Below are 144,179 nucleotides of genomic sequence, written 5' to 3'. Positions count from 1 at the left end.
AAGGCCTTATACAGGACTTAAAGAGACTAAGAAAGTAAAAGAAAGTCTTTTTTTTTGCGTTCAAATGTCTTAAAGTAAGGAGTAATGCTGTCTCTTGTAGGTGTAGGGGACCAAAAGCCCTAATTCCCTGACTCTGAAATGCCACATGGACTAAAACCACCAATAGGGACAAACTGTAATTACTTAAGCCCCGCCCCCTCTGTCTGCCCATTGGCTGGCCTTTAAACAGCCACCATTCCAGTTTGCAGCATGCTACCAAGTACAAATTTGGTAAGTGGACTCAGACCACCAATAGGGACGAACTGAAATGAGTTAAGCCCCGCCCCAAAGGCACCGCTTCCTTCACACAGGGTGTGATTTTATTACAAATTACTGTCAGTCTGTTTCAATCACACAGAATAACAGTCTGAATGTGACCCTTCTCTTGTCTGTCCAGCATACCTGCCCCCGTCCGTGATGCTGCCGCCTCGCAGGCTACAGACTCTACTGAGACAGGCGGTGGAGCTCCAGCGAGAGCGCTGCCTCTACCACAACACCAAGCTGGACAGCGGCCTGGACTCTGTGTCTCTCCTGTTGGACCACGCCTGCAGCAGGTAAAGACTCACTCGTTCCCCATGGATTAATCCATTAACTCATTGACTGCCAGAGTTAAACATCATCTATGGCTGCCCTTGCAATCCATAGATCATAGATAGCAAGGGCAGCCATTTCACTAACCATTGAAAAATCATAGAATATTTTTCTTCACAAAGATCCACCCGCCGATTGCTTGTGTCGCCGCAATAATTCAATCCATAGTTGTGGGCAGTTGACAAGTGGCTTGTTTTCGCCAAAAAGCAACAGAAAGCTGAGAAAATTGTGGTAGCACTTGTTATGCATCCTATGTGAATAACGCATCATGAACATACTTACAAGGCATTATAATCTGCTCATAACCATGTATAATCAGATTTAGATCGTACGAGGCTGGGTTTGTTGTGATCACATCATATCCGGGTCTACTATTCTCCAGAAGTCATAGGATCACTCATAGGTTGGCGAACAGCGCCCTCTAGCATAAACCATTGCAAACACCACACACTCGTCAATTCATCGATGGCACTGTGAGCCTCGGGCCAGTTGACGAGTGCACTCGTCAATGGCAGTCAATGAGTTAAGACCGGAACGCATCTGTCATTTTAAGATTTCTTTGGCTTTTCAAAAATAGCAGAAATACAAGCTCATAAGTGCATGCAAAAAATATTAATCCGATCTGTGCTTCTGGGGGTCCCTGGAACAACATATTTTGAGATTCGGGTCCACGGGCAAATACATATCATTTATACTGTTACGATTTAGAAAACATTTTTAGAAACAAAGATTTGAGTTAAAATGTTTTCTTTCAAAAATATATATTCAAAGATTTGCCCAACTTTTCTTCGAGCTCATAGCGCAGCACTTTGTGCCGCGCTATGAGCTTGTAGATCTGCTATTTTTGAATAGCTAAACAAATCTTAAAATGACACAGATGCGTTCCCGGTCTTAATGGATTAAAATTCTCAGTCGCCAAGACTAATTTCAGTGATTTGGATTCCATAGAAGCCAGTGTGTCTTCTAATGGAAGCATGTCATGCACCAAAAATAGCCGATCTGCAAGCTCTCAATGCCAGTGCGACGCATTGAAAGCTTGTAGATAGGCTATTTTCAGTTATTATTTTAAGATTAGACCACTTGCAGTGGTCAAACAATATGTTCAGAAGCCTAATGGTCTCAGCTATTCCATGAAAGCAAAGGTTAAAGCCTCAATCTGTGATTTCTTCACCTGTTATGCAGTATGTAGAACAGCAGGCACAATATGACTAAAACATCATTTTCAATATTGTGTTAATTGTTTAGGAAACAGAGCGCTAATGTGTGTGTGTGTGTGGGGGGGGGGGGCTACTTTCACACATCGCACATCAGGACTTGGCCATGCAACATTTTTCAGAAAAATTTAGATCTGCTATTTGTGAAAATTTGTGAAAATCTTTGAATATATATTTTTTAAAGCGAACATTTGTAAAATATTTGGTTCCAGGGACCCCCCAGAAGCAAAGTTTGAGTTGCAAATGTTTAAAAAAATATATATTAAAAAATGTGCACACATTTTCACTATTCCCCCCCCCCCCAGAAATAGCAGATCTACACGCTAGTCTATCTGCTATTTTTTAATAGCAGATAGAAATCTAAAATGACAGAAATGTGTTCCCGGATTGAATTGGTAAGTCCCTGATACCCCCCACCCTCCCCTCTCTCTCTGTTCTCTTGGCTTCCTTTACAATCTGTCCATATTTGGTTGTGTGTGCTGTCATCACGTTCCCGACCCGTCTCTTCTTTACCTCCAATGTCCTTGCCCTTTCTTGACAATTATCCCCCCCCCCCACCAGCTGCGAGCCTCCTGCTGCTCTGTACTGTAACATCTATTTTAACTACTTTGATCGCTGCACTTCACAAGGTTGTTTCAGTGTGGGCTGCATGAATGACAAAGCAGAAACGTTGCCTGGATTGCCCCCCACCCCCCTCTCACGTTTTTCAGTCTTATCTGCAGGAAACAGTTCCCCTGCTACACCCAGCAGATCCTCACCGAGCACTGCAACGAGGTGTGGTTCTGCAAGTTCTCCAACGATGGCACCAAGCTGGCAACGGGATCCAAAGACACCACAGTCATCATTTGGCACGTTGACACGGTTAGCAACTCTCTTTCATTACGATGAGTTATGACTCAAAGTAGTAAATATCAGTATAGATGTCGTTGCTGTCGGGGCAGAAACCTCCTATCTCCATATTCTAACTTTTTGAGTTTTTTCGTAAATGAATGAATGAATTGGTTCAAGTGTGGTCCTTGGGGGGGTACCAGGGGGTCCCCAGCAAAATGTGTTAATACAACGTCACTCACAACATTTTTTAACAACTTTAACCATATTTTATACATAACATGGCACAGAGTGCTGCACTACGAGCTTGTAGATCTGCTATTTTTTTTTTATCGTGATAAATGTGTGCATTGTATATTTTTGTTCAACTCAAATCTTTGCTTCTGGGGGTCCTTGGAACAACATATTTTGAGATGGGGGGCCCGCGGCCAAATACATATAATTTGGCAGGAAAAGTTTGAGAACCACTGCCCTATCATACTACAGCGTCACACGAAAGCATCAAAAGTAGGGAGATCCACAAGCTCGAAGCGCAGCGCGAAACAATGCGTTTTGAGCTTGTAGATCTGCTACTTGAGCTGCTTTTGAATTTGAATCCATCCTGAAGAGTAACAGTTTTGGACATAAGAGGTTTTCCACCCCGACAGACGATATCAATGTTAATAAGTGCCAGAGTGTCAAAGTAAAGCATATGACAAGACCTGATTCACTCACTGTTTTTTTCCCATTGACTGACAGGAAACCCACCAGCTGAAGCTGATGAAGACTCTGGAGGGTCACGCCTACGGTGTTTCATACCTGGCATGGAGCCCGGATGACGCGTATCTGATTGCTTGCGGCCCTGACGACTGCTCCGAGCTGTGGCTGTGGAATGTGCAGGTAGGTAACCCTATAGCCAACACAGGACATGCATACTAGCCCAGATTCTGACAGTGGATTGAAACTAATAGCCACTTTGCTGCTTGCAACAAGGATGTAAATTGCGCTCTGGTTTCATCTCCCTCCCCCTGCGTCTCTTGTCTCTGCCGACCCAGACGGGGGAGTTGCGGACAAAGATGAGCCAGTCTCACGAGGACAGCCTGACCAGCGTGGCCTGGAACCCAGATGGCAAGCGCTTTGTCACGGGTGGCCAGAGAGGCCAATTCTACCAGTGTGTGAGTAGTCTGTTTGAACAGCTCTGAGAGGGTTGCTGGCCCGGATAGTGTGGTGGTGTGCGTATACATAAAGCTCATAATAGTGTATTTGTTCTGTGTATATTAATGTAATATTACCTATCTCTATTTTGGTAGTGATATCTGACTGATACTTTATGATGACTTGTATGATGATTCATGAAAAAGGAAAAACGACATGCACAGATGATACCAAACCCAAAGTTAGGTGAGAGGTGCTGAGCGGCGATCAGTACAAGAATAAAAAGAAAATGAACGTAGAAAGCTAAGCAAGACTCCTTTTACACTGTTTCACAAATCGTATGTATATAGACTTACTCATACAAAAATGTTCAGTCGTAAGATTTAATTTAGCTTTAATCCATGCACACTGAGGGCTCCAATATGACAGATGCTTTATTATCTGAGGAAGAGCTTTTAGCTCGAAACGTCCCAGCCTTTGACTGCAATAAAGCATCTGTCATATTGGAGTCCTCAGTGTGCCAGCGTTTCTTTTCTTTTTATTCTTATATCGTTGCTGTCAGCCAGAAACCTCATATGTCCATATTTTAACTTTTTGTGTTTTTTCGTAAATTAACGTCCTACTTGATCATACTACTGCATCACACAAAAGCATCAAAAGTAGCAGATCCACAAGCTCAAAAGCTTTCAAGCTTGTGGATCTGCTACTTTTGAACCCTGAAAACAGTTTCGGACATATGATGATTCAAACTGCTTATTAATGTGTTTTGAGTGATTTTCGTGTTTGTTTTGTTTTTGTCCTGCTGCCCAGGACTTGGACGGCAACCTGCTGGACTCGTGGGAGGGAGTGCGCGTCCAGTGTCTGTGGTGTCTGAATGATGCCAGGACCGTGCTGGCGTCAGACACACACCAGAGGATCCGTGGCTACAACTTTGAGGACCTCACTGACAGAAACATGTGAGGCAAATCGCACGGCCGCCGCAACCAACGATAAATATGATCGTGTGATTATGATTAGAGCGTGACCGATGCTGATACCGGTGCTGATCACCGGTGTCCTAGATCATCGATTACTGACGGTTTGACCAACATTTTGTCAAGTGCTACATTTTTAGTTTCTAATTGACAATATTTCACTTACTAGCAAATAAATGAAAATAAACACAAATAACCTTTTCATGGATAAAAAATATTAACACAAACTGAACTTTTAAATATATAAATGTTTTTTCCCCACAAATAGCCAATCTACAAGCTCACAACACTTCGATACACATTGTGAGGTTGTAGATGTGCTATTTTTGAAAACATTTCACATCTTTTAAAAACCTTTGCCTATAATGACAGGTGAAAGTGGTTAGAAATCGGGACACACTGGCTTCATAATTGCCAATACTGATGTTGTAAAAAAAGTCAAATAATGGCTAATATATCGGTCTGGTTCTAACGATGACCCTATCCAGATCAGCAGTATTAAGCACAAGCATGTGCGTCTTCATGTTTTCATACTGTGTGTTGTGCCGATACAGAGTGCAGGAGGACCATCCCATTATGTCTTTCACCGTCTCAAAGAACGGAAGGTTGGCTCTGCTGAATGTCGCTACTCAGGTGAGCAAGCTTGTATGGGGTTTACGTCTATCACGTATGGCACTGGTTCTCAAACTTGGGGTCCGTGAAATTAAAAAGTTTGAGAATCACTTATGTATGGACATACTGTACCAAACGGTATGTATGTATGCGATCATTTCGTCTGGTTGTGCATTCCAGTCAATTGTTCACATAACACAGTAATGCAGTAATGCTACATGTCCATCAAAGATTTCTTTTCCCAGGTGAGAATGCAAGATGCTCTCAGCCAAACGCCCTAGAGTTGAAAATATTTAAACTCTCGGCGACCACATAAAAATGCCACACATGAACGCGCAGCACAGTATGGACACTGCTGGTGTTTCCATCATAGTGTAAATACACAGCGCTCCCTTTGGAAACAATCCAAAACATAGGCTGCGCTCAGGGGGGGGGGGGGACGCCTTGGTGGACACGCCCCTAACATCAGTGTGGAGCTGGCTAAACCATTGTCTTGTTTGCTGCTTTTAGGGAGTGCACTTGTGGGATCTGCAGGACCGTGTGCTGGTGAGGAAGTATCAGGGAGTGACACAGGGCTTCTACACCATCCACTCCTGCTTTGGAGGACACAATGAAGACTTCATCGCCAGCGGGAGTGAAGGCAAGGCCTCTGCATGGGGAGCTTTCTATTAACCACATAGTTAGACTTTTACTCATTGCTGTCACTCATTGCTACATCAGTCAATAAAACATCAACTGATGCACTTGGACACATCATCAGTGTTGTTACCTGGTGTCTCTGTGTGTTCCGGGTCTTGCAACAGACACCCTCCTCCAGGTGACCCGACCGAGGCTGATCAGACGCCGGCCTGTGTCCAAGTGGCATGCTACTGCCCCCACTGTTTCTTGGGGGTAGTTAGAGACAGTGCTAATTGGGGGTTAGGGTTAGCCTGGCATTAGCCAGACCAACAACACGGATCCACTCACACATGGCATGTGTGAATGGAATACGTGAATCTGCGCTATCAGTCCGGCCGATGCCAGGCCAGGTTAATTTAGATTTTGCAGCTGGTGTTGGCTCTAGGCACTAGGCCTGGCTCCTCCCTCGTCTGACCAGAAGTAGAGGCTTTTCTGTGCGTTGCGTCGTCGTCGTTGCTGCTGGGCACAAACATCTCACTCTGCCTTGATGGATTTAACCCTCCCTGCAGGTTTCACCGCAGCCTGTAGCAAAAACTTCTTCCTCACGGAAGATGTGGTTTGGGCTCTCAACTCAACCCTCTCCATCCCGGGTCGCCGTCAATCCGGCCCTCCTCTGTCTCTCTGCCACCCAGTCTTTTCCTGTTTGTCACTGGTACTCCCACTCCCAGAGTTTTCAGTCAATAAAACATCAACTGATGCACATATATAACTATAAGTTCTATATAGTTATTATTATACACTCCTGAGCTTGGCCATGATTTTGTCGGGTATTATTTATTGTACCCTAACCCTAGTAATCAATTCTTTCACTGCTACTAAAGTGGAAAGATTTCCGTAATGCAGTCAAACGGCTGCAAATAATTAAATTAATAATGAGTCCGGTTGATTTAAGGACACTACAGAGCAAGCACAGAGTGATCAATTGTATTGTCAATGCTTGCTAACTGGTACATCTAAACATACACCCAGTTCATTTGATTAAGTGCATTATGTTAAAAGTGATTAGCCTTGTCTTGCACACTGTCTTCACTTACATAAAATTGTATTGATACGTTTCACTCAACTGACCTTCGTCAGCCATCTGAACAAACAAGGTAGAACAGGAGAACAGTGTCCAGTCATGGAGCCAAGCAAATCAATTAGCACAATCATAGCAGGCAAGCAAATCAACACTGAAGGCCCATTTATACTCCCTTTACGTAAGAAAATAAACGTCTCTTTCAAACGAAGTAACTGTGTCCACTCTGCTCACTTCCGTTTTTCTAAAACTCATAAAAAAGTGGACCGGAGTGTCATTTTTTGGGATGAATGATGTCACATCCCTCCATTCCTTCTTTCAGGGTCCTAGGAGCATTACTAAGTTGTGTTAGAGCGCCCTCTTGTGGAATTTTCAAAGAAATACATGTTTTGAAATGACTGCGATCTACAATGGCGGTCAACGATTTGAAATGACGGAGATCTCCGTCAATGGCAGGAAATGTGTTAAAAAAGAGCTGTGAAGGGGCGTCCGCTGGCCTAGCGGTCCAGGTGCATACCACATAAGCTGGTAATCCAGCATGACAGCGTGTTGCGGGTTCGACTCCCGTTCCCGACGACCTTTGCTGTATGTCTCCCCCCCATCTCTCTCCCCATTTCCTGTCAGCCTACTGTCCTGTCCAAATAAAGGCATAAAAAAAAAAAGAGCTGTGAAATGCGTCGCTTCGCACAGCGTTTCGAGCTTGCGGATCTGCTACTTTTGATACCTTAGTGTGACACTGTACTGTAGTATGATCAAGTAGGGCGATAATTTACGGAAAAAAACAAAAAGCCGAAATGTGGAGATAAGAGGTTATCGATATGTGAAAAGTAACTTTTTTTTCTTTATTAGATAGTATACTGTATTCTTACAGATATTGGGGAGAGAGATGGGGAGTGACACCTAGCAAAGCCCAGCCGTCCGGGCCATGAAAAGTTACTCTTAATAGGGAATCTTCTTACCAGTTAAATGATGGTAACAACAGTAGTTCTAATGGTGTTGTGGCAGTGAGCGCAACGTCCAACAAGTTGCCATTTGGAAGTAGGGCAAGGAGTGTCTGAGTGGGTTGCATCTGACACTTGAACCAATACATCTGTCAAATTCCCACCTTGTTTGTTAATGAAGAGCGAGTGGAGCAGCTTTAAAAGTGTGTGAAAGTTCAGGGTCTATCTGTAAAAGGTACAAATGTTTCTTAACCGGTTAAACCCTATACTCTGTTAACTGGCGTAGCGTCCCCCAGGGCTCTATAAGTGGTCCGCTCCTTTTTTCTCCTCTCTACACCAAATTTCTTTGCAGAAAATAGCCCATCTAAAAGCTTCATTGTGAGCTAGTAGATGGGCAATGATTTTAATGAATGTTAACAGTAGAATTACGGTTGCTAGGATTCATGTGCTTAAAGGTAGGCAAAGTGATATTTTTTTGTAATGTTTTGTTTTTTTGTTAAAATATTCTGATAGTAATCATTGCTACAGAGTGCTTGTTCGGTCACAGGGGTCTCTCCAGCTCTTTAGTAAACAGAATACATTTTCAGGTCGGTGACAAATTTTAAGCCAATCAGGAGAGAGGACTGAAAATGCATTTTCTGTTTAATAAAGAGCTGGAGAGACATGCGAGACTCCTTTCACTGAACACACACTCTATATAGCAATGAGTACTATCACAATATAGAGCCATTTAACACTTATTTTAACCAAAATAAATCACTTACCCTACCTTTAAATACTGACCTTAAGTGAGGGAAATAATATTGTTGATTCTGGAGACAAGAACTTTTTTTTCCTTTTTTCTGCCAGTAGATCAGATTTGTATGAAAAGCGTGCTGTATCCACTCACTAGGGTAGCCCCATTGGAGCAACCTGGATTTAATATTAACAGACTTTTCTATATAATCATCTTTTGAATAACAAAATCGACTAAAGTCTGTCAAATTGGCTTTTAGGTAGACCTTTCTTCAGTGGAGAGGGATGTCCATTCGTAGCCAATATTAAAGTGTTTCTAACTGTTTCCGTGGCGATACGATCACTGTAAGATCACTGTTATCAATAGTGACCCAGGAAGAGTACCTTCTCTTTTTAAAATCACACATCAAGTGTAGATTTCTAAGACTTTCTAAGTATTTAGCAAGTCTTCAAAGTTATTTAGTTTAAAAAATTTAAACTGTAATAAACTGTAATATCTAAATATTCTAAAACAATTTCACCAAAGAAACGGTAATGTTAAAATATTATGGTTAGATAACACATTTGTATTGGGGTTAACTGCATAATGACATGCTATGATACCATCTACAACAGTGGGGTCCAGGGACCCTCAGGGTTCCTTGACCAAATAGACCCTGTTACAGGTCTGTAACTCTGATGGCCCATTTCGTAACCCAGAATCTTAAACTTCTGGGATTGTTTTTTTCTTTACGTTTCCAACATAACCAGAATCACACCTGAAGGGAGAGGTACGTCATCAAAATAAAAAACAAATCAAAAAGTGAAAATAGCTGATCCACAAGCTCATAACTTTGTGAACAACATTGTGAGCTTGTAGATCAGCTGTTTTTCACTTATTATTTTAGAAAATAATTACGCTTTGAGAACCTAAATCTGAAACCGAGCTGTAGCGTAATGGAAACAAATCCAGAACCCTGTGAAATACGTTTCACGGTACACTTAGTCCTTGTTGCCGAAAAGACACATGAGAGCTATGGCGGTCCTTGAAATCAAAAAGAGAACCGGGAACGCATCTAGATCTGCTATTTTAGAAAAATCGGTTAAATTTGTGCAAATCTTTGAATATATATTTTATTAAAGCGAATAATTGTAACTCAAATCTTTGCTTCTTGGGGGTCCCTGGAACAAAATATTTTGAGATGGGGGGGTCCGTGGTCAAATGCATATCATTTTGGGGGTCCTTGACATGAAAAAGTTTGAGAATCATTGACAGCAACATAGTTTTTTTTTTTTTTAAACTGTTAGGATTTAGAAAACATTTTGTAGAATGGTTTAATTGTTGAAACATTGAAACAGCGCTAGTGTGGGGAGCTCCTGTCACACCATTTCACTAATCGCATAATAGGACTTGGCCATACAAAATGTTTCAGCCGTGAGATTTTATTTTGCTTTAACGGTATTATCTCACCCCTCCTCCTACAGATCACAAAGTTTACATCTGGCACAGGCGCAGTGAGCTGCCCATCGCAGAGCTGACGGGACACACCCGCACGGTCAACTGCGTGAGCTGGAACCCTGTGCTGCCCGGTCTGCTGGCCAGTGCTTCAGACGACGGAACCGTCCGCATCTGGGGGCCCGCCCCGTTCCTGGACGTCCAGGACGCCGAGGGACTAAATGGTATTGATTGACAACAAATTACTGTGTGTGTGATTCGGCCCGCAAGAGCTCTTTAAGCTGTTAGCGAACAGCCTTCATTACGTAGTGTGTTCCGTTAATTCAGTGATGGAAGAAGTACTCACATTTTTTTACTTAAGTAAAAGCATCAATACCCTATTGTAGAAATGGTCTGTTAAAAGTACAAGTTCGGTATTCAGAATTGACTTGAGTAAAAGTACAAAGGTATTGACGAATCAGAATGTACTTAAAGTACCAAAAGTAAAAGTTCTCATTATGCAGAATGTCCCATTTCACCAGTTTTCAAATGTATAACATGTATAGAAATCCTTTGAAAATAGCAGATCTACAAGCTCACAACATGTCGCTACAACACATCGCTTTGTGACGCGTTGTGGGCTTGTAGATCGGCTATTTTCAAGTTGCCAAAGTAAGTAGTATATAGGTCTGAAGTGGTTTTGTAATAATAATCAAAATCTACAAAGTAACTAGTAATTGACATTTTCAAATAATTGTAGTGGAGTAAAAGTACAATGTTTGCCTTTGAGATGTAGTGAAAAATGTAAAAGTATTGAAAATTGGAAGTACTCCAATGAAGTCAAAATTGTACTTAAGTACACTACTTGAGTAAATGTAAAGAAAAGTTTGTACTTGCTCTACCAAGCTCACTTAGATCAATCACCTCCCTTAATGTGTTTGAATTATCTATTTTCACTCACTTCCTAACACTTCCTGACTATTGTTATTACAAACCTGTATCTAATGTATTGATATCCATTTTCTAAGGTGCATCTGCATGTATATACTGTTGTATCACAATGTTAATGTTTGTACCCTGCTTTGCTTGAGCATGTTGCTGCATGTTACTGCATGTGCAAGGCTGTACCGGTTCATACTTTATTATGGTTTTCTTGTGTTAATGGGTATGTCTCCATATGAATTTGGCTTCCTATGGGTTGAACCGGTGGGGTGGGAGCGGCTAGCTTTGGGAGAGCTCTTGTCTTGTCTGTCTGCATGGATGTATGTATCTTGTTGTATTGTTTGTGTATTGTACGCCTTGTTCATTTGTGCTAAGGACTCCCTCGAAAATGAGATGATGCATCTCAAGGGGTTTATCCTTCTAATAAAGGAACTAAAATCTTTCTCTGCCCTCCAGAATGTTGCAGCATGGACAGCTGATGGTGACCTCGGGAGCACGAGGGCACTCTGCACTTCTCAAGTAAAAAAAAGAGAATTGAGACTCTTATTAGACTCTGGAATGAATGAAGCAAAGACAACTTTTTCAGTTTTGAGAGCTGCTTCCAGGAGGTTGGGCCAGTTGGTGCTAATTTGGCTGGGGGCCAAGATGTCAAACCAAGATATCAGACAACAAAACAAAAAAAAATCACTTGAATGGAACCACGGCCAACCAGCAGACAGACACCCTTGGGACCTGTGGCACCTCCTAGCTGTGTAGCTTGCAGTATCTTGACGTATGATGTTGCACCTCCACCTGTGTCTGGACCTATTGTCTCTCACAGAGCTACTCCTAGGACCACCAATGCTCACCTGCCTCCACCTTTTATTATTTATTATCAATGATATTATTTATTCTCATTATTAGTGCATTGAATAGTTAACACGCTGTCGAGTGGCAGTGCTTGGTGGAGGGTATTTGCGGCGCAGTTGTTTTAATTCGTTTATTCAGTGCTGCCTCTGAAACCGCTCAACTATACTTGTTTGAGGAAGCTGAAAAAAAGTTTTTTTTCCCCCCACCACCTGAAAGTTTTTGAGCAAGATTTTTGCAAACTGAAGGACGTGAAGGAATTTGAACTGATCTAGTTGGATGTAATACCCACCGAAGAGAATCTTGGAAACACTTGTCAGCTTATCCCCCCCCCCCCCCTTTTTCTTTTTTTACAAGGTAAAAAATAAAGTGTGATTTTTCGGATAATATGAGCTTTTTGGTTATGGTTGGAGATCTTCTATTTGACGGGCGTGTTGCATAGGAATGCATAGGACTTACCTGCTTCATGGCTAAATAGTATTTGATTTATGCTGTGGCGGATACCGTGTTATGTCCTCTTGCTATACCTATTCAAGCATGTTCAGTGGTTAGCTGCCTTCTAAGATTATATAAGAAAACTGTTGTTGTGGAAAAGAAGTTTAAATTTTGAAAGGAGTTATTTCTATCCGTTTTACTTGGCTGTTAAACCCTCACCGCTGCATTTCCCTTTTTGAGTGTGGTTTCCTCAACCCTGATCTGGTTTTGTGTGTCAACCATTGTTGTGTCACCATTAACCTCATGATGAGCCCTATAGCGTCCATATTCTGGGCATGTAATAGGCCAAAGTAGCAGATCTACAGGCTCACAACCCATCGCAACGCCTTGTGAGCTTGTACTGTTACTGTACATCGGCTATTTTTGGGCAAAGAGATTTGGTGTAGAGGGAGAAAAAAAAAGGAGGGGACCAATTACAGACTCCTGGGGGACCCCGGTCAACAAAGTATATAGGGTTTACCTCCACATGCTCTCCTTGCCTTCAGTGTGTTTTCCTTCTCACCACATCTCGTATTTGTATTCTGTTATGTTCCTGTTTTGTCTTTGGTGAATTGTATTTTTTTCTTTTATTCTTTTTTTTTTTACAGGATTGGTGTGTTTTTCCTTTATGTATTCAGATTTATCCTGGCATAAAATGTCTTTTAAAAGTTTGTTTTTATCGATTTTTGTTCCATGTTATCGCTGCGTTTGTTTGTTTCATTTTAGTTCAGTGGATTTATTCTGCCATGTAACAGTTAATGGACACATTTGTACACAAGTGTATCATAGGACTATGATCTTGTACAAATTGTTGTTTCTGTTTGGAGAATCATGCAAACAAACCCTGCCTGATATGATGTTTTATGTATAATATGTGCTGTATAATTGTATGTTTATGGCATGTATTATGAGACTGTGCACACACACACACTCGACACACAGAACATTATTTCTGCTGTCACAGATCTCCCCTGCATATACAGGTGTGGTCCTGCCCAAAGGCCATCCCGCTAAAACCAGCAGGTCATGTTTAATCTGTTACAGAACATACAGTTCAGTTCTCACAGTAGTGGTACACATAAGTAGATGTACACACACAAAAAACAACACGTGACAATATGAATCAAACACTAAAAGCAATCACAGATGTGGTGTTGTTCTAGGTTCTGCTTATACAGGTTTATTTTGTTTTTCATTTGTTTACTTATAAGTATTTTGGGGGCTTCTTGTGTTCCCCTCTCCTTGCTATGAGGTGGCTTGGCAAAAAAAAAGAGAAGCCAATAGATCTATTTGTTTGCAGCGAGGCTCGCAAGAATCCTTTTTTTTCTCTTTTCTTTTGCATTTAAATGTGTTATTACAAAAAAAGTGATTGTACTGTTATGTATTGTTGTGTAGGAGAAGTGTTATGTATGCATATTTTAAGTAAAGCATTCAGGGTTTTAAAGCGGCAATTGTTTGATTCTTGTGTCCCTCGCCCCCAAATTGTTATGTATGGAAGGGCAAATAATATTTTATTATTTACATTGTAGCCATTTAGACAATTCTATCCAGAGCAACTGCAGATCACCTACATTGTAAAGCAGCCAATATTAACACACTTTCTGAAATATTTAGAAATCTGAAATAAGAAACATTCTGTCTATAATGACATGCCCAAAATACGAATACCAGTGTTTAGAAATGTAAATTCAAATCCATAATGCTTAAAAAGGCTATTGTGGCCATAGAGGGCCTGTATAAAAGACATTAAAGGGAAACTGGTACAGTATACTCGTATGTATTGTATTAAAATGCAGGGTGGAAGAAGTATTCAAATTTTCTACTTAACCCTCCTGCAGTGTTCGGGTCAAATCTGACTGATTTACAACTTTCCTGAATCATAAATATTGTATTTTTCATCTGATTGCCTCAAGACCTCATGATTTCCTCCCCATTAGATATGAGAACATTTAGAATTGCTCAACACCATATCAATTGAATTTTGAATGGTTTATTCAACTTTGTTACACCCTTTGTGTTCCCGGTCAAAAATTACCGCCATAAGTAATGAATTGGAAAGACAATATTATGTTCATCCAGGAGATGGAGTGTGCACTGACACACTCACTCTCTCATGCCAGTAATGTCAGTATTATGTCAGTTGCGTTCCGCTTAAAAAAATGTGTTCATGTTACGTTCCACTTCAAGAATTATATATATATATATATATATATATATATGAGATATGTATATATATATATATATATATATATATATCTATATATCTATATATCTATATATCTATATATCTATCTATATATCTATATATCTATCTATATATATATATATATATATATATATATATATATATATATATATATATATATATATATATATATATATATATATATATATATATATATATACATATCTCATCTCTATATATATATATATATATATATATATATATATATATATATATATATATATATATATATATATAGAAAACATTTCTTTTTACTTAGTCTGCCCTTTTTCCCCTCTACACCTAGCCTCTTTGCCAAAAATAGCCGATCTACAAGCTCTCAACGCCTTGCAGTCCGAGGCGGCGTTGAGAGCTTGTAGATCTGCTATTTTCGGCTAATGTTCCCCTCAGAAAAGGAATGTGGTTCAAGTGGTTAATGTAAAAAAACGAAATCCTATCACGGACCCCCTGTTGAAGACCCCTGTTCTATACCGAAACGAAAAAATTGTTCCCCCAAAAACCTGTTAGGAGTACGTTTTTGGCAATTTAAAGTTGATTGGTAGTGACTTTTTTTTTGGTCCCTAACATTCATCAAGCTCTGGACTTAGTAATTTTTTTTCCGTTTCGGTAGTGACACAATGGTGTCACTACCGAAACGAAAAAAAAATTGTTCCCCCAAAAACCTGTTAGGAGTACGTTTCAGGCAATTTAAAGTTGATTGGTAGTGACTTTTCTTTTGGTCCCTAACATTCATCAAGCACTGGACTTAGTAATTTTTTTCCCGTTTCGGTAGTGACACAATGGTGTCACTACCGAAACGAAAAAAAAATTGTTCCCCCAAAAACCTGTTAGGAGTACGTTTCAGGCAATTTAAAGTTGATTGGTAGTGACTTTTTTTTTGGTCCCTAACATTCATCAAGCTCTGGACTTAGTAATTTTTTTTTCGTTTCGTTAGTGACACAATGGTGTCACTACCGAAACGAAAAAAACATTGTTCCCCCAAAAACCTGTTAGGAGTACGTTTCAGGCAATTTAAAGTTGATTGGTAGTGACTTTTTTTTTGTCCCTAACATTCATCAAGCTCTGGACTTAGTCATTTTTTTCCCGTTTCGGTAGTGACACAATGGTGTCACTACCGAAACGAAAGAAAAAAATGTTCCCCCAAAAACCTGTTAGGAGTACGTTTCAGGCGTACGTTTCGGTAGTGTCACTACCGAAACGAAGTTAAATCCGAAAAAATCACTAAGTGTGGAGGCCAAAATTGTTCCCCCAAAAACCTGTTAAGAGTACGTTTCAGGCAATTTAAAGTTGATTGGTAGTGACTTTTTTTTGGTCCCTAACATTCATCAAGCTCTGGACTTCGAAAAAAAAAAATCCGTTTCGGTAGTGACACAATGGTGTCACTACCGAAACGGAAAAAAAATTGTTCCCCCAAAAACCTGTTAGGAGTACGTTTCAGGCAATTTAAAGTTGATTGGTAGTGACTTTTTTTTGGGTCACAAAAACGTTTCGGTAGTGACACAATGGTGAAAAAAAATTACTCCACTACAAAGTACCACCAATCAACTTTAAATTGCCTGAAACGTACTCCTAACAGGTTTTTGGGGGGGCGATTTTGGCCTCCAAACTTAGTGATTTTTTCGGATTTAACTTTCGTTTCGGTAGTAAAAATAGTTTCGGTAGGAAAAGTAGTTAAAGGACAACTTTGTTTTTTTACAACCAAGGTTTATATTTTAGCTTGTAATTAAAGTAAATAAATGATGAGTGTAATTTTTTTTTCATTTACTGCTTTCTATAGTTTTAGCATTTTTTGCGATATTTTTTACAGTGGGCGGGGGCATTCTGTCCGGTGGCTAAATATGCCTTTTTTACACAATAAAAAAGGTCCGGCTGTCTGAGATGGCCAGATGTGAGTTATTGGGGGCTAGAAGAGCTACTGTAAATAATAATAAAGAAAACGCCGGGTTAATGTGTTAAAAAAATACATATTTAGCCACCGGACAGAATGCCCCCGCCCACTGTGAAAACACTGTAAAAAAGATTGTGAAAATTGCTAAAACTATAGAAAGCAGTAAATTTAATTTTTTTAACACTCATATTTTATTTACTTTAATTACAATCTAAAACATAAACATTGGTTGTAAAAAAACAAAGTTGTCCTTTAATATAGTATCACAATCATTTCATCCATTTTAATGTTGGCTATTCAAAAAATAGCAGATCTACAAGCTCGGAGCTGCGAGCTGGTACATCTGCTATTTTTTAAGCTTTTTTGAAGGCAGAGCTGAAGGTCTACCTTCAGCTGTCTGTTTCAATTTTTTCTATAACCCCTCCGCTTTATTGTCTGGAAACCACAGGGAGGAGACGGCCCTCCCAGTGCCCACTGCTCGCGCATCGATGGGTTATTTTTCAGTACCTGACACAAGGTTTGAACCAAGTACAATGTACAAGGTAGTTTGATTACAAAATGTAAGTTGTGTAAAAAATAATCTGACTATACTAAGTTGTTATTTGTTTGTTTAAGTCAGGCTATACTCTACTCAGAGTCATAAGTTTACAAAATGTACTAAAGTACAGTGAACGTCTGTGCGGTTTGTCTTCATCACTGAAAATAACGTACATGTAAACTGATGTCATGTGCAGTTGGGGTGAAGAAACACAACCATTTCACTCCTAATAATACCTATTTGATTTGACATCCTGACTTGCTGCTGTAGCTGAGGCTTGAACCTGTTACCTGCAGCTCACTAGTCAGTGACTCTATCCATTCACCTACAGCTGTTTCCTTGGAATCTGTGGTTCTGAAACGTTTTGTTGTCAACCTCCCAAATTGACATGTTTTTGGGCAGTGGACCCCAATGTGAAAAGATGTAGTGTCAGGGCCCCCCATGAAAAAGATTTATATTTATGCTGTAACACATTTTTTTTAAAGTTATTTGTCTTGTTTGTTGTTCAAGTCAAAGCACCAGGAAGGCTGTACTTGTCAGCCATCTGTTAGCTCAATGGGTTGAGACGCAGTATTCATGATCCAGAGGCCATGAGTTCAAATCCCATTGATGTCTTTCCTATGATTCTTTCCTTTGCAGACTGGCTTCCAGAAGATCAACTGAAAACTACCAGGAAGGCTATATTTGTCATCCAACTGTTAGCTCAATGGGTTGAGACGCAGTATACATGATCCAGAGGCCATGAGTTCAAATCCCATTGATGTCTTTCCTATGATTCTTTCCTTTGCAGACTGGCTTCCAGAAGATCAAGTGAAAACTACCAGGAAGGCTGTACTTGTCAGCCATCTGTTAGCTCAATGGGTTGAGACGCAGTATTCATGATCCAGAGGCCATGAGTTCAAATCCCATTGATGTCTTTCCTATGATTCTTTCCTTTGCAGACTGGCTTCCAGAAGATCAACTGAAAACTACCAGGAAGGCTGTACTTGTCAGCCATCTGTTAACTCAATAGGTTGAGACGCAGTATTCATGATCCAGAGGCCATGAGTTCAAATCCCACTGGTGTCTTTACTGTGATGCTTCCCTTTGCAGACTAACTTCTAGAAAAACAAGTTAAAACCACCAGAAAACCTGTACCTCTCAGCCAACAGCATAGCTCAACTGGTAGAGCGTCTGTCCAATAACATGACTTGACTTGACTTGAGTGGGTTCGATTCCCACTCGAGTCAAGTGTCCCCGGTAACTTGGGGCAAAGGATAAATTGACTGATATCCTTAGTGATGCTTCCCTTTGCAGACTAACTTCTAGAAAAACAAGTTAAAACCACCAGGAAACCTGTAACTCTCAGCCAACAGCATAGCTCAACTGGTAGAGCGTCTGTCCAATAACATGACTTGACTTGACTTGACTTGAGTGGGTTCGATTCCCACTCGAGTCAAGTGTCCCCGGTAACTTGGGGCAAAGGATAAATTGACTGATATCCTTAGTGATGCTTCCCTTTGCAGACTAACTTCTAGAAAAACAAGTTAAAACCACCAGGAAACCTGTAACTCTCAGCCAACAGCATAGCTCAACTGGTAGAGCGTCTGTCCAATAACATGACTTGACTTGACTTGACTTGAGTGGGTTCGATTCCCACTCGAGTCAAGTGTCCCAGGTAACTTGGGGCAACGGATAAATTGACTGATATCCGTAGAATAACTTGTAGGAGTGTGCTGGTTCAAATCCAGAACAACCCAGGACTGAGCGGTCCTGGGTTCGATTCCCACTAACGTCAAGTCCCCGGTAAATTGGGGCAGCGGATAAATTGACTGATATCCGTAGAATAACTTATAGGAGTGTCCTGGTTCAAATCCAGTCACCACCTTAGTAACTGAAACCGAATCTGGCCAATTCGGTCTCAGTTACTGAGATAGATAGAGGGTGTGTAGAGTAGGCGGAGTAGAGTAGTGAGTAGAGTAGGGGTAGAGTAAAGAGGGAATATAGTCAGGGAGTAGGAGTAGGAGTAGGTCCCAGAAGGGCTCAGAGTAGGGGGAGGAGTAGGAATAGGGGGAGGAGTAGGGCCTAGAGTAGGGGGAGGAGTAGGAATACCTTTTTGTTGAACAACACACAACAGTACTTTAAAAAAAGAAAAGAAAAAAGAACTTTACAGCATATTACATTGTCTATGGTTTGCTGTGCTGTTACTTTTCTAGATGTTTCAATGTTAATGAACCCCAATGGAAACAAGCCTTTGGCTTTTCTGTCATTATTTATTTGGCCTTCAAATTTAGGCATGGTACAGTGGCCCACTGGATTAAAAGCCATAGCTGAATGGGTAGAGAGACTACCCGGTAAACAGAAAGTCACAGGTTCAAGTCCCACCCCATTAATATGTCTGAGTGTCATTTCCTCTGAGAAGGTGTGGGCAAAGGGACTTTAGATGCACTGTTGCAGATGGTTTTGAACTATACAGTACATTAAAACACAAACATATTGATGTAGTAGAAAGTAAATGTTTACACCTAGAAGCCACGACAGTTTCCGATCCGCACTGCTTTTGCCACCACCATCAACAAGTCCCAAGGGCAGACCCTCAGAAGAGTGGGAGTCTGGCTACAGTCCCCTGTCTTCAGCCACGGACAGCTTTATGTTACCAGTTCAAGGACGGGTGACCCAGCAGCCCTGACGTTTGCCATACCGCACCAGACAGACCACACTGAAAATGTGGTTTTCAAACAAGTGCTTCTTCCACATTGAGGTAAAAGTCTTGCATTCTTCCATGTGCCATTTGTAATTGCTCTACATAATTGACAATACCTACCGCTTCAAACACAAATCACTGTCTTCACTGTCACATGATCCATGGTGGACGTCTCACATTGTGTGCTTCCTTCCCGCCTTCTCCATTTCTCCCATTCTGCAGCCTCTGTCATGGATGACTATCTGTGTAACCTCAGCCCGTTGCAACTTCCCTTCATGGTCAAGTGCTCCTTCACAAAGAGGTACGTCTGCTGCATTGTCACATGTGCCATTTCTCATTCATCTACATAAGTGCTGCTGACAATGACGCAAATTACCACTTCACAGACATTTCACTGCCTTGCCCGCACACCAGTGCCCGTTCCACAGACCATCTCACAGCAGTCCTCCACCACCTGCAGTGGCCCTCCGTCAAACAAACAATCCACTACTATTACTACAGTTTTCCCCCCTAATCAACGTGACGATGAGCTGACCAATTGGTGGTTGCCAAAGTCGTTGTGATACAGGGATACACTTTTATCCCGTACTGTTCCAACAACTTCTGGCACCACATATGTCACAACCCCCTTCTGCTTATCACACAGCACCACAACCGCTGTCATCAAAGTCACCGCTGCCATTCAGCCATTCTGCAGAGCCTCTCATGACAACCCGCGCCACCTGCCGGCCTTGCTGCTTCTTTCCTGGACTACTGCTTCGTCCCCCTTGAGGCAAGGTTCATGCATTGTTACATTCCTTTCTCATAAATCCACATAACTAATAGTGCTGCTGCTTAACACTTCACACACATATCACTGCCTTTCCTTTCACATAATCCCTCTTCAACATGTCACATTGTGTGGTTGATTCCTGGCTGCTCTTTCACTCCCATTCTGCAGGCCCTGCGTTGCCAATCTCTGGAACCTGATGACGTGCCAACTTCCTTACAACATGGACATCTGCTTCTTCCCCATTGAGGTACATCTGTTGCATTCTTCCATGTGTCATTTATGCTTGCACTACATAATTGTCAAGGCCTACCACTTCACACAAAAGACGCTTCCTTACATCTTTTCAAAATATCCATTCCTATGCAAGGCCCAGTAGCAAACAAAAAAGCACACAACCCCGCAAGCTATTCCGCCCTACGTACACACAACACTCACTCACACGATCAGGTGGCAATAAGGTGAGTCTGCAATGAGACAATATTCACAACGCCTCTTTGCAAACAACAGAATCCCACGATCCACCTCCCTTAAAGGAGCATACATCCCATCTTAATGCCCACTCTGTGCTACAGCGACACAAACACAAAGACAGACACATAGGCACCAGCGAACGCAAAGCCCCGCGCAACGGCTGGGGTCTCGGGGGGCGTAGTCCCCCGAGACTCTAGTAAATGGATAAAGTGGTTAAAATGTTTATGATGCTACCTTAACTACTCTAGCTGGGAACCCCCTGAAATCCCCCCAAGGACCCCTGGGGGTCCCCGGACCCCACTTTGAGACAGGCTAAGAGCTTGTAACTGCGTTAGCATTTGGAACCGTATCCATCACACTAAGAGCTGGTGTGTGGACTTCACGTCTGATAAACCATTACAATACCAGTGGTTTTCAAACTTTTACGTTTCAAGGACCACCATAACGGGTCCATTTGGTTCCATTTGTACACTAAAGAGTTACAGACCTGTAATGGTCCATTTGGTCATCAACAATTATAATGATAATGAAGGATCCCAACCCTACACAATGAACATAAAGAATAAAACAAACCATGTAAGGGTAAATACAACACAATGAACATAAAGAATAAAACCATAAAGGGTAAATACAACACTATGAACATAAATAAAACAGACCATATAAAATGGTAAATACAACACTATGAGTAGGGCACTGCAGGGAATTGAACCCCGTCCCGGTAAACCAGGAGAACCACACCAGAGCCTTTGTTTTTATGTTGTTATTTACAAATCACATGGTAACATTCACTCATTTACATTTCAACAGTAAAGTCACTTCACAATTTTCAATGTAGATATTCATCTATACTCTTTGTCCAGAGTGACTCACAATAAACAAGGTAAACACATACATAGAATACCATCACATTCAAATACAGTAAATGGAAGTTAAAACAAAACATACATTACAACTGAAATATTTTTTGTGCAAATATTACATAATTTCCAATGATATTATCCATCAAGACTAATGCTATTATGTAATTTTGACAAGCCTATGAAGTCATGACGACCAAGAAGAAAACAGGAAAACAATAACCCAAAATACATGTCAATAATTGACATTACAACAATAAAAAAGGAGAAAAACTAAAACAATACAGATAAGATACAATAAACTAACAGATATTCAAATTAATATTTGCACAAAAAAAACTCTTGCTGACCTCCCTCATCTATCCCGTCACAGTTCATCCATTTACCAATTTAGTTTATCCACTTAACAAGGCTGCCATGTTAAAGGACAAGTCCGGACTAGAATAACAGCCTTTTTTCCTACTTTTATTGATCCCAAATGTCTGGCCATGGAAAATTCATGAACAGGCCATAAATAGGTAGCCATGTTTTCACTCCACACAAACTTTAAGGAAACCTCCTTAGACAGAGATTAAGAAAATATATTTGCATTTTATTTGTTCATGCTCATAAAGTGCTCCAAGAGCTAAGTGAAAAGTGCAGCAGCAAACTTTTGGGTCAAAGGACCATCGTCAGTGCCTCGCCTACTGACAGCCGTGAATAATGAAGCTTTACCCGCAAATGACAACACATAAATCCACATCACATACAGCGCCTATGGTCATATGTGATGTGGACTGACGTGATGAAGACTTACCTGCACATGACTGAAGTGACGTGAAATGATAAGACGAGACGCAAATCAAATTACGCAAAATGAAACGAGACATAAATCCACATCACATACTACACTACACTACACTACACTACACCAGACATACACTATGGTCATATGTGATGTGGACTGACGTAATGAAACTTTAACCGCAAATGATTAGATCTGATGATATAGCACTGACGATGGTCCTATGACCTAAATGTTTGCTGCTGCACTTTTCACTTTGATCCCTTAGAGCACTTCATGATCATGAAACGAATAAAATAAAAATAGCTTTTCTTTGTCTCCGTCTAAGGAGTTTGTGGAGGGAGTCTTTTTTTTCTGCCAGTTTTGCTTTGTTTTTGAGACCAGCTACAGTCAGTAAATATTCCTCTTTTTCCTTTTAGTTTCCTACAATAAAAAAAAAGAAAGAAATGTACAGAAATAAAAGGAACCTCATATATTTAAGGAAACATGGAACAAAATGGACCCTTGTCCACTGTTTCCCAAGTTATGGGTCGGGACTCAATAATGGGTCGTGGACACATTTTCTTGGGTCATGAGTAAATAACCCCCCCCCCCCCCAACCTGTTAAGTATTCAATCAAAGCTTCCAGCAGGTTATTGGCCTGTGGATTACGGTTCATTGAACATTGTAATGTATTAAATACATTTGAAATGACATTGGTTTGTTCTGAATGGATTAGATATGACATATTGGAATATTGTTGATGTCCAAAAAACATTATAAAAAGTGAAAATAGCCGATCTACAAGATCAATGTCACAAAAATAAAGTCATTTAAGAAAATGCTAAATAAGAAATCCCATAAAAAAAAGAAAATAAAGAAAATCTACAAGAGTGAAGATCTACAAGCTCAAACTAATTTCATAAAGTAAATTAAAAAAAGAAAAGCAATTCCATAAAGTAGGGGAATCATTTGTTTAACATACAACTTACATTTAGTTGAAATTTAAACCAGTGGTTCTCCTCCTAAATATTTGGCAAAAACATTACGATTTAATATAAAAAAGTTATACTAAATAAATAATTTATACTAAGTTAGTACCAATGGATTGATTGGTCTTTAAAGCATGCTCTGAAAAGGCCCACCCATCTGTCCACTTAACACGGCTGCCATGTTAAGTGGTCAGATCCAGAATAAGGTTGAGAACCACTGATTTACACATTTCAAAGATCTACAACTACAGCAGAAATGAACATTTAATTAAAGATCTACAACTACGGCAGATGAAAACCTAACCCTATGGATTAAGTACATGAGCAACATGTAATTAAGTTTCACAATTAAGATTGACATTTTTAGAGGAACTTTATTTTATTTAACACTTTTTTAAAGCTCTGTGGACATTGTTTTACTTTGTTTTAATAAAAACCTGATAATGCTTTTAATCGGGTAAATGACATATAGATCATATTTGTTATCAAAAAACAAAAATGTCCACAAAACTTACAAGTGTGAAATAAAATCTTGACTCCTCCAACCAATTTTATATTTTTAAAATTTGTAATAATGTAATCATTTACAGACCATAAATGGGTAGCTATGTTTTTAAAAAAATAAAAACCGATTGAAGAAAAGACTCACTCCACAAAAACCTTATGAAAAACTCCTTAGACAGAGACTAAGTAAATATATTAGTGTTTTTTCTTTTTCCTTTTAGTTTCCTACATTTTTTAAAAATAAAACACTTACAGAAATAAAAAGTTCTCATATTTCAAAAGAACCTCATACATTTAAGGCAACAAATGGATCCTGGTCCGCTGTTTCCCAAGTTATGGGTCGGGACTCAATGGTGGGTCGTGGACACATTTTCTTGGGTCATGAGTAAATCCCCCCCCCCCAAACCTGTTAAAGTATTCAATCAAATCAAAGATCTACAACATCAAAACATAACCCTATCGATTAACGCTCTGTACATGAGCAAAATGTAGTTCACAATTAAGATTGTTTTTAAAGGAAAAACTATTTTATTCAACACTTTTTAAAGTTCTGTGGATTTTTTGTTTTACTTTTTTTTTTTAAATGACAACCTGATAATGCATTTAATCATCAGGTAAACAATACATCATATTTTTATCAAAAAAACAAAGCAAAAATATCCACAGAACTTACAAGTGTGAAATACAATCTTGACTCTTCCAAACAAAAACATTTAGAAATTTGTAATAATTTAATCCTTACAGACCATAAATGTGAAGCCATGTTAACATCTTTATACAAAAGGAAAACCGGTTGAAGAAAAGACTCACTCCACAAAAACCTTAAGAAAAACACCTTAGACCGAGACTAAAAAAATATATTAGTGTTTTATTTGTTCATGCTCATAAAGAGCTCCAAGTGCTAAAAGTGAAAAGTGCAGCAGCAAACGTTTGGGTCAAAGGACCATCGTCAGTGCCTCGCCTATTGACCGGCATGAATAATGAAGCTTTACCCACAAATGACAACACAGAAATCCACATCACATACTACACTACACTACACTACGGTCATTATGTGATGTGGACTGACGTGATGAAGCTTTAATTGCACTGACGATGGTCCTACGACCTAAATGTGTGTTGCTGCACTTTTCACTTTGAGCACTTGGAGCACTTGATGAACATAGAAAAAATAAAATAAAAATATATGTTCTTAGTCTCTGTCTAAGGAGTTTTCCTTAAGGTTTTTATCGAGTGAGTCTTTATTTCTGCCAGTTTTCATTTGTTTTTGAGATCAGTCAGTAAATATTCCTCTTTCCTTTTAGTATCCTACATTTGTTTTACATGAATAAAATAACATATTTAGAGTAGTAAAACGTTCTTATGTTTCAAAAGAACCCGATACATTTAAAAACAAAAATCAAAGAAATTCCATTTAAAATATTAAAATAAGAGTAATGAAAATAGCAGATCTACAAGCCGAGCTTGCAGCAGATCTGCTATTCTCACTAGGTCCCAGGGAGACATCACATTTCTCTTTTGGGTCTCGAGCTAAAACGTTATGAAAATCTTTACACTGAAATGTTTACATTCCAGTGTGTTTTTGCCATTGCTTGTTTATTGATAATTTCAGATCCAGATTCAAACAGTGACTATTTTTTCTGGGGTCAAATAGTAAAATTAAAATGAATTAAAAGCACATATAAGAAGCAAGCAAAATAGAACATGTGCTATTTTGTGAAAACAACAAATCTAAGCAATAAATTAGAAACAAAACAAAAAAAAAGAGGTTGTGAAAATAGATTTACATGCTCGTTGTGAGCTTGCAAATCTATTATCTTCACTAGTTTGGGTCCTGAGCTAAAAGGTTTGGGAACCTCTGCAGTGGCACAATGCCTGGTAGCTGTTAAATATAGAGCTTACACATTTTGAATGACATCAGTTATGACTGTAATGTTTAGAATGCAATCACACAGTTATGACTAAGGTTTATTTTATTTTCCAGGAGTAATACAGTCTACAGTGACTGAACTGCCCCTTACACAGTGTCACAGTGGCTGCTAGCTGATGCCTATGAGTTCAATTCAAAGTTTACAATTTAAATGGTGAATTTATCTATAGTACCTTTAACCAAAGCACTTTGTAATGTGCATTACATTCACCAACATACTTAGCAGGGGAGAGATAGAGAGATGAGGGATAAAGAGACAGAGAGAGGGATAGATAGAGAGACTCGTATAATTTACATCATTTGTGAACGATTGACATAAATCATACGAGGCGCATATGACGCAATGGCAGCAGCATTCTTTGTTTCATGTTCTCTGCATCAGTCTCAGTCCAGCATCAGTCCATTTTCTTCATTATTCTCCTGCCAAATGACGAGCATTGTACGCAAACAACGTGAAACGAAGTCCACATCACATACTGGTCATATGGTTGTATGTATCGTTTATATTATATTATTATATTATTATTATTATTATTATGTGATGTGGATTGACGTGATGAAGCTTTACTCGCAAATGACGGCACAAATAACGAGTAACTATACGTGATGCACATGCCGACATCCGTCAAACACCTTCACATCACATACTGGTCATATGCGATGTGGATTGGCGTGATTAAGCTTTACCGCAAATGACGCAACGCAAAATCAATTGTGCCAATATTTGTCAGCAATACAGCAACAGCATGAATGACATTAGTACACAACACTATGAATGACATTAGTACACAATATACAACACTATGAATGACATTATACACAACATACAACACAAGCAACAGGAATAACCAAAGTCATTAAATGCATATGATATGAATGATGGCCCTACATCTCTCCCTGTTCTGACCTACTGTAAACAACGGCGTGTACCTCGCCTAAAAGAAAAAATTGCCGACCGATGTGAATGACGAGCTATCCGCAAATGTCGTGAAATAATCACAAAATCACATAAATCCACATCACATATAACCCTAACCCTACGACCAGTAATGTGATGTTATTATTATTATTATTATTATTATTATGTGATGTGGATTGACATGATGAAGCTTTACTCGCAAATAGCCTGAAACGGTACAACGGCAATAAAATTACGCGAAACGACACACGACGTAAAGGACGACATGCATCACATACCTCCACATATGTTCATATGTGACGTGGACTAACGTGATGATGTTTTACCCGCATATGTTGTGAAATGACACAACACAAGACATACATCACATCAATGCACATCACATACGGCCCCCGTGTACGGTCATATGTGATGTGGGCTGACGTGATGAAGACTTACCTGCATATGACGGAAGCGACGTGAAATCAAATGTAATTTTTACCCGCATGTGTTGTGAAATGACAACACATACATCACATCAATCCACATCACATACTACACTACACTACACTACACCATGGACTTATGTGATGTGGGCTGACGTGATGAAGACTTACCTGCACGGATATGACGTGAAATCCTGAGACGCGACGCAAATCAAATCAAAACGCAAATCACGCGAAATGCTACGAGACATAAATCACACAAACGCTGGCTGTGACCCGATAAAAAAAAACTGGTCCAGTCCCTTACATATTCTTCACGAATGACGGGCATTGAACGCAAACGACGCAAACCGCTGGCCCGCCACCCGTTAAATGACGCAACGCAAGCGGCGCTGATAGTGCAAATTTTACAGTTAAAGCTAAAAAAATGTTTAGCTGATACTATGACAGGGCAAAAAAAAGCTATATTTTTAACTTTATCAAAAATAGATAAAGCACAAATAGGTTTAACTATGTGAGTTTGCTATGTGACCAAGAGCCACATATACTATATTATACAACCTAGTATACATATACTGTACCCTGTCACTATATTATACAGCTTAGCGTAAGCCTACATATACTGTACCCTGTCATTACATAAACAGCCTGGATACGTATACTGTCAGTACTACAAATAGAACCAAATGGACCAGTGACGGGTCCATTTGGTTCCATTTGTAAAAAACTCAAAGACACACTAGAAGGAAAAAAAGTTATAACTTTATTCAAGCAAATAATGAAGAGAAAAGAGGGGAAGTTAAAGTATGGAAGTCAGGCAGAAACCTTGTATGTCCAAAATTGTTACTTTTTAAAATAGACACAAAATAACCTGTGTGCCAATGGATCCAATGTAATTATCATGATCTTTTGCGTTGTGAGCTTGTAGATCGGCTGTTTGTACTGCTTTAGTGTGTGACACCGTCACACGGTATGACCAAGTAAAGAAATGTATTTACGACAAAAAAATAAATTATAGATAGATAGATAGATAGATAGATAGATAGATAGATAGATAGATAGATAGATAGATAGATAGATAGATAGATAGATAGATAGATAGATAGATAGATAGATAGATAGATACAAGGTTTCTGCCCGACAACCAATGATAGACCGTGTCACTACTATCACTTACCTTGAACAGCAGCCACGACTCAGACAACAGCAAATGAAATTGAAAAACACTAAGAAGCAAATGACACCACGCACATCATTTGCTTTCTCTTTTAGTTTGCACAGACCTACAGCATAGATAACTGTTAACACAGTGTTAATGGGGCTACATGCTACCATAATGATACCAGACATAAATCACATAGCTCCACATCACATACATTTGTACACACAAACCACTAGTGAAGAACTAGTGCAATAGACAGGCAAGAAGAAAGAAATGTGTTTGTGAAAAGAAAGATAGACAAAAATAAAAAATCGATCAAACAACTCAGACACAAAAGTAAATAAAAACAAATAATCTTGTTATTGCTTTATTAAAGCAAAGAATAGAGAAAAAGAGGAGAAGTTACGACCACATATGGTCGTATGTGATGTGGACCGATGTGATCAAAGCTTTGGGCGCAAATTACGTGAAACAATAAATAAAATCACATAAATCCACATCACAGAAAGGCACATGGTCCTATGTGATGTGGACCGACGTGATGAAGCTTTACCCACAAATGACGCGATGCAAATGACGTGAAACGATAGACGACGCAAATGACCACATACATGGTATATGGTAGCATGTAGCCCCCTTAACAAGCAGCAGCTGCAATCAAAAGGTTCCTACCTTCCTGCCATCTTCACTTACGGACGTCTTCTTCTTGTCATCTTCGTGTTCTGTAAAGACACAAAAAAGAAAACAAAAACGTTGAGTTGAGCAGGCCTTACAGGGTGACATTTTGGAAGCCAAGATGGTCTGTAGAGCCATAAGCTGGTCACTGACAGGGCTGTGTCACCATTATGGCATTTTACTTGAGTAATTGTCACAAATAATTGCGATTAAGGATTTAAATTGCATTGAACATGTCTGAAAATAAATCAACACTTTTGTAACTAGAAGAGTGGGCACCTGGGAAAAGTGGGCACTTCAATGTGTAATTGGCCATTTCTATTCCTCAAAGTAACTAATTAAGTAATTAGTTAAAGGAGTAGTTCACCCATAAAATGACTTATTTTCTATCAATTGCACACGCCATGAAGCCTTGAATTCATGGATTTGTTTTTGTCGCATTCCTATGCCAATAATTAGGTTCCCGTCTTCTACCGGCTAATGTATCCGGTAGGAGACACAAAGTAAATTATTTGTGTCTCCTACCGGAAATACACCCGGTCATCAAATTATTGGCTTAGTAATGAGACAAAAACTAAATCATGAATCAAGGCTTCATGGGGTGTGCAATTTATAGAAAATAAGTAATTCTTTGGGTGAACTACTCCTTTAAGTACATGATTTGAAGATGCTTGACTGGCCTACAGCCACTGTGGGCATAAAACAATACGTTTTGGGTCTGATAATGATGTACCCACCCGTACATGTTCACATCATATACTTTACATTACTTAAAAGGGATAGTTCACCCAAAAACATGCTTTTTTTCTATCGATTAGTCACCCCATGGAGCCTTGAATTATGGACCGGTAGGCACAAAGGAGACTCTTTGTGTCTCCTACCGGAACCGCTGCCAGTCATCAAATTATTGGTTTAGGAATGAGACAAAAACATATCCATTAATTCAAGTCTCCATGGGGTGACTAATCCATAGGAAAAAGTGTTTTAAACTATCCCTTTAAGACAGGGGTCTTCAACGTTTTCAGGCCAAGGACCCCCTAGCTGAGAGAGATGAAGCAGGGACCCCCTCTATATTGTATAAAATTGTGTCTGAGATAAACTTTTGCTGCTCTTTTTTCCCTCTACACCTATAACTCTTTGCTAAAAATAGCCGATCTACAAGCTCACTATGCCTTGCAGCACGCCTTCAGGCGTTGTGAGCTTGAAGATCTGCTATTTTTGGCATGGTTAATGTAAAAAAGATTTGGCGGACCCCCTGTGGTAACTCTGGGTCCCAGGCCCCCTGTTGAAGACCCCTGCTTTAAGAACATTTTGCAAATTCTTTATTGTTTTATATTTTGGGAGAAACATTGCCAATTTAACAAAGAGGTGCCGTCTATTCCTGTATCAAACACCATGTTCAAGTAAAGTCTACAATACTTATTTCATCAAGTTCCAGAAACAACTAAAGATGGTGGCTCTCAAAAGTTTCATATCAAGGACCCCCAAATGAATATGCATTTGGCCAAGGATTGGGCCTCTTCCTTACTTCCTTCACATGTGTTACCAATGATACTAATGAAGGCTCTGTTCTATTTAGTGTAGCACAGTGGTTCTCAAAGGACACCCATAACTCTGAGTGTACAAATGGAACCAAATGGACCTGTGATTTGTTTCCATCTGTACACTCAAGAGTTACACACCCGTAAGGGTCCGTTTGGAACAGAGCCTTCATTAGCATCATTGGTAACACCTGTGAAGGGAAGTGAGGAAGAGGCCCAATTTATTTCCAATATGGCCGCTGATTCCAAAACTCCAGTTTGTGCCTCCTACCTCCAGCAAGGTGTTGTGTTATGGTGAAATTGGTGATCTTCAGAAAACATGCGACCATCTCGTGGACTTCACAAAAACATCACCATGTCCAAATGTAAATAACAACCGTTTGTTTGTTTATTAACAGAGCAACTCCGTTCATAAACTAACAGCGATTTACTTTGGATGTTTGACATGTGAAGTCCACAGGATGGACACATCTTTTGTCAGGTCACCAATTTCTCCATAACACTGGTGGAGGCAAAATGTTGAGGGTTGGGATTCGGCTTGAAAATAAAACCACAGGCGTCTTGGTTCAGCTCTCAGCCGCTAGACCAGTGGCTCTCAAAGTGTGGTCTGATACCAGTCATCAGTTACCATGAGTATAAACCCTAGGGTTTATACTAGACCTGTCACAATTATTACATAATAGCCTAATTGCAATTATTTGAATTTGCAATTATGTTTTGCATAATCGTCATAATCATTACCATGTTAAAAATGTTCAAATATTTTCAAACATTTTGTGGAAATAGCAGAACTACCAGCTCAAAACGTGTTGCGATGCGACACGTTTTCACAAGTTTTCAAAAGATATTAAAATCTATTGAAAATAGCAGATCTACAAGCTCACAATGCGTCGCATCGCAACGCATTGTGAGCTTGTAGATCGGCTATTTTCAAATGGCCGAAATGTATATAGGGCTGAAGTGGTTAATACATTTTTTTGTAATTATAATCAAAATCTACAAAGTAACTAAAGTTTTCAAATAAATGTAGTGAAGTAAAAAGTACAATATTTGGATCCGAGATGTAGTGGAGTAAAAGTAAAAGTATTGAAATGTGGAAATACTCAAGTAAAGTACAAATCCCTTGAAATTGTACTTTATACAGTACTCAAGTAAATGCACCTAGTTAGTTTCCACCACTGCTGGCCAGGTGTGATCCAGGTACGTACCGTGTGGGGTCTCCCGCCGCTCGGTTGAAGATAGCTGGTATTAATAGAGCCGCGTAGGTTGTATGGCACCACGTCCCGAGCACCGTACGCCTTGTATCTCCAACGGAGAACGTTCGTTGGCACCGTTATACGTTTCAGCTCTCAGGGCTCGTTGCTGAGTCGAAGTTCCATCTTCCTGCCCCTTGTCCTGAGTTACAGACACTCTATTACCAGCTATCTCCTGATGACTCCATCCATCCAGGACCGTCACTGAAGAACTCATACAGCGAGTCAAACGCTGAGTCATAGCTAGAAGCCATGACTCAGCGTTTTTAACTCACTGTATGAAGTAGATTTAGTCCACTCTGCAGAAGGTCACCACATTTTAACCTGCAAGACACAGATATACACCAATATTACATTTAATATATTGTAGAATATAATATTAGGATTACTAAAAAAAAAAAGAACCAAACAAAAGACATTAGGCTATATACTCCTTAAAGGTAGGGTATTATATTTTTGGTATTTTTATTTTTTTTTTGTTAAAAGGTTAAAGTATTATATTCTGATAGTAATCATTGCTACAGAGCGTTTGTTCTGTCACAGGGGTCTCTCCAGCTCTTTAATAAACAGAATATAGTACCAAGTACATACGTTCAGGTAGGTGACAACATTTAAGCCAATCAGGAGAGGGCACTGAAAATGTATGTTCTGCTTAATAAAGAGCTGGAGAGACATGAAGACTCCTTTTACTTTACAAACTCTATAGCAATGAGTAGATAATGTAATAGATAGGATCATAATTAGCCCTGGTCCAAAGCGTCAGTGAGTTCTCTCTAACGCTCTGCCAGGCGCTCTGCTCTGCTTATAGACAAGGAATTCCACTGCCCTGCGAGGGCTCGAACTGTAGTACAAATAAACAAAAACACTTCACTACTCTACAAAACAGGTTGTTTTATGTTGTTTAAAGTCTGTTCTCGGAGGTGGGAAGCCTCTCAGCACCCCACCTTCTCTGTAAAATACACTTTTTGGCCAGAATAGAAAATATTTCACCGGAAGAAAAGAATGTTTTTGGTTGCTCCACTGCGCCCTCTACAGATCTGGTCAATGGATTTTTTCTATTGACCAGATTTTGCCTTCCGGTGAAATATTTTCTTTTCTGGCCAAAAAGTGTATTTTACAGAGAAGGTGGGGTGCTGAGAGGCTTCCCACCTCCGAGAATAGACTTTCAGCAACACAAAACAGTCTTTGTTTTGGTGAGTAGTGAAGTGGTTTTGTTTACTACTGTTGGAGCCTTCGCAAGGCAGTGGAATTCCTCGTCTATAAGGAGAGCCGAGCGCCTGGCAGAGCGTTAGAGAGAACTCACTAACGATGTGGACCAGGGCTAATTATGATCCTATCTATTACATTCTTGAACACTCCAAAAACATTGTGTGTAGTTAGTTCCATGATAAAGTCTCAAACATCTTGATAAATGTATATTACTCTATATATAAAGTGTTTATCCCAAAGCTACAGATGTAATCCCACCATACGGACCCTTTGTGCTCTGTAAACTTCCGTATTATTCAATTAATAAATGTTGCAATCTGGTCTGTCAGAATATCACTGTATATATTAGCCCCATTTAGAACCTCTCCCTCCGCTATGTAGCTCCGAGGTGAGGTCCTACGTGGCCCTGTGCCGTTTGAGCAGGACATTTTCGAATATTTTCCACTTTACATGTTTCTTACCCCTTTCTGCACATCTTATCCAAAAAGTAAAGGTTTTCTGAAATGCTCTCAGATGTTTTAACTTCTAGCGCACAATAAAATCTATCCAACGAGTTGAAAAAAGCGTTTCAATAGCTTCTCTCCTCGGCCGGTTCCATAATAGTATGCATTAGGAAGGTGCAATTCAACATTTCACCAGTAGGGGAATCAGCAATGTAGCCTCTGCGGGCGCAACTTCCGGGTATGTCTTAAAACATTTATGAGAGAAGCTATTTAAACACCTTTTTCAACTCGTTGGATAGATTTTATTGCACGCTAGAAGTTAAAACATCTGAGAACATTTTAGAAAACCTTTACTTTTTAGATACGATGTGCAAAAAGGGGTAAGAAACATGTAAAGTGGACAATATTTGAAAATGTCCTGCTCAAACGCAACCCACAAACGAGGAACCTCATCTCGGAGCTATACAGCGGAGGGAGAGGTTCCGATTGGAGCTATGTATGTACCATAGACTGTGGTATGTACATATCATTCAATGGGTGTAAGTGGCGCTGATGCAGCAGGTAAACGCCGGTATTACACCCCATGTAATCCAGGAAATACAATGACGTTCACTTCATCAACAAACGGGATTAAAACATTTCTTTATTAAACTATACTGAATATCAAGAGAACACTAACACCCCGTATGTACGGATAACATCTGTGGCTTTAAGATAATCACTTTATATTTACAATGTATACAGACATGTAGACGCACGAGCCTTACAACACAGAACACTACACTATTTGTGAAAGCTGTTGCAGCAGGTATTACACTCCAAGTGTATGTGGAAATAGAACGGCGTTCAAACACACGCGTGATTAAAACACGTATTTATTCAACGTTAAGTAATATTACGGAACAAACTTGACCCATATGGACGGGTAACATACGTGGCTTTGGGTTTAAACGCTTTATGTGTTGGATTGGGTTCATTTATGGGGATTTACGAGCCGTTTAAAACTACCAACAAACATCAGCTCAATCGCCATAAATAAAATCCCTGCACCGTATTGATCCAAGGCCTAAATGAAAAGATTATAAACCCACATGAATGTAATGCATGTATGGCGGGGTTAGATCTACAAACCCCCACACAGTGAGTGTGGTTTAAGGTTTAAACTTTGGGTGACAATTTAGTTGTGATCATTTGGAAGAAATGTTTGTTTGATGCAGTAGCCTTGGATCAAGACTTATAATAGATGTATTTTTATCAATGTTGACTTATTTGCATATCTATGAGGTAAAAGTCAAACTCGACATAAAATGACTAGTTTGATGCATTTTCTCCCTCGGTTGTAAAACAATATTTCATATTTATGTCCAGTTTGGTGTCATAATAATTCACAGTCCTAGAACACCTCGAATGCTTAAATAATAATGGTGTTAGATATCGGTGGATAAAAACGTGTCATGTTGATATAAATCAAACATTAATTTACCTTCGACAGAGCGGCCGGCGTGGCACGCTGCAAACAAAACTGTAGGAACCAGCCGTGACGCGCCTGAGTCCAATTTAGATTTAAACCCGTATTCACATCCGGTCTAGAGCCCCGCCTACTGAATCCGGTGTGTTGAACGCGTTTACATGGACGCATTATTTCCGTTTCCGTTTCCCAACCGGATCTTCACCCTTCAGAGTGAATTGATCCCCAGACTACTTTCAAGCCATCAACACTAAAAGTCATCTACTCCTGTGTGGAGGATGCAGTGGTGTAAAGTAACTTAGTACATTTACTCAAGTACTGTACTTAAGTACAATTTTGAGGTGTTTGTGCTTTACTTGAGTATTTCCAATTTCCAATACTTTTACGTCTACTCCTATACATCTCAGAGGCAAATATTGTACTTTTACTACACTACAATTATTCGAAAACATTAGTCACTAGTTACTTTGTACATTTTTATTATTATTACAAAACATACATTAAGCACCTCAGCCCTATGAAAATAGCTGATCTACAAGCTCACAACGAGTAGCAAAGCGATGTGTTGTGAGCTTGTAGATCTGCTATTTTCAAAGCATTTTTAAACATTTTGGAAACTTGTGAAATGGGACATTCTGCAAAATTAGTACTTAATTACTTTCAGTACTTAAGTAGGCCTATATCTTAATACGAATACTTTTGTACTGGTAAATGTTGAATTCCGGACTTACAGATTATTTCTACATTGCAGTATTGATACTTATAATGGAAAGTAGGCGAGTGGTGGAAGAAGTAGCTTATATTCAAACTTGTATATTAACTTCAATTATTATGAACAAATGCTAAACTTGTTATAGTAAAAGTAGTGATAATATAAACATAGCTATACTCTGTTACAAGTAAAGTCCATCTATTCTCAATTTGCATGAGTAAAAATAATAATAAAACATGTTGGACATTCAGCTGATATGTGATTCTTCTTGTAGTTTAAATTGTGCATATTTAATGAGACAATTTACATATTTGAATAAATTGTCTATTTAAAACCACACATCAATATGAACTTGTTTCTCAAAGTGGGGTCCGAGCTTGGGGAGGTCTCAGGGGGTCCCCAGCAAAATTATATAATACAGCATCAGCATCACAATCATTTTAACCACTTTATCCATATTAAATATCAGATATACAAGCTCACAGCACCACTGATATTTTAGAAATGTTTTGAAAAATCTTGAAAATGTGTGGGAAACGTTTAATAATGTTTAACTTCTTAACATAAATCTTCTTGTCTGGGGGTCCCTGGGGGTCCCTGGCACAACATCATTTCAGATGGGGGTCCGTGGCCAAATGCATACATTAATTTGGGGGTCCTTGACATGAAAAAGTGTGAGAACCACTGGTTTATAGCAGCCATAGTCAGACACATGTAGTGTCTGATGATGGACACTAGCGTCTGAACAGCAGTTTTGCCAAGTGCTGCTGGAAAAGGAAACCAGCATCTTATCTCCATTAAGATGGTCAAGGTAGGAAGAAAAAGTACATTTAGATTCACATTTATGAAATATTACCCAAACTATCCTCTGACAGTGGTGGAAGAAGTACTCAGATATTTTACTTAAAAGTAGCAATACCGCAATATAAAAATACTCTGTTACAAGTAAAAGGCCTGTGTTCAAAATGTTACTTGAGTAAAAGTACAAAAGTGTTGGCATCAAAATGTACATAAAGTACCAAAAGTACTAAAATGTTTGAAAATAGCCTAGGTATAAAATAGGGCTGATGTGGTTAATGTGTTTTATAATGGAATATATTTATATCTGCAAAGTAACTAGTAACTAAAGTTTTCAAATAATTGTAGTGGAGTAAAAGTACAATATTTGCCTCTGAGATGTAGTGGACTCTGGAGTAGAAGTAAAAGTACTGAAAATGGGAAATACTCCAGCAAAGTAAAAAATCCTCAAAAATGTACTTAAGTACAGTACTTCAGTAAATGTACTTAGTTACTTTACACCACTGCCCAAACTATTATCTGACTATGCCGATGATGATGATGATATCTTGGACATTTAGACCAGTGGCTCTCAAAATAAATTCATGTCAAGGACCCCCACAATAAAATGTATTTGGCCACAGACCCCCATCTGAAATGTTTTAATGCCAGGGACCCCCATCTGAAATGATTTAACGCCGGAGACCCCCATCTGAAGTGTTTTAATGCCAGGGACCCCCATACAAGGATTTGTGTTGTTAAAATGTTAAAGAATATATATATATATATATTGCAATTTCTTTCCAATTTCTTCCGAGATTCTTTTTGTAAACCCTGGTGCTAGCCTATAGGGCAGTGAAAGGAACAGCTCCTTCCTACCTATAGAACAGGGGTCTTCAACCTTTTCAGGCAAGGCAGGGACCCCCAGACTGATGGGGTGATGGAGCAGGGACCCCCTACCTCGTAGGATAGGGGGTATAGGCCACCACATATATCGTATATTTATGTATAAAATTGTGTTTTATATGTATAAACAATTAAACATGAACAAATGGTTGCCTGGAGCCTGCTCCTACCCACAGGTTGTCCCAGTAGGTGTGCAAAAGACCTTTTGAAGGTGACTTCGCAAAACACTGCACGGCGACTCGCTCGCCGGTGCCTCTCATGGCTCAAGTCACCTTCAGACGGGGTGCCTCTGTCGGTGAAAACGAGTGCACCTTTTTCAATCTGACTGGTTTTCCAATCGTACTGACATATATATATTTTACTGGTATTCAAAATTTACTTCAGTAACAGTAAATGAGGGTAGGTTAGAGTGAATTGAGATGTTTTAGTTTTCAACAGAAGATGAATAATACTCACTATTTTGACTGATTCCCTGGAGCAAGGGAGAATAAAGAGCATCTGGTGAAAAGTCCGCTAATGAGGTAACTACATAAATATAAAGTCTGCTCATGATTTCCATTTTCAAAAAGTATTATCAATTTCACAAGCTAGTGATAAATACATTGATTACACAGCTTAAATATCTAGCAACTGATGGTGCTAAGTCTAAAACATTTATAAAAGAGCAATGCAACATATTTTTTTACTTGTTTATTTAAGAAACTCCACATTTCCCAACACCCCCAAAATGAACTCATGTCAGAAACGTATGTCAATGTGAACATGAATCTCAACATCAAAACCCCCAGTTTACACAAAACTACAGTATAATATGAACCAATGCAATGGCCATAGAACCTCTGCTAGATGAGGCTCTCACGACGTACAGGTTCATACTCTGTGCCATTGTGGCTGAACTGTAAAAATAAGAATGAGCACAAGGACCCAATTAACTGCATGCAATCCCCTGAGAGCCCTTATACCAATCTAAATTATCATCACCTTCCAACAAACACAGGACCAAGACATTTTGAAATAAACCTTCTGATACAAAAGCAATTCAGTAAAAAATAAGTCAACTTAAATCTGCAATCAAGGCTTGGGTCAATTCACGCACAGGATGACAGTACTGTAACTTTATTTTCACCTAACTATTTGTTAAAAAATAAAAACAAGCACATAATCCATGATAAAATGCGACAGGCTCGGTTTGCGCTTGAGATTTTTGGACAGACAGAACGACCGTCTGGCATATATTAGCTGCGTGTTGTGCAAGATACGGAACCCCAAATTGCTCTTGATGAGCAGGTTGGTGCCTTGCATGGTTTCCTCCACCATCAGTGTGTTAACGTGTGTGGGTGAATATAAAGCGCTTTGGATGAAGGCGCTAAATGCATCATTTACTAATTATCTAGAAGGTTAAAAAAAACTGCATTACATAACATCCAAAGGCAGCCATTCTTAATGGAGCAGCGACGTGATTGGTTTCCAAAGCAGTAGGCTTAGCTTTGTTAGCAGCTGTTCTCACCACCATTCAAGCAACAAAATGCTCTTGCAATAAGTCCCCAGATGACCTGTAGGTGGAGAATGGAGATCTCCAATGGAAGCACCAGACTAAAAGTGAATTGACCTTTAACCTTGCTGCAGTGGACACATCCATAGTGAAACTTTCCAAAACAACACATACTGGGAAATATGAAGAGAGAGAAGTGAACACTAGATTACGATTTATTCTAAACATGCTTGACAAAACAGCAATTGAATGTCGGTTATAAATTGTGATGTTAGGCTCATAGCAGGAAAGGTATTTACTATTTACCATACGGTAACGGTAGGCATATAGAATCTATTCAGTGCGATTGTCGTTCCCTCTGCCCAGAAAAGCAGTGCATTGCTAGCAATGCCACAGCTGACCAGTCACGCAAACACATATTCAAAGTATTCTCATGATGCGTTTTGCCCGATGACATGAAATGTCATAGTACAGTATGTCATATCATGATATGAATGCCACAGCTCATTTGCCATGGTAGTCATTTAAAGGCCCCATGAATTCAAAAGTTTAAGTTCATCATATATTTTATTATAAAATATGTCTTGCACTGTATGTAACATATCAGTATCTATCTCAACAATTACAAAAACGTTTTGAAGGTAGTTGTTAATGGAATTTTAGACTTATGTTTGTTGAAAAACATTTTATTGGATAACATGTTTTTTTTATGTCTCTCCCCAATTTCTATCAATTCTTATTCCTTATCACAATAGCCATTTTGACAGGTAAACACAGCCAAAGATAGTTATTTTTCTTTAGGAGTTTCTGTGTGCCAGCATGAACTTAACTGTACAGCAGTTATGCCATGCGGTCATATACAGTAACACCCAAATGAAACCCATGCACAATTAATGTTAATACCTTCAGCTTTGTTGTTTACTGGTCAAAGTGGCTGCTCAGTGCTGTGAAAAGCTTCTGTTGCAAAACAGTGCACAGGATGCAAGAACCATCTAGCAGTTATGGGGTCATTATTACTGTGTTTATGGTTGTTGATGGATTCTGCTGTCTGTCTCATGGGGGGGCTTTAATGATAATCACCTGCCATTTGATTACAATTACCCGTTTGCCACCAAGATGTCTGTGGTCAAATAGTATGAACAGATTATACACGGGGAGACGTGCACGCACGCACACGCAAACACACACACACACACACACACACACACACACACACACACACACACACACACACACACACACACACACACACACACACACACACACACACACACACACACACACACACACACACACACACACACACACACACACACACACACACACACACACACACGTGCGCACCTCTTCTGGGCAGTAGTGGAATCACGGAAGTTGCAATTAGATTATGTGAACTATCTTTCATTTCTCTGGTCGGGGTCGAGGGGCTGAGCAATGATTTGAGATCCAGCAGTGGAGTGTGGTGACGCTGCTCTGGCTTAGACCCAGGTATTATGTGCATACGTTTTCTAAGAATAGGACTACACCTACTATTCAGTATAGGAATGAAACGTAAGCTAACTGGTCTCTTCCCTGTAGTGCTATTCTATGACACTTTATGCACACAAGACCGGGACATAATGTTCAATAGAGCATACCCAAGGGTTTGGAATTTGGCAGCTTGGGTTAAAACTCTTCTTGCGTCAGTCAGTCATTGATCAGTGCCAGGATCATGCTGGACAAGAGAGAGCGAGAGAGAGAGAGAAACAGACAGGTCAGCAGACAGAAAATAAGAAATGTAAGAGCCTGGCAAATACCGGCTGTTGTGTAAGACAGATTGATTGATTGATTTTATTTGGTGATATCACGTAAAAAAGAGCACAATAGCAGCACTTCCCGACATACAGTCAAGTATCATCACAGAGGATTAAAAAAAACACAATAAAGGGCTTAAAATCACAACACCACCATCCTTCTTACCTGTACAAATAAATGAAGAAGCAGAGCAGATGGAAGCCAAGTTTAATCATGGATTCCTTCATATGCGTTTTCAGCTGGCCCCGGTTATGGATCTCAGTGGGGTCAAACACCCCCATGTTTCCCATGGGTACTTTCACAAACCTGAAGGATAAACAATGATCAGCAGAAATCCAACCCAACACACAATGGAGAAAACTAACCTTTACACCCATGTCTGCCTTGATTATTCTAATCCTTTCACTTGTAGGCATAAAAGGAAAAGCTACATTTTCAACACTGCCAGATGAGAAGTACTTTTAAGTGGTAAGGACTTTTTAACCAATCACTCATCTATTGGTTCCCCTCAAGATTGCAGTCTTTCCCCATCTTTACACCTGGTAAACTAATGAGTGGCACAGCTACAATAATAACATTTTAAACTAATGAGTGGCACAGCTACAATAAGAACATTTTAAAGTTGGCTGATGATTCTGTTGTTGTTAAGTCTTTTTGAGAAGGGGTGGAACAGGATAATGGGCCAGTGCTGGATTACTTTGTGCTTTTTAAAGGAGCATTTCACCCCTGGAAGAAACTGCAATCACTCAATGTTAATAGTATTTGTGGTAGATTACAGTAGAACAATTTAAAATGTGCACCCTATGGCCAGAAAAATAATGAAATCTGTGTGTTTGACTAGGGTTTGACTGGACTGCTGCAATACTACAATGACCATGATGCTTTGGTGCACTGCCCCTCCTTGTGGGGAGTGGAGACTGCATGTAGATCGCCAATTTTCAAATATATAATATCCCATGTCTAGGTTTAAAGTGCTCTTGGCCTAGTTATCTTCTTTTGGGCTTGTTTTCATAGACCTGGTTTCTTATTTCTTTCACAATATCCTTCATGTCCAAGGATTCGTTAGTGATGTCACATCACTGACAGTGTTTGTTTACCGTCGCTCCACGCTGTATTTGGATTCTTTCACGCTTGCGCTTATGAAACACTAAACAGGATTATTATTTCATGTCAACAACAACATTCAAGTACAACTATCAGAAGATGTAACTCAGGTAAAGTAATGCGTCAATCTGCAAATTTAACTAAAGTTTTCCACCTGTACAAAGTAATTTCTTATACAGACATCAAGGCTAATACAGACATCATGATTTTTTTAATCATCCGTCAATATCTCGCCATTTAGGGCAATGATATAACATTATGTAGTGATTTGATAACATAGATAGCAGCCACCAGCCAGTCATTTACTGCCAGTCAACTGTCTTCTGAGTTTTGGCATTCGAATGATGAGCGACACGACCCCCCCCCCCCTCCCCCCCCGATCCGAACCAAACCAAAGCATGCCGTCCACGAACAAATGCGCAGTTTGGGCTGTTTTCTGTGCTCTGTTCTGTCTAAAATCCCCGGCGGGGGGAGGGCTGCCCGCTGGCTGCATGAGCAGCAGCCGCCGCTGCCTCAACTCTATGGGGTGGAGTCCAAGACGGTTCAAGGTTGGACCAAATCTTGGGGACACCCCTTGGGGCTGTCGTTGGAGCTGGTCTGACTGAGACGCGTCGAGACAACAATGTAGTGCGGAAAGGAATGAGACCATACCATATAGTCCTTGGGCCAGACGAGATATCGCTACCACAAAGTTGGCAAAACCTTACCTATACTAAATTGTTTTTTGGGCCAATATAAGTAAATAAAAATATGATAGACTTTCCATAGGAGCAGCTTTTTATATTTTTTGACATGTTGTTATTTTTCTCTATAGGCGGATTTTCATTCATAGCCAACAACATATTAAAAGTTATATAACACACTTTTTGGACATCACACTGCTCCTTTTTTTTATAAATTAAACAAACCTGTGTCCAATTAAAGTAGTTGATGAAGTGGGTGTGGCCTATTTGGTGGTGGAGCAGTTTTTTCAGGAATCAAAGCTGAAGTAGTAGAGGCCCTAGGAGGGGTCCACGCGAGACTGCTTATTTTTTTTTCTAGTTTTGATTTTTGGCATCCATAGGACCTCTAATATTGGGATTTTGATGATCCCAAGAAAAAAAGTGGTCCCAAGTGTGTTTTTTTCAATGTTTTATTAACCCTATGAGACCTGCGGGATGGCTGGCTGGAACGCCGGCGAGACTGTCTTTCGGAGACTGTGGAACACTCAAATTTAGACGTAGCCCAAATATAGAGATACCATTTGATTCCAGACAACCTCAGGATTCCAATGGGACCAACCTTGTCATGCTACCTTGTCGGGAAGGGGGCTAAATACCTAATGATTCAAAGTTAAGACAACATTTTGGCGAGGGAAAAACGACCATCACCATTTCCAAATGGTCCCTTGAGCTGTCACCTCAATATATGTGAATGAAAATGGGTTACATGGATACCTACAAGCCTCTCCTGTACAGACATGCCAAATGTATGCCTATCTCATGCAGTTCTGGGCAAGAACCATGCAGTGTTTTGCATGCAGTACAAATATGTAATTTCTGCCTATTGTAAAAAGGAGACCACTTCTAGGAGAGGAGACTGCATCTATAGCTGTATGAGACCACTGTACTGTATCTAGAAACCACTGTACTGTATCTAGACCACCCCACTGTATCTATTGCTATATGAGACCACTTTAATGTATCTAGAGACCACTGTATTGTATATATACCACCGCACCGTATCTATTGCTATATGAGACCACTTTACTGTATCTAGAGACCACTGTATTGTATATATACCACTGTACTGCATCTATTGCTACATGAGACCACTGTACTGCATATATGAGACCACTGTATTACATCTAGACCACTGTGCTGCATCTATATCCCACTGTACTGAATCTATAAACCACTGTGCTGCATCCAATCCCACTGTACTGAATCTATAAACTACTGTACTGCATGTATAGACCATTGTACTGCATTTATAGACCACATACATTGACCACTGTACTGTATCTATAGACCACTATAGTGCATCTCAACTCAACACAGCTTTAAACATGTATATATAAAGCACATTTAACATGACTATGTCGCCACAAAGGCTCGGTAGATGCAGTACAGTGATCTACAGATGCACTAGAGTGATCTACAGATGCAGTAGAGGGGTCTACAGATGCACTAGAGTGGTCTACAGATGCACTAGAGTGGTCTACAGATGCACTAGAGTGGTCTACAGATGCAGTAGAGGGGTCTACAGATGCACTACAGTGGTCTACAGATGCAGTAGAGTGGTCTACAGATGCAGTAGAGGGGTCTACAGATGCAGTAGAGTGGTCTACAGATGCACTACAGTGGTCTACAGATGCAGTAGAGTGGTCTACAGATGCAGTAGAGGGGTCTACAGATGCAGTAGAGTGGTCTACAGATGCAGTAGAGGGGTCTACAGATGCACTACAGTGGTCTACAGATGCAGTAGAGTGGTCTACAGATGCAGTAGAGGGGTCTACAGATGCACTAGAGTGGTCTACAGATGCAGTAGAGGGGTCTACAGATGCACTACAGTGGTCTACAGATGCAGTAGAGTGGTCTACAGATGCAGTAGAGGGGTCTACAGATGCAGTAGAGTTGTCTACAGATGCACTACAGTGGTCTACAGATGCAGTAGAGTGGTCTACAGATGCAGTAGAGGGGTCTACAGATGCACTAGAGTGGTCTACAGATGCAGTAGAGGGGTCTACAGATGCACTACAGTGGTCTACAGATGCAGTAGAGTGGTCTACAGATGCAGTAGAGGGGTCTACAGATGCAGTAGAGTGGTCTACAGATGCAGTAGAGTGGTCTACAGATGCAGTAGAGTGGTCTACAGATGCAGTAGAGGGGTCTACAGATGCAGTAGAGTGGTCTACAGATGCAGTAGAGGGGTCTACAGATGCAGTAGAGTGGTCTACAGATGCACTACAGTGGTCTACAGATGCAGTATAGGGGTCTACAGATGCAGTATAGGGGTCTACAGATGCAGTAGAGGGGTCTACAGATGCAGTATAGGGGTCTACAGATGCAGTAGAGGGGTCTACAGATGCAGTAGAGTGGTCTACAGATGCACTAGAGTGGTCTACAGATGCACTAGAGTGGTCTACAGATGCAGTAGAGGGGTCTACAGATGCAGTATCAGTGTCCAGAGATGTCTACAGATCAAGACAGTAGTCTACAGACATACTAGAGGGGTCTACAGACACACTAGAGGGGTCTACAGATCACTAGAGGGGTCTACAGATGCACTACATGGTCTACACAGATGCACTACAGTGGTCTATCGATACAGTACAGCAGTCTATAGATACAGTAGCTAGTCTATAGATGCAGTACAGTGGTCTTTAGATGCAGTACAATGGTCTATATATGCAGTACAGTGGTTTATAGATTCAGTACAGTGGGATATAGATGCAGCACAGTGGTCTAGATGCAATACAGTGGTCTCATATAGCTATAGATGCAGTACAGTGGTATATATACACAATACAGTGGTCTCTAGATACAGTAAAGTGGTCTCAGATAGCAATAGATAGTGTGGTGGTCTGCACTAGAGTGATCTACAGATGCAGTAGAGGGGTCTACAGATGCACTACAGTGGTCTACAGATGCAGTAGAGTGGTCTACAGATGCAGTAGAGGGGTCTACAGATGCACTACAGTGATCTACAGATGCAGTAGAGTGGTCTACAGATGCACTACAGTGGTCTACAGATGCAGTAGAGTGGTCTACAGATGCAGTAGAGGGGTCTACAGATGCACTACAGTGGTCTACAGATGCAGTAGAGTGGTCTACAGATGCAGTAGAGGGGTCTACAGATGCAGTAGAGTGGTCTACAGATGCACTAGAGTGGTCTACAGATGCAGTAGAGTGGTCTACAGATGCACTACAGTGGTCTACAGATGCACTAGAGTGGTCTACAGATGCAGTAGAGTGGTCTACAGATGCACTACAGTGGTCTACAGATGCAGTAGAGTGGTCTACAGACCACTTCCAATATATTCAGTACAGTACAGTGGTTTCTAGATACAGTACAGTGGTCTCATACAGCTATAGATGCAGTCTCCTCTCCTAGAAGTGGTCTCCTTTTTACAATAGGCAGAAATGACATATTTGTACTGAATGCAAAACACTGCATGGTTCTTGCCCAGAACTGCATGACCATCTTGGATGGCATCTTGAAAATTATGCCTTTCTGCTAAGTATATTTTCCTGGATATTTGGGATGTTCTCAAGCATGCCTAAAGGTACCAGAATCTATTGAAAACCCTTTTCTATCAATGTTTAGGGAGGTTTAGTGGTACTCTTTCTTATATGCCTATTGACCGGTCTATTTCTCATAAAAAGTGCTTGTTTAAGATAAGGCTGAAAATTACCACCCCAGAATGAAATACTATGGGTAAATTATACATTTCCTGAATCCTTAGGGTCATGTCAGTATTCCAGTTGTTGTGTTTTGTGTCTCTGATGTTTCTTGATGCCACAGAACTAAAAGAAAATATATGGTTTAGGCGGAAATTGTGAGAAAAAAAAGGTTATTAAAGGTTTGAAGAGCTCCAGTGACCACTGTACTTATCATACATAGTCACCAAAGGGCTCGAATGAAAGCTCAAAGTGTCCCCTTAAAAATGATACCAAACATAAAATATAAAACATTGTAATATGCCCTGAACGTGAGCCAATACCAAGATATGCACATGTGTCTAAAATGCCATTTTTCAATGGGGGGTGGTAACTTTAGCAGCTGATAACCCCAATTTAGCTGGGCCTCAGGAAGGTCTATCATACAAAAATAATATCTAGGGATGTATAGGAATAAAAAAATCCCAACTAGAATTTGCCATCCCAGGTGGTAGCGATATGTGAGATTTTGGGGTTTGGCCCAAGGACTAATACCGCTGTGACGTAAATAACGTCACAAGATATTCGAAGATTACTATATCTAAAAACACAGATTATACACAAAAAAAACAGGATCTTGTTTCTTGAGTCCTAAACATTAAAATAAGATCTGGTTGCAAAATCGGCGAAATGTCCCTTTAAAGGAATAGTTCACCCCCAAAATGACATTTTTTCTATCGATTACTCACACCACTCAAAACAAACATGGGCAAATTCTCCTTCTACAGCACTGCCACCCACGTTTGGAATAGTCTAACTAACACCATCCCTCAAAAAATGCAGTTCGCTGGACTCAATTAAATCAGCCCTGAAAATTCACCTTTCAGGAGGCCAAAAAATTAGGTAGTACATTTTTTCCCGTTAGATAGACAAACCCCCCCCCCCCTTTTTTTCTGCTTTGACTCCCACCCCCCCATTGTTGTACATATAGTGTTATTATTGCTTTGACCCTCACCCCCCCCCCACACTGCTTGAACATACTGTATTATTTTTTCCCTGCTTTTTTGTTTTGTTATTGCTTGTACATATAGTGATTTTCTATATTTTTCTGTATTTTGTGTGTTGATATTTGAATTGTTGGTGGCACTATATATGACTATGAATTGAATACCAAGGACCTCAATGGAAACAAAACCGCAAGGACTTTTTTGAACGGACCTTTTAGACAAAGTATTTTAAATGTAACTGTGCTGTTTTACATGTTTGCCTAATAATATTCAATCAATCAAAAAAGGAGCCTTGAATTCATGGAGTTTTTTCACATTACTAAGCCAATCATTTTATGACCGGCAAAGACTCCGCTGTTCATCAAATTATTGGCTAAGGAAAGCGACAAAAACAAAACAATCTCCATGAATTCAGGGCTTCATGGGGTGTGTAATAGAGGATATGCGCATGCTTAAAGTGAATGGCACATCGAGTGGCAAATCGAGTGGCAAAGCAACATGCAAAGTGAGTTTAACATTATTTAATGCAATCAGAAATTACTTTTCTGTTTGGATGCATGGGCTGTCAAGGCCAGAAAGTTTTTTTTTGACACTCAGTAGGCATTCCTGCATAACTTCCGGGTTTGATGATGATGTCACACGCATATCCTCTATTGATTGAAAATAAGTTATTTTTTGGGTTAACTATCCCTTTAAGGTGTTAGTGAGTCTTTCCTCCAGTATAATGTTTGAAAAATGAAAAACATGAACATTGATCTCAGAAAGTCACCATCTAGCCCACTGCTTACTGTTATGAGGTGTTGAGATTTACCTTGTGTATATCTACAGCACAAATGTTTGGTTATTTGTTCTCGACACTAAACTGTGGTTTGACACTACTGCTAAAAAGCTTCAGCAAATACTTTAATGGTGTCCTTTACATTTTGTTTTTATAGGAACCCTGACAGCAAAACAATTTCTCCCTAGGGGGAAAATAAAGATGCAGTTGAAACTGGAAGTTTGTCAACACTGGCAGTCATGCTGGCATGTTGGTTCAGTAGTGAGAAGTAACAGTGTGTGCATAAGCCATTCACCTGTAAACATTCCAGCCTGCTACAGGAATGTTGAGCAGGAAGATGAACCAGTGCATGGAGACCATCATCAGCACAGTAGACAGGCTTTGGCCAATCAACTCTGGGATGACCCACTGGAAAGACAATGGAATCACATGTAATTTCCCATGGAATAAAGCAAAATTAAAGGTTCAAGTCCTAATCTGTGATTTGTGAAACAACGTGAACGAAAGACCCCCCCCCCCCTCCCACACACACACACACACACACACACAAGCGCTGTTTCCTAAAGGATGTAAAATGATGACATTTAGGTATATTATTATTCTAAACATATGTTGCTGCTGTTGTACACACAGCCAACCAGTTGAAGAAATAGCAGATAGAGGTTTTTAACCTTTTGCTTTTATGAAAGCTGAGAACCTAAATCCAATGAATGTCTTAATGTTACATTATTATCAAAAATAGGGGTGCAATAGTTAAGCAGAAATATATATAATTTAAAATAATTTATTAAATAATTTAATAAAATAATACATTTTAGGGGGTTAGGAAGGCATGTCAATATAATCAAACAGTTAAAAACAAAATCTTCAAAAATAGTGTTAATAGCACAACAAGCTTACAGAGCTTGTAGATCTGCTATTTTTGCAGAACACCACTGTGCGACGAAGTATAAAATAGGGCTGGTAAATCTAGTGGTTAATTTAGTTGAATATAGAAAAAATCTAGACTTTTTTCACATTGCTATATCAATTGTTTTTTATAATATATATTTTAAAAACCATGCTTCTCGATCATCCTACTAATTGGAAAAACTACTCAAAAGGAAAATCGCTAAGAAAATAATCAATATTTTGCAACCCTTATAAATTATTATGGAACTCCAAAGACAGATACGATGATGATGGCAAGCCGCAAACAACTCAGATGCTATAATACTATCTTGCATCTAGAGTTGCAATACCAACCCTTTACAGCCCATACATCCAAACAGAAAAGTCAGATCTGCTTGTATTAAACAACATTAAACTCACCAAGATTGCAGCTGTACGGAAAGCTTGGATTATCATCTTTGTTTCTACCAAGTTTTTGTTCCATAAAAATCCACCATAGACAAGTTATGAGCTACTTTCTGTCAATACATTCCATGCAGGTGAGTATTTTTTGTGTAGTGTTTGAGTTTGGAAGCGCTTGTTTTCAATATAATAACGCAATATCCTGCTGTCTCCTGCATTATGTGCAATTTTGAAACAGGTGGTAGGCAGAACCGTTCCAAACTCGAACACTTTTGTATACAGTGCAACGTATTGACAGACAAGTAGCTCAAAACTTGTCTACGTTATTTATGAAACAAAATCTCGACAGATACAAAGTACTTTCTGTACAGCTGCAATCTTGGTGAGTTTAACGTTGTTTAATACAATCAATTCTGTTTGGATGAATGTGCTGTCAAGGGTTGGTATTGCAACTCTAGATTTGCTTTGCTTTATTAACTGAAGCATTCATTGTTGTTGAGACATGAACTTACTTTGTTGAGTTTGGAGCAACAGGCTCTGGCGTTTATGTAGTCACATTCTAGATCCGACAGAGTGATGATCTGGCAACACAGTCAAGGCTTTATACAAAAACATGAGAACCTAGCCTTGGATCAAGACTATCGTATATGTATCTTATCGAATTTGACTTTTACTTTCGTATCATAGATGTGCAAAGGTCAAAATCAATCAAATACATTTATGATAGTCTTGATCCAAGGCTAGAGAGAACCATACAACTCAGAGTCAAGGCTTTTAAAACACATTAGAACCATACAACTTGTCTGAACAAAATGCTGTCCTTCTAGGGCTTTTTGTATTATCCTTTGAGCATCATTGTATAATCGTACCACTGTACTATTTGCAAACGGTTAATAAAGTATTAAATCAATCAATCAGTAGGGCAGAAACCTCATATCTCCAAATTGTTTTTTTTTCTTCCATAAATTAGTTTCCTACTTCATCAGTAGGAAAATAGCAGATCTACAAGCTCACAAGGCCTGGAAGCGTTGTAATAATAATAATGGACTTTACATTACTAATAAATCTCAAAGTGCTACAATAGGCAATTGCATTAAAAAAAAATATCATCACACCATTAAAAACATCTAAGAAACTGAAACAAAGCAATTAAAACATGGGGGCCTAGAGGTAAAACCAGTGTAGAAAAAAAGGCTTGTATTGTGAGCTTGTAATCTACTATTTACAATTTTTGTATAAACAATAATAAAAACTTACAAGGTTTCCACCCAACTGTGACATTATTTGAGAAATGTGTTCATTCATAAAATAAATATAGAGCTTTTACGAGCTGTGTCTCCACAGTGAATACGGGACAAAACTGTTCAGATGTGGTAAAAAAGAATACATATTTTACTTGGTTTATATTAATTATATCATATGAACCAGTGGACTGACACTTGTAGCTAGGTGGCTAACCGGGTTAGCTATATACTGGTTGGTTGAATGTAAATAGTCTACTTTATTGTGACAGCCTCGCTTTGCCTCTGCTATTAAACACATGGTTCGAGATGCACGGCGGACCCCCTAAGGACCCCCGGTGAATTAAAGGATACGAAGTAAACAGACAGGAAAATCAGTGCACAGCAGTCCACCAGAGACAGGATGAACACCGCCGCCTCCATCTTTACGTTTGAACCCTCACTTCCGGGATGCCGTTTACACCCCCGAGGCCAAGGAGTGGAATCACAAGCACTGGTGGGTTTTCTTTTGTCGCCACCTAGTGGGTTGGAGAGTGTAGGCTAGCTCTGGTCAGTGGTGTAAAGTAACTTAGTACATTTTATTCAAGTACTGTAGGCTACTTATACACTTTTGAGGATTTTTTACTTTACTGGAGTATTTTCCATTTTCAATACTTTTACTTCTACCCCACAATATCTCAGAGGCAAATACTTTTACTCCACTACAACTATTTGAAGACTTTACTAGTTACTTTGCAGACAACCACTTTAGCCCTATTTTATACATAAGCTATTTGAAAATAGCCGATCTACAAGACCATTTCTTGGCATTACAGTTGAGCAGTTGTTAAATGAATGTGATTGTGAACTTAAATTTGAAAAAGTGAAGAAAAAAAAAGAAGAAGCAAAAAGTGCAGTGAAGGCCATAGATATCTTAAAGGACAAGACCACTTTGGTAGAGGTTTGGGTTGCCATGATGTCTAGAAATTGATTATTCAAAATATGCTCCTCATTGACTTACATTGTACGGCAAAACCGCTCTGGATGAGCTATTTTAAGCCCGTAAATGAATGCAAACAAAGCTGATTCAGACAATATAACATCACCAAACCCAGTACTGTTTTCTTTTTTTTATAAAAAAAATGTCAACTTCCTGTTGATTTTAGCTACTATTTGAATATCCGGATCCAGATCGGTGGATCCAGTCTTGGTTTTCTTTCTAATAAAAATAGCAAAATCTATAGGAATTTGACATTTTTATAATAAAATAAACAGTACTGGGTTTGGTGATGTTCTATATACTGTCAGAATTAGCTTTGTTTGTGTTCGTTTACGGGCTTAAAACAGCTCCTCCTGAGCCTCTTCACCCTACAATGTAAGTCAATTAGGAGCATATTTTAAATGATCAATTTCTAGACAATGGAGAAATTATTTTTGATTTCTTGTTTCTTAGTTGTTAGTTACATCATGGCAAGGTAACTACACAACTCAAACCTCTGCCAAAGTGGTCTTGCCCTTTAAGTAAATCTGAAACAGGCTGCCGTAACTGTAAGCCCATTAGACAAAGACAGATATGACTATCACAGTGTAAGAATCTCAATGGCACAATGCCACACCTAAATTTGTGCTTGATAGTACTGTTTGTGAGAATGTTATCGTGTCGGCACTTTTAATGCAAGCGTCATTGTTCCATGTCACACCAACCTGATAGAGGTACAAAGCAAATATTAAACTAAGAAATGATGTGGTTGCACGCTTCTCAGTCTATTATAAAAGGTGGCAGGAGAAAAAGCCACCTCCATGTGATTTTATCACGCCATCTTTGAGTTGCCGAGCAAGAATCAGAAACTTAAGTTGGAACTGAAATTGATATCCCAAGAAGATGATGTTGCTGGCATACATGGTCATCTTGACACTGTGTCTGGCTTCTGAGGGTGCCACAGGGCAAAATGACAGAGAAGCTGAACAGGCTTTGAGCTTTGCATTGGACTCGTACAACAACAGACATTCCAGAGAGCCATTCATCTACAACTCGGTCTCCTTTGAATACAAAGTTATTCAGGTAAGCAGGAGAGAATTCATTTATTGAAACGAGGGAGCTATGGGAATAATTCCCTATTCTGGAGCGAACATTTGGCGCAAATAGGTGATCTACAAGCCGATCACACCAGGTTGCAATGCTATGATCAATAATGAGATGTGGTGTAGAGGGAAATACTAGCTAGAGCCATGCGGACCACAGTCAACTAAATATATAGGGTTTAAAAAAAAAAAATTCTATCGATTAGTCACTCCATGGAGACTTGAATTCATGGATATATTTTAGTTTTTGTCGCATTCCTAAGCCAATAATTTGATGACCAGAGGACCGGTAGGCAGCAGTTCCGGTAGGAGACACAAAGGAGACTCTTTGTGTCTCCTACCGGAACCGTTGTCGGTCATCAAATTATTGGCTTAGGAATGCGACAAAAACAAAAAAATATCCATGAATTCAAGTCTCCATGGGGTGTGTAAACGATATTTTAAAAAGTCATTTTGGGGGTGAACTATCCCTTTAAGACAGTGATTAGGCCCTTATAGAAAATAGCTAATCTGGTATTTTAGATATTTCTGAAATTTCTGGGAAAAAATGGGAAATTTGCCCAAAATAGGGATGCCAGGGTGAAATTGATTAAACATTTGAAGGATTATTGTCTGTGATCATTTCAGTATTTTTGTTCCCCTTTCAAATAGATCGTGTTTGGGAGGGAATTCATAATAGATGCAGTGCTTGAACTAACCAATTGCAAGAAGGGAAGGCCGCCACAACACTGTGTGCCAGTCAAAGGCAAGGTAAAGCAAACAACCTGGGCCTGACATTGCACATGCCAGTAAGCCAATGAGTTTTATCATTATAAAAAAACTTTAAATGGATTTCAACTCTTATTTCAGAGGGTGAGATGTCGCTTTGTGGTCATGGAAGTGCAACACACACAAAGAAAGGTCCTGGTCCAGAGTATTTGCAAATAATGTTACTTTGGCTCTCTGGCTATTTAAACAAAATATATTTTTAAAGAAATGTAATGAACCCTGAATAAAACGCACTTCATGAATATATAGAAGTTGTTTTGCTTCTTCTTTTTTCACTGCAAGCTTTTAGCCCAATATGGCATTCATTGTGGCAGAGTGGTGTGGTTTGTTGTCATCTGGGAGGGGAGGACCTAGCAGCTGTCCTGGAATTCTGCATCAATCAGTAATTGATGAGGCAATAGGAGTCGAGACAATATTCTAGGTGGTGAAGGTTATGCTTTAAAACCGGGAACGCACTTTAACCATTATTTTATACTCTGGCTATTCAAAAATAGCAGATATACTATACAAACTCATAGCGCGGCACCGAGTGCTGGGCTACGAGCTTGTAGATCTGCTATCTTTTTTGAAAAATCATGTGCAAATCTTTGAATGTATATTTTTAAAGCAAACATTTTTAACTCAAATCTTTGGTTCTGGGATTCTACAAATGTCTTCTAACAACAGTAAAAAAAAAAAAAAAAACGTATGTTGCTATGTATGTATATCAGTGGTTCTCAAACTTTTTCATGTCAAGGACCCCCAAAAAGTATTTTGTTCCAGGGACCCCCAGAAGCAAAGATTTGAGTCAACAGTGTATATATACTGTATATTCAAAGATTTGCACACATTTTCACCTTTTTTTCAATCGCATAGCCAAAGAAATCTAAAATGACACAGTATGCGTTCCCGGATTGAATGGGTTAATGTACATGATATCATGGGGAGAAGTACAATAACACTCAGGTTGGTAGTACGGTAGTTCTACCAACGAGCACAGGGATCAGACAATAGTTATACTAGCTGCTTCAAGGACAAGCTGAACGAACCAAACAAAACAATAGCTATCAGGTCTATTGCCGCAGCGGACACCTTCTTCCTACGAGCTACTGTACCAAATATCATGTCATATCATAATGTTATTATATGGAGTACTAAGTTAGGGTAAAATATAAAGGTTAGATATAAGCAACCATAATAACAATATAGTATAATTCTTCTGCACAGCCCGTGCCTTATTGAACTGATTGGCTGCATGGCGACCTTTAAAAGGACATTATTATGATTTTCAACATTCTAGTATCAGTTGTATGGCTATTGTTCGCAGCCATGGGAAATTCATTACGTCAAAGCTGTAATTTCAAGTTGTACTGCTGCTAATGTGATATATTATATACATGCTGTTAGATTAGATGACCAATGCTGCTAAAAGGATTAAACACAAAAAGTCATAAGGGCTTGTTTCCATTGTGGTACTATGGCATACTGTACATTGGAGGGGAAAAAAGCTATCAGAAACAATGTATGTCTAGTAGTCCGGGAGCTGTACGCTTTTCCAAGGCGAAACACAACACCTCCACTCTCAAATATGTGTGAACTAAGTTAATTAAACATTCATGCAGAGGAAGATAAAACTCTGCCCCCAAAATGTGAACTCTTCTGATACATACACTGTGAGCACTATATTTCCCCTACATCAATATACAGTATTTATAAATAAATAAATAGTTTATAGGATGACTACTACATGCCTGAGTTAACATTTGGAGCGAGTACACTGTGATTTTCTTTATGTACCTTTTGCATACATGTGACCTTATATGAATCTGTTTATCTGTTAATTTTACATGCATTGTTAGCAATAACTTCAATCATGATTGAATAACTTGAATCATCACTACAGGTGTATTGTATCAGGTGGTTTTGTAATAGGAACTGTGGATATTTAGGATAATGACTCTGTATGTAACAGAAGTCTAAAGAAGAGCATTTCTCTGTTTGAATTTTATTGTATGTCATGTCTTTTATGTATTCTCTGCTGGGTGGAAACCTCACATGGTGGCAGTGGCTCAGGGGTAGAGTGGCCGGTCAGGGGTAGAGTGGCCGGTAAAGCGGCCGTATGGCAACCGCGAGTTTCCCAGTTCGATCCCGGGCTCCCCCAGAGTTAGTGTCGAAGTGTCCTTGAGCAAGACGCTGAACCCCTAATTGCTCCCGATGAGCAGGTTGGTGCCTTGCATGGTTTCCTCCGCCATGTGTGTGTGAATGTGTGAATGTAATGCACAATCTATGTAAAGAGGTTTGGATAAAAGCGCTATATAAATGCACCATGTATATGTCCAAAACTGTTACTTTTCAGGATTCAAATTAAAAAATAGCAAATGTCTACAAGCTCAAAACATTTCAAGCTTGTATACAGTATCTGCTACTTTTGATACTTTTGTGTGATGCTGTAGTATGTAGAAGTAGGCCATTTGTTTACGAAAGAAAACACAAAAAGTTACAATATGGAGTTAAGAGGTTTCTGCCCGACAGCGACGATATTCATTTCAAACTTTATTCCAGACACACAGGGGGTCCATATAGAGTACGTACAAATCATAGACATCACATAACAAATTAAACAATAAAAGAAAAATAGAGGCTGACTCTCCAGTGTTTACGCAGCCTGGACGAGTACTCAATATTACTGTTCCGGGACTCATCCAGGCGAGACATGAATCCATACTTAGAGTGCCTTAACCCACAGTAAATATCCTTTGATTGTCTCTGCCAGGCTGAGACAGGAAGGCTGAGACTATGTCTTCACGTGTGTCCGTCCGTGTGTCTATGAGGAGCTAATCTCCGGCACCGTTGGGACACACACTGCCAGTATAAAGTGTATAAAGAAGCAGCATGAGGGCACAAGTCAGCAGTCAGTTAATTTCTACAGAGACCCAAAGATAAATGTGGTGTTTCCCCAGCACCCAAATGACAAAAATACATTAAAGGAATAATCAATGGGGAGCAGGTCATTATTGAGAAATAAACCCTGACAGGGTGATGCGTCAACCTTCAGGGTGATAAAGACCCCCTCGCTATTGCGTCGGGGGTCTAATCATCCTGCCAGGGTTTGTTTCTCAATAAGGGCCTGGTCCCCATTGATTATGCCTTGCTTAAGCTGTTAATTAAACAATTATAATTAGGAAACAGAAAAAAAAAGATATTTACTTGTGACCCAAAAATTGGTTCCGACCCATTGTTTGGCAAACACTGACTTAGGCAACGGTTTGCGTTGTGTGTGACGTCAGATCAATGCTAAGTCCACCCTATAAGGTGTTGTAGGGCGGAATTCCTCCAGATGTCCATCTACAACTAGAGAAAGACGGAAGCCGGTCCTCACACAGAATCAGAAGAGAGGGCAGACAAGAATAGAGACTGACCGGCTGGACGCGAATGCTACAGAATAACTACATCCATCTAACAGCAGCTCTGGCATAAATGAACAGTTGTTATTATGGCCAAGGAAGAGGTGTCCAAAATGAGTTTATTGAATAAACAGGTGGTCAGCTCAGATGGTAGCATCAGCTCAGGCGATGGCATTGAGGTCGATGGGAAGCATGAGCCAAGGAACAGTTTGTCACTATGCAATAAATTGTGCTTTGCCATGGGTTCGATGCCCTTCAAGATCACAGACACTGTCCTGGGATTCTTCCTGCAGATCTATCTACTGGACGTGGCTGAGCTGAACCCCCTCTACGCTTCCATAATCGTGTTTGTAGGCCGAGCGTGGGACGCAATAACAGACCCCACCGTGGGCTTTCTCGTGTCCCGCAGCCCATGGACACGGTTCGGCCGCATGCTGCCCTGGATTGTGCTGTCTACGCCATTCGCTGTGCTGGCATATTCCCTCGTATGGTACGTTCCCCCTTTTGCGGATCACGGCAAGGTCGTCTGGTACCTGGTGTTCTACTGCCTCTTTGAGACACTACAGACTTGCTTCCACGTGCCATACTCTGCCCTGACCATGTTCATCAGCGCAGAGCAGAAGGACAGAGACTCGTGCAGCGCTTACAGGATGACCATGGAGGTTCTGACCATGTTCATCGGTACAGGTGTCCAGGGGCTGATAGTGGGTACGGCCAGCGCACCGTGCATCCCTGTATCCATTTCTACCTCCATAATTGCCGTCAATGCTAAAACCGATTCTCCCGTCTCCCTTGAGGACACAAAGATTGCCTACATGATGGCCTCGTGTGCCATGAGTGCCATCTACATTTTCTGTGCCATAGTTCTCTTCTCTGGAGTGAAAGAGAGAAATGAATCACGCCGTGCCCAGGCAGAGCCCATGCCTTTCTTCCAAGCAATAAGGAGGGTTATGGGCTATAGACCCTTTGTCTTCCTGAACATGGGCGTCCTCTTGACAGCAATGGCTTTCTATCTCCTGGAGGGGAACTTTGCCGTGTTCACGTCCTACGCATTGGGCTTCAGAGATGACTTCCAGAAAATTCTTCTGGTCTGCATGATCGCCGCGACCTTGAGCGTCCCCTTCTGGCATTGGGTCCAGACTAGGTTTGGGAAGAAGACAGCTTTTTATGCTGGAAACTTGTGTGCTGTTCCCTTCATGATTCTGTTAGTGTGCGTGAAGAGCAACAAGCATCTCACCTACATCTTCTCCTTTGGTACTGGAGTGAGTGTAGGCGCAGCCATACTGTTGCCGTGGTCGATGCTTCCCGATGTGATCGATGACTTCGAGGTGCATAACCCTGACTCCATCGGACACGAGGCCATCTTCTACTCACTGTACGTCTTCTTATGGAAGTTTTGCTCTGGAATTTCCGTGGGAATTTCCACACTGAGCTTATATTTTGCAGGCTACATTACTCGAGGCTGCACACAACCAGAGGAGGTTCATTTAACCCTGCAACTGCTGATCTCTGCTGTGCCCATCGCCTTCATAGTGGTTGGCTTGGCTATATTCTACTACTATCCAGTCAACGAGGAAAGGAGGCAAGTAAACCGCAGACTGCTCCAGGAACGGCGGGACAGCAAACCAATTTCGAAATGGACTCTTGAAGGGATTAAAGAGGACTCGACAGAGGCAGAGCTCTCCAACATGGTCTAGAACAATGGTTCTCAAAGTGGGGTCCTTGAGGCAGTTTCAGGGGCCCCCAGCTGAATTAGTTAATATAGCATCAAAATCAGTGTATCCACTTTAAGCCATATACTAGGCTACATCAGCTATTTGAAAATAAAAGTGTGAGATTGCAGATATGCTATTTTCAAAAAGTCATGAAAAAAAATCACACCCTGTGTGAAGAGAGTGGTGCCTTTTATGAGCCCCGTATTGATGTTGTCATCAATGTTTGTTTATTGGACATACACACGGACATATGGACATACACACGGACACACAGACAAAGTCAGATATAGGAGTGGGTGGCACCACTCAAAAATAGAAAAGCTTGGAATCATTATGAAACACAAATCTTGTATGGGGTCCCCGGCACAAAATGTTTTCCGAAGGCAGTCCGCGACCAAGTATACATGTTAATGTGGGGGTCCTTCCTTGACATGAAAAAGTTTTAGAACAAATAGTCTAGATTCTAGAGACCTTTGGTCTAGTCACTAAAGCATAGCACAGAAAAATGTGTGCATTTGATGGTTGAACTATCCACTGTCTCTCCATATTTGGGCAAGACTAACATCCTCATACAATATGATTTCAGAGAGATCCCGTGTGGATCAACAAATATATAAACTGTTTTTTTTTCAGATAGCTAACACAACAAAAACACAACATTCATTCAAAATACAAGTGACAAAAAGAAGAAAAAATACAAGGGGATGGAGTCAATATCTACTCGTACACTACAAATGGGTGCATTTCTCCTTTCCGACATGTCGCCTTTCCGACGTTGACGAACCCTATACCCTATACCCTATACGCAGTCCCCACAAACATCATTTACGATTCTGTCCCTATCGGTACATAACTCGGACGGCGCTGAGTCGACTAGCAGCCCTTCGGCCGGTCGTTGCGGGCACTCGCGCCTGGAGGCGCTCGGGCGCAACTCCTCGGCCTCAAGGTCTGCTGAGTCGGCGCGCCTCCGTCATGGTCCATAACTGTATTTGTTCTCTTAAATCTTTTATTGAGTCCTAATCCTGTACCATTCTTATAATGACATTATGGATGATTTTTTGGTATGCGGTCCAGGTGGGACTCAGGATGACTGGACTTACCTGCCATGCACAGTCCCCAGTGAACATTTCTCACAAAGTTCACTGGCATTTCTATTTCATATTATAATTTGTAAACATGCCCAAAAACCTAAACCTTAAAGAAAGGTGAAATGGTTAACCCTAATTGGAAAAAAATGTTTTTCCCCCCCTCCCTCCAGGAAAGGGGTAACAGCCAAAAAGGGCTTAGGGCAAAGATTTAGAATGTAGTCTAAAGGAATACTTAATTAAACAGAATGTGAAATTATATGGACCTTAAAATTAAAGAGTAGCAGGATCCCAAAAAGACTTTCTTTCAAAAATAAGATGGCGAGAGCAAAAATTCCTTGCTCTGCCTTTTTCTGAAAGGATGACCTTTCTAAAAAGGCTTAGCACTGAAGTCCGACCCTAACCATTCCCTAACCAGCGAGTACCTCAAACATTTGAAAGAGAGTCTACAAAGATCCTGTTCTCTTTTATTTAAAAAAAAAAAAAAAAAAAAAAAATCTCACAGGAGAACAAGCCATGCTCACTCCAGAGACACAGAGTGAAAATGAAGAAAATAAACCACACCCATAGATACACTGATTGGACAAAAGAAAAAACAAAGGCCATCCAGCCACACCCCAAAACAATTTGATAGGCTAAAACAAAACAAAGCCACACCCACCTCCCAATGCATAAATACAAGAGCAGGAGGACCATTCAATTATTCTCACAAGGAGGATCACAACAGCCTGACGAAGAACAACAGAGTTCGAAACGTTGCAAATATGAACCAGCTAGGAGCAAACAGATATCAGGGAACAAGGAACCAGGAGAGGCCTGGCCCATGGAACAGACCACCAGGAATGAGAGATCAGACCTGGAGCCACAGAAGAGATCACCCATACCCTTGGGACCAGGGGAACCGCTGGAACCAGCCGAGCCAGTGGACCCACCAGCGGAATCACTGGCCTCAATGGGATTGGAACCAGAGACCTGACCACAGAGTATCGCACCCTCACCCTGGTCAAAACCACAGACTAGGCACCAGAGGAGACAGGAACCAGACAGGTACAGAGGAACAGAACACACCCACACACATAGACCCCCTTGAAAGGGACCAATTCCTTAAAACAATTAGATTATTAAACAAATTCATAGTCTCCACACATCACCTCCAGAACATAACAGGTTCTGAAAAGGTACCAGCCAGCATAGCCAAAAAGACACAAGAATTAATGACCTTAATTAAACCGGCACAGCCAAGCCCAAACACCGCCCTTATGCTGGAAGGGAATGCAAAAAATTGGCAATACACCACTCTTTTGATTCTTGAAAATCACTACAGGGCCCTTTTGACAAAAATTAAACAAGAGCTCGCCGACTGCTTAACAGAGGAATGGAAAAAGGCTTTTTCCATAGCGACCAAATGGGCAAGAAAAAATCTAGGCAAAAGATTAAAACAAACAGACATAAATCAAGCCCTTACAACAATCGCTGAGCTGAGACCAAACACACCCCCACCCTCCACCCCCCACCCTCCAATCTCTCCCGACACCCGTGTCCCCACCCCTACCCCAACACCCCACACTCCTCCAATCCCAAACAACCCTTCCACAATCCCTCCCCAAACCCATTCCTCCCAAACCACAGGCCCACCGGAAAGGGACACCAGAAGAATAACCACACCAGGACCCAACACCACTCAACCAGGAAGAACCCTCACAGCCCAAGCACAGGTGATCCAGGAGATGGGACCCCCAGAACTACACCGGACACAGGAAAACTTTCCAGACCTAGCGGCACCACCAAAGAAAACCACACCACCAAAACAGCAGAGGAAGAAAAGGAGGACCCAAAGAACACAGGAGGACCCCGACCAAATCTCCCCAGCGCCCAGCCAACCTACGGAGACACAAACCAACCCAGACACCACATCACAAGAAGCCATCCAGGAAAGACCAGAACACGAGGACACCAACAACACAAACGAGGGAGAGGATGCACTGATAGAACCACACACGCACCCAGGGTCCAAATTCAAGAAGAATTGGAGACTTAACCCAGATAAGAAGATCCTGATTTTCGGTGACTCAAACCTGGCAAGGATCCCGCCTTTTGCCAGAAGGAAGGACGACATCCAGATCGAAAGCTTCCCAGGGATGGACTTCAAATCCTGCCTGGAACTACTGAAGGAACACACCAGGATAAACAAAGAGGTAGCACACTGCCTCATATCAGTAGGTATCAACAACAGACAAAACAAAACAGACGAAACAGCACATAAAACAATGTTGCAATCCATCCACTGGGCTACCAAAAAATTTCCTTGTGCCAGCATACACATAGCCTTGATTAACTACTCAGACCAACTCAGGGTACTAGAACAGAAGAGACTAGACAACCTAAACAGGTCTATCTCACGGGTAAAACACACCCCAAATTGGAAGACAGGGATTTCAAAACCGAAAGGGACAAAATACACTGGGTACCACAAACAGCCAAAGCAATGGTTGAGAATTGGATTACTAGTTTAAACTGGAATGCCCTGCAAGGCTAATACAGACGGGGCTAAAATCAAACATAATTAACCTATCACACTATTTCAAACCAGACCAAGCCTAAAGAGACGTTTTGGAGAAAGGATTATCATTTGTTCCCACGTTGGACATCTACAAACAACAGACCAAACAACTGGAAAAAGATGTATCAGATTATCACAGAAGGATAAAATTAGCCACTCATTTTGGAATGGGAGAGAGGGGAGAAATAACACCGTTCCAGACAAGATCCTCCTGGGAACCAACAGACGGCTCCCTCCCAGACAGCCTTAAACTACTACTCAGAGAAGACAGCAAGATTTTGAACAAGATCCCAGGACACCTGAAAGAAACAGACAACCTCACAAGACCACAGGTAAGAGCACTTAGACAACTAGCAAAAAATAAAGACATTATAATCAAACCAGCAGATAAGGGATCCTCCATCGTAATAATGGACCGATACCAGTACATTTTTGAAGCAGAGAGACAACTTAGTAATGAAAACCATTACAAAGAATTGAAGGAACCAATCTACAAAAACACAGCAATTGAAGCTAAGAGGATTATAAAACAAATGAAAGAGAAAAAAATAATAAGTAGCAAACAAGAGACCTACCTCTCGGGTCAAGACACACCGCGACCAAGGGTCTTCTATCTATTGCCAAAAATACATAAAGCACCCGACACATGGACCATACCATTCGAAATCCCACCAGGCAGACCAATAGTTTCTGACTGTGGCAGTGAAACCTATCAGACAGCAGAATTTATTGAATATTTTCTGAACCCCCTCTCAACCCAACATCCGAGCTACGTGAAAGACACTTATGACTTTGTTGAAAAAATCAAGAAAATAACAATGCCACAAGCGGCCTTTTTATTCTCAATCGATATTGACAGCCTATATACCAACATTGAGACAGCTGCAGGATTAAAAGCAGTGAAAGATATTTTCAACAAATATCCAGATAGGGGGCGGCCAGATGCTGAATTATTAGAATTATTAAGTCTTAATCTGACCAAGAACGACTTTGAATTTAACAATAAGTTTTATTTACAAACAAAGGGCACAGCCATGGGAAAACGGTTTGCTCCATCCTACGCGAACATCTACATGGCAATGTGGGAAAACACAGCTTTAAAAAAATGTATTCTAAAACCAACCCACTATTTTAGATTCTTGGATGATATCTTTGGGATTTGGGAGCACTCCAAGGAGGATTTTGAAGACTTTATTAAAGTTCTAAACACACACCACCGATCCATCACTATAAAATTTGTCACAGACACAAACAAAATAGATTTCTTGGATGTAACCGTCTTCAAGGGCCCACTGTTTAACACCAGTGGAAAGTTAGATCTCAAAGTCTACTTTAAAGAAACAGACACTCACGCTCTCCTACATAAAACCTCATTCCACCCACCACACTGTTACACAGGGATTGTTAAATCACAGCTACTACGATTCCATAGAATCTGCACACAAGAACAGGATTTTAAGACAGCCTGCAAGATCTTATTCTGCGCCCTACGAAAAAGAGGTTACACAAGGACCTTCCTACGAAAAGCCCAAGACACCTTTCTGGAAGTAAAGGAAAAATACCAGGGCCCAAAACTGGCCTTGGTCACTACCTACTCCTCACAAAGCAAATTAGCCAACACCAGGATAAAAATAAATTTCCAAAACAGAGGAAACACACTTTTAAATGGGTGTAAAATCATTTCAGCCTATAGGAAAAACAAGAACCTCAAAGATTACCTAGTCCACAGCACTCTTAAAGGAACGAATAGACCAACTAACAAGAGACCAGATTACTTTAAAACAGCCCAAATGGTAACCAACAGGCACAACAAAAGAGTGTTTGGCATTAAACAAAGAATGCAGGCTAACACTAAAAACTGTATTTACTTAATCACCTGCACCAAGTGTGGCCTTCAATATGTGGGTGAAACACAAAACACAATCGCCACCAGATTAAACCAACATAGATATAATATAAACAATGGCAAGAAGACCAATTTGATAATTGTTCAACACTTTATGACACATGGAATAAACTCCCTAAAAGTCACTGGCTTAGAGCATAACCCAAATTGGACAACAGGACAGAGACAATATAACGAAAGACAATGGATAAAAAGATTGGACACAATTTTTCCAGAAGGACTGAATATGACAAACACCAGAAACACACAAACCAACCCTTCTTAATTCACTCAAATTAACTCACAGAAACACACAAAGAGACCACCAGGTACTTAGAGAACTAAAAGAACAAAGACCCACCAGAGAAAGGAGGAATAACACCCGACCATTAAGGACAATCACAGACACGTCAACGACCCTAGGGGAAGGCAAGGGGCTTCTCCCTGACCCATAGCTTAAAGACCCAAATAGGTGTGAGGGTGATCAACCCAAATGCCCACTCAAGCCTTCAAAAGGACTAAGTGGGCCAAGACACACACAATCAAACAATGGACCTAGGAAGACTTAGATGAACAAATGTGAAATAATAAGGACCTTAAAATTAAAAGGGGTTAAGGCCCTCATTACTCTAACCCCAACCCCTGTAGCAGAAATGGAGAATTGTATCAGTCCCAACAAAGACACACTATTGACCAGTAGTCACAGGGAAGGTTAGTTGGGGTACACGCAGTCCCCACAAACATCATTTACGATTCTGTCCCTATCGGTACATAACTCGGACGGCGCTGAGTCGACTAGCAGCCCTTCGGCCGGTCGTTGCGGGCACTCGCGCCTGGAGGCGCTCGGGCGCAACTCCTCGGCCTCAAGGTCTGCTGAGTCGGCGCGCCTCCGTCATGGTCCATAACTGTATTTGTTCTCTTAAATCTTTTATTGAGTCCTAATCCTGTACCATTCTTATAATGACATTATGGATGATTTTTTGGTATGCGGTCCAGGTGGGACTCAGGATGACTGGACTTACCTGCCATGCACAGTCCCCAGTGAACATTTCTCACAAAGTTCACTGGCATTTCTATTTCATATTATAATTTGTAAACATGCCCAAAAACCTAAACCTTAAAGAAAGGTGAAATGGTTAACCCTAATTGGAAAAAAATGTTTTTCCCCCCCTCCCTCCAGGAAAGGGGTAACAGCCAAAAAGGGCTTAGGGCAAAGATTTAGAATGTAGTCTAAAGGAATACTTAATTAAACAGAATGTGAAATTATATGGACCTTAAAATTAAAGAGTAGCAGGATCCCAAAAAGACTTTCTTTCAAAAATAAGATGGCGAGAGCAAAAATTCCTTGCTCTGCCTTTTTCTGAAAGGATGACCTTTCTAAAAAGGCTTAGCACTGAAGTCCGACCCTAACCATTCCCTAACCCTAACCCTAACCGCACGCGGAAGCCACTAGTCGGAGTGGTGAGATGTCGGAATGGAGAGTGAACACCACTACAAATATCGTCTACACCATCTCTATGGATTTGATGTATTACCTTGTGTTAACCTTGCTTACTGTAAATCACTCAAGAGCGTCTGTAAATGCGTACATTTCTAAATTGTTATATGGGAACGCATTTGTAAAACAAAAAATCTGTCTTAGCGAGATTATACAAAACGTTTGACCATTGAAGAAGAAATATCCCACACACTGCTCTTGCTCAGACAGCAGCATAACGTTTATTAAACACTGACATTTTGGTCACTCTGGACCTTCATCAATAGTATCTTACCGTCATTTCACAGACTACTCGACCCCAGTACTTGAGTCAAAGTTCAGATATTCAACTACAAGTGAAAGTTGCTCTGTCAAATTGGCACATGAGTTAAACTACTGCTTTTAAAAATACTTAAGTCTTCAAAAGTACATTATTACAAAGTACATTCTCTTTTCAATATCAATGCATTGCTGTATTAAACTTTATACTGTACATTTTCCCCAAAAAGAAAATTCTAAGATTTTCTGGAACTTTTCAGAACAATAAACATGCTCTGAAAATGCATGCGGCAAAGTGGTCAGATGGGTCGGCCGCAAACGCTTTAGAGATTTTCAAGTGGGTCCTAATCCAGAAAAGGTTGAGAACCACTGATTTACACTATTTACAGGAATTTGTGTAAATAGGGAGAAAAACTAAAAACTAAGACATGAAAACATTGGGTTTGCAGCTTTCATAAATAATTCCAAAATGTGCAAAAATGTATCTTATTCCATTAAGACCGGGAACGCATCTGTGTCATTTTAAGATTTCTTTGGCTATTCAAAAATAGTAGATCTACAAGCTCATGGCGCAGTTATGATTGTTGGCTTGTAATCTGCTATTTTCACTACTTCTTTCATTATGAAATATTTTAAAAATATCTATTGGAATTGTTTTTAATTGATGATTGATGATTTTGTTTGTTTAAACTTATTTTTTACTTTTGAAATGATAATGATTTTTTTTTTCATGTAGGAAAACGAAAAATGGGGGACATTTACTCACGACCCACAAAAATCGGTCCGCAACCCACACATGAGTCCCGACCACTGTTTGGAAACTTATTTCCATTTCCTGAAAAGTAATGGTTTCGAGCCTACAAGGTTTTCACCCGTCAGGGAGGATATTCAGTTTCACAATAAACATGCAAACAGAAAAACCAAAACCAAAAAATATAAGCACTATCATAGAAAAAGTAATTGCCGAAACGACCTCAGACCAGCACTGTACATCACACCAGGGCATAGCGGTAGCAAGGTTATTGTCCCCAGCCCAGTTCTTATTACCAGGACTCAAACCCGGGATGGTATCCACGATAGATGGACCACTGTATCCGTTGGTCTCCAGCGCCTGCAGTTTGTCTATGTAATCCTGTGGTAGACCATTCTGTATCGCACCCAGACACACTACCTGGAAAGAACAAAACAAGATGAAGAGGTTTAGAAACTATTTAGAAATGAATTGAATGCATTTTTCGATGAAGTGAGTACATAGGACCCCAATGAAACAAGCCATAGTGCTCTCTTGGGTTTAAAATCCTCAGACCTTGTATTCCCTGTGCTTGTCTTTGCAAACTGTTTGTTGTAACATACTTGTTATGCAATGCTGTTACAAAACGTTATTTCATGTTTTAATAATAATAATAATAATAAAATACTTGATTTACATGTGCAGTGTTACAAAGTGCTTGTACAGATCCAAGCAACGATAACACAAGACAATAATGCAAATAACAATAATGAATTATATCAGATAACAGAGCAACAAGGTATTATACTTTTACTCAAGTCATTTTTGACTTATTTTACGTCATACCATTACGTGTGTCGTATTACTAATCACTTTCACCCTGGCATCCTTATTTTGGGCATGGCATATAGATGAAAATGTTCAAAAGTGCTGATCTACAAGTGTACGACACGTTGCAGCGCGACCATGTGTCGGTAAAATCGGGATCAACATCGGACCCATAAATCACGAACTGGTCGGACTCAACTGTCAAAACAGCTCTGCATTTTCAAAAGGCTTGGTGGAGAGGTAACATAAGGTTTGAATTTAAACCTTTTTGTAAGGTAAAGTTTGAATGTAAACCTTTTTGTAAGGTGGAGAGGTGAGGTAAGGTTTGTATTCGTTCATCTTGTACGTTCGACAGAGCATCTCTCCATCATCTGTGAGCACTCGCACCTCCAAAGGTCGGTACCTGCCGGCTTTAACTCCCTCCTGGCTGGAAATTGGGAAATACAAATTTCAAAAAATGTCAGTCAGAATTATTTTATGAACCAAATAGGTTTTACACATATTTTACTTGGCCATTGAGAAAAGCGAAATAGGCTACTATAGAAATAATATATAATAATGATAATAATAATAATATGAATGCAACAAATCTTTAAAGCGGTCACAATGAAGCTACCTGTCCAAAGTAATGAGATTTCTCATGTTCAGTCTCCAGACGACGCCCCAAACATCTTCTCCCTCACTGCGTTCAATAGTAGCCACACCTCCATGCCAGCAGTTGCCATCGAAGTCTGGTGTCCAGTGTCCCAAACGGAGGCTATGATCCTGATCAGGAAAGGGTTGAAATATATCAGCAGACTCATTGACATTTTTTCTTTTAATGCCAGTGGTGGAAAAAGCACATTTTTTACTTAAGTATTTTTTTAAATGTACTGTTAGTGTATGTTTTGTAATATTAATCTAAATCTACAAAGTAACTAGTAATTAACATTTTCAAATAATTATAGTGGAGTAAAAGTATAATATTTGCCTCTGAGATAGTTGTGGAGTAGAAGTAAAAGTATAGAAAATTGGAGATACTCCAGTAAAGTAAAAATACATCAACATGGTACTTAAGTACAGTACTTGAGTAAATGTACTTAGTTACTTTACACCACTGTTTAAAGCCCATCTACAAGCTCAATGCATTGTGATGAGACGTGTTGTGAGCTTGTAGATCGGCTATTTACGCTATTCGTTGTACAACCTTGAGCCTTCATCACATTCACACTTGACTGCTGCAATAGCCTCCTTTACGGTGCCAGCTCCAAAGTTCTCAAGAAACTTACAATATGTGCAAAACTCTGCTGCCCGCCTCCTCACAAGAACCTGATCCACAGCACCCCAATCCTCCACGACCTTCACTGGCTCCCAGTAAAACACAGAATAGATTTCAAAATACTCATCACCACCTACAAGGCCCTCAATAACCAGGCTCCCCTGCTACCTCTCTTTTTTTAATTTTTTGTTAAATTTTTATCCACGATTTTGTAACCCCATTTTTTACACCCAGTGCGAATTGTCTATGTAATCCTGGGCACTACCTTCCCTCTGCCAACCCAGGGAGGCCAGGGCAGAGCTCATGCCTCCTTCAATGCATGAGAGCCAACTGACCTTCTTGTCACCTGACAGGGGAGAGTTTCCCTGGTTGGACGTAGTGCGTGGAAGGAACACGTTATTCCAACCAGTTCCCTTCCCCTCCATCAGGCGCCCCGAGTGGAGTAAAAGTACAATATTTGTCTCTGAGATGTAGTGGAGTAGAAGTAAAAGGATTGAAAATTGGAAATACTCAAGTAAAGTAAAACATCGTCAAATGTGTACTTAAGTACAGTACTTGAGTAAATGTACTTAGTTACTTTACACCACTGTTAGTTTGGGGGTCCAATTCATCCGTTGAGATTATCATTATAACATTTTGCACTATTACTGCCTACTTGTCCAAGATAAAATGTCACAAGGGGGCGACATTTCCCATGTCTCCATGCTGCAACGTTATCGCAACACTCCAACAAGTGTAACTGCATGCTGCTGAGATATTCATGAATCACCAACTATTCTATCCTCCATCCACATAACAGCCTATAAATACCTTTAATCGTCCCGTTGTCACGAAAGCAGCAGAGGGGTTCCTCACATGGAGTCTCTCCTTCAGCAAGTTACTCCCATAGGCAAAATACAGAAAATGTTCAGATGAATTGTTATTGTTAGACACAAAGTAATGGTTTCCCAGACCACTGGTGATGCTGGTTGCTGTGTGAGCAATGTGTAAAAGGCAAATGAAAAGACAAATCGTAGCAGGATAACGCAGACAAGACATGTTGTTGTCTAGTCCTGAACCTGACAGCATCATTGAGGAACGTGAGAGCGAACGTGGACGCTGATTGGCTTACGACGCGCTCTGCATTGGTTGCGCTGATCCGGTCTCCGGACTAGAGAGAGCGGATATGGAAACGGTCTCTACGTGTACGTATGTGTGTGCGTGTGAATGACCGGATACAGTAGGCGGGCTCTGCACCCAGATCAGAGCACCGAGGCAAATAGAAACCAGGCTTTCCACACTGCTCTTCTGGTTACCATGGTGCCTGATGACGCGAGGTGAAACAAGGGCACCATCACCATGGCAACCAGAATAGCGGTATCATGGTCAGGATCACGTCTGGATGAAATGAAGAAAATGTGCACTTGAATATATTAACCCGCCCCCCCCCTCTCTCTGCACGCTCCCTTGGTGTTTACACTAATTTAGATAAATATGATGTAAACATAATCAATAATACATGTAACTTCTGACAATTTTTTAACCTATAACATAAATTGTGTGACTTATACTGCACAGTGAAATCCAGTATCAATTTACTCTGAAAGTGTAAACATGGATCTGTAAAAGGCTCATCCACCCATTCCCTCTCAGACTCATTAAATATTGAAGGAAAAATGTCTGCCGACATTTTCTTTTTTCCTTTGTACATGAATGATGATTTGTATTTTTGTGTTATTTTTTTTTGCCATGTTGATGAATTGAATACACAGGACCACAATGGAAACAATCCCCTGGTCTTTTTTTCTGCTATCCTTTTAACCTAAATGTCTGACTGTACCTCTGTCTAATAAAGTATTCAATCAATCAATCAATCAATCAATCAATCAAAATACAGTCATAACGTGGATTGTTAAAGACATTGCATTTTTATTCATGGAGACTTTTTACAGAGAAGTGTCCAGCTGTATTATCTGGATAGGAGCTTGGTGAGATCACATACAGTACATTGGAAGTCGGTACTTAAAAACCAGTTAAACCTGACACTATTGCATGAGGAAAATAGCCCTCAAGGTCACAATGTGTCACATTGCGTGCTTGTAGATCAGGCACGCGACACCGTCGTACGATGATTATGAATTAAGCATATAGGCCTACGGCTATAGGCTACCTGTTTGACTATTTTAGTCTATATGACATGCCCAAAATGGAGACGCCATGGCTAACCCATTAAAACCGGGAAAGCATCTGTGTCATTTTTTTCATTTTAGCTATATATATAGCAACATACGTTTTTCAAAACATTCTTAGTATTTAAAACAGTGGTTCTCAAAAATAGCAGATGTACAAGCTGAGCTTGTACATCTGCTGTGCTGCTGTACATGCGCTATCACTGGTTTGTGATTCAGAATCTGCATTTTTGTTTGTTTCAGCACACCAGTGTGTCGTAGATAGGCTGTTGCATGAAGTCAGAGTTTATGCAATAGGTCGGTACATACATAACTGTGGAGACTGACATGACTCATGCTGTATATTTATTATATGTTTTAAATTATGATTTAGGCCGTGTGTCCGTACTTCAGAGTGATCACATCTGCTCTTCAGTTGTATTCATTGCCAGTTCTCCTCTGTGTAGGCTACTGCCAATTTCCCCTCCATGTTGCTGCCAGTGGCTGTATATACTGTTGCCCTGGCATATGGAGTCACCAGCTGCTTCTTTCACCTGACAGTAAGAAGTTTCACTCCAGAGAGCGTAACTCATGTAGAGGTTCACAGTCACACTATCTTTCACAGTTCCCCTCCCCGCTGAACAAGTGCCCAGACCGACTAGTGGAACTAAGGCTTTACTATGCGCAAATTGTGTTGATTGGAGTGCCAAGGCCAGTCCGTAGAGTTATCATTTATATTTGAGGCGGCTGTGGCTCAGGAGGTAGAGCAGGTCGTCCAATGATCCGTAGGTCGGCGGTTTGAATCCCAGCTCCTCCTGTCCACATGTCGGAGTGTCCTTGGGCAAGACACTGAACCCTACATTGCCTCCAATGAGTCGGTCGGTGCCAGCTTGCCACCAATTGGTGTGGGAAGTGAAGACGCTGAATGACTGACGTCACAGGCTGGTCACACAAAGTCCGAGATACTCACCGGAGCTATACCATTCCCATGTGGATCCAGAGCTCTTTTTTGTTTTGTTTAAAAATGATTAAGGCCAATGTGTAATGAAGATTCTATGCAATTGCGCTTGTGATTAAAACATTTTCAACAATGCTTCAAAGTGTAAAAGAATGGCATTTGTGGACCAGCCCGCACTGGTAACCGGAAGGCTCGCCCAAAACACATGGCCCCCTTTTTCTTTCGCGGGCCGCTCGCCCCAGGGGTTCTTGTATTCTTGTATTTGTTTTACTGAGAATACGGTTAGGTCTAGGCATAGTTTTACTGAGGTTAAGATTAGGAACAAGGCTAGGTTTAGGCATTATTTTACTGAGGCTACGTTTAGGAATACCTGGTGGCGACGGTTCCGAGGTCGCCGGATTTGACCCGGGACGAGCGTGTTTTGGGGCGAGCGTTCTTGTATTCAAGGCACTGCTATGGGGACAACAGTATATGCCAGTGTAAAAGGTTGAGGTCTTCAAACATGGAGTTGTTTGGTTCACTGTCAAGCGTCAGAGCGGCGGTGGGCTCTCTCCTTGGCTTTCTTCATGATCCGCTCCAGCTCGGTCATCACAGGCAAGGCGCCGTCGTAACGGTTGGTCTGGATGTCTCTCAGCTTGTCCTGGTAATCCTCTGGCAAGCCGTTCTGCTCAGCCCCCATTACAATCACCTGATAATGGAGGATGCATGGAATAAAGCAAAAATAAACTGACTGAAAGTGTTTGTTTGTTAGAATTATGATTTATTTATTGTATTTCTTTTTAAATAAAAACAATTTGAAAATAGCAGATCTACAAGCTCACAAGCTGTGAACTTGTAGACAGGCTATTTTCAAATTGCCAAAGTATATATATGCTGAAGTGGTTTTGTAAGTAACTAAGTAATTTAAGATAAGTTAAAATACCTCAAAATTGTACTTATAAGTACAGACTTGAGAAAATGTACTTAGTTACTTTCCACCCCTGCACACACACAAACAAATCAGAGCGCACAATGCAACATGTTCAACAGAGTGACTCTCTCGCAGTTGGCAGCGGTATACACCACAAAGCTTTGGCCACAAAGCCACGCTCTCCTGTTTGCCCTCTGTGTGTTTTTTTCTCTCAAGGCCTCGTGTTATCTGGTGCAGTCAGACGGGCTAAAGAACAGCCTGGCAACCAGCGTTCGTTCACACACACAGAACTGTGAACACTAGGAGGATGACAGTGGTGTAAAGTAACTAAATACATGTATTCAAGTACTGTACTTTAGTACAATTTTGAGGTATTTTTTACTTTACTTGATTAATTCCATATTTCAATGCTTTTGCTTCTACTCCACTACATCTCAGAGACAAATATTGTACCTTTTTACTCTTCAATTAGTTGAAAACTTTAGTTACTAGTTACTTTATAGATTTTGAATATTATTACAAAACATACATTAACCACTTCAACCCTATATATACTTTGGCTATTTGAAAATAGCCAATCTACAAGCTCACAACGCATCGCATCACGACACATTGTGAGCTTGTAGATCTGCTATTTTCCAAGCATTTTTATACATTTGGAAACTTGTGAAATGGGACATTCTGCAAAATGAGTACTTTTACTTTCAGTACTTAACACATCGGGTGCCAAACACGGTCTGAAACGTGTGTTTACATAGTGGCGGTTCCGAAGCTTCGGTGCCGAACACGGTCTGAACCGTGGTTTCAGTCTTTTTGTTTTTTTCATTTTTCTCCGCGCGGGCGGGGCTAGAGCAGCTCTGGGAGCACCCATTGTAATCCTGCGAAGGAAGTGCCAGATCGCTCTCCGAAAACTCCTGTCTATTTCCTACTTTGAAACGCCTATATCTCCGAATCTGTTTCCTGTGGGGAAAAACGGTCATGCGCGATGCGCGATCCCCCCCCCGTTGTAACCCGCGAGGGGAATGTTATGGTTCCAGCCTGTAGCCAGGCTCATGGCAGAACATGAATCGATGCTTTTTTTTGCGTGGATTTGCTTGTAACGCACGCCGAAACTTTAAACAGCAAAGCGCAGTCAATGGGGAGAATGCTGGCACCCACGGTAAGTTGTTATGAAAAAATGCTGGCACCCGATGTGTTAAGTATATTTAAATGTGAATACTTTTGTACTTTTACTCGAGTACATTTTGAATACCGGACTTTTACTTGTAACAGAGTATTTCTACATTGTGGTATTGGTACTTTTACTCAAGTACAAAATGTGAGTACTTCTTCCACCACTGGAGGATGATCACGATCACATAACGCTAGTGGTTCTCAAAGTGGGGTCCGGGGGACGCCCAGGGGTCCTTGAGGGGATTACAGGGGGGGTCTCCAGCAAAATGTAGTTAATATATCATTTTAACACTTAACCCCTGTTTTATGCTATTTTATAACACGTCAGTATGCGACGCATTGTGATCTTGTAGATGTGGTCTATTTTTCTTTCCTTACAAAATCCTTTCAAATGGCGGTCCGCTGCCTTTCTACAGTATGTATCAGTTTGGGGGTCTTTGACATGAAACTGTTTGAGAATCACTGACACAATGCATTGACGTATTTAACCACTTAAAGGGCTAGTTCACCCCCAAAATGACTTTTTTTGTATCTATTACTCACCCCATGGTGACACAAAGGAGACTGTCTCCTACCAGAACCGCTGCTGGTCATCAAATTATTGGCTTAGGAATGCTACATAAACGAAAAAATATCCATAAATTCAGTCTCCATGGGGTGACTAATCGATAGGAAAAAAAGTCATTTTGGGGGTGAACTATCCCTTTAAACCCCAGCATCCGTATTGTGGGGAGAGCTTTTGCAGGAAAATAGCGTCTATTTTCAGCAAAAAGCTTTCCCCACAATAACAGACAACAGAAAATACACTAGCATAGAGCCCTGACGGACTCCGCTCAACCACATGGGGTTTGCAATGTGGTTGAGCGGAAGTGGCTAAGCAATGACCCTGTGGAAGCCAGATTATGGAGCTGGAACCCACCGATCCAGAAGCTTCGGGGAGTAAAGGTGGGCACGAGTAAACAAGGTTCAAAAGGCCCATGACCTAGTGCCCTTGTGCCCCATTATCTCTACGCCATACAAAAACAATCTCGGTGCGGCGTCCGGCAAGCACCAGAAACAAACACCACAGCAATTGTTCTGTGTGCCATGACAAGGAGGGGGGGTGACAGAGATTCATTCCAAAGGATTATGTCATCTACGTTTATGTTGTCATCTGTCACTGGTGGCTTGTGATGTGGCTTTCCATACATTTTCAGCACTCTTAAAGGAGTAGTTCCCCGCAAAAACAATACTTATTTTCTATCAATTACACACCCCATGAAGCCTTGCATTCATGGAGATTTTGTTTTGTTTTAGGCACATTCCTAAGCCAATAATTTGATGACCGGGTCTTCGGTCAATAAGACTTAAAGACTTAGTAGGAGACTCTTATTTGAGTCTCCTACCGGAGACTCCACCGGTCATTAAATTATTGGCTCAGGTATGTGACAATAACAAAAGAATCTCCATTAATTCAAGGCCTCATGGGGTGTGAACTACTCCTTTAAGCCCAATTCATAATTTCTTGCCAAAAATATTAGTTGAAAGCGTTAACTGCAAATCATGACACAGTGAGGAGTGTTGTTTCAAGGACATTAAACACTATAGGTCGACACGTGAAATCAGGCTGGAGAACATGGCACTGCACTCAAAGAGGCGAAACAGGAGACAGCAGTGGCGTTTACCTTCATGTAATGTGGAGAGGGCGGGGCGTACACACAGCTGTTCATGATGTAGGTGCGACAGCTGAGCTCAGGACCTTGTGTTTTCACAGACACCGCCACGGGGCTGTAGGCTCCGAGTCTCACGTTCTCCTGCCTGCAACACATGTGTCGACACACAAACACACACACATGAAAGACATGAAAGGGTTGTTATTCCCTTGCTGGCTGGCCGTTTGTTTGCCTGAGCCATTGCATGGAAGCTGCAGGATTCAGCCAGTGGTGGAAAACGTATTCACATTGTTTTTACTTGAGTAAAAGTATCAATACTGAAATGTAGAAAAACTCCTACAAGTAAAAGTCCGGAATTCAAAATGTACAAAAGTATTGGTATCAAAATGTATTTAAAGTAGCAAAAATAGAAAGTACTCATGCAAAATGTCCCATTTCACAAGTTTTCAAACTTATAAATTGTATCAAAATCTTTTGAAAATAGCAGATCTACAAGCTCACAATGTGTTGCATCAGGACGCATTGTGAGCTTGCAGATCGGCCATTTTCAAATGGCCGAAATGTATATAGGATTGAAGTGGTTTATGTAGTCTTTTGTAATAATAATCCAAATCTACAAAGTAACTAGTGCCTTACGTTTTCTAATAATTGTAGTGGAGTAAAAAATACAATATTTGACTCTGAGACAAAAGTAAAAACTTATGTACTGAAGTACATACAGTACATAAGTAAATGTACTTTCCACTGGATTCAGCTGTACCTGTCTAGGGACTCCAGGTCGGACATGTTCATCCTCCACACTACCCCCCACACCTCATCCCCCAGGCTGTGCTCGATGGTCGCCACACCCCCGTGCCACCGGTCGCTGGCAAGGCCCTTGTGATTCCCAAACACCAGCTTGTAATCCTGGAAAAGAACAGCAGGGAAAGAGAAAGACAGAGATAAGAAGAGACAGATAGAGAAAAAGAAAGTTGCTGATGATGACCAACCCCACCCATATATTTCCCATCCACTGTACGACTTGATTTTTTCAGTTTGTGTGCCCGTGTTGCACACAGAAAACAGCATATCTACATGTTCACAATAGTAGAGAGAATGAAACTGGGAGGCAACTAAATGGAGTTAAAAGACCTCTGAAAGTCAAGAAATGTATCTTGCTGCACGTCGTTGCCATTCACATGGGTGGCTGTTGCATGTGCATTGTGCATGCATGTTCGTGTACAGTATGTTATACTGTACCGTACCATTGCAATTAATAAACAGGTTTCTGCACATTTAGGGATGAACGCAGAACTCTTTACATTATCTGGAATGCACCCTTCTAACAATAAAGGTCGTATCTTATCTAGTTTGAGACACTTGAGGTAAATTGATCACCATCACACACTGCTGCTCATGGCTCTAGCTGACTCTAATAATCAGTTTATTCGTCTCAGCCGTGCATGTTTCTTTTAAAGTGATTTTTCACCCTGAATGCGCACCCACCCAGTAAAGTTTGTAAACAAGAAACCTGTCTATCCTGTACATCCTCTGTAGCCCACAGCGAATGAAAAACGAAGGTAGGTAGAACACAATAAAAATCTGCTGTGTTCATTTAACTCCGCAACTGCTACACTGTTTGAACTGAAAGCGGAGCCGCCGCAGAGCCGAGCGGTCAGAATCAGATATGCTGGCTGGGCAAAACCAAAAAACGTATCGAAGGGAGGGGTACATTGTTGGGGCCCACCTAACTTTAACATTTTCAAATACTTAAAATGTACAAATTCGAGGGTTATTTTTAATATTTGTGTTTTATAAACAATACACAAATATGTATATTTTTCAATTCTTAAAAAAGAAAAAGAAAAAACACATATCTTGGCTTGGTGGGCGCACCCCCAGCCTAATGGCACCCTAGGGCAATTGCCTACTCTGCTTATGGCAGGGCCGGCTCTGTGCGCAACCAAGTGAATAAAAGGACATACAGTAATAGCCCCCGAGAACTTCCTCTAAATCTCTCTGTTTACCTGTGTATCTCTGCTTATATAGGACCACAATGGAAACAAGTCCCCAGGACTTTTTTGTGTTATCCTTTTAGCTCAAATATCTGACTGTACCTCGTGCTGTTTACATTTCTATCTAATAAAGTACTCAATCAATCAATCAACCTCAGTATACTACACGTGTGTGTGTGTGTGTGTGTGTGTGTGTGTGTGTGTGTGTGTGTGTGTGTGTGTGTGTGCGTGCGTGCGTGTGTGCATGTGTGTGTGTGGGGCATCGTACCATGAGCCTGGCCACGCAGTGGACGGCGGCCGAGGGGTTCTTGAGCTGGAGTCTCTCCTTCAGCAGGTTACTGCCGTAGGCAAAGTACAGGAAGGTGTGGGGAGCTTGAGCTTCCATGCTGTCCGCCAGTCGTGCCAGGAGCAAGGCAAGCACCGTGAAGAGGGGAGGCAGGGTGAGGAGGAAGAGGGAGAGATGCTGAGGGGAAATGAGAGAGGAGGAGACAGGAGGAAAAAGGAAGAGGGTAGGATTATTGAGCAGAAGAACCAGGTTCAGCAGAGGGTTTGGAGGAGGAACGGGAGCAGAGGACAGATCATAAGCCTTTTAGAAGTGGTAGCATGTAAATTGCGTGGCCTTCTCTTTTATACTACGCTGACACACCATTCTCATGCTAATGCTGTGTTCTGACCGAGCCGTGCCCCCTAGCCTAGGCCACACGCCACACAATACAGCTCACTGTATGTATGGGTTCAGCCAAAACCTGCATGTCATTCAGATGGACTACTGGAGGTCACTTTGTGACTCACACCCCCCTCTAGTGGTCAGTCAGAAAACACCACTGATAGTGGGAAGATAGGGGGAACTGATTAAGTAATTATAATGACAATATTATTGACCTAGGATTTTTGTGTGTGTGTGTGTGTGTGTGTGTGTGTGTGTGTGTGTGTGTGTGTGTGTGTGTGTGTGTGTGTGAGTGTGTGAGAGAGAGAGAGAGAGAGAGAGAGAGAGAGAGAGATAGAGAGAGACATGTGTGTTTCAATTAATGAATAGTACATTTGTGTAAATTCATTAGACTATATATTCTCCACAAGCACATGTGTAGATTTTAAGTTTTATTTATATAATCTATTTATTTTTTCAAGTGTTTCAAATTGGTTTTCATGGGTTAAAATATCTATAGGCTAATAACAGCAGCAACAACAACAACAACAACAACAACAACAACAACAACAACAACAACAACAACAACAACAATAGTAGTAGTAATAATTAGCTATTACATCGATGCTCCTTTTCTTCTACATAGGTGCACACTAAACCCTTTCTCTTGTTCAAGAAAAAGGGCACTGAACAACACGAACATATGTGCATGCCTCAACATCCAACAGAGGTCATGTCAGTGGCATTCTAATCGTATCTGCAGTACATTATGTAATTATACAGCTGTGTGTAGCCTACGTTTCGCTAGATGTCATTCGGGGACGGGGAGACAATGTCAAATGCCATAAAGTGATTCATCCTCGATCCATATGGTTGCCTACAGTAGTAGCCCAGCCAGCTGGCTAGTAGCCTAGCCTAGCCTAGCCTACTTCCGTGGTTGGAGTATAGGCATCCCTGATACATGACTGAGTCATGGATGAACTTCAAAATATTGTTAGCACTTTCTTCCTTTTTGGTTCGTACATCTACTTACACGTTTGGATTTCAAATATAAAGTGCAAACCCCATGACCAAGGCTGTTACAATTATTTACGGGACTTCAAAAGTACCTGTATTTTCCGTATTGTTCAATAAAAAGCATTTTAATCCGATTGGTGGCCATTTCTTTCGTAACTATGCTACCCTATCAGTAGGGAGGTGTATTGCACTCTGATACATTATAACTCTATGCAAAAATGGCCACCAATCGGATTAAAATGCTTTTTATTTAACAATACGTAATATACGGGTACTTCTGAGATCCCGTACATAATTGTGACATCCGTGGCCATGGGTAAGCACTTTACATTTAAAATGTGAACGTTTATGTAGATGTATGAGACAAAAAGGATGAAAGTGCAAACACTATTTTGAAGTTCATCCATGACGGACCGTCTTGGATCCATAGGGTAGTAGGCTAAACTCAAGGGCTTGTTTTGGTCCTTGCAAACCGCGCCCACTTCATACTCTGTAGAGTCCGTAGTGACCAATCACAGGCAAGCGCTCAACTGCTTCTTTCTTGCATTGCATCCACCACGAGTGGAAAAATCCCAAACAACACCATTCAGTGATCACTGCCTGAGATGTGGCTTCATTTATTTATATGTGTTTGTAACAGTTCTAATATAATAATGCAATGAATTGGTCATTTTGGATAAAAGTCGCACGGTCTAGACCAGCAAAAATATCTGTCATCACAAATACCAGAGAAAAACATCTATAACACGTTTTGAGTGAAGAAAACTTACTTTTAATTAATAAACAGCGCGACCGTTTTCTTTATGTCTTTCAAGGACCAGAGTCAACATTGGCATCGGTAAGTATAGGATACATTTTTATGATTTATTAAGTTATGCTGTTGGCTACTAAACGTGGACAAATCGGGTTAATTATGGTTTATTGCTGGTGCTTTGCATAAACAAAAAAATAGACCTTTAACAAGTGATCCCAGACAGACACTGTTGTCTGGGATGAGACTCTTTCTTAAAGGTAAATTGTCTTTGAATCAATACATTGATTGATTCCGACTTCCATGCAGGCATCCTTCATCATTCATCATTGATGAGACTGATGCATCCTTCGGGTATATAGGTATAGCCTACTATATCATTGATGAGACTGATGCTCAGAGCATGTGTAAGAACACGTGAGCTGATGAGTGAGGAGAGAGATCATGGAAAAAAACAACATCTTTCCATCTTTCCGTTGCCGTGGTTACCACGCGCCGCTGAGTACCATTCATGCGATTCTTCAAAGACTTTGCTGTAACAAAATGACAAAAGAGGCTCTTATGATGTTAACATATAGAAAGATATATTTTTCTTCCTAAAGAGCCAAATTTGTCAAACTTTTCAACTGTAGAATGTAAATACCTGGCTTCTTCAAATGTGTCCTTTGATCATGCTTTCTGTTCTTTTATTATTTTATATTGTTTTAGGCACTGTTGTTGGTACCCTGTTCAAAACAAAAAGCTTGGAGCCCTGAATGACAGGTGCGTTGAATTGAGTTCACCATACGTTGACAATCAGTGCTTTTATTTTTGTGTTATTTGAGAAACGTATTTAACAGATTAATTTAAGGACAGAATGTGGAGGCATAGTTGAAATATTTCCATAAGGAATAAAGCCTACAGTAGGTTCATTAAATTAACACTGACTACTAGCCCATGGCCTAGTATGTTATTTAGTATGATACAATATACAATTAGACAAATTAATTTTAAATCACTTTAAATGCTATAGCCATACAGTATAAAGTCTTATCTGCACAGAAGCATAATTTCCAGAATCGTAATATACGTATATTATCAGATGTAAACTAATATGTCATCTGTTTTTAATCCTTTACACGTTTAACATGAAGACATAGCCATGTCATACTGCTGTCTGTCTGTCTGTCTGTCTGTCTGTCTGTCTGTCTGTCTGCCTGCCTGCCTGCCTGCCTGCCTGCCTGCCTGCCTGCCTGCCTGCCTGCCTGCCTGCCTGCCTGTCTGTCTGTCTGCCTGCCTGTCTGTCTGTCTGTCTGTCTGTCTGTCTGTCTGTCTGTCACAAGGTTCAATAGCTGATTTTACCCAGTTTGGCACATACATTATTACTTCTTTTTTTTTTAACTCTGAGAGTACAAATGTGTGCATACACTCTGAGGCAGTGATGGAAAAAGTACTCACATTTTCTACTTAAGTAAAAAATATCAATACTGCAATAGAAATACTCTATTACAAGTAAAAGTCCGGAATATAAAATGTACTTGAGTAAAAGTACAAACGTATTGGCATCAAAATGTACTTAAAGTACCAAAAGTAAAAGTACTCAGTATGCAGAATGTCCCATTTCAAGTTTTCAAAATGTATAACAATCTTTTGAAAATAGCAGATCTACAAGCTCACAACTCGTCACATCGCAACGCATTGTGAGCTTGTAGATAGACATATATATAGAGCTTAAGTGGTTAATGTATGTTTAGTAATACAAATCTAAATCTTCAAAGTAACTAGTAACTCAAGTTTTTAAATAATTGTAGTGGAGTAAAAGTACAATATTTGCCTCTGAGATGTAGTGGAGTAGAAGTAAAAGTACTGGAAATTGGAAATACTCCAGTAAAGTAAATTCCTCAAAATTGTACTTAAGTACAGTACTTGAGTGAATGTACTTAGTTACTTTACACCACTGACTCTGAGGTACACTCTCAGAGTCAAATGAACACTGAAGATTAACCTGTCTGTACCCCAGGCTCCGCCTCCTGCAGAAGAGTGGCATAAGGGCAGGAGAGCAGGCGACCATATATGGATCTGTCCCAGGGCGGGTCAGGGTCGGCGGGCTGGACTGCCACCCTCCAATCACAACCTCCAGATCACAAAGGGGTAAAAGAACGATTCTGACCAATTGAGACGTTGGATGGATGGTCTATGTGTGGTCTGCCTGCCGACAGGGTACCGAAGTACCTGATGTCAAACCCATGGCGCCCCCTGGGTCACGGAAGTATTTTTTTCCCATTCAAAATCCCATAGACGTTCTTTAAATCACATCATATAAGAACTGTGTTCCAAAAAATAATAGTGTGCTATTATTTCGTTAATTTGATTAAACAACTGAGAACTGACAACGCTACTCTCCGACAGAAAGAGCAGGTAGCGGCTGCATGTGTAATGGGCGATGTAGTCGTTGTGGTCATTTTTAAGCCTGAGAATTGTTGTCAATTTTTAGGCGGCCCTTTATTTTCTTACTCTTTGGATGAATTAATTCCTTTTCATTGTCAAGTTGATGCTTCACTCTTTTTTTGTTTTTGTTTTGGAGCACAGTTCTCAAATGACGTGATTTGAGTTTGAGTGGGAAAAACACTTCCATGACCCTGGGGGTGTGTTTTTCTTTGTTGTGAGACTTCGGTACTCTGTAGAAACAGAAAGAAGCACACTCTGCTTGGCCAAGTGGGCATTATGCATGGCTAAGAGATAAAGACTTTGTCAGATTTAACTGGAATTAACCTATTATTTTGTTTCTTAAAGATTTAAAAAAAGATTTTTGTTAAATTTTAGCAGCTACTACATACTTTTTATGTACAGTATTTTAAAGTGTATTGTCACATTGCGGCAAGAACAATGCACTAATTAAAAGGTTCAAACAGCTTGATTGATGATGATACTATACAGATCTTACCCAAGATATTTTAGATCAAACTAGATCACTTACATTTTTTTTGAGACAACAAAAGTCAATAAACATACTTTTAGTATTTTTTTGTATTATCGTAATCTTTTGAATTGGAAATGATGCCGTAAAAATCATATGCTGTGTGAGAGAGACAAAAATAGCTCAACACAGATCTTCTGTCATGACACCTGTAGACTGTACTTGCCTATAATCGGCTGTAGATGGCAGCGCTATAATGCATTGGGCACCACTTGCAACAGAGTTTGAAGGATGATATAAATGCTCTTGTAATAAGGTAATAAGGAAATGATCAGAATTGATAGGTTCATAAACACACAGGGTAGGGCATGAATGGTTTACATTGCAGTTAATTGCAACATTGCTTTAGTGGTATGCAGTACTGTACAGTATGTAGGATCTTGCAGCATTCATACTGTAAAGTAACTTACCACCAAAGCACATTCAAATGACACGACTTACTAGTGGTGATTAAGTTATTATAAGCCGTTCCACTGAATACCCGGGGGGTTACAGCACTGAAAATCACCAAGAAACTAACACTAGACTGTATCAGAAGCTGATTTCCGGACATATAACAAAAAACTACGAAAGGGCAGTTTTCACCTAACCAATACAACCCCTCCTGGGTTTCCCACACATCTCAAGCCAAGGACCAAGAACGTTTGTTCAGGACCCAGAGCTATTCAGAGACCCACACATTGGATCCAGCTGTTTCTTTAAGCCCGTTTCAGGGCAGTAAAAGCCCAGTATATCTTGTTCACTGAATAACAAGTGAAGGCTAGTTGGGACCACTCGCACACATTTCCTGGGTCGCCCATTCACAAGTTTGCAACCGTTCGTTACAATGAACTATGTTGTTCTGTCCCTTAATGCAGGGCATTCTCAAACATTTTAATGTCAAGGACCCCTAAAAAGACCCCCAAAAGATTTGGTGCCAGGGACCCCATAAGAGAAGATCTTACTTGTTAGATTAGATTAAGTACAAATTTCTACAACTGTCTATACTTTAAGTGAGGAGAGAGAAACCTCTGCTCTGAATAGTCATTATACAGCACATTCTTTCATTAGATTGGTTACCTTCTAACTCGTGAAACTATAGTGAAATTTATGTTGCTTTCAACGTGGCGTCCCTATATTGTGAATTCGTACTTCCATGTACTGTTGTTCTCATGTCTTACTAAATAAAGTACATCAATCAATCAATCAATCAATTTTGTGCATATCATCATAGGCAAAACATTTGCAAAAAATGTAAAAATAGCACATTTGTGTGCTATTTTAGCTATCTTTCATTTTTTCTATCGATTAGTCACCCCTTGGAGACTTCATGGATAGTTTTTAGTTTTTGTCGCATTCCTAAGCCAATAATTTGATGACCAGCGGACCGGTAGGCAGCGGTTTCGGTAAGAGAGACAAAGGAGACCCTTTATGTCTCCTACCGGAACCGCTGCCGGTCATCAAATTATTGGCTTAGGAATGCGACAAAAACAAGAAAATATCCATGAATTCAAGTCTCCATGTGGTGACTAGTCTATAAAAAAAAAGTCATTTTGAGGGTGAACTTTCCCTTAAAGTGGTACTGGTTAAACTGTTCCTTATTTCGTCGGGGACCCCCTGGAACACCTCCAAGGGTCCCATGGGGGTCCCCGAACCCCACTTTGAGAACCACTTAACGAAATCCACTTATGTAAAAGTGAGAGAGAGAGAAAGAGAGCATCAGTGAGAGAGCGAGGGACAAGCCCGCCACGTCAACAAGGATCAGGGCCTTAGGGGGGCCTGTTTTTTACGTAATGGTGTCTTTACGTGACTCTGGGTACAACAGTCGTTAATTGTTCTTTGTTGACAGGGCAGGCGGGGGGGCGCGCAGTACTCTGTTCAGCACAGCAGCTCTGGCAGCAGGATGTCAGAACCTATTACGATCTATATACAGTACTGACAAACTGGGGCTGCATGCAGACTAGCGCTTTCCGGATTGTTCTGGTCTGAGTTCCTTGGATGTGAGAAGCCGAAGGGCCACTGTGGCGCAGAGAGAGAGACCAGTTCTGGTTGATAAACATGGGACAGACAGGAGGCTATAACCCTGTGAGAGGGAGAGGTCTCACTGAATTCCAACATCTGTCGACGAAACATGTGTTAGGAGTCAGAGGGAATGTAAAATCTGCATGGGACACTTAAAGTTGCGTTTGGTCAGAAAACAACTCTTCCCGGTTGTACAGCTGTGTTCCCCGCTGTGGGAGCCCCTCTCTATCCCCGACTCCATCAATGATCAGTCACCGGTGCTGTTTACAGAGTAGCTTCTCCAAAAAACATGGGCCCTGAGGCAAAGGTTCCATCAGGCTCCAGGTGGGACTGTGGCCTGCACTGGACATGCAGGCCAAAGGCTTATAGGTTATACCCCCTAAATTAATCTACACAGCGTGTTAATTTACCCTTACGGCCCTGACAGACGGTGCCTTCGATATTGGGCCGAATTCAACCATAACGGATAAGTGGGACACGCAGCAAGTGTCCGCACGTGTGTCATCATTGCGCAACTTTTACCTCCATCTGCGAGTCAAGTGAACAGAGCCTGAGCTTGGAGGGTTGAATTTCATTAGCAGAACATTGTGAGAATGAAGTAATTGTGTTGTTATCAACATTTTGTCTCTAGTTTGAGAAGAGGCATGCGGTCAGTCAGCTGATGTCATTCACATTGATGTTTACAATATTTGCACGACAAATATTGCTAGTTTTGTGTGTCCTTTCCTTCCTGGTGGACAGTGCATTGTCACCATGCAGTGGTGGAAAAAGTACTCACATTTTTTACTTAAGTAAGAGTATCGATATTGCAATATAGAAATACTCTGTTACAAGTAAAAGTCCGAAATTCAAAATGTACTTGAGTAAAAGTACAAAAGTATTGCCATCAAAATGTACTTAAAGTACCAAAAGTAAAAGTACTCATTATGCAGAATGTCCCATTTCAAGTTTTCAAATAATAATATAGTATAAACATCTTTCAAAAATAGCAGATCTACAAGCTCACAATGTGTTGCATAGCTTGTAGATGGACAATTTCTCTCCTGAAGAGAGTTGGTGTAGACAGTTGTAACTCTAGTACAGTTCTCTACAGGGGTTTAAGTGGTTAAAACGTTTGATAATCACTGTACCACACCACCGTAGAACTGTATCAATACCAATGTGTCCAATAACCGGTCAGAACATCTTGCAGCCCACCTTCGGGCCCCCCACCCCTATAACTGGGAGACACTCCGTTGTGAAAGTGTAATGGACAAAAGCCTCATAATGTTTGATATTCTGTTTAGTTTTATCCTGTCCCATCTTTGTTCTCATAATTAACAAGCCATTATGCATGTTTTCATTGTGGACTGTATGCCATGCTCATGTTTTAGGCTGCTGTTGTGATGATATACCTCATGATAACTGATAGCCCTATAACTGTGTCAGTTTTTACAGATGTTGTCTCTCCTACTAAAAAAACAAACTCAAGAACTCTGTTGAAAGCAAAAGGAAGAATAAGTCAGACAATATGAGAGGGCGACTTATTAAATGCACATTTTAATGTGTTTGAATTGTTGTGGAACCCCCACGTTTTGGGTTTGGCCTAATCACTGAACAGGCCACAGAGGTCTTTTATCAATTATCATAGCCACATTTTCCATAGAAAGGCAACTTATTGCACAACAACCACATGTTGGTCACATGTCAGAATACCTCAAAATACAGCAGTTGCAGGTACAAACCGAAATTCATCAGAACTGTGACTGACAGCTAATAGTAATAATAGTAAAGCGGCACTCTGTAATCTGTATGGTAGAGTATGTTAATACAATATAACTTAAACAATTGGGGTGACTTATTATTATAATAATTATTATTATTATTATTATTATTATTATTATTATAACAATTAATAATAAAGGACTGTAACATACTTTCATTTAACTACAGCAAAGATAATAACAAAACAGTTCTAGGTCCCCATATTATGGGGACCTAGAACTTAAAACCTTTTTTTTCACCTTGAGCCTCAGGACTTTCATAATTATATTGATAATATTGAAAGGTATGCCAATAGGCTATTACACAATATAGCCTATTCTAAACGTTATAAAAAATTAAACAATAAACTAAGTTGTGTGAAATTGTAATATTAATTATCTTGAGACAATTAGCCTCTGTTAAATAAACATCACAGTGAGTCTTAGAAAGCATACTGCTTCTCCCATTTTTTGCTCAAAACAAACACAGACCTTTAAAGGAAAGTGGGCTGAGTGAGAACTGTCAGTGGTTCAAAGGTTAAACACACCTTTAAGGAGGTTCAAACACCATCCAATCAAACATTCACCTGCCTTATCTACGCTCACAAGCAATTAAAGTAGCAGTCAGTCAGTCAGACCCTCCTCCAGTCCTCCCTCTGCCTCTCGACAAGGAGCTCATTAGAATAAGCCTGGCTGCCAATAAAACTCCAAGTTGAACTTGAGAGACATAAGACTTTAGTGAATGTCGCTGACAGTCTAGTGTTGAACTTGAGTAGCCTGCCTTGCCGTCCGTCCACACTAGGACAAGCTTCATTGGATGTGTGTTACTTACTTTCCTGACAGGAGAGAGCTGCGGTGCTGTCCACTTCACCAGAGACTTTAGTCCTCTCCAGCAGCAGCAGCAGCCATGGACAAAGATGCAGCCAGACCCAAATGGGACAATCCTATGCAATTTGTGCTCGCCTGTGTCTCTTATGCAGTTGGTCTGGGAAATGTATGGCGTTTTCCATACCTCTGTCAAATGCACGGTGGAGGTAAGGAACTATTGTATAATTTATTATATTTGTTTTGTTTTGTTTTCTTATTATCACTGTGGCAGGTGTCAGCCGTGCCGTTATTTGCGCACCACGTGTTAACTTTGATTGATTGAATACTTTATCTATGGACTTTTATTAGTCAGAAATGTAAACAGCACGTGGTACAGTAAGACATTTAAAGCTAAAAGGACAACACAAAAAAAGTTCTGGGGATTTGTTTCCATTGTGGAAACAAACAAGTCCCTTTCTCATTAGCCTTGGATCAAGACTATCATAGATGTATTTGATCGATTCTGACATCTGCATATCTATAAAAGTCAGACTCTATAAAATGTATAATATGATAGTCTTGATCCAAGGCTGCTTACTCATATAAACTGAGTCTGACTGACAGATAATGATTAATGACTGACGTGTGTAGGCTACTAGGCCTATTTTAAATACATAATAATGTAGGCTATCCCTCATTATAAATGATATATTATGGAGTGATGTGTGTCTGATTATACCAACCATAACAATACTGCCTTAATTGGCAATGTTTTGCCCATGTGAGTGAATGTTGATTCCATTGTGCAATGTGTTCTGAACTTTAGGTGACTTTGAGTTTATGTCAGCTTGCAACATTGTGCAGCCTGCATAGTCAGCTTTGTTACTATAAAGTTACAGGTGCATGGGAAAACAACGGTAAAAAAAAGGAGGTGTGTAGCTACAGTATGTTTTGTCCAGTATAAGTTAACTCTTGACATCCAAGGTATTTTGCCTGCACAAGAAAAATACTATCATGTGAGTGAGTGAGTGAGTGAGTGAGTGAGTGAGCGAGCGAGCGAGCAAGTGAGTGAGTGAAATTGTCTTGCTCATGCTTTTCCTTGTTCCTTGTTGTGTAACAACACAATAATCCAAGATTTACAATCAAGCTGATTCTGGCATCTTGTCATAATCCTTATCCGACTATAAAATGAGCGCAACTAACTAACTAACGAACACTTCAGGTTAATATTAAGTGCTAATACATTAATAAATAACCAGCATAACGAGACAGAAGTGTCAGTTCCTGCAGAGTTCATCTGAGGGAACATGGTCACTGATGCAGTATAATAGTAATGATAATATGCACAACAACATCATGGTTAGAGGGGACAGTGTCACAATTATTACATATTCCCATTATTTGAGATATAATCACAAAGATTTTTTGCATAATCCTTTCCATGTTCCAAAATGTTCAATAGTGGAAATGACAGATCTACAACAGCGTTTTGATCTTGTAGATCGGCTATTTCAACTATTCATGTTTTTTTTTTAAGTATAAAGTTGTGCAATTATGTTAAGTTATTTGTCATAACTGCCCTGTACACCTTTTGTTTACGAAGCCTAAAAGCCAAACAGAAGTGTCATTTTTGTTCCAATGTTCAACAGAAACGCAATGAAATCGTAAATCACAATTTAAAATGTCTTAATTCGTGACAGCCCTAGACAGTGGTTCCGGGGACCCCCCACAGGGGTCCTTGAGGGCGTTCCAGGGGAGCCCCCAGCTAAGCGAGTTAATAATAGTATCAAAATCTGTTTAACCACACATTGTTTTATACAGTACTTTGTACTTCTACTTAGGCTATAAAAACAAAACAAAAAAGCTGATGTACAAACTCAAGTAGAAGTTTCGTATTCAAAAATGTACTTGAGTAAAAGTACAAAAGTATCAGCATCAAAATATACTTGAAAAGTACCAAGAGTAGAATTCTCATTGTGCATATTGTCCCATTTCACAAGTTAACAGTGTTTTTAAAATGTTTTTCAAATATGTACGGCTGAAGTGGTTAGTGATTATGATTCATAATAATGATGACAATCTACAAAGTAACTTGTAACTAAAGTTTTCATATAATTGTAGTGGAGTAAAAGCACAATATTTTCCTTTGAGGTGTAGTGGGGTAGAAGTAAAAGTATTGAAAATTGTAAATACTGAGGAAGGTTACTGAAAGAAATACCTCAAAATTGTACTTAAGTACAGTACTTGTCTTGAGTACATGTACTTTACACCACTGCATTTGGGGGTCCATAAAAATATTTGAGAACCACTGCAGTATAATGGCCACAATGGGTTAGATGGGAGAATGTACTGGTCCTCTGTAGGGGTCAATGAACATGCATGAACTTGTCACTTCATTCCACCCTTTTTACAGTAATTACTGGAACCCCTCCTCCAAGGACCCCTGGGACCGGGGGTAATTTGGAGTCAGGACATAAGACTAGACATGTCCAGTACATGTGTTGTCTCAATTAACTACAGTTAACTAACAGTGAGGAATGTTTAGTGCATTTGGTTCTCAAAGTGGGGTCCGGGGACCCCCAGGGATCCATGGAGGAGGGGTTCCATGGGGCCCCCAGCAAAGGTAGTTAATGTAGCGTCACAATCATTTTAACCACCTTAACCATTCTACAAGAGCACAGTGACTCTGTGACCTTGTACATATTACAATATTTGAAACAAATTTCGAAAATGTGTGAACATTTTGTAATAATTTTGAATCATAAATCTTAAATCTTCTCTTCTGGGGGGGGGGGGGGCATCTGAATATATTTTGTGCCGCAGACCCCTATAAAAGAAGTTTTATGCAAATGTTTCGCACACTGTCTTCACCCAGGTATACAATGTTCCGGTCACTTCGGACCTTCATCAGATGCCTGATGAAGGTCAGAGTGACCAAAATGTTGTATCCCTATTAATACATTTTTGTAAGTGAAGACAGTGTGCGGGACTCCCTTTTTTTGCTCTTCAAGTTCATTACTCCGACGCACCTGTCCGTCTCCGTAGGTGTGCATAAGGACCATTTCTTCTATGCAAAATAATGTAATATTTGGATATTTTCAAATAGCTGAGCTGGGGACCCCCTGGAACCCCTCAAGGCTCCCTTGAGCCCTGTGAGAACCACTGCTGTAAGGACTGCAATTACATAATGCTGAAAGCTATTTGCAGGTGTGTGTGTGTGTGTGTGTGTGTGTGTGTGTGTGTGTGTGCGTGCGTGCGTGCGTGCGTGCGTGCGTGCGTGCGTGCGTGCGTAACGCGTTGTGAGCTTGAAGATCTGCTGTTTTTGGTGAACATTCCCGCCAGAATAGGGATGCCGAGGGTTCAAGTGGTCAACACAAGTGGTGTGAATGGGACTCTGTCTGTCTTCATCCTCAGGTGGGTTCATGATCCCATATCTCATCATGCTGCTCCTGGAGGGCATACCCTTGTTCTACATGGAGCTGGCTATTGGTCAGAAGATGCGTCTGGGAAGCATAGGGGCGTGGAACGCCATCAGCCCCTACCTAGGAGGACTGGGTGAGTTCTGTTCTGACAGAACAGTGTATTGTTGTCAGACAAAGTCCTTTAGGTCGATTTGGAAGGACACATTTAGAAGGACAGTCATATGGTTGGATCAACTGAGGAGGATGTCACAATTTAATTTAGAGTGTATGTTAAGCACATAAAAAAAATGTGTACTATTATTGTCAAAAGTTTTCAATTATTCTTCTGTTTAAAATCAAAATGTTCTATTTTTAAATTGTGAACATAGAGGTCAGGATCGAATCTCTGGCTGAGTCAAAAACTATAAAAATGGTACCCAATCCCTCCCTGCTTGGTTGGATTGGGGGTAAATCCCTGTGACATACTGTACAAGAGTCATGTCCAGGGGATGTACTGTACTTGTATGTAGGGTTGTCCGATATTGGCTTTTTTACCGATAACCGATATACCGATATTGTCCAACTCTTAATTACCGATACCGATATCAACCGATACCGATATATGCGGGGATTATTGTGATTAGGGTAAGCTCAAATTTCATATCACACACACCATATACAGTAAGAACTCCTGTAACTTATTTATAAAGCCAAAAAAAAAAAAAAAAAAAAAAAAAAAAAATTCAAAAACCGATACCGATATTTTCCCGATATCAATTTTTATGCTAATATCGGCCGATAATATCGGGAGGCCGATAAAATCGGACATCCCTACTTGTATGTAAAGCTGCCTCATGCTACGGAAACAGGAGACCTTTGAGCCCCTTGGCTCGAGAATCGTTGATTCCCAAGTGGTTCCGAAAATGTACCCCCCTCTGTTTTTTGTTGTTGTTTTTTTTTAACAAATTGAAAACATTATGTGCAGGTTTATGAACAGTACCACATTGTGGTCTAATTGAAATACAGTGTTTTTTTAAGAAGTGTATCTGTTGTAAATGTCACCTAAATGGACCACTCTGGAGTTAAGACATTTAAGACTTTTAGCTCACAGAATTGGAAGTTGTTGTGAGACTATTTATGTTACCTAATTCTTCCTTTAATTTCAGGTCTGGCCAGCATGATGACATCCTTTTATCTTTGTCTTTATTACAACGTCATCAATGCCTGGAGCTTCTGGTACCTCTTCAACTCCTTTCAGGTGAGCTCAACATGTTGTCTGACCATAGGGTGCAGTGGTGGTACTCACATTTTGTACTTAAGTAAAAGTACCAATACCACAATGTAGAAATACTTACAAATAAAAGTCAGATATTCAAAATGTACTTAAAAATACAAAATTATTTGAATTAAAATATACTTAAGTAAGTGCTGAAAGTAAAATGACTCATTATGCATTATGTCCCATTTCCAAATGTATAAAAATGCCATGAAAATAAGCTCACAAGGAAGTTATGCTGTCTGTGACGTCTCTCCATCATGCTGCATCTACTGTACTTTTCCCCCCTCGTCCTGTATTCAGTTTTTAACTGCTGTGCTGTCTTTGATGCCTGAATTTCCCCAGCGGGATCAATAAAGGTCTTATCTTATATGATCTTATCTGTAGTTTCCATTAGCTTGGAATCCCATCGATGATGTCATTGGTAGGCAGGTTCACAGAGTGCGTAGGCGGAAATTGTGCCATCTTATCATGAGCATTAGTGAGGGCCACGTTTATGAAGATAAGGTCAAAAATGGTTGACGAGCTCCTTTATTTTGGTTCCATTTGTACACTCTCATGGTCCCCAGAGGGTCCCTGAAGGCCAAAATTGTATAAATGTTTTATAGAAAAATATTTACGAATCTTTAAAGGAATCGTTAAAGAACCGGAATCGTTAAAATCCTAAAAAATCTCTTTCTCTCCCCCCACCTCCCTCTCTCTCCCCCCCTTTCTCTCTCTCTCTCTCTCTCTCTCTCTCTCTCTGTCTCTCTCTCCCTCTCCCTCTCCCTCCCCCCCACTCTCTCTCTCTCTCTCTCCCTCTCTCCCCCCCTCTTCCTCTCTCTCCCTCCCTCCCCCCCCCCCTCTCTCTCTCAGTCGGTGCTGCCCTGGGCAGAGTGTCCTCTCAACGCCAACAGGACGGGCCCTCTGGAGGAGTGTGAGAAGGCCACGCCCACGCAGTACTTCTTCTTCAGGGAGACGCTGGATATCACCGGCTCCATCGACGAGAACGGAGGCGTGCACACGGGCCAGGCGCTCTGCCTCCTGCTGGCCTGGATGCTCACCTACCTGTTCATCGTCCGGGGCGTCAAGTCCACCGGAAAGGTTAGAGCTGCAGGGGTTCTCACAGTGGGGTCCTCGTCCTCCGGGGACCCCCAGGGATCAATTACACACCCCATGAAGCCTTGAATTCATGGAGATTTTTTGTTTTTTGTCACATTCCTGTGCCAATAATTTGATGACCGACTCAATTTGAGCAGCCACCCAGTCATCGAATTATTGGCACAGGAATGCGACAAAAACAAAAAAATCTCCACGAATTCAAGGCTTCATGGGGTGTGTAATTGATAGAAAATAAGTATTTTTTTGGGTGAACTACTCTTTTAAGGGATGCTCTCAAAATTGTTTTTACCACTTTAACCGTGTTTTGTGCTTTGGCTATGCAAAAACGGCCGATCTACAAGCTCACAACAAGCTTGGGGGACCCCCAAGGTTCATGGTTCAAGTTTCAAGGTTCAAGGTTGTTTCTTTATTGTTACATCTTGTGTCAAGTTAAGTCAAGTCAGGTCAAGTCAAGTCAGGTCAAGTCAAGTCAAGTCAAGTCAGGTCAAGTCAATGTCCTCTTACGCACCTGTAGACACGACCTAACAATACAAGACCACCATGTTGCAACGCAGCAGGTTTGTGGCTGTTTGACCTGAAATGCTCCAGTCATAAAGCATTTAAGAGTGCTTGCATGAACTTTAGTTAACTGTAGCAAACAGGTAGTGATAAATAGCTCTATATTCTGACAGTAATCATTGGTATATAGAGTGTTTGTTGTTTGGGATCTTCCATCTCTCAAGCTCTTTGAAACAGAAAGTACATTTTCAGGTCAGGATACCAGTTTCATCCAATCAATCAACAGGATACATGATAAGCTAGTGGAATTGGAAGTGTTAAAACTTGAAGCTGATAAAAAATATATTTTTCTAAAAGATGCGGCGAGACAGGGAGACCCCTGCTACTGAACGAAACATCACAATATAGAGCTTTCACTTTTGAACAAAAAATATTTTTGTTTCAACTAAAAGAATATCACTCGCAGCACTTTTAAAGCATGTCACACTGCATTACATAAGCAAAGAGTGAGAGGCGTCAGAGATCACTGGGTCAGATCAGGACAGGAGTTTACACTTTTTAGCTGACGAGCGTGGATCACCAGTGCATTTCAGAAGTCCAGAAGTCATTCTTTACACAGGAATGTTACACTTGCATTTGGCTAAAATGTAACTTAGATAGCATGTTATGTAGACAGATGCCAGGTCATTGTTGACCTGGCATCCTATAGTGTGTATAGTTTCAATGTACAGGCTGATGGTTTACTTATATATTAGTTTATTATTAGATTATTATTTCTATGCATTTGATGTATTACCTTGTGTTGTCCTTGCTTACTGTAAGTCGCTCTGGATTAAGAGCATCTACTAAATGCCTAAATTGTGAATTTGGGTTTGGCACACGCACTGGCACCATAAGCTACATTTTAAATGCAACTCTTGTGCTGTAAACCTTGCAGAAACCTGGGTCATAAAGATCCTCTTTTTGGAAATAGCCGATCTGCAAGCTCACAATGTTGCGACCTTGTAGAGCTGCATATTATTATACAGTATCTTGTAACAACAGAGTACTGCGTTTACTTAGAGGTATGTTCAACCATATCTTCATTTCACTCACAATTGGTCCTCGCTGATGCTCATTATAAGAAGGGACTCATTCTGTGTATCATTGGAGGGCTGTGGACAGTACAGAAACCTGCCTACCAATGACATCACCAATGTGGATTCCATGATAATAGAAACTACTTTTTTTCCTGGAAAGATAGCATGCTGAAATAGAAGCAATTGTTCTAGCATTAATAGAAAAAAAAAGGTTGCAATCTTGTTTGAACTGTCCAAACCTGCCTACCGATTATGTCACTGGTAGGCAGGTTTCCGCACTGTCCACAGCCCTCCTCTGAGACACAGACTGAATTGATAAAGATGGTGCCATCTCATAATGAGCATTAGTGAGGACCAATCATATGAAGATAGGTTGAAAATTGATAAAATACTCCTTTACCACTTGAACCCTAGCATCCATATTCTGGGGAGAACATTCGCCAAGTTCACGCTTGTAGATCTGCTATTTTTGGCGAAGAAATGTGGTGTAGAAGACGGAAAAAGGCCATCAAAGTACAGCTGTAACTCAAGTTCGGTTCTCTAAGACTGGAGGGCTTAAGACTTAAGTTTCATCACTTCCTAACGTGCTCTACAGCCAGCGCTGCCTCAGGAAATCCCCAAGGGTCATCAAAGACCCCACACACCCCCATAACAGTCTGTTCAAACTGCTGCCATCAGGGAAGAGGTATCGGAGCCTCAAAGCCAGCACAAGCAGACTGAGGAACAGTTTCCTCACCCAGGCTATAAGACTGCTAAACCACCTTCTGTGGTATTATGGCATTGTATGCTAATTTAGGTTTTTAAACAGTTTTTAACCTTATTTTAGAAATGGCTTTTAGGGCTATTGTTAGTTTAGTATTGTTATTTATTTATTCGTTTTTTTTTGTTTTATGTGTATTATGGAGCACCCCAACCTAAGGTTTTCACAGTGCATGTACTCGTACATCCTTGTGACAATAAATCTCTTAAATCTTGAATCTTGTTGTTATGTGTCTTTACCATCAGGTGGTGTATTTCACAGCCACATTCCCCTACGTGGTTCTCTTCATCTATCTGATCCGGGGCTTGACGCTGCACGGTGCCATCAATGGCGTCAAGTTCATGTTCACACCAAAGGTACTGTACTGTACGCCTGTGTGCTTCTCAGTGGTGGAAAGCCTAATTAGGCTTTAGATATTCTATCTATTGTTTAGGTATTAGACTTAAGTAGGTGTATAGGTTTTTAGGTGGGTTTTATCTAGGTATGGTATTCTTAAAATACAAGTTTAGGCAGTTGTACAGTATAAGCAAAGTTTTGAATACAGGACCTTTACTTGTAGCAGAGTATTTCTATTGTGGTATTGCTACTTTAAATCTGAGTACTCCTTCCACTACTGCTGTTTTCAGATGGAAGAGCTTGCTAACCCCAACACGTGGATCAACGCCGCCACCCAGATCTTCTTCTCTCTTGGTCTCGGCTTCGGCTCGCTCATCGCCTTCGCCAGCTACAACGAATACCACAACAACTTTGAGCGTCAGGCCATCGTCGTGTCCATGGTCAACAGCGGAACCTCCATCTTCGCCAGCATTGTTACCTTCGCCATCTACGGATTCAAGGCCACCTTCAACTTTGAGAGCTGCCAAGAGAGGTGAGGCCCTTCACCCAAAGTGTGTGTCTGAGAGGTGAGGCCCTTCACCCAAAGTGTGTGTCTGAGAGGTGAGGCCCTTCACCCAAAGTGTGTGTCAGAGATGTGAGGCCCTTAACCTAAAGTGTGTGTGAGAGGTGAGGCCCTTTACCCAAAGTGTGTGTCAGAGAGGTGAGGCCCTTTACCCAAAGAATGTGTCAGAGAGGTGAGGCCCTTTACCCAAAGTGTGTGTGAGAGGTGAGGCCCTTTACCCAAAGTGTGTGTGTGTGAGAGAGGTGAGGCCCTTTACCCAAAGTGTGTGTCTGAGAGGTGAGGCCCTTTACCCAAAGTGTGTCAGAGAGGTGAGGCCCTTTACCCAAAGTGTGTGTGAGAGAGGTGAGGCCCTTTACCCAAAGTGTGTGTCAGAGAGGTGAGGCCCTTTACCCAAAGTGTGTGTGAGAGGTGAGGCCCTTTACCCAAAGTGTGTGTCTGAGAGGTGAGGCCCTTTACCCAAAGTGTGTGTGTGAGAGGTGAGACCCTTCACCCAAAGTGTGTGATTGTCAGAAAGAGAAAGAGTGAGTGAAACTTCAGAGAAGTTGTTCCTAACCTGGGGTCTGGGTTGGGCTCCCGCTCCCAGATATGAAATTTGTATCAAGTGGGGGTCTTTCCTTGACCTAATTGTGCAGAAACCTCTTATCTACATATTTTAAGTAGCAGATCCACAAGCTCGAAACTGAGCTTGTAGATACTTTTGAATTTGAATTCTAAAGGTAACAGTTTTGGACATACATACTGTATGAGGTTTCCACCCGACAGAGACGATATCAAACTGGGGATCCTTGAAATAAAATAATTATGAGTATCACTGTCTTAAACGATACCACCATTGATTTAGGGGAATTGGGGTGTCAGGGTTAAACTGATGAAATAACGAAAACTCAAATTGGAAAAACATGGACAACATGCAAAACTATAATAATAATATCCTTGAGGTATGGTGGGTTCTACCGTATCCTTAAAATGACTCATAATATCTGCATACTTGTGTGTTCCAGGGTTCGCTTGCTGCTGTTGAACACCTTTGACCTGGCAGAGGACAGCATCAGTATTGACAATGTGAATGACTGGATCGTGAAGCTAAACCAAACGCATCCGGTGCAGTTTGGTGAAATAGCTGGAATAATGGACACCTGTGATCTGGATGCTGAACTGTCAACTGTACGTTCTAAATACCATTACACACACACACACACACACACATCCTAAATAACATTACACAGATCACTGTCAAGTTTTGAATAACATTACACACATCACTGTAAAGTCCTAAATAACATTACACACATCAACTGTATTATTGAGAACTAGTCAGTTATGCAATATTAAGAGTAGCTCCATTGTTCAGGAGCTAATAAGTAATAACCCTGAGTCCAGTCTGAGTTCATTTGAGGATAGTTTATGTAATGTAAGTGTGAGCTGTCTATGCCAGGCCTCATGTCTGCAACATGCAAAACAGTATGTTTGTATGTATGTTAAAGTACATTGGCATCAGGCCACTTGCTAGATGTGGTCACTTCACAAGTGCAATTTCAAAGTAAACTATTTTAAATCAAGGCGCTGTTATATCTGAGACAATGTATGCTGCCCTACAAAGGCAAAGTGCAGTAACTACGTTTTTGGACACACTTACTTATTTGTGTATCCCAAAGTTCCAATTAGCCTTTGTGATTTTGGGGCGATAAACAATTACCTCAAGAACCATTTGGCTGACAAGCTGAAACACTTTTAAACCCTTATATCAGTTACATGATGTGCGTAGTTACTTCAAGGTACTGTTTTATCGGAGACAATGTAGCCTACTGTAGAGGTGCAATGATGAGCCATAAAATCACGCTTAAGTGATTGTTTCATTGATACGGTAAATAAAAACGTGCTTCTCGATTATTTGATTAATCAAAAAATGAATCGATAGGATAATTGCTACGGAAATAATGGATAATTGCAGCCCTAATGTTCTGATTTCAGAGCTTATGTAAGCCCTAGCTTTTTCTCAAAAACCAAACTAGTAAACAATGACAGTGCTGGATCCCAAGTAGACAATGCAGATAAGATTATGGCATGATAACTCCTTAATTTACTGGCCGTGATGGACTCTCTCTGTTATCGGTGCAAAACATTTAAAGAACAGTACGATAAAACTGCAATAAAAACAATGCCATTTACAACATCATTACATAAATGTTAATGGTGGTGTTAATAGGGCTCAAAGTCTACTGATTCAACTCGATTTGAGTCACGGTGGAGAGAAGAGGATTAATTTCTAACTGCCACCGTGACTGTGAAGTTTTAATTGCCAGTGTTTACTTGGATCATACCGCTTTGTCATTATCTTTCTAATTCACGGTTAGCCCCCGAGACGCTGTAGTATATGAGAACATTATGAGCTGATATGCTTTGCTTTCATTTTAGGAAAGTACATTAAAGACAGTATATAGTCTCTGTCAGGTGGAAACCTGTATGTCCAAAACTGTTACTTTTCAAGATTCAAATTCTAAAATAGCAAAGGTAGCAGATCTACAAGCTCAAAGCGTGTCGCCTCGCGCCCCATTTCGAGCTGGTGGATCTGCTACTTTTGATACTTTTGTGTGACACTGTAGTATGATCAAGTAGGGCATTAAAGGGATAGTTCACCCAGAAAATTCATGGATATTCTTTAGTTTTTGTTGCATTCCTAAGCCAATAATTTGATGACCAGCGGACCAGTAGGCCGCAGTTCCGGTAGTTGATACAAAGGAAACTCCTGGGTTCGATTCCCGCCAGGGATGCTGTGGGCGCTGGGGGTGTGTGACGTGTCTTCTCCTCTGCGTCATCAGCACCCACACCCTAGGTGGGGTTGGCGAAAGGGCCTTATCTGTGTTTGCATGTTCTTCCGGTGTCTCCTAGGGTAGTTAATACCCTCACAAAAACATGTACTGCCTCCCCCATGACAGCCGGGGCGCCTGATGGAGGGGAAGGGAACTGGTTGGAATAACGTGTTCCTTCCACGTGCTTGTCCTACCAGGGAAACTCCCCCAAGAAGGTGACAAGAAGGTCAGTTGGCTCTCATGCATTGAAGGAGGCATGAGCTCGGCCCTGGGCTCCCTAGGCTGGTGGGGGGAGTGTAGTGCCCAGGATCACTTAGAAAATTGGCACCGGGTGAAAAAAGGGTTACAAAATCGTGGGATAAAAAAATTTGAAACAAAAACAAAGGAGACTCTTTGTGTCTCCTACCAGAACCGCTGCCGGTCATCAAAGTATTGGCTTACGGTGCGTTTTAACAGCGGGCGATCAGGATAGCATTTTCCGGAAGTGCATTATATGTCTATGAGAGCCGGCAACTACTGGCGATAGGGCGAAGTGGGCGGGGGGGCGATGAAAAGATGGATTTTCTTTATCTTTTGGACGATGTCGCCCGGCGATCGCCTGAGAGTCGCCCGCTGTTAAAACGTACTGTCAGGAATGCAACCAAAACTAAAAAATATCCATTCATTCAAGGCTTCATGGGGTGACTAATCGATAGAAAAAAAGTCATTTTGGGGATGAACTATCCCTTTAATTTACAAAAAAACACAAAAAGTTAGAATATGGAGATAAGAGGTTTCTGCCCGACAGCAACGATAAATAAAAGAACAAGTTCTCACTCATTTCTTCATCTCTCACTCTGTTCCTGCTCTCTCTCATTCTCTCTCTGTCTCTCTCTCTCTCCTGCTTTCTCTCTCTCTCTCTCTCTATAGGCTGTGGAAGGTGCGGGCCTGGCGTTCATCGTGTACAGCGAGGCCATTAAGAGCATGCCGCTGTCCCAGCTGTGGTCGGTGCTGTACTTCTTCATGCTGTTGCTGCTGGGTATGGGCAGTATGCTGGGCAACGTCACCGCCATCATCACCCCGCTGCGCGACTTCAAGCTGCTGTCCCGACACATGAGCATCGAAACGCTGAATGGTGAGAGAGGTCAACGGGGATGGATGGTGGTGGAGGTGGTGATGCAGATGGAGTGGTGGTTGTGGTGGTAGCTAAAATCTCTGCAATGTTTGGAAAATTCTGAATAATTTGAATTTTTTTAAATCTTCTATTCTGGGGGTCCCTGGAACAATATTTTTGAGGTGGAGTCCGCGGCCAAATACATATCATTTTGGGGGTCCTTGGCATGAAAAAGTTTGAGAACCACTGCTTTAAAGTACAGAAAAACAAGCCCAAAGTGGCTTATAATAAGCAGACATGACAACCCTGCTCTTGTGCTTCCTGCAGGTTTAGTGTGTATGGTGTGCATGCTGCTGGGCCTGGGCTTCACCACGCGCTCCGGTAACTACTGGTTCACCATGTTTAACGACTACGGTGCCACCTTCTCCCTGCTCTTCATCGTCCTCCTGGAGATCATCACCGTCAGCTACATCTACGGCATCAAGAGGTGTGTGTGTGTTTGTTTTATATTTGAAATCATCAAAGTAGCCACACACTTAGTTCATTTAGATTCTTATAATTATTTTAAAAATCATCAAAAGTAGCAGATCCACAAGCTCGAAACGCGGCGCGAAGAGATGCGTTTCGAGTCGTAGATCTGCTACTTTTGAATTTGAGTTTTGGTTTTCCACCAGACAAAGTTGATATGCATCAGGCTACAGACCCCAATTTCATCCATCAAACTGGGGGTCCTTGAAATGAGAAAGATCACTGATTATTATTATTACACTTATTATTATTATTATTATTATTATTAATTCTAATGTTCTGTTGTTGCCCAGGTTTGAAAAAGACATCGAAGACATGTTGGGCCATCGGCCCAACTGGTACTGGAAGATCATGTGGGCGGTGGTCAGTCCTCTGCTCCTCATAGCGCTCTTCCTCTTCTACATCGTCAATTACATCCGAGGAGGGACGCCCACCTACCCAGCCTGGGACAAAGACACGGTGAGACTTCTGTCTGATCTGTTGCTATACCTACTAGGCCTAGGGTATTCACGAATACTGATTTTTAGTATTCAACTTCGAATACCAAAATGTATTCGAATAGCCGATATATCATATTTTTTCATCCAGTAAAAACGACTGTATTTCTCATTAAAACGCTGCGTTGCAAACCTTGAGAACAACCAGCGAGTTAAGGGTTAACGGATGTAGGCGGGACAAATCTGATTTGACAACAATCAACCATGAATGGATTAGGAGAACTACCCAGTACCAGAGCTCACAGCTGTATATCTGCTGTAGTTATATTGCCACTGCGTTATAAAGAAACTAAAACATTCAATAAGAATAACATTAGAATAATATAAAAATTAATTTCAGCAAATATTCGACTTTGATGTACAGTGTCTTAATAGTGGTGTTGATATTCGAATAGTAGAATATTTGATTATTCTATGAAACCCCTAGGCCCCGACGACAAGGACTCATTTACTGTACAGTACTAGGCTGGTTGCCCAAAGGGCACAGGGCGGTGATCACGCAAGTTGCAAGTTATAAATTCATGCCCCACCTGGTTATGCAATACCATGTTGTATCTGTTGTCAGAGTATTCGCTGTACTTGTACTACCCAGTATGGTACCCTGTTACCGGAGTGCCAATAACATTAGATATCGTTGCCGTCGGGCAGAAACCTCTTATCTCCATTGTAGGAGCCAATTGTCATAGTTTTATTTTGAGTAAATTTATGATTAAGATTAAGAACAGTTTATGCTAAAAAGGTAAAAAAATATAAGCTTTTGCTGGTAATTTGATTACATTTGATTACAATTCATAAGAATCAGGTGTGTCTAGAAAGGTCTAGCTGACCTGACCTGATAATCTGTCTGATGTTTAAGTAGGGCCTAATTAGTCTAGTTTGATGCACCTGTGTATAGATGTGATGATGTCACAGTCTTTTAGTTCAGTTGGAGTCAGACACTGAAGGAAGCAACACAGTTTTTTGACCGTACACTTGACCCTGTAACCTTTTTTTTTTCTAAGTAAAATCTTTTTAAGAAAAGTTATTTTGTCTTGTCGTTCGCGTACAACTACTGTTTTGTGTTTTTGTGAGGTCTACTCCACCAAGTGTTACATTTTTAGAAGAATTATACGGAGTGCCACTACATCCATATTTTAACCTTTTGTGTTTTTTCCGTAAATTAATGCCCTACTTGATCATACCGCAGCGTCACACAAAAGTATCAAAAATAGCAGATCTGCAAGCTCGAAACGCGGCGTGAAGCGACACGTTTTGAGCTTGTAGATCTGCTATTTTTGCTATTATTGAATTTGAATGGGAAGTAAACCGGAGATGGCATGTCTTTCTTTCTTTTTTTCGTCTTAGCCTAAAAAAACATCATTGCTCTTCCTTCTCAGGGTAAATCGGTGGTGTTGGAGTATCCTGTCTTCGGCCAGATCTTCATCGGCCTCCTGCTGGTGTCGTCTGTCAGCTGCGTGCCCCTCTACGCTCTCTACGTGTACTGCAAGAAGAGGGAGCGGGCCAATCGGAAGACAGAACGACAGTCAATCAGCACAATATCTTCGTAGAGAGACGGGACAACTTATGTTGGTTCTGATACCAAACTCTGACTGGACCCACGTTCACTGAAGTTCAACTTGACCACCACATCGTATGGATGTAAACTGGCCAAAACAAACAAACACAACAACTGGCAGAAACTCACCAGTGTTGCATGTTGTGGCCAAACTGTATATAGCACTAGTGGTGCCTTGGGATCCCCCTGAGGAGCCATGATATTAGTTCTGTTATATTGTGATTTTGTGTTGTGTTTGCATCAGTATTAACGTCAGAGGTCTGACCAGACTAACCCCCTTAAACCCTCAGTACTAAGTCAACTGGACCTGAGTTGGCTCTGTACTCGGTCCACTCTTTTTCCCCTCTACTCTAAATCTTTTCCTCAAAAATAGCCCAAAAAAAAAGAGCTTCGTAGCTTGTAGATCGGCTATTTTGGCGTTGACCACCCCGTGTTGGGGCCCACTGTTGGCTCGTTACGCCACTGGTGACGACGTTTGACTTCTTGGGAGTGAGAATGTGTTGCACTTGCACCGATAATAACACATTGTCAGCGAAAATAGCAGATCTACAAGCTCATAACACGTCGCAACGTGACACGTAGCGAGCTTGTACATTGACTATTTTGGGGGTGAAGAGATTTTGTGTAGAGGGAAATACTTACCTAGTGTAGAGCCCTGAGGCACCCCGGTCAACTAAGTTTATAGGGTTTACGTGGTGTAAAAAGCACTTTCATTCAGACGTGAGCAATAATACATCTCTCTCATTATCATTATTATCAACTTTCTTCATTTGTTTTGCATAATCGTTGCTGTCGGGGAGAAACCTCTTCTCTTCATATTTTAACTTTTTGTGTTTTTTTTCCCGTAAATTAACGCCCTACTTTGATCATACACGAAAGCCACGACGCGTTTTGAGCTGGCAGATCTGCTACTTTTGATGTTTTTGAATTTGAATCCTGAAAAGGAACAGTTTTGGATGTATGAGGTTTCCACCGACAGACACGTTATATTCAACAACAGTAGTTTTCTGGACGTTTTTGGGGGGTTGGTTCACCACAATATGTTTACTTTAACAATGTTAGTGTTATTCGAGATTTCATGTAATGACACTTCACTAAGTGATTATAATATAATGAGCTATGAGATATGTAGTTTACTCATTGAGTAGTGGCATACTGTATGTATGTATGTATGTATGCACAGTGCCTGAGTATGTCAGGCTGGTTTCTGTATAGTTGTGTTGTTCTAGTAGTCAGTGGTGGAAGGTAACTAAGTACATTTACTCAAGGGCTGTGCTTAAAGGTGGGGTAAGTCATTTTCGTTGGTTAAAATAAGTGTTAAATAGCTCTATATTCTGACTGAGTACTCATTACTATGGAGTGTTTGTTCAGTTTTCAGGTCAGGTTGCCAATTTGATCCAATCAGGATAGAGAACTCAGACTTGATACAGATTAAACTGGAACACTATAAAAAAAAAAGCTGATAAATGGGTGCTCTCTTCTGATTGGCTGAAATATTGTCTTTTCTGTTTATCAAAGAGCTGGAGAGACAGGGAGACTCCTGTTACTGGACAAACACTCTATAGCAATGATTACTATCAGAATATAGAGCTTTGACTTTTTAACAAAAAACTTTTTGTTTTGACCAAAAAAGATCTCAGTTCTTGATATCCCCCATTTCTGGTCATTACTTGTTATGGCCATTGGGGATATGTTTTATCCCTGCTGCTGGTCAGACTGAATTAAATACGTGCATTTCCTTTTGTCATACAAACAAGTACATAGGGCTTAAGTGGTTAAGAAAATATATGTTTTCATTTTGTTTTTTACAAATCAAACTATGAACATAGTCATTGAAGGGCTGTTATCTTTTCTAACAAGTATGTGAACAAAACTCAGACATTGCCAAATATAACAGTTGTACTGAACACCAGAAAGCACATAAAGGCAGTGGCGTCAGAAACCAGCAGCACTTCAACTTGTGCCAAACGTGTTTGGATACTGTGAGACCTTTGCCTGGTAATACTGTATGTTTTTTACAGTAATGTCAAAACTATTTACTGTCTTTTACATTTTGTAGTATTTACCTTAGGTATTGAAAATGATGGTATCAATGATCACAGTGTGATACAATATTTGCAGTGGTCAGCCACGACTGAATTCAAGACAATTTGTCAAGCCAAAATGAAAATGACATTATGATCTCTTTTCATGCGTGACCATTGTACCATATTTTTCTGTTTTTGGACTTATTATTTAGTCTGTGAATAGGTGTTTGTCAAATCCAATGTTGCCAAATCCAAGTCCTTTATTAACTTCTCTTATTTTACCAAGGTGTTTTTATATATTGTCTTTTCTACTGTGTGATGAATTGTTTAGTTTTAATAATTGATGGAGAAATTATTTCCAAGAGCGAACGACGAAAGAACAAACACTACTGTTTTTGTTATTTTCAAAGATAGGAGTTATATCGACGACCACAGAATGAAAAAAAGAAAAGAAAAAAGAAATGTGAATGTGTAGATAGAAAATCTGGCCAAATATAGGGGTTATCAGTCAATTCCAATAACCCATGTACATATTTACCCTTGTAAGTAAATAAAAACGGTTCAATACTACAGTATCTTGTGTGAATTTTATTAAACATTAATTTCTTCCCTTAGGGCAGGGGCGTCAAACTCAATTTAATCCTGGGCCATGTCATTATTATGGTTGTCCTCAAAGGCCCAGTTGTAAATGTGACACTATACTGTATAAATAAATATCTACTTGTTAATACATAACTGCCTCTGCATTTTAATATTATTGGTTTTAGTAATAACTAAATAATAACTATCTCTGAATGCAGTTAAAACAAGTTTAAAAATGATAATGGCATGCAGACATTCAAGTGTACAGCTATTATACAATTTATTAAAGATGCCATATGTCCAAAACTGTTACTGTTAAAACTGTTAATAGCAAAAGTAGCAAATCGACAAGCTCAAGCTTAACCATATCAATCATTTAGCTGCAGGAACCCTCTCAAGGACCCTTGGAGGGGTCCCCAGACCCCACTTTGAGAACCCCTAGATGTACATGATGTTATGGTGTCTGAATGCACTAAGGCAGTAAGGTGCCTCCTAATAAAACGTCAAGTATTGGTTCTTCACACTTTGGCAAACTGAAGCTGGAAATTCCACACATTTCAGGCGAAGTTTCACAAATGTGTCACATCGCACAGAACAACTAAATGTCCACTTCAGTCGAGAACGATACGAGGATGGATACAAAACATATTGAAGACTGACCACTATGATATCTGCATACTTCATTCCCTCCATTATATTGAAATACCCAGCAGGCAGTGGTGGAAAAAGTACAACATTTTTTTTTTAAAGTAAAAGTATCAATACTGCAATGTAGAAATACTCTGTTACAAGTAAAAGTCCGTAATAAAAAATTGACTTGAGTAAGTACAAAAGTATTGGTATCAAAATGTACCAAAAGCAGAAAGTACTCATTATGCAGTTTCACAAGTTTTCAAATGTATAAAAATATTCTGAAAATAGCAGATCTGCAAGCTCACAATGCATCGCGATGCTATTTTCAAATGGCCGAAATGTATATAGGGCTGAAGTGGTTGAAACATGTTTTATGTATTAATAATAAAGATCTACAAAATAACTAGTAAATAAAGTTTTCAAATAATTGTAATGAAGAAAAAGTACAATAATTAGAAATACTCCAGTAAAGTAAAAATACCTAAAAATGTTACTTAATTACAATACTTGAGTAAATGTACTTAGTTACTTAACACCACTGCTGGCGGGCTTCTGGTCATCAGACAAGGACATGGACAATCATGTCCTTGTCATGACAAGGAATTGAACACTCTTTTATTACACAACACAACCACAAACTGTCTGACTCACTGACTCCAGAGTGCTCAATCGAGTGAGGTGATACCCACACCCACACACCCACAGCCATCCCTATTGCCTAATTTATATGCTCCGTCATATCCAGAGCAAAGTCTGTGACCAGTTTCTCTGCTGTGGTCGCTGACTCTGCTCCGGTCTGGAACTGCATCTTGCCTTCTGGCCACTTAGTAAAGTACAGTAGTCCATCAAGACGATGATGTAGCAATTTCCATGGTTTGTGACGGCGAACAGGCCCAGGATGTCAGCCCCCACACGCTCCATGAGGGGCGCCGCCACGTAGTACTATTGTAGTGGAGAGGAAGGAAGGCAATGGCGCAAACTCTGACAATTAAAGCCTTTTTAATTACAGGGTGCAGACAAATAACGTGACGTTTCTACGTCAATATATCTTCATCAGGTCATGACCCGATAAAGATATATTGACAACTGATGAAGATGTATTGACATCGAACGTTGTTTCGTTATTTGCCTGCACCCTGTAATTAAAAAGGCTTTGATTGTCCAAGTTTGTGGCAGTTCCTTCCTTCTTCTATACATACCAGTCCCGCTCCTGAGATCTCTCAGCCTGAATTTGGCTTGAGGCGCGGTGGAACCTCATTGTTCCTTACTATTGTAGTGGAGCATGTGAGCATCAGGCAGGCCCTTTCAGGCCCTTTCGGGTTACAGACCCATAAAGGTCCATTTGCTTCCTAACTATCATTTAGCTGGGGTCCCTGCACCACAGGTTGAGAACTATAGAGCATAGAGGACAGCAAGGGTGCTCCACATGGGAGTATAGTATGCCTTGTGTGCAGCTAAGGTGCCCACGTGTGACAGCAATTATTCTCTGCCAGCCACTCTCGTTGGTGACCCCAGGGCGTGCTGGCGCCTTCTGGGGAGCAGCCAAGGTCAGTGTCATCCACGGTATATATTCCAGTAGGCTAGCGTCAGGAACGTTCTCCTAGTTGGCAAACCACTGAAGTTGCCTCTGAGTTATCTTTATTGTGCTTGGTCATCCCACACTTCTGACATCAATCCAAAACTTTACTGGAGGGCTTCTGATGAGAGGAAGAAGTGATAAGGCCTTTCTATAGGAACACTTTTATTCACAAATTGTGTCCAGAAGAGCAGCTCACTCCCTCCTGAGTTGGGTGTTTCTCATCATCATGGTAAAACACATCAAATAAATGACAGTACGAATGTTCACAAAAAGTTACACTAGGTGAAGTAAACATTGAAGATGCTTTGCTACAAGCAGAATCTGCTAGAGCTACTTACAGGCGTTGCAAGATCCTCCTCTTTGGTAATCCTCGGTGGATGGATGGTTTGAGCGTTTCGAGCCCAGCTGTCAGGGTCATCAGCTGGGAGCCATCCTTCCTTGATGTTTCGCCCCTTTCATCCCAGAACATCTCCGGATGGTGGGGCCCGCGGTCAGGGACGTCTCCCTGCCGCTCCCTGCAGCTGGACTCGGGACTATGCATGGCAGGGGCGTCCTACTCCCTGAGCCAGGTCTGGCCCTGGCCGCATACCTTCTGCTTCTTGACTGGCTGTCAGTGGGGCTAGGATTAGCTTGCTCCGGGGTTCCAACTGTGGGCTCTCTTCAGCCATATCCATCTAGATGTAGTCTCGGCTACAGTGGCTATCTCCCCAGTGGCTTTCTTCAGTTGCTTAGGATCCAACCCAATCTTCTGCAAGAAGTAGCGCACTGATGTTGCTGGGAAACCACGGCAGCCAACTTCGATGGGGAATAGTGAGGCGTGCCATCCTTTAATAAGAGCCTCATCAATCAAATCCTGGTACTTGGCTTTCTTCAGTTGGTGAGAGATGGCTAGCCTGTCCTCCCAGGGCACAGTTAGTTCTGCTACCAAGATGGTTTTCGTGCTCCTGGACAGTAAGATCATGTCTGGTCTGAGAGAAGTCACAGCCACCTCTTCTGGAAACACAAGCTTCTTTTTAAGGTCTACTTGCATCTCCCAGTCAGAAGCTCGGTGTAAAATGGAAGGTGGTTTCTTGGCAGCTCTCCTTGCCTTAGGAGCCTTTTCTCCTTGCCTCTGGAATTGGACGACTTTGCAGTTCCGTCCATTTGGCAACTTCTGCAAGGACCTTATCATGTCTCCACCTGTATCGGCCATCTCCCAGTGCTTTGGGACATCCCGATAAGATATATATACAGAAATTCTTTATTGGAAATAACCCCTTGAGATGTACTGTACCATCTCGTTTTCGAGGGGATCCACAGATTACAGAGATACATTTTTCATACATTTAGACACAACATTTAACAGACAGTTCAAACAACATCAACAAAACAAAACAAAACAGGCAAAACAAAACAAAACAAAACAGGACATACAACAATAACACAACAACAACAACACTTACAACAGTAATACACAGATCACTTAAATGGATCATTGGTTAATAGGTATAATGTGATAATTAGTCAAAGCATGAACAGGTAGTCTCAAGGTGAGAGGACAGCGCAGTTTTAAACAGATGTTATTGACCGAATGTGAACAGGTAGATTGTTCCAGTCAGAGGGAGCTTTAAATGTAAAGGATTTTTTGCCAGATGAGTTAGATGCTTTTGGGACTATAAAATAGATCTGTGCACAATGTCTAAGTTGATGTGTAGAGGTGAAAGGTTCCATATACTGTTTTAGATACTGTGGATAGTTGAAATGAATACATTTGAAAATGAACTGTAGCCAGTGCTGCTGTCTTCTCACTGTGGGAGATGGAAAGTTGAGATTTTCATAAAGGGTGCAGTGGTGAGTCATAAATGGACAACCAAGAACAAATCTACATAGACGGTTATAAATTGTATTGAGAGGAAGAAGGTTAGTTTTGGTTGCAGTTTGATAGACAACACCGGCATAATCCATGATAGGTAGAGTGAGTTGAAGCACAATTTTCTTTCTGGCTGAAAATGTAAAACGGTTTCTGTTCCGGTAAAGCACACCAGAGCTGAAATTGATTTTCCTCACAATATTGTCAATGTGGCATTTAAATGATAGTTCTGAATCAAGCCAAAGACAGAGGTATTTGATATGATCAACTCTATGTAGGTGTGTATTGTCAAGACAAGTAATGGTAAAGGATTGATTTATGGCATTAGAATTGATTTTGTGATTCGTCCCAAAAAGCATTGTGTTGGTTTTGGTTTTATTGATAATTAGTCTATTAGCTGAGAGCCATGATTCAAGTTTATTGAAGTTTGATTGTAGGGTTGCCTGAATTTGTATTAGATTGGATTGTGAGGTATAAATAACTGTGTCGTCTGCATAGAGTTGTACATTACTGCCAGAGAGAATAGAAGGAAGGTCATTGATAAAAATCGAAAACAAAAGTGGGCCTAAGGTTGATCCTTAAGTTGAGGCACACCTCGTTCTTGTACTAAAAGATCAGACTTGTTGCCTTCGATAGCAACACATTGTTTTCTGTTATGTAGATAAGAGTTGAACCAGAGTAAGGCATTACGTGAAAGGCCAACAGAATAGAGTTTATCTAATAGCAGATAGTGGTCAACAAGGTCAAAAGCTTTGGTTAAATCGATGAAAATTGCTCCTGTGAGTTTGCCATCAGCAGATGAAGAAAAAATGTGATGTGATTCAGGGTACAGAGGGATGCTCCGCACTGCTTACAGGATGGATCCTCTTCTTTCCCCCAGATCTTTAGGTTGTTTGGGGTTGGTAAGAGGTCGGCCACTGCCCGCAGGAGGAAGGACAACTTGCCCTGGTCTGTACCCCAGAGTTCCTTCCAGGACAGTGGACGATCCTGTGCCTTGTCCCACTGCATCCATTGTCCTTGGACTGCAACCTAGATTTCTTTGGGTTGAATTGCATTCGTGACCAGGTGGCCATCTTCTCCAGAGAGCTTAGGATCCAGCGTGTTCCTTGGATCGAGGGAGTCATCACAGTTACATCATCCATGAAAGCTCTGCAGGATGGATGTCTTGTGTCATCGTTTGCTTTTGGTCCTCTACATTGCATTCCTGCTGCCTTCAGTAGGAGGTTCATGGCAGCCACAAACAGTACCACAGATATTGTGCATCCTGCCATGATGCCCTTCTCGAGTCTCTGCCATCTTGTGGTGGTATCTCCCACGGTGAACCTCATCTTCAGTGAATCCATGTGAGACATCACCAGCTTGGTTACCTCAGATGGGGTAATGTGCCAGTGATTTCTGGATCAACTGGTGGGGTACGCTTGGGTAGGCCTTGGCGAGATCTAGCCATACGACTGAGAGAGTGTTGTTATTGCTCTTTGTTTCCTTGATGATCTGGCTGATCGCTGATGTATCTCCAGACATCCGGAGTATCCTGGGACTCCTCCTTTTTGGACACTTGTGTCGAAGTACTTGTTGGCAATTAGGTAAAATGTTAATCGTTTTGCAATGATGGCCCAGAATATCTTCCCTTCAACATCTAGGAGGGAGATCTCTCGAAATTGGTCAAGTCCTGCTGCGTTCAGTTCTTTGGGGACAAAGCATCCCTCGGCGAGTGTCCAGAGCCATGGTTCCTGCTTCTTTTTCCAGAGCGTCCTGATAAGCTTTGCCAGCCTCTTCAGAAGCGATGGACAGTTTTTGTAGGTCTTATATGTGGTGCCCGATGGTCCTGGAGCAGATCCTGCTCTGGCTTTCTCCACTACTGTCCTTACATCGTCGAGGGTGTTCACAAAAAGTTACACTACAATTTAGTTAATTCAGGTCAGGTGCGGGGACAAGTTACAAGATCAAAAAGAAAGGTCTGCACACACTGTGGTGTGGCCAAAACGTTCTGCACAGTATAGGCCTAAATGTGGAGCAGCAAGCTGTTGTGTTGACTATTCTTTTTGATCTTGACATAACACAATGTAATTCGTACATTTCCCTCCCAACACATTCCCAAGGTGAAGAATGAATGGTTGAATTAAATGACAATAACATGAAAACCAAAATTGTTTGTGCACCCTTGAGGCATGCTGGGAAGAAATCCTCTGTCCAATGCACAACCATGGGATGCTGCAATATTATTTATGCATTTCATTCGACTACTAAAGTAAGACTCTCTCTGTGTCTTCATATTGTACAAAAGTAAGTTCATTACAGGGGTTCAGTCTACAAATTCTACTTTTAGAAAGAACATTTGTCCACTCATTTAGGCCTATACAGGGGCTCACCAAGACCTTCGGTCCAACACCGAATTAATTAACACAAAACGAGTCTTAATTGGTCAACCCCCAGCTGCTCAGCACAGCCAGCATGTCCCTCTGGTTATGTTTGTCTGCTTGCTAATGCTAATCTGGAATGGCATGTTAAGCTGTTTTTCCCCCTTTCTTATCCCCAAGCCAGCAAACAAGCTAACAAACCATTATGGAATTATGTCAGGATTAACTAGGAAAAGGCTAAACAATGTGGAAGTAATGACATGTTTCACATAATTGTCTAGATGTGTAGGCTTATATAGTCAATTAACATGAGAGGCTTGAATGATATAAACAAAATTATAAAGTAAGAGGGAATATAGCTACCATTATTTAATATGAATCAGAGCTGGTTGCCATTTAGGCACGTGGCATGTAAAAAGTACCACTGTAAAAAGGTCAGTCAGGCCAACCACCTGTGCCATTGTTCCAATGTTCACAATAAGTTCACAACTAGTTGATTTGTTATCACATTGTGATCATTGTGAAAATCAACTAATTATTAATTAACTGTTCCAGGAAATAGCTAGCTTATTAGACGATGAAGAACACTGTGTCATAATGTGTCATGGGTCCAAATTCTTCATACAAAATTGAAACTGATATGTATGATGATCTGACAGATCATCATTGATCAAAAGCAAAGAAAAAAAATGAAAATCAACCACACACAAATAATAGCTCAACCACGTTACAGTGGTAATTATCTGCAATGTTTATTACTGTGCCACTACACTTTGTAGGGAAATGTCAGTCAGATTTAGACTAGTGGAAATAAGACACACGGGGCAGCAGGACTGTAAAGTCTACTTCTAGTTGTAACAGAGTATATCTACATTGTGGTATTGATACTTTTACTTAAACAAAACATTTGAGTACTTTATCTAACAACGCTTACATTCTGAGCGTATAAGGAAGGAGGGAACTCCTGTTTATGATTAGGGGCTGGATAATTAACTGAAACTATATCCAAACCAATATTTAGAACCAATAACCGACTTTAATCTTGCTCATGTAGGTAAATCGAATAATCGAGATTGAAGCAGGTTTTTGTTTTTGATATTTTTTTATTTCTTATATATCAACAAATCGAAATGACAAAAATTCTAATTTCACATACAGTATAACCCTGTATTATACTGTGGTACAATGGTGGCGTACAACAACTGAATGAAAATAGCCGCGTTGTGAGCTTGTAGATCTTCTAGCTTAGATCCGCTATTATCACTTTAATCCATTAAAACCAGGAAAGCATCCGTGTTTTTTTTATTTTTGCGTTGGCCATTCAAAAATAGCAGATATACAAGCTCACAGCTATTTTAGATTTTTTTTAAAAAGATCTTGTATGTCTGAGAACTACTGATTTAGAAGGCATTTGTAGAATCGGCCTCAGGTCTCAATGGGTAAAAGAGGAAAAAAAATCGGAATCAAGACAAACCTTTTAAATGATTGTGATATTAATTCAAATCGCCCAGCCCTAATGGACAGGCTCTCCCTTATGAACTAGCTTTATGGCAGTAGTAGCACCACCCCGATGAATTCTGGACAGAGGTAAATAGTTGTGAGGAACCAGGAAAATGGCAGAGCGAGGGAGTGTGATGGAAATCACTCATTGCCGGAAATGACGGAGAAAAAGTGAAGAAAATAGACATAGACACTCGTCACTCGTTACCAAAAATGGATTTTATACTTAATAATTTTAATTTATTTACAGAAATATTTATTTAATTATTCCCGTCACTTTTCTCACTGGCATTTTGACAGAGAGAAACGTAAGCAAAGAAAAGAAGTGTGACGAAAATAGCCATCACTTGTCGCCGAAAATGGCCGACCTACAAGCTGGGCGCATCGCAATATTTCCAGCAGGAGACACAGTCGTATTAATTCTTCACTTTCTCGTATGTAGATTGCCTGTTTTTGGTGCACGTGGTCGTATGACGGACCATAAATTAGGCATGAGGGTGGGGGGCCTGTCAAGTCGGAGAATGAGAGAGAGGCACAAAGAGCTTTGAGAGCACGGACAGACAGTGAGACAAGAGAATATAGAGGATACAGTAGACAGACAAACATGCCGCCATTCTGCCCATTTCTCCACACCCTGCACCATTGACACCATGAGGTTCTTCCTCATTAGGAAGCACATTTCCTCAGCAGCATATTAAGTCCTCGTCTTGAACTATGGACATTGGTCCTGTTCCAAGAAGACACGAGTCAGTGTCAGGGCTGACTTATAGTCTTCTGCAGTGGTTCTCCCCAGCGGTTCCCAAGCCCTCCGAGTATTGATTTAGACCAGTGGTTCCCAACCTTTTTTGGTTGGAGACCCCCCCCCTCCACCTTCCCCTTCTTGTGGAATGGACATTGGACAAAAGCTGAGAGCCCCCCCCCCCCCCCCCCCACACATGCACTTTTGCAAATTTTTTGGGGATTTTTTTTTTGAATATTTAAGTGCAGTAAGTGTAAGTGGATACAATTATTGGACCACCTCCTCGCTAATCTCTCAAGACAGATTCTTCTGTCAGCACCACTGCTCTAAACATGTAATGTTGTTAGTAGGAAAAAACAGAAGCACCCAGGAGGACGTGGACTAAGAATGGAGAGGTGCAAAAATTAGTTTGTTTCTACACCAAAAAAAAAAGGTAAAAACAAAGGATTTTCTTTTTACCAAATGGGTTCCCAGACTGCCTTCTCGCAGACAAGCCCCCCCCACTGTGATCTTTGGCGCCCCCCCCCCCCCTCACCCACCCACCGACCGAAGCAGGGCCCAGACCCCAGGTTGGAAAACACTGATCTAGATCATGAGTCAGCCAGATTGTGTGAATCATAATAGCATACAGTAAGGGAAAACGTGCAGTCATCTGGGTCCATCGGGGGCGGAGTTGAGAACCACTGGTTGTACTGGTCAAAGTGTGCTCCATTCATGAGACTGGAGGAGTGCTGATGCAATGTCAGACTGATTTTGTGTTCTGATCTTCCAGACAGCGTGCAACGCTGTTCTACCCAATCAAGTATGTTTTTTTATTGTTAATTCATTAGGTTCTCCCTTGCAGGGTGGAAGGCTAGACCACAGAAATGCATTCATCTTCTAGGTAGTTTAAAGCCTAAGTTCTGCATCTGACTTTTTAGTTGCTGTACGACACCTTTTTCCACAGAAGCATAAATATAGGCCAAGGGCGCAGTCACACCGAACTGGAATTTTACCTATGAGGGCGGATTCTGCCAATGCTTTTCGATGAGAATGGAGCAGTTTGTCGCCATTCGCGGATTTCATCAAATAAAAAACGCTCCAATCCCATTGAAAAGCATTGGCAGAATCCACCCTCATAGGTAGAATTAAACTTTGGTGCGACCGCACCCTTAAGCAGAAAATCCTGTACCAAAATCAACTGTAATCTTTTTAATTCACCCCGGAGAGCAACCCCGGCTTGTCAGTTCAAGACATCTCATGCTCATTTGTAAATTGTCATCTATGCACTTGAAATAAGCCATGGACAACCTACAAAAACAGTTAAAAACTATTCATACAATTTCACCCGACCCCCTGGGACAGCTAACCTTCTTACGGAACGGGGCAGATTATCAATAATCATCATGTCCCACGGAACAGCTGCCCTTCTAAGACACAGCAGATTGGTTTGACATCAGCCACTAAGGGCACAATACATAACTCTATATATATTTATATATTTATGCATTATTGGCAACAAGCAAGGATATGGCATAATATTGGCAACAGTAAATGAAAATTAAAGACAAGAAAAAAATAACAATACATAGTTCCCTTACAAATTCTTGTTCTGTTTTTTGTTTTTTTTGCATGGGAGTCCTTGTAAGTTTGGATGAATTCCATTGAAATGGGACAGTAAAGATATTACAAGAAACAAACCCAAGAAGGTTCAGCCTATACAGTAAAACCTATATGGACAGGGGGGGGTCAGCCCCCCTCAATCCAGAGTATTTAATGTGAATGGTGTGTGGACAGCAGCAGGCCAATGCATAATCAGTTTGCTCACCAATTGTCTTACGCATGACCTTGTTCTCGCCCCGCATGCGACACGCTCCTTCTCACTCTCAAGTAGTAGATAGTGGCGGCTTGGGACAAACATCGGACCATACGGCATACGGACTTGAGCCACACAAGGCACCACCCCCCGGGCGAGCCGGCATGCGACCGGAGTGCTTCAGCCGACATCAGCAACCGTTTCGAAGTTGCGTACCAATGTAGGGACAGAATCTTAAAATCACGTCGGCCGTCGTCAACATGCGACAGTCGTCCCCCCCTCGCGTAAAACACATTGCCGTATGGTCAAATCTGTCCCAACTCGACCGGCATGGGTGAGAGAATTGCGTTGTCCTCTCCTTTCCTCCTTCTTCGCCCAAACCTCGGACCCGACCCCCCTCATCTTAGGGTGAGTCAGTACAGGCTCCAGGCCCGCTGATGCTGCGGGTAAAGCGATGACAAAGAAGCGGCGGAGGAGGATGAAGAGGAGAAGGAGAGGTCGGCGGGGCCCAGCTGCTTTCCACACGCACACATTCAATCCATCTTCTCCTTCTGTACCAGCTTGGGCGCGTCCACAAAGTCCCGGCCGTTGAAGAGGATGACGCCGGCCGTCACCACGCTGGCCGAGCCCCAGAACAACACGTAGGCCAGGGTCTCTGTCCACGTGTCGCCTGCAATGGAAAAACACTCGAGGTGAGTGTGCACTTGTATCTTCATTTCACGGACACCCAGGTAGATATGCATCACGGAACCCAATTTGATATCGTTGCTATTAGGTGGAAACCTCATATGTCCAAAACTGTTATGTTTCAGGATTCAAATTCAAAAGTAGCTGATCGACAAGCTGAAAAAGCCTCTCGAGCTTGCAGATCTGCTACTTTTGATGCTTTTGTGACACTGTGGTGTGATCAAATAGGAAATTAATTTACGAAAAAACATAAAATATGGCGATAAGAGGTTTCTGCCCGATAACGGTGATATGGTCAGGGGTGCACATAACTGGTGCGCAGGTGCGCATGCGCACCCAAAATAAAAAATGCGCACCACATCAGGCGACGCGAGGCGCTTTTGCGCACCAACAGCTGGGACAGGAATTTCCAAGCTTTTATTTTTTAGCAAAACTAAAAAATAAAAGCCTGGAGATCGAGGCTAGGAATGTACTTCCTGAAGCCACACTCACACAATCACTCTAAAGCACCCGTCGGCCCCATGTACAGCCATTAGGCACAGGGGTAGAGATATGACTCGCGTCGCCTCGCATCGCCTCGCATTGCCCCGCTGCGTGCACGCAGCCAGCAGCGGCTGTTAGAGGCACTCGTCACTGATGATGAACGCACCGTAATGGTGCAAAATATGCCGTGAACGTCCCAATCTGGCGGATAAAATCAGCGCAGCAGCACAGGGCACCAACCTTGGGGGCTTTATCTAACAGCGTGAGAAAAAAAATCGGCGAAAATCGGCGGAATTTAGAAGCAGAGCGTTCTTTTTTTCTCGCCCCCCCCCCCCCGTTGACAAAACTGTCCGGTGGGCACCGTGCTGAACCCCCCCCCCCCCCCGGTGACAAAACGGGACGGGCGCCATGCGCACCAAGTCACATGTCCAGGTGCTCTTCTGCGTACCAGACCTAACAAGTTATGTGCACCCCTGGATATGGTGTTTCATCTCTGGTGGGACCCAATCGACACCGTAAAATCCTCAGTGTTACTTTAACAGACCTTACGTTGAGAAACAGCATACTATATGAGGTCTTTACCCACTTTTATAATATCAGGGATAAAACTGTCCAAAGTCCAAATCTGCAATTTGTGAAACACTGGGAAAATGTTCCTAATGTACTCTATTGTTGCCTGTTTTTTGGTGGGGACTGCGGTTGAAAATGTGCATCATTGCTAAGTCTGGTGTATTTACATTGATAAGTATTGTTCATTAATATGTGGTGTACCGTCTAAATAAACAAATAAAGTAAATGTGTTTGATGTGTGGTAGTAGGGATGTCTTACCAGCCATAAGCAGACAGATGATACACATGGAGAAGGCTACCACCATGATGATAGGCAACTAGGAAGAGAGGAAAAGAGACATTTTAAATGCACGTCAAAGTAGAAACTCCGCACCGCCAGGTGCACAACTCAGAAGAGTTCAATATCAGAAAAATAACTGCAAGCACTCACAGAAATGTGCTTCACACTGAGGAAGGCTTGCGCCGGGAACTCATTTGTGGTTTGCCCGTACCAACAGTATCTCTAATTAAATGTACCCGAGGAATATTTCTGTAATTGCTGGCAGTTCTTTTGCTCTCGTCAACCATGCCCAAACGAGTACCAACAATCAATTCTTTCAAATACATAGATATTTTTGGGGCAAGTGTTGTGGTATTCTTTAATCACATATTTATTTATTTCAGTATGGTTACCGAAATGTTTCTAATCACAACACGTGTTCTAGCCGTTACATTTACAGCGGTCTTCTTATATTTTTAGCATTTCTTATCACTGCTTACGGTAAGGAACTTCCAGTCTTTGGGGTCACGGAGGGGTGTGGTCATGTCCGCCTCGTCGACAGCGTAGTTGCCGAGGAACAGATCGATGGAGTCCTGCGTGGAGGAAGAGGCATGGGGTTAGTTAGTGTAGTCCAGGGGTCTGCAACCTTTTTGACATGAAGTGCCATGTTTTTATTTTCTTGATAGTCAGTGTGCCATATCAACATTGAGTTTAATTATGACACCACATCAAAATGAATGAAACAGATTTTGATTGTTCATAAATAAAACAACTTTTTTTTAATATTGTCTGTCAAATCAGGACATTGTAATGATTATTAGACTCAGAGAAATAACCCACCTATCTCCCAGACTCCCTCCTCAGACAGTTCAGAGTTTGAATGAATGTAGAATTAATTTGCATAGAGATGTGGGGGGACTTAATTGAATTGACTACATTTAAAAACACACTTATGCCGGTGTGCCAGTGAGTGCCCTCCTCTGTGCCAATGTTGGTACCCGTGCCTAAGGTTGCCTACCCCTGGTGTAGTCCAACCAGGCCTGAATGGTTTGAAGCAACCGATCAACGTTACACACAGGCTTAGTGTAGTCCAGTGTTTCTCAACGTCGGGTCCCCAGACTCTAGGTTGAGAACCAGTGGTGTGGTCCAGTGGTCCTCCAACTTTTTTCAAGACCCCCAAATTAATATGCATTTGGCCGCAAACCCCCATCTGAAAATATTTGTGTCAGGGACCCCCATCAGAGAGATTTGTGTTCAAATGTTTCCAAACATTTTCAAGATAAGATAAGCAAGCATCAAATGTTCTCAAACTTTTTTTTCAAAAGTTTATTTTATTTCTCAGCACCAATACTCATCCTCAACATCTACCGGTACCGCCATGAAGAACAGAAATAGATGCTTCATGCTACTGCAAAACTACTCATTCTAGTTACTTAGAGGAATTATGACAGCTCTACACAGCAGGGGAATGTGGAGGCACTTTGACAAACACAGCTGTGGGGACTCAATGGAAATAAATAACAGAGAGTCTAGAGAGAGAGAAGACACACACGTTGTTATTACTATACTCGTAAGGAAATAAACATTTTAGGCATTTTATTAATGCCATTTTTACAACATTTTGCCATTTTAAACCCTAACCCTTGAGGAAATTGTCCTGACGATGTATTTTTCTAAAATTCTACTATACTTGTGGATACATTTGCCCCTCATAAGTATAGTAATAGTATAAGCACACACACCTGTCTGAATCCATCAGAGAAGTTGTTCTTGTAGTATCTGATCATGGAGTTCCATCCATCCATCAGCAGGCCCAAGTGTGTCCTCTTCCCTGTTCTGAGACATTTACATCAGTGATGATGAAGATCAGTGATTCTCAGCCCTTTCAAGGACCCCCAGTATTATGCATTAGGGTGGGTTCTCAAAGGTTTTCGTGTCCAGGACCCCCAAATGGATATGTTTTTGACCGAGGACCCCCATCTGAAAAGGTTTTGTGCCAGGGACCCCCAGAAGAGAAGAATTGTGTAAAAAAAAAAAAAAAAAACACATTTAGTGCCAGAGGTTTTTTAAAACAGGGTACATCAAGTGCCAGCGCTTCTTACCGCTTACGCTGATCTGTTTAGAGCTGTAGAAGCCTCCACGAGGACGCGGAGGTAAACAAAGGGTATGTGCGCGATGGTCGAAGGTCCCGTCTAACGACTGGAACAATAATATTTCTAACGCGATCCGCCATTGCGGAGTGAACGTGCGTCGAAAATGGCTCGTTTTCATTTCAATTTCATTGCGTTAGAGTGCCCCATGTGAAAAAAAAGAAGAAGAAAATTGAACACGTATATTTACGGTTTTGACACTCGACGGGTGTATTTGCAAAACCGTAGATCTCCGATTTTGGCACTCAATATGTTAAGAAGCAACACTAGTACAGTGTGACTAATGTAGAGTAGTACAGTATATCTCTGTCGGGCAGAAACCAAACGTTGTTTTTAAAACAACACAATACTTGCATGGTTCCCTATATTATCTTACTTTATCCACATGCAGCTCAAGTGGAGTTAGGAGGTTATCTACCAGTGAATGTGGAGATAGTTATGTCCATCATTGATTAGAAGAGTTGGTGTTAGGTGGTTTGACCGCGGGTTTGAGGATCCAATGGAGTTAGGAGGTTTAGTCAGAAGCGCTATTTAATACTTTTCATTGGTTCAATATTTGTAAAACCCACACACAATACGGAGATAGGAGGTTTGCAGCCGACATGTATTTCTCTCTTATTCAACAATCCATTAGACTGCTGCTGAGTGAAGACGGACTCGAGCAGAGTTATTGACCATATTCATATGGCTGCTCACCTTGTGAAGTCGGTCTTCAAGGCTCCTGTACCGGCGTACTGCTTGGCACATGCATTGGCATTGTCTGCCCATGCTGCAAATGTGAGGGTGGTCAAGTAAAGAGAAAAGGATTACAGTTAGATGAAATATCAGTTATGCGGACAGTAGAAATACAGTCAACGATCAGTAATTAGAAAGAACATGGCCAGCTTATATTATGTAAATAATGATGTGGAAAATCATCAACACTTTAGGAGAGAAGAACAAACCCACCGTTCTTGTAGATCTTTTCAAAGTCTGCCTGGTCTTCAACCCGCTGGCCATGGAGGACTCCCATTCTCTGCAGATTTGAAATAAAATGTGGGTTATAATAACCTAGGTCTACTGAGTTTTTAATCCAGACATTTGGAACAATCTCAAGGCATTTTTGACAGATACAGATAGGTAGGCCTGTCACAATTATTTCATAATCGCCTACAAGCTTGTAGATCAGCTATTTTCGCTATATTCTTTTCTTTAAGTATAAAATGATAATTATTATGTCAGTAATTTCTTTGTATATTTAAAAAGGTAGGGTAAGTGTTCTTTTTTTTGGTAATTATTATTTTTTTTGTTAAAAGGTTAAAGTACTACAGTATATTCTGATAGTAATCATTGCTACAGAGCGTTTGTTCGGTCACAGGGGTCTCTCCAGCTCTGTAGTAAACAGAATATAGTAAATTTTCAGGTAGGTGACAAAGTTTAAGCCAATCAGGAGTACTGAAAATTTTCTGTAAGAGCTGGAGAGACATGTGAGACTCCTTTTACTGAACAAACACTCTATAGCAATAAGTACTATCAGAATATAGAGCTATTTAACACTTATTTTAACAAGAGCAAATCACTTACCCTACCTTTAAGTTATTTGTCATATCTGCCCTGTGCAACTTTTGATTACGAAGCCTAAAAGGCAAATGTTTTTATTCATATGTTACAATGTTCAAAGCCAAACACAATTAAATCGTTAATCGCTATTATTTGAGTAACAATTAATCGTCAAGTAAAATGCGTTATCGTGACAGCCCTACAGATAAGGGTGCACCGATGCTGACACTGGTATCGGTTATGGGTTCGATACCCAGCCATACTCTTAACCTCTTTAGACTTGGAAAGCCTATAAGTTGCTATACCTTTCAACCCGGGAAAGCATCGGTGTCATTTTAGTTGTTACTATACATCGTCGCTGTCGAGCAGAAACCTTAGAATCGGCCTCAGGTCTAAATGGGTTAACTCAAGGTCAGTGAAGGCTGACCACGCCAAGAAGAACTATTACTCCACTCACACACATGTAGCAACTTTCTTTCCTTGAATGTTCAGCCAGTTCTTTGTCTTTTGTCTAACATTATTAAAAAAAGAAAAAACTGAATTATGTAAAATATTCGTACTCGAGCTCTCAAAAAAGTATAATCCCTATTATTTTTGTTAAATATTACCATCACAATCAAATATTATTATTCATAACTATTACTGACTGATGGTGGGGAAAAGACGCATTTATAATATTTGTAAAAGCCTTTTGTTGTTGCACATTGTACTTATCTTGACCATTATCTTTTGTCCAAATATCATGTAATAATCACCTCCGTGAGTCAATAACAGTCTTCTGGTTATTAACCCTTGTGTAATGGTGAGGAGATAAGGGCAAGGTGCAACAGCTGAACCATTAAGATGTTTGAATTAATTGGCAAGTTTCCACGATTACATAAATCGTGAAATTGAAAATCATTGAATTTCTATTACTTTCGATACACTGCGCAGCACCGCTCTACACACACACCACTACATACATACAGTACATGTCTAACCAAGTTGGCTGTAACAGTTTATCATTAATATCAAAGCCCTGCCGATATCTAGGTCTGCCAACGATCATGGCATGTTATACTTGATTAATTGTCATACAAACTAATTGTGATTAACAATTTAACTGTGTTTTTGGCTTTGAACTTTGAACATTAGAATAAAATTTATATAAATAAAAAATACATTTGTTTGGCTTTTTGGCTTTATAAACAAAAATGTATATGACAAAAAACTTTCAAAAAAGAACCCTTCATTCCACAACACAAACATTTATACATGGGCGTTTCACCCCAGTGGAGTAAAAGGTCCTGAGAAAACCACACATCAGGGAGACCTGCTGGGGCATTTATGGCACCTGTGGTAAAGACCCATAAAGGCTTAACTTTTAACGACCCCTCCCTCGGCCGGCCGTATATAACTTTTAGCCAAGCTACTTGTGTTCAAAGTCCACTGCCACAGTCAGACTGTAGCAAAGAGATCCTTCGTCCACGGCCGTCACAGACAGCCAGCTGACAGTTAAACCATAATGGTGGAATCTGCACCACAAATCTAGGTCATGTTGATAGTTACAAGTTATAAAAGCATCATTTCAGGGGATGTTTACATTTTTGGCTGGACAGCAACAGCAGCGGGGGTCACAGACGTACGTACGCGCAAGTCTCTGACTGATTGACTTGAGTCAATGATCGACAGGGTCACTGAATGAGATAGTCACACCATTGGTCGGCGGTGTGAATGTTGGGAGTTACAAAGCAACATCCGACGTTTGTAGCTGCTACAAAAGATACAAAGATGCAAAGCTATAAAGCAGTTGAGCTGGGTTCAACTTCCAGATACAAAGATAGAAAACTACAACTGTAGCTCCGATGACGCAGCGCTTGATGATGTCAACGACCGTGTTGAGCAACACAGATACAAACGACAAATGTGCTGTGTATTTTTGCATCTTTGTATTGCCCGTGTGAACGCAGCATCAGGGTCTCTTAAGTTACTGGTTGGTCGGATTGGCTGAAGAATTGCCCAAATATGGAGATGATGAATAGGGCTGGGACCCAGAACTGGAGGAACCAGATCAAACATTGAAGAACCGGAATCGGTTCAATCACATTAAGGATACTGTATGCAAGATTTAATTTGGGTCCGCGGCCAAATATATATCAATTTGGGGGTCTTTGGCACGAAAACGTTTGAGAACTACTGCCCTACGGGTCCATTTGGTACGCTCTCAGAGTTATGGGGTCCTGAAAATAGTTTGAGAAGCACTGAGACAAGGGTTAAAAGTATGTGTTCACCTGCAGCTGTGACTGCAGCGAGCGTCGGGCCAGCAAGCTCTGGATGACGTTGGTTCTGTCCAGACAGTCCATGCAGTTACTGCGGAACATCCCTTCCTGCTGGACCAGCACGCTTCCGTCAGCATCGACCAGGAAGTACCTGTAGCAGCACACATACATGGTTAAACCTAGAAAATAAGCCCAACTCCCCAAAGCTACTAGTACTACAGACTCTTAATTGAGTGGATTTTAGATTTATTTATTAGGTTATTTAGATTTTTGGCTTAGACAATTGCACATTTTTTATTCTGAACTTTTGATTTATTGAGATTCTATATAATAATTATAATCAGCTAAATAATTCAGTGTTTTTTATTGCCACCTGTGTTTTTAAACCTGTGATCATATTGAATTTGAAAGCTGAATTAACAAATAAACCAATTTCATCATATTCACATGGTGGCCATTTAGCGCTTTCTTCAATATTCAAGGCGCAATATCTCACACACACACACACACACACACACACACACACACACACACACACACACACACACACACACACACACACACACACACACACACACACACACACACACACACACACACACACACAAGGAAAACAACATTTGTCTTGTGGGGTTCAGCATGTTGAACCTCACTTGAGGCAAAAGGCGCCCTCTCACACACACACACACACACACACACACACGCCTCACAGTGTTGTGAGCATGTAGATTGGCTATTTTCAAAATGTTTGCCTCTTTCTTAGGTAATACTTGACAATTTGGCCAATGTTTGAACATTTGTTATAGTATAATTTGCTGATTAACATTTGACGCAGTAATGGTCTAATTTTGTATTTTAGTTTTGCTGTATTAAAAAAAAGTCTTAAAAGACCTTAAATCATAACTTTAGAAATGTGCAGATACCTATACTGTATGTTGGTTTGTTTACTGTTGAATGAGAAAACAATGTTGCACATTAAAAAAATCTGGGGATCCCGACCGAGAATCACTGACCTTTTGTCAAAAAGTCTTTGAAAAACTTGAATGACATACCCAAAATAGGGACGACAGGTTGAAAGTGGTTAAACATCGGCTGCATAATTGTCAATACCGATGCACACATACCCAAATTCATCCTGCATCTCTGCAACCATATCCACCAGGATCTGCAGGCGGTGCCACCGCATGCGACTGCACTCCTTGTGGAAGTCAAATGCGACGTACCTATTAAAAGACACAGCGGCAGAGAGAGCCATGTCACAACACTTTACAAAATCCTGACAGCTCATTTAACTCTGAGAGTGTACATATGTTACCAAATGGACTCATTTGGTTACATTTGTACAATCTCAGAGTTACAAATGCCTGAAGTAAAACTGAGGATTGTACCGTCATTACGTGCGAGGTAAACTACAGAATGGGGTCCTTACTTGATCATGCCGTTGGCCAAATTTGTCACCGTCTTGTCAAAGGCCAGCTCCAGGGCCTTCTCTGAGCCTTTTTGGTCTATCTGAGACAATAGCATAAAATGAATAAACCCATACCAAAGAAACACACAGGACCATGTGCATTAAGAATTTAGCTTACCAACAGCTTAATATTATTGTTTTTTTTATTTATTATTAATATATTAATTATTAACCATTTAAACCTTGGTTGTGTACTTGAACCGTCCACGCCAAATCTCTTCGCCAAACATTGCCGATCTACAAGCTCACAACGCGTGACATTGCGACGGGTTGTGAGCTTGTAGATCTGCCATTTTTGGCTAACGTTCCCCCCAGAATATAGATGTTGGGGTTTAAGTGGTTAAAGTGTTAAACATTTGTGGTCTATGATGACAAAATGTAGTGTTCAGTGAAGGCTTAGGAAAGACAGGCTAGCTGTTCAGTGTTCAGCTATGCCACAGAACCATTTATGTAGCAAACTGAAGTCGAGAACAGGCTGTCAGACCAAACGTTAGAGGTGGCACACATCAACATCCATAGAAGTACTGGAATTTAAACATAGTTGCATTCTACATACTGTGAAATCTAAAAAAGACCATACTGAATGATACTGCAGCCCATCTTACCAGATTTAAAATCACTTGTTTTCCATAGAGAATAATCTGGGAGTCAAAATGCCTCTGGAATCCATCCAACTACAGAGACAAGAATATAGGAAAAATAAATGAGGATGTTATACATTTTATATGTATGTATGTATGTATGTATGTATGTATGTATGTATGTATGTATGTATGTATGTATGTATGTATGTATGTATGTATGTATGTATGTATGTACTGTATGTATGTATGTATGTATGTATGTATGTATGTATGTATGTATGCATGCATGCATGCATGCATGTATGCATGTATGCATGTATGTATGTATGTATGCATGTATGTATGTATGCATGTATGTATGCATGTATGCATGTATGCATGTATGTATGTATGTATGCATGCATGTATGTATGTATGCATGTATGCAAAGCCTGTTATTCAGTAAACATCAAAACAACTTACATGATTTATTGTTTTGCTAATCTGTGGCTTTGGCTTGTACTTCAAGTTGGGCCTCTGGGACCAGTATAAGGGGATAGAGCCTCTAGTCTGTGAACACAAACGGACATAATTTCAGAAAAGCAATTTTATAAATTAAAATTGTCATTTTAAACCATAACCCTAAAGCCGAAGATAGCAGATCTACAAGCTTGTAGAACAACTATTTTCAGTGTGTGACACCGGGTGCAACCAAGTATACATCAGGCATAACGCCAACCACAACCTCTAAACCTAACCTCTCATCCCAACCTGAATCTTTTCCTAATTGTAAACGTAACTTTTTTAAAACAATACTATTTCAACAACTATTTCCCGTGTGAGGACCAGGAAAATTCTCCTCACAATGTTTATTTCTCAAATTGTACTATACTTATGGGGATATTGACCCTAAAAAGCACAGTAATACAACACACACACACACACACACACACAGTAAGGTAAATATTCACTCATGCACGGTTGAGCTACTCACCGATCTCATTCAATAATTTTTAACTATGTCATAGTCATACTTTTGTAAAACATATCAGCCGCCCATAAAAGCACATGTTGGGTGAGTGTTGTGGAATAGTACCAGCAGTCAGGCTATGTGACATAACCTCCAGTAATGACCTTGGGGTCACACAGGGATACCTTGCATGCTACCTTCATTTCTCAACTCTTAACCCCATTATGTACAGGTCATCAGAAAAACTATTTGCGGCTACACACGGGGTGTGTGTCTCATAAGATCCCTTGATGGAAAGTGCCGAAAGGTAATTGGGGGGGGGGGAACCTACGGTTTCCAAGAACTGAAAAAGCATGCATGCTGAGCGGCCTGAACACGGGACAGAAGGGGAGAAAAGAGATTCTGGGCTTTCTGAAGGCTTGACTGATCGGCGGGCCTTCCTGATAGGCCAAACAGACCCTCAGCTTAGCTTATTGTGGGGGCTTGTATCAGTGTTAATTTTGGCAGGAATTTTTGACTTAGTTTTAGTCATAGTCTTATGAATAAAATTACATTTTAGTTATATTTTAGTTTTTTTGAGTGGTGCCAACCACTCCTATATCTGGCTTTGTCCGTGTGTCCGTATGCATGTATGTCTGTCCAATAAACAAACATTGATGACAACATCAATACGGGGCTCAACAAAGGCACCACTCTCTTCACACAGGGTGTGATTTTTTAGCTTTAGTCTAGTTTTAGTTGACAAAATATCATAAGATTAATCATAAGATAAATCTACAGTTGATTTAGTCAACTAAATGCATTTTGGCTGGCCTTGATGGTGTCGTAATGCCTGATTTACACTTAAGTGCACTCCGAAAACAGCAGATCTACAAGCTTGTAGATCAGCTATTTTCGGAACGCGACACTCGCACACAGCCAAGCGTAACATGACTTTGTTCTACTGGATCTCTTTTCCACTAGTCCCTCCCTAACATTTTAGTCTAGCTTTTATTTGTTAACGAAATGTATTTAGTCATAGTTTTAGTAATCTTAGCTTAGTTTTTGTCATGAAAAAAAAATCGTCATAGTTTAACACTGCTTCTCATGACATTTGTGCCGGCCTTCGCATGACGTTTATGCCATATACTGTAGATGTATATCAACGAATCGATTAACCACTTGAGCCCTCTTTTACACAATGTACCGTATTACACACACCACATGGTTGGCTTTGGCGGCATCAAATCTTTTTCTGGTCTAGCCTACAAAGAATGACTCAAGATCGCTCCTCTCAGCCAGTCGTGCTGGCACCTGTGACTCACCTGTACAAATGACGCCTTGCCACCGTTGTACTGCACAATCTGTTCCGTCTCCACAAAGTTAGCAGCATGGCCCTCTGAATCAATGCCTGAAAGACGCCAAGATCAAACAGTTGCTCATAGACACCATATACAGCAACACAGCAGTGGTTCTCAAACATTTTCATGTATTTGGCCATGGCAACCCCCATTTTAAAAGATTTTGTCACAAGGACCCCATAGGAGTTTTTAAAATATTTCGGAAATAGGGACTTAGTTGTAAACTTGTAGATTGCTTATTAATAGTCAAACATGTTAATATGGCTCAGGTGCAACTGTTCCTCATTTTGCCGGGGACCCCTGGAATCTCCTGGGGGTCCTGGTTGTCTAGGCAAAGGGTACCGTAAGTAAGTGCCAATGTGCACAAGGTTAATTGCCACTTAGTGCAGTGTGACAGCAAAATTATCATCTCTGTCGGGTGGAAAAATCATGTCCAAAACAGTTACTTTTCAGGATTCAAAATTAAAGATAGCAAAAGCAGCAGATCGACAAGCTCAGAGGTTGAATGTATTGAAACCAGCGCACCTGCAAGCTCGAAACTTGTCGCTTCGCTCCTCGTTTCGAGCTTGCAGATCTGCTACTTCACGTAGGGCATTAAAAGGTAGGGCAAGTGATATTTTTTTGTTATTTTTTTGTTAAAAAGTTAAAGTACTATATTCTGAAGGTAATCATTGCTACAGAGTGCTTGTTCGGTCACAGGTCTCTCCAGCTCTTTAGTAAACTGAATAAAGTACATTTTCAGGTAGGTGACAGAAAATGCATTTTCTGTTTAATAAAGAGCTGGAGAGACATGGGAGACTGTTTTTACTGAACAAACACTCTATAGGAATGAGTATTATCAGAATATAGAGCTATTTAACACTTATTTCAACAAAAGCAAATCACTTACTCTACCTTTAATTTACAAAAAAACACAAAAAGTTAAAATATGGAGTTAAGAGGTTTCTGCCCGACAACAACGACATACGAAGAACATGACTGACAATGTCCGGCACCAGTAATTTCTGCCCGACAGCAACGATATGCTAGCCTGGGATCCAGACTGGGATTCGCTCCGGTCGGCGGATTTTCTTTTCTAACTTCGCTACTCAGTCTGGTAAAGATCCCATTTCCAAGGGGCAGGGCAGGCACAAAGGAGGCTTGGTCTGTGACGATATGCTTCCTGTAGGATGGACAGTGGTGCGGTCACTCACCTCGAACGTAGTAGCGAACCCCGGCTCTGAAGCAGCTCCTTCTGGACACGATGTTCCATTCAAAGACCTTGCCATTGATGCAGCAGGACCTCATGATGATGACTGGACAAACATGTGGGTTACGGATTCAACGGTTGGGAACTGGATGAGGCAGGACTGGGTGGCAGCATGCACCAATAGCTTTTTTTTTAATACAGTATGTTGATTCTCAAATGTTTTTATTTTAAGGACCCCCCCAGAAACTCTCATCAGAGTTACAGTCCCGTAAGGTTCCATTTGGTTCCTAACTATCAATCATTTAGCCAGGGACACCCTGGAAACCCTCAAGGACCACTGCCGGTCTCCAGAGCCAACTTTCAGAACCAATGGTTTAAAAGACCATCCTGTCGCTCCAGTACGGATCCCCAAACATTAGAGACAGATTTGGGGGAGAGTCGTAGATATTCTATATATTAGGACACTGCATAACTGCTAACACAGATGTAGTCAAAAAGTCAAATAATGGCAGATATACATCACCTGGACTAATATATTGGTCAAATATAGACACGTAACTGTTAACTCACTCACTGTACCTCTGCTAAATAACTAAGGTTTAGAAGCACCATTCTGCACTAGTGCTCATTCTGCTCAGTAATATTATGCATATATAAATGATGTATTCTAAGGATTCATTTGAGCTTCATGCCAGTATCAATGACCTGTTGCATTTAATCTATCAGCTATTATTAACCTGACAATAAACCAATAAAAACAAGTGGACGGAAGTCCATTAAAGTTGGTTAAATACAGTATAAAAAACAGCCTAATGCCAAAGCAATAAACAAGCAAGATAAGAGCTAGGCCAAGTCATGGTCAGGGTGTCAACTTATCACCAGAATGACGATAAAGCCATGGTGTTAAAGTTTTTATTTTGGCCTATTAACCCGTTAATACCGGGAAAGCATCCGTGTCATTTTAGATTTTTGCGTTAGCTATTCAAAAATATTTGAAAAATCTTCTCTTAAGGGGGACCCTGGCACAAACATTTTCAGATGGGGGGTCCGTGGCCCAATATATATCAATTTGGGGGTCCTTGGCACGAAAAAGTGTGAGAACAACTGATTTAGACGCCATTTGTAGAATCGGCCTCAGGTCTTAATTGGTTAATCACTTTGTATCAGAAGTAAAGCTGTCATTAATCTACATTGTTGTACAATCTCTAATTAACAATCTGCACAGGAAGGAAAGCTTAGGTCATCCTGGTACACTTCCAATCCCACTCCTGACCTTTGTCTCCCTCTAGTGGTCCAGTCAGAAAACAGCATGACATCCTGCTGGTAAGCACAGGGACTAAAGCCAAAACAAATCTCATGACTCTTGTCGTGAGATCCCCCCCACCCCCACTAGCGCTGTTTCCAAAACAATTAGCACAACATTTAAGAATTATGATGTTTAGGTATTATCATTCTAAACCTACTGTATGATCTTGCCGTTTGACATACAGCCAAACAGTTGCAGATTGAGGCTTTTTAACCTTTGCCTTTTATAAAATAACCGAGACCATTAATGTTTTATGGAATATGCTTGTGAAATAAGCTGAGAATTTTAGAATCCATGTAAGCAGCATTTGACCAAGTGATGGAAGACCTTACACTGCTTTACTATGATAATAAATAACAATAATTTCATTGCACCATTCAGAAAGGATACAGCCGTGAATAACCGGAAAAGCAAACTTGTGCAACTGCAAGAGGATGAGAAGAGAGTTCAAGAGTTAAATTAAGTTGAAATGTCACTATGAACATGTATGTACAATATAAATTAGGACTGGGCAATTAAACGAAAATATATAGAAACCGACATTTAGAAACAAAAACCTTTTTTTTAATATTATAAATGACTAAATCAATTAGGCTGATTAACTACTTAAGCACTGCATTATACTTTGTTTTACAATGGTGGCATGCACAAATAGCCGACACACAAGCTCACACTGCGTCCTGTCGTAACACGTTGTGAGCTTGTAGATCTGCTATTTTCCCTATCTAAAAAACGAAAAATAGTTCATTAATCACGATCGAGACAAAAGTTTGAAATAATCGTGATATTGATTTGGAGTCATATCGCCCAGCCCAGCAGCCCTATCATAAATCCTTGCTGTCGGGCAGAAACCTCTTATATACATATTCTAACTTTTTGTGTTTTTTCGTAAATTATCGCCCTACAGCCTCACACAAAAAGTAGCAGATCTGCAAGCTCGAAACTCGGTGCAAAGCGACACATTTTGCACTTGTAGATCTGCTACTTTTGCTATTTTTTTTATTTAAATCCTGAAAAGTAACAGTTTTGGACATCCACAGGGCCTTCTCTGTGGCTGCCCTCTCCAAACATATCAGAGATGCCCCCTCCGTCCCTACCTTCAAAACCGCCCTGAAAACCCACCTGTTCAGAATTGCCTTTCCGAGTTTCCAAGTTAACTCTTGTTTTTAGTGTTTTACTGCTTTTTTTCTTATCTTACTTGCAGTTGCTTATCTTAGTTTCTTTTTCCTAATAAATAATAAAAATCACACCCAGTGTAAAGTGGGCGGTGTGTGGTCATCACAACATGACTCACTTTAAAAAAAGGATAAACGACTTTTTTTAAAGTCCATACTGCTATTCATAGGGCTGCACATGTGTCATGTGTTTCGCTAGCCAATCACAGTCCTGAATTTGCAAAGTCAGCCAATCACATTACAGTTAGTGGTGATGACACTAGCTGTAATGTGATTGGCTGATATGAAAAAAGTATCGATTTGCATTAACAATGGAAGGGTTAGGGGGTACACAAATGTTTTGGTCGGTGTCCAAAACTCACTTATAGGGGGCGGCTACACCGCCCCAAAAAAGCGCTATATAAAAAAGTATTATTATTATTATCCACCCGACAGCGACAAAATGTTCAAATACAACGATGAGTTCCGTTCACCTCTGGCTGTGCAAGGAATTCTCTCAGGAGATGACCGTTCCACACAAACCGCTGATCTGCCTGGAGGAAGAAGAAGAGGTCAAAGAGCTGACGTCAGCATCATGCAGTATAGTCTAGTCATACACTCAAGCTCAAAATAAAACTGCAGCACCTGCTCTGACGGCGTTTTCCGCTGAATAGTTGAAATTGTGTGACAATACCTGAAATAATCATGAGCATGAAGATGTTAAATATTTAAAGCTCTATATTCTGTTAGTAATCATTGCTATAGCTACAGAGTGTTTTCTCAGTAACAGGGGCCCCCGCACCTCTCAAGCTCTTCAAGTAAACAGAAAATGCATTTTCAGGTCAGTATACCAATTTCATCCTATCAGGAGAGAGAGAACTTATGCAGTGATGAAATATAAATATAATATAAAGAAACACAAAAACTGCTGATAAATGGGTTCTTTCTCCTGACTGGGTGAAATGGAAGACCCACCGGAAAAGTTTCTGTACTAAAGAGCTGGAGAGATGGTGAGGCCCCTGTTACTAAACAAACATTCTACAGCAGTGATTACTATCAGAATATAGAGCATTTAACACTTATTTGAACACAAATGATTATATACTGTATATATCACTTAGAGCACCTTTAAAAACAATGCCACCAAGCATCAGAAATCTTGCAAAGGTTGTACAATATAAATGGAAACAGCGTTTAACTGCACGTATAAGTGTTGCACTAATCTTTCCTCCCTCCTCCTCTCATACACCCTGATGGCTCATCCTCTCCAGTAGGCTCCAATCCAGTGGTTCCCAAACTTTTAGCTCGAGACCCAGAAGAGAAATTAAGTGTCTCCCCAGCACCAAAATGTGTGAAAATAGCAGATCTACAAGCTCACACGACACGTTGTGAGCTTATAGATCTGCTATTTTCACTACTTAATTTTTTTTTAAATAATAATAAGTCATGGAATTTCTTTGATTTTTTTTTCATGAAGTTCTTTTGAAAAATGTATGAATGAGTTTTTTTTTTAATTTATGAATTTCTTTCTGAATTTCTTTGAAGAAAAAAAGGGATATTTACTCGCGACCGATAGACAAATGGGTCCCGACAGTGCTCTAATCTGTCCTCCCTTCTCCTCTCATACACACTGATGGCTCACCCTCTCTCCTCTCACACACACTGATGGCTCACCCTCTCTCCTCTCACACACACTGATGGCTTACCCTCTCCTTCTCCTCTCATACCCACTGATGGCCAACCAAAAATGCTTAGCACAGAATTATCAAAAGTCAGTATCTGGTTAGAAGACAACAGGCTGTCACTTCACTTGGGCAAAACAGAGGCAATCCTGTTTGGATCGACAGCCAAGCTAAAGAAATCCCCGGGGCTTACGGTAGTGGTTGGTAACTCGACAATCACAGATAAGGAAGAAGTAACATATTTGGGATGCATACTAAATAACTCCTTATCTGGAGAGAGCATGGCTCTGAAAGTTATTCTGAAAGTAAACCAGAGGATAAAATTCCTTGCTAGAATATCGCCCTTCATAGATAGAAATGCGCTAATAATACTGGCAGGGGCATTGGTACAATGTCATTTCGACTATGCATGCACATCCTGGTACTCCAACATCCCAAAGATCCTGAAAAAAAAGCTCCAGACCTCGCAAAACAAATTAGTTAGACTGATCCACAAGTTACATCCCAGAACTCACCTTCTGCCGGCCCATTTCAACAGCCTCAAGTGGCTCAAAGTCGAGGAAAGATTAATACAAATAAAAATGTGTATGGTCCACAAGATCATAAATAATGCTGCACCTAAGTACCTAGATGAATATTTTACCAAGGTCAGCACAGTACATAGGTACTCAACGAGAGGAAGCTCCACTAACTTTGTGCCTCACCGATTTAACAGTTGCATGGGCCAAAGTTCATTCTTGCACACTGCAATAGATGCATGGAACGAACTACCAACAAGTATCAAGACCACTAGCTCCATGGCTGGTTTTAAGTTCTCTCTTAAGAGATGGCTCACTACCAGTGCGACCTAAAAGTACATTAATACACACTGATGGCTCACCCTCTCTCCTCTCATACACACTGATGGCTCACCCTCTCTCCTCTCATACACACTGATGGCTCACCCTCTCTCCTCTCATACACACTGATGGCTCACCCTCTCTCCTCTCATACCCACTGATGGCTCACCCTCTCTGCTCTCATACACACTGATGGCTCACCCTCTCTCCTCTCATACCCACTGATGGCTCACCCTCTCATACACACTGATGGCTCACCCTCTCTGCTCTCATACACACTGATGGCTCACCCTCTCTCCTCTCATACACACTGATGGCTCACCCTCTCTGCTCTCATACACACTGATGGCTCACCCTCTCTGCTCTCATACACACTGATGGCTCACCCTCTCTCCTCTCATAAACACTGATGGCTCACCCTCTCCAGTAGGCTCATCTCCTGGAACTCTGGGCTGGTGTTAGCCAGGCGCTGCAGACTGTGGGTCAGGTCATAGTCTGTGGCAAAGTAGAAGCCGTCTGTGTAAAGGACGTTGTTGAGCATGGACAAAAAACCCTTGTTGTCTTGCATCTGAGAAGAGAGGTTTACAGTGTGACCAGAGGAGAGAGGTTAAGGCACCGAACAGAAAGAGAAAAATAAATGATGTGCCCTTACGTGTGTGTCGTGTTATTTTGAAGTTCTAAAACCGGGACTAGAGGTCACAATGGTTCCGTCGCCAGATTGCAAATACTTCATTACTGTACCATAGGGTTTTCTATTTAAAGGACAACTTTGTTTTTTTACAACCAATGTTTATGTTTTAGGTTGTAATAAAAGTAAATAAAAGATGAGTGTTAAAAATTTAAAATTTACTGCTTTCTATAGTTTTAGCAATTTTCACAATCGTTTTTACAGTGTTTTCACAGTGGGCGGGGGCATTCTGTCCGGTGGCTAAATATGTATTTTTTTAACACATTAACCCGTCGTTTTCTTTATTATTATTTACAGTAGCGCTTCTAGCCCCCAATAACTCACATCTGGCCATCTCAGACAGCCGGACCTTTTTTATTGTGTAAAAAAGGCATATTTAGCCACCGGACAGAATGCCCCCGCCCACTGTAAAAAATATCACAAAAAATGCTAAAACTATAGAAAGCAGTAAATGAAAAAAAAAATACACTCATCATTTATTTACTTTAATTACAAGCTAAAATATAAACCTTGGTTGTAAAAAAACAAAGTTGTCCTTTAAGCGTAAATAAAGGATGTGGTACATACTGTAAGCATTTGAGATAAGCGTTTGAGATTCCCACGTTTTCTTCTATACAATTACCTGAAGAAGACCTTATCTGGTCAAAACGTGGGTTTTCATTCATGAAATTATTATTTGCATCGGGCTACAAGTGTGCAGCCTTTTTCTTCATTTCACGTTTTCTTTCTAAGACATAAATTACACCTGTTAATTGTAATTGAATGTGATAAAAAAAAATATCACAAGTGTGATGACTTGTGTAGATGAGCAAAATGTGTGAATATCATGAGCCTTTTTCTTTTTATAGAAACACTTTCTAATTCTCATACTTCACTCCCAAGAGACACATTATTCCCTGGAGTCCACTCCCAAGAGACAAACCTTTGGTACTATATAACCTTTGCATTTCTCAATCACGATAAGACAACATTCAGTGACAGCTAAAGATAAGTGACCACCATGGAAACATGATAAAACATGCTTCTTGCAGGGAGCAACCTTCCATACGTATATCATGCACAGTATACATCTGTCTCTATGCTCACGCACCTTCATATCTTATCTCAGGTACCATGAATAAATATGTAGATCATTTGTTATTTGTTTTTTTCTTGTTTGACCTCCTTTCCCCCCCCTCTTCTTCTTTCCTTTCTTTCTCCTATGGAAATAACGATACGATGGCAACTATGCATGAAAACGACTTTCACCCACTTCTTTTCTCTGTAAAGCTGTGATGTGACAATAAAGCTGATTCTGATTCTTCTCTCTGGAATTCAGGCTGGCACAAAACTATGAAAACTTTGCATATTTATGAGCTTGAGTTTAACTATACATAACTTGTCTTTTTGTTTCAAAGTAATGCACTAAACTTGCATGCTCATATAGCAATTGCTGTTATTGCATATATCATGTTATATAATACTTGACACACCGGTAGGTAAATTATTCAGTCGCATATACTGCTGCACTTGCCTGTAGGGGGCCAATGCTGCCTTTTTACGCTGCATTATATTGATTCTGTTTTTGGAAAAAGTGACAGCCCAAGTAGCCTGGCCACAAAAGACTTGGCAGTATAACAGCGTGTCATATTTGACCAATCAGTAAACCATAGAGTCAAACAAATTGGCACACCGGCCAGGAGTCATGGACAAAACAAAGGCTTCATTGTGTAGCAGCCTTGAAACGTGATGCTAGCTGAAACTGAAAGCACTTCTTGTTCAACCTGACAGCATCTTGTTTTCTACCTCTCCGTTTGCCAAGCACTCTAACCACTGTGTGTCACTTAAACACAACCAGAGAATGCAGTCTACTCTACACACACAAGACAAACTCAAGACGCCAAGCATTCTCACGCAATTAAGAGAAATGTGTGCTTATCTTTACCAGAAATGACTGCATGTTAACCACAGGAGGAAATGACGTGCCTCAGCCTGTCAGTCTCATAGCCTGCATACCACTTTAATGTTAGTACAAGAACGCCTTGTACTGCAGTCTGTCCAAAAGTAAAGTCAACTTGGGCTGCAACAGTTTATCAAAACTACTCAATTTAACCCATTAAGACCTGAGGCCGATTCTTACAAATGCCTTCTGAGAGAAAATCAGTAGTTTTCACACTTTTTTTCAAAAATGTTCAAAAATAGCAGATGTACAAGCTCGCAGCACGGCACGAAGTGACGCACTGTGAGCTTGTAGATCTGATATTTTTGAATAGCCAATGCTAAAATCTAAAATGACACGTTTTCACTGGGTTAATAGATTATACAAAATCATCGGTTAGCAGACTTGGGCTTTGATTCGTTGATAAAAAAAACTATTTTATGAAAACGTCATTCTCGATTATTTGCTTAATCGAAAACATAATCAATTGACTAATTGCAGATCTTGTCCGATGAGCAGGTTGGTGCCTTGCATGGTTTCCTCCGCCATCGGTGTATGAATGTGTGTGTGAATGGGTTAATGGCACAATCAATGTAAAGCGCTTTGGATAAAAGCGCTATATAAATGCACCATTTACCATTTACTTGTCAACCCACAAGACCTGTACAGAGACTGAGGGCGGAACGCCGCCTACCTGGTTGTCTGTCAGGTGTAGCACCGTCTTCTTATACGAGATCACATCAAAGTCCAGGGCTTTCCACACAGCATGGCCCAGGAGGTCACCCACCTTCTTCTTCTTTGTGATGACAATGAGGTACATGCCTGAGAAAAGAGTCGGTGTGTGAATGCAATACTATGAGCTGGTCTTCTAAAGCAGTGCTTCCCAAACCTTTCAGCTCAAGACCCAAAAGAGAAATTAGACGTTTGCCCGGGACCCAAACTAGTGAAAATAGCAGATCTACAAGCTCCCAACGTGTTGCTTTGCGCCACGTTGGGAGCTGGTAGATCTGCTATTTTCACTTCTTAAATGTTTTTTTATTTATTTTAAAATATTTATATTTATGTATTAAAAACTATGTTGGAATTAATTTAATTGATGAAAAGTTGTGATTTTTTTTTTCTTCTTTCTGAATTTTTTTTTTTTAATGGAAGACACAAAAAAGGGGATATTTACTCACAAACCAATTGGCCTGCGTCCCAAACATGGGTCCCGACCCACTGTTTGGGAAACAGTGTTCTAAAGTATTGCCGCTATTAAACAAAATGCACTTTTGCTCCATCAAGTACAAATGCAGAAAGGTCCCTACGTATTTTTACTATTTGCTAAAGTGTGATACAGTACATCATTTAGTTAACCGCTGTTGTGTTTGGCAACAGGAGAATATTGTCCATGTTTTTACAGCTGGTTTGCTCCAGAATTTACAGTACCTCTTTCATGACAAAACTGAACTTACCAGCTACCAAGCGAATCGTCCCCATGATCCCACATATTGGCCTCGTCACGGCGGAGGGAGGAATGTCCTTCCTCACTAGAGATGGGAACAGAGACAAGGTTGTAAAGTAGCAGCAAATCAGTCATAGTGTGTGTTGGCAAAGAGACAGAGCCTCTGTTTCATGGGCTCAAGGAATCCACTTAAATCTCTTGCTGAACAGTTGTCGTCAACATCAATTCCCCGAATCTAGAAACAACAGTAGTTCATTGGCCAAGCACAAATCATTTGATTTGGCAGTTTACTCTCCATGTCTGGTCAAAATAAATATTAAAATGTATAATGAATAGAAATATTTATTATACATTGCTATTAACGAATAGAAAGCTTATGTGCCACTGAGTTATTATAAAAGGTACCAATACAACTTTACAAGGGCAGTCTTAGACCCATCGTACGTAGGCAGATTATGGAATATTTACATAAGTTATGTTAACAGTAACATGCACACAATCAGCATGCCTTGTTCACAGATCCAAAGCAAACATAAACTAACTCACAACCTCAAATTCCCTCTGTTACGTCAATGTGTTGTACATATAGAGTCTGTGTAAAGTGGGATGACTGATTTACACAATACAAATGCAACGGCAAGTTCAGGGTCATCATAATCACAAGTCTGTGATGCTGTTCCTGTGCATTCCACTGAGTAGTCCATTTCAACCAGGCCGGTTTACATTACAGATCAAATATGCATGATATACAATGCAGAATGCAGATCATATAGCTTCTACACCTGACCTGACCTGTCTTTCTATCCTGTTTTACTTTTTCTCTCTCCATTCCTCTTCCCTTTCTTGAAAACTGCAAATGATGGGAGCTTGTGCAAAAAAATAATTTCACCCACTTCTACACCTGCATGGATTAAAGCAAAATAACATCTCACGACTGAAAATGTTTGTATGGCCAAGTCCTAATGTGTGATTTGTGAAACAGTGTGAAATGAGCCCTCCCCACACTATATTAACACAATATGTAAAATTATATTTTTTTAGTACTAATATTGTTCGTGTTGTTCTACATACTGCCAACCAGGTGAAGAAATCACAGACTGAGGCTTTAAACCTTTGCTTTCATATGAAATATCCGAGACTATTAAGATTTATGGAAGATGCTTCTGAACATATTGCTATTTTGACCACTTGAAATGCTCTAATCTCAAAATAATGAAAGAACTGAAAGAACTAAAGAACTTTAATCCATGCATGCACCTGTAAACCAGCGATGTGACAATAAAGCTGATTCTAATCATACAAGCAGCACATCCATGGCATGCAGGCACACGCACACACACACACACACACACACACACACACACACACACACACACACACACACACACACACACACACACACACACACACACACACACACACACACACACACACACACACACACACACACACACACACACACACACACACACACACAACCAATGCTTGCCTGTGAGGGTCATTTCTGTTGACACCCTGTCAATGGCGAGGACATCATTGGAGCCATCATCATAGGCCTCAATGTAGAACCTCTCTGGTGTGGTGTGCCTAATATGGTGAGGAAAGAACAACACAAGGGGTTTACATTCATGTATACATCTGCTGTAATTCTTTACCTCATGTACATACATGTCACTATATGTATATTTTCCTCATTCCTCCCAGATTCGGCACAAACATGGGGATGGGGATGAATTCATGTTATGCCACCAAAATGTTGAATGCCATCAAAAAGTCCCTACCCTCCTTCAAAAACGCCATAAAAGAGCACCTGTCTGCAATTTGCAACTGGACAAGTTTGCCAAAAGAAATGACCCCCCCCCCCCAATGTTTTTCTGTAATTAATTACAATTGTACTGCTCCTAGTATTGACGATCTCTTGTATAGTATTGTATGTCTTGTTGAATTTAATACACAGGACCACAATGAAAACAAGCCCTTAAACAAGCATTATTGTATAACTGTACCTCTGTACCTTTTGCAAACTGTTTGTAAATGATTCAATCAATCCCACTCTACTAACGTCAGGAAGCTTTGTTAATTTGTTTAACCTGTTCTATTTTTGTTAGAGTGGTTTCCTCTAGCAGGCAACAGGGCAACCACAGTCTTATTTCTTTCTCTATTCTTCTTTCCCTTCCCTGAAAAACTACAAATGATGACACTTTCACCCACTTCCTTACACCACCTGTAAACCTAGTGCGATGTGACAATTCAAGCTTATTCTGTTTCAGGGTTTTACTACAGCTGATAGTTCCTATTCATGGTGGCATTTATCAATCACAACACTGGTACATATGAGGGCACACCATAGTGCGTTAAAGGGTGGCGTTGACACCTTTAAAAGCGTCTCTGTCCATTCATTATTATCATTTATTGTAAACAGTGGCTAACTTGCTAGCATTAGCTCTCTGCACCCCAGGCAACAACTAGTTGTCTGCGAATGTAAAACACATTCATTACATGAATGGAACCGTCGTATATTCCACATGGAACAGACTGCCATCTCCACAAGAACACACAAAACAACGTAAAATGTTAAGAATTAAACGTCTCTGCTGGGACTTACAGGTTGAATCTCTCGTAGGTAGTCGCCATCTTTTCCTCCTCCCGGTCAGTGACGTGTCAGTGTGGCTGTAATGTTGCGGGACTCCCCTCTTCCTTTGGGTGTTTCGGCCAGGTGGGCGTGGTTATGTGCCTATCCCCTAACCCTGATCCTAACCTAAAACCACGCCCTCCTGGTCGAAACACCGGGAAAAGAGAGAGTCCGGTAATGTTGCTGCACGCTCGCGGCGTCACGGGCTCAAAAAGAGCAGATCTACAAGCTAACAGCTCGTTGCGGGCCCGGTGCGGGGGTACCACACCAGTCGAATACTGACGTGCATTATAATAATAGTAATATAAAAAATAAAATAAACAACACATAATAAATTATCATAATAATTATTATTATTGTTATAATAATTAGAATTGTACAGACCAATTATCTGTTTACCAACATTGAGACTAGGATTGGATGGTTTAGGGTTGAGGACAGAGTACAGCCATTTACAATGGGCCTGGTCTTCAAGATTATGATACGCCACAACATTGGGATCCCCCTGGAGCCTATTTGTCAAAATACTTCCAAAACGTAAATGAAGTCCACGATCATAACACCAGAGACAGCTCCACGAATTATGTTCAACCCAGATTTGGCTCAACAAAGGGAATGAACTCGTTCTCATGCTATTCAACAAAAATGTGGAATGCCCTACCTAAAGGAGTAAAGGACTTACAAACTAAACTGCCCTACAGAAACACCTTCAGGAAGCAGCAATTCGATCGAAAATGGCCCCTGTCAAAGTCCTAACCTAACCAATTTAAAATAAAATGTAATTGAGTCAATATCACCATAAGGTACATTTGGGTGTCCTCACCACAATCACTCAAATATCATGAAAATGTAACAAAATAATGAAACTCTGAGTCTGAGGTCTTATTATGAATGGCCAAACATTTACACACTTATCAGTACAATGATGAGTCTCTGGAAATGTGTTTCCTTCATTTTATACAGATCTGTAACATTGGATGTATATGGTTTTGGCATGTCCCACACACCACTCTGCTAACTACAGTGTGTCTAATAAGTGGTTAATTTTTTGATTTTGATTTTTCTTTTTACATAGTTTGATTGTCCACAACACCTTATTTGATAAAACGAGTCATTTTGATCTTAAATCATATGATATAGTCTGTTTTTATAATCATATTGAACATTTTTTGTGTGTCCCTGACATTGCTGTCCACCCTGTCATTTGGGGGTAAACTGGCCCTTTAAGAAACTTACTTAAGTTTAAGTTCCATTGTTGTCTTCTTCCTGTCTTACTTCAATGGAGGCTGAAGCTGTGGCAAGTTGCCAGTAAATATTTACACTTATATATATTGTATTTTTCATAGTTTATGTGTGTAGTTGTATGTTGTCAAGCTTAGCATGTCCACTCTGTCATACTGAAATATCAATGAATATAAAAACTTTTCTGAAATTTGAAATATATCTGTTAAAAGGTATAGAGTCACCTTGCTAACTGAGCTAAGTTGCTAACAGAAGGTCCAGCATGTGCCAATTAAATCCTAAAACTGACCCAAATGACAGTTCCACCCTGTCATTGTCCCTGACAGGGTGGACATATATTACTGTTGACATATATTACAGTTAATTCATAAAAAGTGTGGGAGCTTGACCAACATGCATTTCTAACTGTACAACATCCACTTAATACAATGAGTAAAAAGTTAAATGGAAAATCACAGTTAAAAAAAAAAAAAAAAGCTAAGTCCCAAATGTACCTTATGGTGATATTGACTCAATTCCAATTTGTGGCGACAGATAGTGGCAAGTAGGCCTACCTTGTGCATGAGATTAGACATAAAGCCAAGGTGCAAAAAGCCAAGGGCACATAGGGTTAAAAATTTAAAAATCCACATGACAGTCCACAGAGAAAGTATAAAGTCTGCTTAGAAGAACATGTCCACATGAAGCAGTGCCAGTGTGTTCTACGGTGTTACACTGTATACGCCTTAAACAGTGCAGATTGATTTGGGGGAAAAAACGTATACAGTCTACAAACCATTTCATCCATTGAAAACGCGCTAGCTTATCACGCATGTCGTGCAGGGAATAATTATCGTATACCCTCCGTAAAAACATAGAACACACCACTGACATGAAGAGAGGGAAACAGTCTATTTAAATGTAAAGTGTTCCAGTTGACAGGCGGTGCTCAGGCCTTGGTCAACAGTCTGATGGGGTGGAAACAGTTTAGAAATCTGGAGGTCTTGCCCTTGAGAGGTAGGCCTCCTTGCCGAGCCGCGTAGTTGTAGGGGTGTGAACAGTTTGTGACTGGGCTGTGACGACGTCTGGTTCTGCTGAAGCAGACTGAAGGTTATTGCGTGAATGTGAATGATCTGGCAGTACTTCATAATTTCATTCACTTTGTCGCTCAAATACCGGCAGTGGATGTCTCAATGCACAAGTTGACGCAATTAGTCCCCATAGGGATGACTTGACAGCGTGAGAAATAGGTGGTGTGTCGGTGTGACTGCGTGTGAAGTGTGAAGAGCATCATTTGCGCATGTCTCATGTTCTGGCGTTGTTCGGCTACAGTTTGTATCGTGTAGATGTCAAGTCCGCCTGCATAAATCGGTGAGAGCAGAGGTGTGTACTTTGTGTGATGACAGATTAATGCTATAAAAGGGTTGTTTTTGGCGGTATTCGCTCAAAGGAACCTGGAGGAGGGAAACGATGTAAAAAGACACAACGCAACCAGAAGACGAGAAAAAAAAGGAGAAAAGAGAGCAAGCCAACCTGCAAGTGAAAGTAGCGAGCTCTTGATCTACAAGTCCAGGAGCTCTCCTTTGGACGTGCCTGTTGAGAAAGCCCAGTAGTGCCATGTGGAGCCAGCCTTTTTCATCAACAGCAGATGAGCCTCGTCTGTGGACATCCAAAGGCAATGAGGAAGTGACACTAAGAATAGAGTCTGGTGTGAACAATGAGCCCCCAATAATGATCCACCAGATGTTCACCTCAGCAGTGGAGCGATTCGGCACCTTCACCGCTCTGAGCTGGAAGGACGGTGAGCAGCAGAAGGTTCTCAACTACACAGAA

At 40.7% G+C, this 144,179-nt stretch overlaps 8 protein-coding genes across 8 annotated transcripts in view; 4 read left to right on the top strand and 4 right to left on the bottom strand.

Annotated features, from left to right (window-relative positions):
- Nucleotides 1–14,341, top strand: part of wdr26a (WD repeat domain 26a) — a gene marked incomplete at its 5' end in the record, with an annotated part of 17,512 nt that extends 3,171 nt beyond the window's left edge. Inside the window, 9 exons of the mRNA XM_084052328.1 lie at nucleotides 437–593; nucleotides 2,567–2,705; nucleotides 3,411–3,551; nucleotides 3,707–3,826; nucleotides 4,617–4,762; nucleotides 5,335–5,413; nucleotides 5,903–6,032; nucleotides 10,229–10,423; nucleotides 11,577–14,341. Of these exons, the coding sequence (XP_083908454.1) occupies nucleotides 437–593; nucleotides 2,567–2,705; nucleotides 3,411–3,551; nucleotides 3,707–3,826; nucleotides 4,617–4,762; nucleotides 5,335–5,413; nucleotides 5,903–6,032; nucleotides 10,229–10,423; nucleotides 11,577–11,599 (1,130 nt within the window). The 3' untranslated portion in view covers nucleotides 11,600–14,341. The remainder of the gene's footprint in view (nucleotides 1–436; nucleotides 594–2,566; nucleotides 2,706–3,410; nucleotides 3,552–3,706; nucleotides 3,827–4,616; nucleotides 4,763–5,334; nucleotides 5,414–5,902; nucleotides 6,033–10,228; nucleotides 10,424–11,576) is intronic.
- A 23,910-nt stretch (nucleotides 14,342–38,251) lies between these two features.
- On the bottom strand, nucleotides 38,252–51,076 carry cnih4 (cornichon family member 4). Its single transcript, XM_084052781.1, has 5 exons — nucleotides 51,001–51,076; nucleotides 49,918–49,986; nucleotides 48,408–48,520; nucleotides 41,028–41,168; nucleotides 38,252–40,782 (listed from the first exon to the last, which is right to left on the bottom strand). The coding sequence occupies exons 1-5, from the start codon at nucleotides 51,067–51,069 to the stop codon at nucleotides 40,755–40,757; spliced, it is 420 nt and encodes a 139-aa protein (XP_083908907.1). The 5' UTR covers nucleotides 51,070–51,076; the 3' UTR covers nucleotides 38,252–40,754.
- Nucleotides 51,077–56,947: 5,871 nt separating this feature from the next.
- On the top strand, nucleotides 56,948–58,555 carry LOC311041842 (sodium-dependent lysophosphatidylcholine symporter 1-B-like; the record flags this gene model as incomplete). Its single annotated transcript, XM_084052327.1, has 1 exon — nucleotides 56,948–58,555. One exon carries the CDS (start codon nucleotides 56,948–56,950, stop codon nucleotides 58,553–58,555), a length of 1,608 nt encoding a protein of 535 aa, XP_083908453.1.
- A 5,527-nt stretch (nucleotides 58,556–64,082) lies between these two features.
- Nucleotides 64,083–69,746, bottom strand: LOC311041841 (gamma-glutamylcyclotransferase-like; the record flags this gene model as incomplete). Its single annotated transcript, XM_084052326.1, has 6 exons — nucleotides 64,083–64,110; nucleotides 66,858–67,030; nucleotides 67,712–67,844; nucleotides 68,034–68,182; nucleotides 69,486–69,646; nucleotides 69,734–69,746. 6 exons carry the CDS (start codon nucleotides 69,744–69,746, stop codon nucleotides 64,083–64,085), a joined length of 657 nt encoding a protein of 218 aa, XP_083908452.1.
- An 825-nt stretch (nucleotides 69,747–70,571) lies between these two features.
- On the bottom strand, nucleotides 70,572–79,066 carry ggctb (gamma-glutamylcyclotransferase b). Its single transcript, XM_084052780.1, has 5 exons — nucleotides 78,954–79,066; nucleotides 77,778–77,972; nucleotides 76,276–76,421; nucleotides 75,528–75,660; nucleotides 70,572–72,468 (listed from the first exon to the last, which is right to left on the bottom strand). The coding sequence occupies exons 2-5, from the start codon at nucleotides 77,892–77,894 to the stop codon at nucleotides 72,304–72,306; spliced, it is 561 nt and encodes a 186-aa protein (XP_083908906.1). The 5' UTR covers nucleotides 77,895–77,972; nucleotides 78,954–79,066; the 3' UTR covers nucleotides 70,572–72,303.
- Nucleotides 79,067–87,529: 8,463 nt separating this feature from the next.
- Nucleotides 87,530–102,917, top strand: slc6a20 (solute carrier family 6 member 20; the record flags this gene model as incomplete). The annotated part of the gene is made up of 11 exons (XM_084052325.1): nucleotides 87,530–87,656; nucleotides 90,844–90,984; nucleotides 91,997–92,088; nucleotides 92,962–93,189; nucleotides 95,790–95,900; nucleotides 96,171–96,412; nucleotides 97,444–97,606; nucleotides 100,162–100,366; nucleotides 100,673–100,832; nucleotides 101,167–101,332; nucleotides 102,747–102,917. The coding sequence occupies 11 exons, from the start codon at nucleotides 87,530–87,532 to the stop codon at nucleotides 102,915–102,917; spliced, it is 1,806 nt and encodes a 601-aa protein (XP_083908451.1).
- An 11,799-nt stretch (nucleotides 102,918–114,716) lies between these two features.
- sacm1lb (SAC1 like phosphatidylinositide phosphatase b) lies at nucleotides 114,717–141,226 on the bottom strand. Its single transcript, XM_084052764.1, has 20 exons — nucleotides 141,099–141,226; nucleotides 139,983–140,080; nucleotides 138,504–138,578; nucleotides 137,744–137,871; nucleotides 134,862–135,011; nucleotides 132,417–132,476; nucleotides 131,159–131,192; nucleotides 129,467–129,568; nucleotides 128,238–128,323; nucleotides 126,447–126,533; nucleotides 126,006–126,074; nucleotides 125,362–125,441; nucleotides 125,057–125,155; nucleotides 123,945–124,083; nucleotides 121,084–121,150; nucleotides 120,832–120,904; nucleotides 119,728–119,821; nucleotides 118,486–118,578; nucleotides 117,986–118,043; nucleotides 114,717–116,656 (listed from the first exon to the last, which is right to left on the bottom strand). Exons 1-20 carry the CDS (start codon nucleotides 141,125–141,127, stop codon nucleotides 116,520–116,522), a joined length of 1,758 nt encoding a protein of 585 aa, XP_083908890.1. The 5' UTR covers nucleotides 141,128–141,226; the 3' UTR covers nucleotides 114,717–116,519.
- Nucleotides 141,227–143,963: 2,737 nt separating this feature from the next.
- The window catches only part of LOC311041839 (long-chain-fatty-acid--CoA ligase ACSBG2-like), a gene marked incomplete at both ends in the record, with an annotated part of 1,983 nt that continues 1,767 nt past the window's right edge, over nucleotides 143,964–144,179 (top strand). The window contains one exon of the mRNA XM_084052324.1: nucleotides 143,964–144,179. This exon is cut by the window's right edge and continues 1,767 nt beyond it. Coding sequence (XP_083908450.1) covers nucleotides 143,964–144,179 — 216 coding nt within the window.

Source organism: Gymnoscopelus microlampas (genome assembly GCF_963454915.1).
Source record: "Gymnoscopelus microlampas genome assembly, chromosome: 3".
Taxonomy (NCBI): Eukaryota; Metazoa; Chordata; class Actinopteri; order Myctophiformes; family Myctophidae; genus Gymnoscopelus; species Gymnoscopelus microlampas.
The sequence above is the reverse complement of the archived record's forward strand: the minus strand, read 5'-3'. Positions and strand labels throughout refer to the sequence as shown.

Excerpts from the sequence above, each read along its gene's own strand:
- sacm1lb (XM_084052764.1), bottom strand. The coding sequence starts at position 141,127 with ATGGCGACTACCTACGAGAGATTCAACCT. Across the intron at positions 126,534-128,237 it reads GCAAGGCGTCATTTGTACAG|ACTAGAGGCTCTATCCCCTT; the intron begins GTGAGTCACAGG and ends TTGTGTTCACAG. Across the intron at positions 125,156-125,361 it reads TTGGCCAACGGCATGATCAA|GTACGTCGCATTTGACTTCC; the intron begins GTAAGGACCCCA and ends GTCTTTTAATAG.
- cnih4 (XM_084052781.1), bottom strand. The coding sequence starts at position 51,069 with ATGGAGGCGGCGGTGTTCATCCTGTCTCTGGTGGACTGCTGTGCACTG. Across the intron at positions 48,521-49,917 it reads GTTGCTCCAAACTCAACAAA|TGGGTCATCCCAGAGTTGAT; the intron begins GTAAGTTCATGT and ends TTGTCTTTCCAG. Across the intron at positions 40,783-41,027 it reads TTCTTCATTTATTTGTACAG|CATGATCCTGGCACTGATCA; the intron begins GTAAGAAGGATG and ends TCTCTTGTCCAG.
- ggctb (XM_084052780.1), bottom strand. The coding sequence starts at position 77,894 with ATGGAAGCTCAAGCTCCCCACACCTTCCTGTACTTTGCCTACGGCAGT. Across the intron at positions 75,661-76,275 it reads GACCTGGAGTCCCTAGACAG|GCAGGAGAACGTGAGACTCG; the intron begins GTACAGCTGAAT and ends CATGTGTTGCAG. Across the intron at positions 72,469-75,527 it reads CCTCTCCACATTACATGAAG|GTGATTGTAATGGGGGCTGA; the intron begins GTAAACGCCACT and ends CTCCATTATCAG.